General features: G+C 43.8%; 7 protein-coding genes and 2 long non-coding RNA genes across 15 annotated transcripts; 5 read left to right on the top strand and 4 right to left on the bottom strand.

Moving 5' to 3' along the window:
- The first annotated feature begins 5,682 nt into the window (after positions 1-5,682).
- On the top strand, positions 5,683-7,080 carry LOC115205915 (uncharacterized). Its single transcript, XR_003880700.1, has 2 exons — positions 5,683-5,883; positions 6,825-7,080. It is a non-coding gene; the product is annotated as an uncharacterized LOC115205915 (long non-coding RNA).
- A 20,386-nt stretch (positions 7,081-27,466) lies between these two features.
- On the bottom strand, positions 27,467-30,767 carry LOC115205916 (uncharacterized). 3 transcript variants are annotated; one of them, XR_003880703.1, is made up of 4 exons: positions 30,418-30,733; positions 30,010-30,327; positions 29,868-29,906; positions 27,467-28,706 (listed from the first exon to the last, which is right to left on the bottom strand). It is a non-coding gene; the product is annotated as an uncharacterized LOC115205916 (long non-coding RNA). The 3 variants fall into 3 exon arrangements; XR_003880702.1 differs by lacking the exon at positions 27,467-28,706 and having other exon boundaries at positions 29,742-29,906; positions 30,418-30,546; positions 30,637-30,767; XR_003880701.1 differs by lacking the exon at positions 27,467-28,706 and having other exon boundaries at positions 29,742-29,906.
- Positions 30,768-37,507: 6,740 nt separating this feature from the next.
- hmbsb (hydroxymethylbilane synthase, b) lies at positions 37,508-57,024 on the bottom strand. The gene is made up of 14 exons (XM_029772342.1): positions 56,786-57,024; positions 47,148-47,201; positions 46,608-46,680; positions 45,657-45,706; positions 45,443-45,498; positions 44,729-44,806; positions 44,254-44,331; positions 44,069-44,144; positions 43,796-43,909; positions 42,000-42,038; positions 41,674-41,793; positions 39,955-40,008; positions 39,766-39,852; positions 37,508-39,639 (listed from the first exon to the last, which is right to left on the bottom strand). The coding sequence occupies exons 1-14, from the start codon at positions 56,807-56,809 to the stop codon at positions 39,466-39,468; spliced, it is 1,077 nt and encodes a 358-aa protein (XP_029628202.1). The 5' UTR covers positions 56,810-57,024; the 3' UTR covers positions 37,508-39,465.
- Positions 57,025-60,966: 3,942 nt separating this feature from the next.
- Positions 60,967-68,149, top strand: LOC115205905 (coatomer subunit delta). Its single transcript, XM_029772340.1, has 10 exons — positions 60,967-61,159; positions 62,336-62,599; positions 62,870-63,049; positions 63,163-63,368; positions 64,394-64,555; positions 64,728-64,893; positions 65,151-65,298; positions 65,424-65,532; positions 66,126-66,330; positions 66,464-68,149. The coding sequence occupies exons 1-10, from the start codon at positions 61,157-61,159 to the stop codon at positions 66,551-66,553; spliced, it is 1,533 nt and encodes a 510-aa protein (XP_029628200.1). The 5' UTR covers positions 60,967-61,156; the 3' UTR covers positions 66,554-68,149.
- An 18,053-nt stretch (positions 68,150-86,202) lies between these two features.
- LOC115205908 (latexin) lies at positions 86,203-94,629 on the top strand. 2 transcript variants are annotated; one of them, XM_029772344.1, is made up of 7 exons: positions 86,203-86,451; positions 92,226-92,378; positions 92,662-92,721; positions 92,983-93,157; positions 93,303-93,439; positions 93,745-93,807; positions 93,894-94,629. In XM_029772344.1, the coding sequence occupies exons 1-7, from the start codon at positions 86,299-86,301 to the stop codon at positions 94,011-94,013; spliced, it is 861 nt and encodes a 286-aa protein (XP_029628204.1). In that variant the 5' UTR covers positions 86,203-86,298; the 3' UTR covers positions 94,014-94,629. The 2 variants fall into 2 exon arrangements, with proteins under 2 accessions (XP_029628204.1, XP_029628205.1); XM_029772345.1 differs by lacking the exon at positions 86,203-86,451 and adding an exon at positions 91,876-91,992.
- LOC115205903 (G elongation factor, mitochondrial 1) lies at positions 89,303-101,009 on the bottom strand. The gene is made up of 18 exons (XM_029772336.1): positions 100,819-101,009; positions 100,496-100,648; positions 100,152-100,284; positions 99,761-99,965; positions 99,548-99,664; positions 99,240-99,390; positions 98,945-99,099; positions 98,652-98,736; positions 98,368-98,505; positions 98,011-98,112; positions 97,806-97,862; positions 97,530-97,667; positions 97,259-97,341; positions 91,504-91,666; positions 90,492-90,636; positions 90,230-90,390; positions 90,054-90,107; positions 89,303-89,869 (listed from the first exon to the last, which is right to left on the bottom strand). The coding sequence occupies exons 1-18, from the start codon at positions 100,891-100,893 to the stop codon at positions 89,738-89,740; spliced, it is 2,247 nt and encodes a 748-aa protein (XP_029628196.1). The 5' UTR covers positions 100,894-101,009; the 3' UTR covers positions 89,303-89,737.
- Positions 101,010-103,606: 2,597 nt separating this feature from the next.
- Positions 103,607-126,599, top strand: LOC115205904 (inositol-trisphosphate 3-kinase C). Of its 3 annotated transcripts, none has more exons than XM_029772337.1 (8): positions 103,607-103,898; positions 111,147-112,516; positions 122,374-122,470; positions 122,635-122,848; positions 123,093-123,297; positions 123,521-123,622; positions 123,750-123,821; positions 124,452-126,599. In XM_029772337.1, exons 2-8 carry the CDS (start codon positions 111,317-111,319, stop codon positions 124,659-124,661), a joined length of 2,100 nt encoding a protein of 699 aa, XP_029628197.1. In that variant the 5' UTR covers positions 103,607-103,898; positions 111,147-111,316; the 3' UTR covers positions 124,662-126,599. The 3 variants fall into 3 exon arrangements, with proteins under 3 accessions (XP_029628197.1, XP_029628198.1, XP_029628199.1); XM_029772338.1 differs by lacking the exon at positions 103,607-103,898 and adding an exon at positions 107,054-107,070; XM_029772339.1 differs by lacking the exons at positions 103,607-103,898; positions 111,147-112,516 and adding an exon at positions 121,828-122,286.
- A 4,483-nt stretch (positions 126,600-131,082) lies between these two features.
- Positions 131,083-132,529, bottom strand: LOC115205912 (UPF0692 protein C19orf54 homolog). The gene is made up of 3 exons (XM_029772349.1): positions 132,478-132,529; positions 132,170-132,291; positions 131,083-131,760 (listed from the first exon to the last, which is right to left on the bottom strand). The coding sequence occupies exons 1-3, from the start codon at positions 132,522-132,524 to the stop codon at positions 131,426-131,428; spliced, it is 504 nt and encodes a 167-aa protein (XP_029628209.1). The 5' UTR covers positions 132,525-132,529; the 3' UTR covers positions 131,083-131,425.
- Positions 132,530-135,247: 2,718 nt separating this feature from the next.
- LOC115205909 (U1 small nuclear ribonucleoprotein A) lies at positions 135,248-137,989 on the top strand. 2 transcript variants are annotated; one of them, XM_029772347.1, is made up of 7 exons: positions 135,248-135,425; positions 135,790-135,862; positions 135,985-136,157; positions 136,289-136,471; positions 136,631-136,798; positions 136,986-137,074; positions 137,323-137,989. In XM_029772347.1, exons 2-7 carry the CDS (start codon positions 135,790-135,792, stop codon positions 137,480-137,482), a joined length of 846 nt encoding a protein of 281 aa, XP_029628207.1. In that variant the 5' UTR covers positions 135,248-135,425; the 3' UTR covers positions 137,483-137,989. The 2 variants fall into 2 exon arrangements, with proteins under 2 accessions (XP_029628207.1, XP_029628206.1); XM_029772346.1 differs by having other exon boundaries at positions 135,266-135,425; positions 135,787-135,862.
- The last annotated feature ends 4,581 nt before the right edge of the window (positions 137,990-142,570 follow it).

Below are 142,570 nucleotides of genomic sequence, written 5' to 3' on the forward strand. Positions count from 1 at the left end.
AATGGAATCATAAAAGTTTTGTGATAAATTCTGGTTATTGATTCGTGGTATTGATTGTTTAGTAACACCAGTGAATTGAACATTGCATGGAAAAATGCCAAGACAGTAAAGTGAATTGCAGGTGGAGTTAATTGTATTTTTACAGGGATGATGCACATTAAACACAGTTGTGTATAATGGCAGGGTATTCCTAGCAAACAGAATGGGTCGGTTTGCAGACAAACTGAAGGGGTTTTAAGGTTTTAAGCAATCTTGGGTCAAATTATTCAAATAGTACGTTAAAATATGGGGTTTCATAGATTGGAAGTAAAATATTTTATCCAAGGGTAGTGTATGTTCAATTAAAGTACACAGAACCGTTGAGGAAGTTTAAAACAAATTATTAATGATTTGAGGAAGTACAGTGGAGTTATTATTAGGCTTTGTTTGTAGTTAACTTTTGGGTTTTTGAATCGGTGTAGTATGATGAAATGCTGACCAAGTGGTTATTTTATGGAAAAAGGAGCGCTTAGCTCTCTTTGGGAAAAATTCCTAGGGACAGGATATCTTAAAGGGATACACATGGCATTTTGAAGTTTAGTTTTCTGAGTTTTAATTAACCTCTACGGGCCACGGGGGCAGTATTGAGAATTTTGAAAAAAATATGTGCCCATTTTTAACTGCCTCCTACACCAACTCAGAAGCTAGGATATGCATATTATTAACACATTCGGATAGAAAACACTCTGAATTTTCTAAAACAGTTTGAATGGTGTCTGTAAGTATAACAAAACTCATATTGCAGGCAAAAACCTGTGAAAAATAGATTAAAAAAATGAGAATTTTGTGACTGTACTATTTAGTGTCATTGTTTTAAAGATACCACAGTGAGAAAGGATTCAGTTCGCAACTCCTACTGCTTCCACTAGATGTCAACGATCTTTAGAAAGTTGTTTGAAGCATCTGTCATGAATACAGACCGAATTAGAATGCTTACAAGTTGACACGTCATCACTTCATTTTTTGCGCCTGCGCATGAATCTGAGAAGTGTCTTTGTCATAATCGTTTATTCTAGACACTTGATAGGTTGTGTGAAAATATTACTGATGTTTACTGATGTTTCACGTTAAAAATGGACCAAAAGATTAATGCTAAACAACGTTTGACATGTTTGAACAAACATAAATAGATTATTTACTAGGTTTTTTTTAGCTTTTCGGCGTGACTTTACACTGCCCACCTCATTTTGTGGGAGCCTACTGAACGCTAACTATTTGGACATAAATTATGAACTTTATCAAAAGAAACCACATTTGTTCTGGACCTGGGATCGCTGGCAGCGCCTTCTGATGGAGATAATCAAAGGTAAGGAGATATTTTGAATGTTATTATCGATATTAGATGATGCTAATGCTAACGGTATAGCTTAGCTTATAGCTTAGCTTATGTTGTTAGCATAGTACCCAGTTTATAGCAAAATGTGATTTCCCAGTAAAGTTATTTTGAGATCTGGCCATTCGGTAGCAATTACGAGATGATAATATATTATTCTTTGAATGACAATATTATAATTTACCAATGTTTTCGAATAGTAATTCCGTGATTTGTAATGCTGGATTCACTGGGAGCATTCGAGCCGAAAAAAATTCTGAATTTCACCGTGACTGTAAATGCTGTTTTTGGATATAAATATGACCTTGATGGAACTAAAAATGCATGTATTGTCTAACATAATGTCCTATGAGTGTCATCTGATGCAGATTGTCAAAGGTAAGTGCATAATTCTAGCTAGTTTTCTGTCTGTTGATGCCCTTCTTTGAATTGGCTAAACATTACACGCAGCTATTGTCAATGTACTCTCCTCACATAACCTAACTTTATGCATTCTCCGTAAAGCCTCTGAAAATCGGACAGCGTGGTTAGATTTAGGAGATATATCTTTCAAATGGAGGAAAATAGTTGATTATTTGATTATTTGAAATGATTACTCTTGCAGTTTTGAATTCCCCGCCATGGTCACATGACAATGAATCCCAATACCGGGATAAGATCCTGCCCCCTGGCCTCAACAGGTTTTAAACACGTGAAATTCTTTTGATAGGGAATGTTCTGGGAACCTGGGATACAAAATGTAGATACAGTTCTTAGCCTTCATTTGTCTAATGTAGTAAGAAACACGGTTCTGAAAGGGTGGTATGACTTTTGACCCCTCTGGTGACTTTTCCTTTTGTGGTCTGATCAGCCGCAATGAACGGCCATTTGGATAGTGAATTTAAGGAAATTTGTTATACTGACTTTAAGAAAATTTGTAGAACTGATAATTATGATGGAGTTAAAGTTCTTAGACACAATTGATAATTTGAACCAATGAGAAGACAGAATGACGATAAGGGTACAATAATTTTTCTTTGTGGAGTAGTTCAGATTAGTCATTTTGATCTGATTATGTTATGTGAATATCGTTTGATAATTAGGGGTATTTTTTACATTATCTAGATAAGTTTATTTTCCCTTAGGAAGTCAGCTGTGGTTGTATTCAGTGGAAGAGATTTAACACAACAAGGCTGTGGAATTAATATAATAGTATTATTATATTTTGTTGTTGAATAAGTTTAATAATGGTAGACTTATGTCAAGTATTAGGATATATTCTAAGCCAACAGGACAGGAATATATGACATCTGTGGGTGATCCAGGATCATTGAGGGTATTGAGATACATTTAAGTAGCTATGGAATAAGACAGCAGACGGAGAAGTCCTCCCCTGCACTGCTGAGACCTTGATGGGTTGGAAGTAGCAGGAGGAGAGCATAAGCAAGGAAGAGAAGATAAAAGGGACACAGAAGAATTAGATAACAGTTAGTGAGTGGAGACCAGCATAGTTAAATTATAAACAGGTGAGGACAGAAATAATACTGGGACAGACAGAAAATACATAATAAGAATAGAAGATAGGAAGATAATTTAGTTTGGTTCGCATAGTTAGGATATTAATTAATGGAGAGACTATCGGCTCCATTTGGCATGTATTTTAGTTTTGATTTTAAGTTTATGTTTGGTAAATTCGCCAAGAAGAGATATGACTATTTACACAGACAAGCACATAGGCATCAGAGACTTGTTACAGAGTAGCTAAGGATGAATGCCCCAGGGAGAATTGGACATGTGGAAAATGAAAGGGGGCAATCCTACAAGAGAAGGGCTGACATGAGGATAATTTACTAACCTTACCAAAGACATTGTTTAGATATGCAGCAATATTGATACATGGCTTGAGACATGTATAAATAGGGGGAGTATGGTAGAGCAGGCGATAGAACAGCTTAGGATAATTACTTAAACAAATTGTTTGTTGTAGAATATCCATTCCAACATTTGGAAATGGACTTATTGAACTATTCCGAATTGAGGGGAAGACGGGGTGTTTAACAATAATAGATAAGTATAGCAAATGGGTAGAAGCGTTCCCAACTTACTTGGTGGACATGATTATGGTAGCTAGAATATTAGGTCATGTCACGACAGTGACGGATGGTGGTGCCCCTCCTCGGCCGGGCGGGGCTCGGCGGTCGTCGTTGCCGGCCTACTAGCTACCATCGATCCCTTTTTGTTTCACTTTCGTTTGGTTAGGTCTAGGTAGGCACGCACCTGTTTTGGGTTAGCCATTAGTAAGGGGGGGGGGTATTTAGGTTAGCGTAGGATGTATGTGGTTGTACGTGATTGTGTTGCTTGTCCGGGTTTTTTGTGCGAAAAGAACGTGTACTGAGTTTTCCTTCTGCCAGTGGTTTATTTTCTTTGTGTACACCATCGCAGAATATTTAAGGGCTGCGCCCCTATACTTTGGCGACCACATCCAGTTGCTTCAAATAAAGAAGTGTGGTCACGAACTCTCTGTCTCCTGCGCCTGACTCTACCTCTCCTGTTGTTCTTCGAGCCAGCCCGTGACAGGTCAAGATATTATCCCTAGAGTTGGTTTACTAGGATCTATCTCTTTAAAGGATGGATGACATTTTAGCTAATCAGGTTAGAGATACCAGAACAGGTAGACATAGAAGTTGAAGTAATACTAACAGAACACATGAGAAGACTGTTTGTTAACCAAACCCGTATGCCCAAGAATTTGTGTCCAACAGGTGAATTACAGGAGAAGGTGATTCACTCAATCCAACCAGGAGACTGGGTGTGGATCCAGTCCCTGAGGAGAAAAAACTGGAAGCAACACCGTTGGGAAGGCCCATACCAGGTTCTGTTAAACCACTGCCTTTGCCATTAGAAAAGCTGAGAGAGTCACTGGGTCCACGTTATCCACTGCAAGAAGGTATGTACACATATGAGCACTGCTGATCACACACAGAGTTAGGAGAATAACCGAGTACCAACAGGGTCCGGGGGTTACCTCCTTAACGAAGATTTCCTATCCCGACCGTTCATCACTGTGTGTGCTCCTAGAGGTGTGAGTAGGGGGTGGTACCTAGCAGATCGACTAAGGGCAGGAGAGGGTTGGCGGTTTTTGGGAAGAGTAGAGACTCTGAGCTGCATCATAGTCTAATCTTTCTGATACATTCAGATCCACCACCTTCCGGTACTAATCATACGACACCGTTGTCATTTATAAGAATGAAAAGATAAACTATATAATACACTGATGAGTGATGTACAGAATGAGGAATCAAAAAAGATCAGGATGTAGGTTTAAGGTAAACATTAAACAATTTCCTGGGAAAGAAGACAACTGTACAGGAATTGGGGTTGGCCAGATTGAAGTACTCAGACAACCCACCTCGATTCACCTTAACTCCTGATGAGTACCAGTGTTATAGATACAAGAATGGCACCGAGAACTTAGATGATTTTAATGGCTGAAAGTAATCGTTAATGTGACTGACTTAGGTTTGAAAGATGAATAGAACATTTTTAACCTCACAGCACCTATAACTGATGAAGGGTGGGCTAGTACCAGCAAAGGACGCATACGACAGAAATTACCACAAAGGGTGGTTAGGAACTTGCGCCCTGGGGTTATAGGTCCAACTAGTTCGAATTAATCATCAGAGGCCAGTTATAGGAGGCTAAAGTAGGCACAGGAGGAGTTTTGACCAGGATGGGAGTAGCTTTGTCTAGATGGATGCTATTGGCATCCTCAGGAAAGTTCCAGATGAATACAAAGCTATGAATCAAATATGTGAAGGCTTTAACACTACATTATTTTGGTAATTGACAATAAATAAAAATGTGGCTTGGATTAATGACATATTTTATAATCAACAGAGATTCATGAATGAAACCGGGGATGCAGTAAAGAGGTTCTCTGACCAATTATCCGCCACCCCCCTCATGACCTGGTAAAATAGATTGACTCTCGATATGTTATTGGCAGAAGAGGGCGGTGTAGGTAGAATGATTAGGTTCATTGCTGTACGTACATTCCTGATAACACAGCTCCAGATGGATCAGTGACCAAGGCCCTGGCCGGTCTAAACAATTTAGCTCAAGAGTTAGCAGAAAACTCCGGGGTGGACACTGCACTCACGGGGTGGTTCGATAGTACCTTTGGAAAATGGAAAAATGTTGTAATCATTGTGGTGTGGGCTGCTTTCACCTGTATGAGTGTGTTTGTGTTGTGTGGTTGTTGTTTGGTCCCTTGTGCGAGAGGTCTCATTTCCAGGGTTCTGGAGAGATCGATAACGGAGCAGATGGTGAGATACGGACCGAGTCCAAGTTCAGACCAGTGGGACGACAAATACCTACCGCCGAGCCTGGTGGAGGATTCATTCAATTATGAGGAGCCCATGTTAGATGAGACCATCTTTAGAGTTTCCTGAATTAGTTTGATTTTGTGTGAAATTTCTGAATCCAATAAAAATAGATGTGTTATAATGTATGTGAAATATTTAGCCAATCGGGTGGATGTAATGAACGTTTTGACTAAATGATTTCACTCAGAAACCTTATAACCTGTTGAAATGTATTCGAAATAAGGCTATAATAATGGGTTAAAAACTATATTCCAATACTGTGTGAATAAGACACTGTTACCAGAATGAGCAGGGCAGAGTTGATAAGACGACCTTGGGAAAGGAACAGGAGAAGAAGCCTCCTTAAGTTAGGGAGAGAAACAACGGCCTGGGAACGGCTTAGTGGGCAGGAGATTAGAAGACAGGTGGCAAAGTTGATAAGGAATGTATGTGTACTGTGGCAGAATACAGCCGCCTAAAGCTGGGTTGAGTTCTCTACTGATGTGTGTGTGTGTTAATATAGAAGGATATATTATAACCAACAGAGATTTGTTAACTATACTTGCACTGCACTGACAGGTATGGCTGAGCAACTAGAGGCTACCACTAGAACCGCTAGACGAAATAGATTGGAGTTGGATATGATATTGGCTAATAATGGGGGGTGTATAAAATGTTTGGTGAACAATGCTGTACTTTTATCCCTAATAACACCAGCCCTGATGGTAGCATTACCAAAGCCCTATTGGGACTTGACAAGCTATCTGCTGAAATGAAGGGTGTAGCGGGGGTAGACAAGTGGAATTGTCTGAATACCTTTTTTGGCAAGTACACATCTATGGTGGTTACTGGATTTCTGACCCTAGTGCTTGTGTTCCCATTATTGATGTGTTGTGCTACCTGTATAATCCCTTGCTTAAGAAAGTCTCTTACAGATGTTGTCAGGGCAACCGGAATGATGCTTTTGATGGAAGTGACCCCGGAGGACACTGAATCCAGCTCTGGGCAAAAGAAGGGTCTGTCTGAGGATGATCCTTGGTTTGCTGTTGATGAAGTGGTTGAATAAAGCGTATCCAAAATGTTCTCATATGTATTGAATGTAGTGGCAGGTGGATGTGAAGGTTTTAAGTTCTGGGACAAAGAGTCTGTCCCACACATGTTAGGTGTAGCCACTGTCGCAAGAAGGTCTTCTTTTTATATGTTTTTTTGAATAATAATGTTCTGAATTTATCCTGTGTACTATTTGTCTTTCCTTATGTGAAGGTTTGAAGTTCCTGGGTGGCTGGTAGTCAACCTAGTACAAGTTAGGTGTAGCTGGAGGACTGAAGGTTTTTTGTTATCGTTATTGCCTATTAATAAAAGTGTTTGTATTGTATTTTAGTGAGTGACACCCTAGTGGGTGTCAAAAGGGGGAATCCTACATTTCTCTGAAATGTCTTACTGGGAAATGTTCACACCCAGAGGGTGTGAAAAGGGGGATTGTTGGGTTATATTTTCTTAAACTAGTTGTGCATAGCTTATGAATACTAATGCTAAACATAAGAGGTTTATATTGTATTAACATAGATTGAGCAACATATAATAGACATGACTAACTGGAGGGTTGCTGGCTAGTAGGAGTGTAGGCTGAGTAGACTCATGACACACACAGACAATGCCTGGTTGTGGGGCCGCTCAAGGACAGGGAGGGGCTGGTAGAATGGAAGATAGCTGTTGCACAAACTGTCCTAACTGTAGCATAAAAACAGGCACTGTCCTTGGGTGTCTGACTCTCGGGTACACACATGTGTAATAAACAGCTGAAAATATATTCAGTAGCCTAGCGTTAAATTATGTTCTGATACCAGATTGAATTGACACAACCCTAACACTTTGTAGGGCAGTAGGCTACAGTCGATGTCCCAGATTTCAGTTTCCATTTATCCCATCTGAACAGTAGGCGACAGTTCACTTGAAGTGCCATAGGCCTATTTGAAGTCCCCGTCTTGTGACTGTCGAATTTATATAGCCTCACAATCATTACATTTACATTTACATTTAAGTCATTTAGCAGACGCTCTTATCCAGAGCGACTTACACATTGGTGCATTCACCTATAATATCCAGTAGAACAAACACTTTACAATAGTGCATCTAAATCCTTTAAAGGGGGGGGGGGGGGGGGGGGGTTAGAAGGATTACTTTATCCTATCCCAGGTATTCCTTAAAGAGGTGGGATTTCAGGTGTCTCCGGAAGGTGGTGATTGACTCCGCTGTCCTGGCATCGTGAGGGAGATTGTTCCACCATTGGGGTGCCAGAGCGGCGAACAGTTTTGACTGGGCTGAGCGGGAACTGTGCTTCCTCAGAGGTAGGGAGGCGAGCAGGCCAGAGGTGGATGAACGCAGTGCCCTTGTTTGGGTGTAGGGCCTGATCAGAGCCTGAAGGTACGGAGGTGCCGTTCCCCTCACAGCTCCGTAGGCAAGCACCATGGTCTTGTAGCGGATGCGAGCTTCAACTGGAAGCCAGTGGAGTGTGCGGAGGAGCGGGGTGACGTGAGAGAACTTGGGAAGGTTGAACACCAGACGGGCTGCGGCGTTCTGGATGAGTTGTAGGGGTTTGATGGCACAGGCAGGGAGCCCAGCCAACAGCGAGTTGCAGTAATCCAGACGGGAGATGACAAGTGCCTGGATTAGGACCTGCGCCGCTTCCTGTGTGAGGCAGGGTCGTACTCTGCGAATGTTGTAGAGCATGAACCTACAGGATCGGGTCACCGCCTTGATGTTAGTGGAGAACGACAGGGTGTTGTCCAGGATCACGCCAAGGTTCTTAGCACTCTGGGAGGAGGACACAAGGGAGTTGTCAACCGTGATGGCGAGATCATGGAACGGGCAGTCCTTCCCCGGGAGGAAGAGCAGCTCCGTCTTGCCGAGGTTCAGCTTGAGGTGGTGATCCGTCATCCACACTGATATGTCTGCCAGACATGCAGAGATGCGATTCGCCACCTGGTTGTCAGAAGGGGGAAAGGAGAAGATTAATTGTGTGTCGTCTGCATAGCAATGATAGGAGAGACCGTGTGAGGATATGACAGAGCCAAGTGACTTGGTGTATAGCGAGAATAGGAGAGGGCCTAGAACAGAGCCCTGGGGGACACCAGTGGTGAGAGCACGTGGTGCGGAGACAGCTTCTCGCCACGCCACCTGGTAGGAGCGACCTGTCAGGTAGGATGCAATCCAAGCGTGGGCCGCGCCGGAGATGCCCAGCTCGGAGAGGGTGGAGAGGAGGATCTGATGGTTCACAGTATCAAAGGCAGCAGATAGGTCTAGAAGGATGAGAGCAGAGGAGAGAGAGTTAGCTTTAGCAGTGCGGAGAGCCTCCGTGACACAGAGAAGGGCAGTCTCAGTTGAATGCCCAGTCTTGAAACCTGACTGATTAGGATCAAGAAGGTCGTTCTGAGAGAGATAGCAGGAGAGCTGGCCAAGGACGGCACGTTCAAGAGTTTTGGAGAGAAAAGAAAGAAGGGATACTGGTCTGTAGTTGTTGACATCGGAGGGATCGAGTGTAGGTTTTTTCAGAAGGGGTGCAACTCTCGCTCTCTTGAAGACGGAAGGGACGTAGCCAGCGGTCAAGGATGAGTTGATGAGCGAGGTGAGGTAGGGGAGAAGGTCTCCGGAAATGGTCTGGAGAAGAGAGGAGGGGATAGGGTCAAGTGGGCAGGTTGTTGGGCGGCCGGCCGTCACAAGACGCGAGATTTCATCTGGAGAGAGGGGGGAGAAAGAGGTCAAAGCACAGGGTAGGGCAGTGTGAGCAGGACCAGCGGTGTCGCTTGACTTAGCAAACGAGGATCGGATGTCGTCAACCTTCTTTTCAAAATGGTTGACGAAGTCATCCGCAGTGAGGGAGGAGGGGGGGGGAGGGGGAGGAGGATTCAGGAGGGAGGAGAAGGTAGCAAAAAGCTTCCTAGGGTTAGAGGCAGATGCTTGGAATTTAGAGTGGTAGAAAGTGGCTTTAGCAGCAGAGACAGAAGAGGAAAATGTAGAGAGGAGGGAGTGAAAGGATGCGAGGTCCGCAGGGAGGCGAGTTTTCCTCCATTTCCGCTCGGCTGCCCGGAGCCCTGTTCTGTGAGCTCGCAGTGAGTCGTCGAGCCACGGAGCAGGAGGGGAGGGCCGAGCCGGCCTGGAGGATAGGGGACAGAGAAAATCAAAGGATACAGAGAGGGAGGAGAGGAGGGTTGAGGAGGCAAAATCAGGAGATAGGTTGGAGAAGGTTTGAGCAGAGGGAAGAGATGATAGGATGGAAGAGGAGAGAGTAGCAGGAGAGAGAGAGCGAAGGTTGGGACGGCGCAATACCATCCGAGTAGGGGCAGAGTGAGAAGTTTTTGATGAGAGCGAGAGGGAAAAGGATACAAGGTAGTGGTCGGAGACTTGGAGAGGAGTTGCAATGAGATTAGCGGAAGAACAGCATCTAGTAAAGATGAGGTCAAGCGTATTGCCTGCCTTGTGAGTAGGGGGGGAAGGTGAGAGGGTGAGGTCAAAAGAGGAGAGGAGTGGAAAGAAGGAGGCAGAGAGGAATGAGTCGAAGGTAGACGTGGGGAGGTTAAAGTCACCCAGAACTGTGAGAGGTGAGCCATCCTCAGGGAAGGAACTTATCAAGGCGTCAAGCTCATTGATGAACTCTCCAAGGGAACCTGGAGGGCGATAAATGATGAGGATGTTAAGCTTGAAAGGGCTGGTAACTGTGACAGCATGGAATTCAAATGAGGAGATAGACAGATGGGTCAGGGGAGAAAGAGAGAATGTCCACTTGGGAGAGATGAGGATTCCAGTGCCACCACCCCGCTGGCTCGATGCTCTAGGGGTATGTGAGAACACGTGGCCAGACGAGGAGAGAGCAGTAGGAGTAGCAGTGTTATCTGTGGTGATCCATGTTTCCGTCAGCGCCAGGAAGTCTAGGGACTGGAGGGTAGCATAGGCTGAGATGAACTCAGCCTTGTTGGCCGCAGACCGGCAGTTCCAGAGGCTGCCAGAGACCTGGAACTCCACGTGGGTCGTGCGCGCTGGGACCACCAGGTTAGAGTGGCAGCGGCCACGCGGTGTGAAGCGTTTGTATGGCCTGTGCAGAGTGGAGAGAACCGGGATAGACAGACACATAGTTGACAAGCTACAGAAGAGGCTACGCTAATGCAAAGGAGATTGGAATGACAAGTGGACTACACGTCTCGAATGTTCAGAAAGTTAAGCTTACGTTGCAGAAAATCTATTGACTAAAATGACGGAAATGATACAGTACTGCTGGCTGGTGGAGTAGGCTAGCTAGCAGTGGCTGCGTTGTTGACTTTGTTTGACCGTGTAGCTGGCTAGGTGTAGCTGGCTAGGTGACCTCGATAGTTTCAGTACTACACCTTGTCATGATACCAAAGCAACTTTGTAGCTAGCTAACATAACACTAGTCAAGACGTTCCTTTGTAATGTATTTTAGTTTCTACAGTGTTACTAGTTGGCTGGGTTAGGAAAAATGGCGTCGCGGGGGACGGCAGTAGCTGGCTAGCTAACCTCGGTAATTACTAAACTACACAATTATCAAGCTATGACAAAGACAACTATGTAGCTAGCTAGCCAACACTGCACTAGTCAAATCGTTCCGTTGTAAAGTATTGGTATCTACAGCGCTGCTAGTCGGTAACGGTTGGCTAGCTGTTGGCTAGCTAGCTAGCAGTGGATTAATGATGACTAGGTGTGTTGACTACGTCTGGCGTCGCGGCTGGCTACTTACTAATAATTACTCTAAACTACACAATTATCTTAGATGCAAAGACAACTAAGTAGCTGGCTCACTAACACTACACTAGTCAAGTCGTTCCGTTGTAATGTAATAGATAGTGCAGCTAGTCGGTGGAAGTTGGCTGGTTGGCTAGCTAGCAGTGTTGACTAGCTAGCTAGCAGTGATGACTACGTTAGGAGGACGAAGATAGCTAACTTCGATAATTACTCTAAGCTACACGATTATCTTTGATACAAAGAAGGCTATGTAGCTAGCTAAGAAAATAAAAGAATTGCTCGGATCAAACAAATCAAACCGTTGTAATGTAGTGAAGTGTAATATTACCTGTGGAGTGAAGCGTAGTGCGACTGCTCGCTCACACTGTTATCATCCTCTTTTTCCACTTTACCACATTTTCCCCGAACATTACTTTTCTGGCCCTTCATTATCATTATTTTCAACTCTCCTTTCGCAGCTATTCTCTTATTGAAATAAACTCCGACAATTGTCCTTTTTGCCTCTGCGGGTTGACGTGAACCTTTTCTGCCCGTTCCCAAAAGCATTTGACCTGTAGGCTATTTGGCGTGCATACAGTTAGTCCCTAATATTTTGGCTTATGCACTAATGCAAGATAGCCTAAAATATTTTTTTTTAAACTCAATGTAGCCTATAGATATAAATTGCACAAGAAATATACATTTAATGAATATTTTAAGGTATTGTTTTCTCTTTATTCAACCCACCCTTCATCCACACAATATTTAATAACCCTAAACAGGTTATGAGTCAACCCGCGCCTCACTATCGCTCCCACCTGCCCTCGGCGTCGTTAACAGAACTGCAGGAAAGTAATGCCCGACAGGCGGGGCTGAAGGGTACCGTCTACCGGTGTCCTAGCTATCTCGTTAGCTACCTATCCCGCCTGCTGTGTACCGGAGTTAGGCTGGACAATAGAACGAGTCAAAATTCACCCATGGCTAAAAATGGCAAAATAACGTTGGCTAAGCTGGAACACTTGCGCGAGCCCATAGCAAATGAATGGAATCGAACGTTCGCAGAGCCTGTTTTGACTGGAGTGACACTTAGAATTCAATTTCGCCTAAATGGCACCAACAAATGTATCCCTTTTATTTTACCACTACAGCCTGTTGTTAGGACAAAACTGAAAAATAACAACTTGTGTAGAAAGTAAACATCCGCACCTCAATGGTGCCAAGTGTGCTTATGTCTGCATAACAAGGAAGTAGGAACTTCGGACTATTTCTGGTCTAGAGTTTGATGACAACGGAATACACTGCCTAGCCTTACATAATTAGAAAGAGGAGATTCTCATGATTAAAATGGTGCCCGACTTGAAAAAATTTACATTTACACATTGCGAGATATTTTGCGAAATATACCAGCATGATTCTCCATAGGAAAACAAATGGGGGGAGCTCAGCGTTCCAAGGGCAAAATGTATTTTGTGGCTTGCATTTGATGACAACGGAATACACTGCCCAACCTTACATAATTAGAAAGTGGAGATTCTCATTATTAAAATGGTATCCTTTTTTTTATGTACACTACCGGTCAAAAGTTTTAAAACGCCTACTTATTCAAGGGTTTTCCTTTTTTTTTTGACTATGTTCTACATTGTAGAATAATAGTAAAGACATCAAAACTATGACATAACACATGGAATCATGTAGTAACTAAAAAATGTTAAACAAATCAAAATATATTTTATATTTGAGATTCTTCAAATAGCAAGCCTTTGCCTCTATGACAGCTTTGCACACTCTTGGCATTTTCTCAACCAGCTTCACCTGGAATGTTTTTCCAACAATCTTGAAGGAGTTCTCACATGCTGAGCACTTGTTGGCTGCTTTTCCTTCACTCTGCGGTCCGACTCATCCCAAACCATCTCAATTTGTTTGAGGTCGGGGGATTGTGGAGGCCAGGTCATCTGATGCAGCACTCCATCACTCTCCTTCTTGGTAAAATAGCCTTTACACTGCCTGGAGGTGTATTGGGTCATTGTCCTGTTGAAAAACTTATGATAGTCCCACTAAGCCAAAACCAGATGGGATGGTGTATCGCTGCAGAATTCTGTGGTAGCCATGAAAGTTAAGTGTGCCTTGAATTCTAAATAAATCACAGTGTCACCAGCAAAGCACCCCCACACCATAACATGTCCTCCTCCATGCTTTACAGTGGGAAATACACATGCAGAGATCATCCGTTCACCCACACCGCGTCTCACAAAGACACGGAGGTTGGAACCAGAAATCTCCAATTTGGACTCCAGACCAAAGGACAAATTTCCACTGATCTAACGTTCATTGCTCGTGTTTCTTGGCCCAAGCAAGTCTCTTCTTATTATTGGTGTCCTTTAGTAGTGGTTTTGTTGCAGCAATTCGACCGTGAATGCCTGATTCACACGGTCTCCTCTGAACAGTTGATGTTGAGATGTGTCTGTTACTTAAACTCTGTGAAGAATTTATTTGGGCTTCAATTTCTGAGGCTGGTAACTCTAATGAACTTATCCTCTGCAGCAGAGGTAACTCTGGGTCTTCCATTCATGTGGCGGTCCTCATGAGAGCCAGTTTCATCATAGCGCTTGATGGTTTTTGCAACTGCATTTGAAGAAACTTTCAAAGTTCTTGAAATGTTCCGTATTGACTGACCTTCATGTCTCAAAGTAATGATGGACTGTCATTTCTCTTTGCTTATTTGAGCTGTTCTTACCATAATATGGACTTGGGCAATCTTCTGTATACTGTATGTGTCTTCTGTATGTGTCCAGCCTACCGGAGTCCTAGCTAGCTAGTTAGTTAGGACTCAGTCGTCCTTCGCTACCACCTGCCGAACACCTGCCCTTGAAATCGTTTACAGAACTGCGGGAAAACAGTGCCCGACAGGCGGGGGCGAAGTACACTGTCGACCTGTGTGCTAGCTAGCTACCCATCCCACCTGCTGTGTACTGGAGTCCTAGTTACCTAGTTTCCTTCGCTAACACCTGCTGAACATCTGCCCTCACTGTCGTTAACAGAACTGCAGGATAACAGTGCCCGACAGGAGGGGGCGAAGGACACGGTCTACTGTTGTCCTAGCTAGCTAGTGTTGTCACCCTGTGTCAGGTGCGTCGTAGAAAGTGGACCAAGGCGCAGCGGGTATCGTGCTCATCTTCTTTTATTTATATATAAGTGAACACTTAAACAAAATAAATCGACGTCAACCAACAGTTCCGTAAGGACACAAGGACTATACGAAAAACAACTACCCACAAAACCCATGAAGAAAAACCCCTACTAAATATGACCTTCAATTAGAGGCAACGAGGAACAGCTGCCTCCAATTGAAGGTCAACCCAAGAAACTTAAACATAGAAATAGACACACTAGAATAAACATAGAAATATACTAACATAGAACATAAACCAAAACCCCGAAACACATAAAACAAACACCCCCTGCCACGCCCTGACCAAACTACAATAACAAATAACCCCCTTTACTGGTCAGGACGTGACAGTACCCCCCCCCCCCCCCCAAAGGTGCAGACCCCGTATGCACCTCAAACAAAAAACACAAAATGAACCCCAAATAAAGGGAGGGAAGGGAGGGTGGCTACCGTCACCGACGGCTTCCGTGCTAAACCCCCCTTTCCCAAACCTCCCCCCATGGAGGTGGCTCTGGCTCCGGGCTTAATCCCCACTCTAACCTGTCCACCCCTGCTGAAGGCTCAGGGCTGTAGCCCACCGCTGAAGGCTCTGGGCTGAGGGGCGACTCTGGCTGCGCTGGACTGGCGGGCGACTCTGGCTGCGCCGGACTGGCGGGCGACTCTGTCGGTTCCAGACTGTGGGCTGTCTCTGTCGGTTCTGGACTGTGGGCCATCTCTGTCGGTTCTGGACTGTGGGCCGTCGCCGGAAGCACTGGACGGGGAACTGTCGCCGGAAGCTCTAGACGGGCCACTGTCGCCGGCAGCTCTAGACGGGGCACTGTCGCCGGAAGCTCTAGACGGGGCACTGTCGCCGGAAGCTCTAGACGGGGACTGCGCACTGAAGGCCTGGTGCGTGGGACTGGCTTTGGAGGCGCCAGACTAGTGACATGCACCACAGGGCTAGTGCGAGGAGCAGGAACAGGACATACTGGACTGGGCAGGCGCACTAAAGGCCTGATGCGTGGTGCTGGCTTTGGAGGCGCCAGAACAATAACACGCACCACAGGACTAGTGCGAGGAGCAGGAACAGGATACACCGGGTCTTGAAAACGCATCGGAAGTCTGGAGCGCACAGCCTGCACAACCCCTACTGGCTGGCTTGTCAGCGTAGCCCAGCACGGGCGGAGTGCTGGCACAGGGCGAACTGGGCTTTACTGAGGACTGATGGCTGCCGTGCGTAGAGCAGGCGCAGGGTAGCCTGGGCCTAGGAGATGCACTGGTGGCCAGATGTGCTGCGCCGGCGCACTTCTCCCTGGCTGGATGCCCACTCTAGCACGGCATTTGCGGGGAACTGGTATCAACCGCACCGGGCTTTGACTGCGTCTGGGCAATACAGTGCGCATTTCCGCATAGCTCGGTGCCTTCTTGATCAGTTGCTCCCCATAATAAGCACGGGGAGTTGGCTCAGGTCTATTGCCTGACTTAGCCAATCTCCCCATGTGCCCCCCCACCCAAAATAATTATTGGGGCTGCCTCTCAGGCTTCCTTGCCAGCCGTGTTCCGGCATAACGTTCCCGGTCCTCTCCAGCCTTCCTCCATGGTCCTTCTCCAGCTAGTATCTCCTCCCATGTCCAGGACTCGAGATAGCTGTCCTGTTGCTCCTTCCTCCGCTGCTTGGTCCTTTTTTGGTGGGTAGTTCTGTCATGAACGTCGTAGAAAGTAGATCAAGGTGCAGCGGGTATCGTGCTCATCTTCTTTTATTTATATATAAGTGAACACTTAAACAAAATAAATCGACGTCAACCAACAGTTCCGTAAGGACACAAGGACTATACGAAAAACAACTAACCACAAAACCCATGAAGAAAAACCCCTTACTAAATTTGACCTTCAGAGGCAACGAGGAACAGCTGCCTCCAATTGAAGGTCAACCCAAGAAACTTAAACATAGAAATAGACACACTAGAACAAACATAGAAATATACTAACATAGAACATAAACCATAACCCCGAAACACATAAAACAAACACCCCTGCCACGCCCTGACCAAACTACAATAACAAATAACCGCCTTTACTGGTCAGGACGTGACACCCTGCCTCTTCTTCTGTGGAGTTTATCAGTGGTTGGCATCCAACGTTATGGAGCATTACCACCACTTACTGCCTACCACCTGTTATTCCGGAGTCCTAGCTTAAAATGGACCAATAGAAGTATGCCCACATGCAGGAACAAACATGAAGGAACGCCCACATGCAGGAATGTCCCGAATAGCGGGCCGCAATTGCACCATTCTCTCTTTAGCTGATTCGTACAATGGAACTTCCCCAGGCTTCCCGTTTTTAGGGAAACCTAGTTGACGATGAGGCTTGGTTGTAAGCAAAGCTGACAGAAACTAAGGTAAGGCACAAAACAACGTTATCTGATGTCTTAAGAGTTTTTAACAAATGCTATAAAGTATATACAAGGTAGAATGATATTAAGCCTACATTCAATTCATTTCACTACATTGAAGTCAGAAAGTATTCATACCCCTTCACTTATTCCACATTTTGTTGTGTTACAGCCTGATTTCAAAATGGATTAAATAGATATTTTTTCTCACCCGTCTACACACCCATCTACCCCATATTGACAAAGTGAAAACGTGTTTTTACAGAAATATCTAATTTACATAAGTATTCACACCCCTGAGTCAATACATTTCAGAATCACCTTTGGCAGTGATTACAGCTGTGAGCCTTTTCGGTTAAGTCTGTAAGAGCTTTGCACACCTGGATTGTACAATCTTTTTTACATTATTATTTAAAACATTCTTCAAGCTCTGTCAAATTGGTTGTTGATCATTGCTAGACTCCCATTTTAAGTCTTGCCTTGAATTTTCAAGCCAATTTAAGTCAAAACTGTAACATTCATTGTCGTCTTGGTAAGCAACCGCAGTTGGTAAGCAACTCCAGAACCAGATAGATCAGTTTTAGGCTAGGCCTACTGGAATTATTTGCAGTTTTGAGGAAAAACAAAATCCTCTCTGGCAAACTCAGAGCAGGCTCAACTTGTCCAACTGCTCAGTTCACTTGCCCCAGGCAAAGGGCAGTGCTTAAAGTCAATCCCTGTAGCCTAACACATTACTATATGGTTACAGTGATCAGCTTTCCAAGCAGCTGTGTGAATTATTATGTGCTCGGCTCATATGCCATCCATTTGAATCTGATCTCTGTTCGCAACCCTGATAACTTGTTTTACACACAGACTATAGAATGGGAGCATGTCTTCATTGATGTAGTGCTATTTAGCCTTTGTCCTACCTTCATTGGGCAAAAAATGGTCCCTCTGTCATGTTCCTCTTTTGCAATTGTATTCCAAATTTGTGCATATAGCCTGTCTGAAAATTGCCCCTTGACTTTCACAGTTTTGCATGCCCTTTAGGGCCAGCCACACCAAGGACGATAACTAATGATAAACTATACAGAACTATCCCATAGGGCACAGATGTCAATTCAACATTTAGAGTATCACAGTATGACTCATAATACCCATAAAAACTAGCGGTCAAACAGCGAAATGGCTCCGAATTGTTTTTTCCCCGTTCATTTTTCCCATAGGTTTTTATAGAAACATTTCAAATAACAACTTACCCTGGCGTGACGTTTTAAAAAACGTGTCAATCTCTCGGACAAGGTGACTTTATCAATATATTCGCCTGTATTTACCCACCAAAAATAAAATATAAAGTAGTTGCTAATGTGGCTATCATAAAGAACTACAAATGCCATGATTATCTGATGAGACTGCCAAATCGAGGAAAGGTAAGAATCTCAGGATTAACAATCTAATATTAGCTAATGGAAGTAATTCATACATTTTCTAGATTTCTTTAAATGGACAATTCTGTGAACTGTCTTGTGCAAGTTTTAAATTGACCTGTTAGCAAAGGTGTCAGCTAGAGATAACGTGGAGGAGTTCACACGGATTTGTGATCTTGCATGATGTCTACTTTGATGCTAATTAGCATTTTAGAATCTGAGATTAAATAGAGCCGAATATATTGATAAAAGCCGAATATATTGATCAAAGTCACCTTTACGTCACGCCAGGGTAAACCGACATGAAACACAGCCCTTATTTTAAGTGTTTCTAAAATCCCACAGGAGAAAAATGAATGGTGAAAAAACGATTGGAACCATTTCCCTGTTTGACTGCTAGATTTAATGGGTATTATTGTAGTAGAGTTAAAATGGTTATTCCAGCAAACTTCAAATTATTAGAATAGTACACAACGCAGAACAGAACAATCAGGTTGAGGGTCAGTGGCCAAAGCCCGCGAACAGGAATATTCCAAGTTCAGACAGAAAGGGGGAGTCAGATCGCCAGGAACTTTACTTTTGGTTTCTAATTTTAATTGTTGCGCTACTGGTGATGCCTGTTGATGTTAGGTAGGCAGCTACAGTAGCTGAATGATGTTAACATCTTCAGGTTTTGTTTCATTAAATGTATTTTATTTTATCTGGGTGCTTACGTCACCTACTAACACCCTGGTACTACCCTTAGCTCCCGCTCTCCTCAGTCTGAGAAAACAGTGAGAGAGAAAGGTACGGGTTGCAGATTACTCCTTTGTAGAAGTCCGTAACGTGAAATAAATAAAACGTCCCAAGGTTAATGCTGTAGATATTGTTATAAGGGGATGTGAGACTATCGAAACACGTAACTTTCAGAGTTTTATTGTTGTTATTAATATAGTTACAGAGTGCTAAAAGTGTTGCTAGCTAGCATGACTTTCTGTGATGCAGAAGGCTAGTTGAGCTGCCGACTAGTGATGGTGGTGCATTATGGGGGATGTAGTTTTTGCCCTGTAAGGCGATTTTACGTTGTAACTTGTTTGTGTTGCAGTGGTTTTGTACATGAGTTGTTGTATTTTGCTACTATCAACACTGAAAGTATCTAGCAATGTATTGGGGATGTGAGACAGGATATGTGTTTTACCTTTCTTCATGCTCCTGTGTAGAACAACTTGTCAGGCGTTGCATTGGAGACTGATGTGTTCCTGTCCTGTCTTTTCATAATACTATTGCAGGTATGGTTCTATTGTCTAAGAATTAAGATTATACATTCTTTGTATTAAGGACTGGTTATTATTTTATACTATACATTATGGCTTTATGTATGAGTGTGATTGTGAGAGTCTGAGAAAACACTGAGAGAGAAAGAACAACTTGTCAGGCGTTGCATTGGAGACTGATGTGTTCCTGTCCTGTCTTTTCATAATACTATTGCAGATCAACATAAAAGCCTTAAAGACAGCCGTGGTGTCGCTCTTCAATTCTGGGTTCTCCTGTGGTGCATAAGAAACCCGCTACATTATGACACCTCCACTGTGGGCCTCTACTCCACATTGGTTCGACATCATTTAATTAAAATGATGTTGTGTTCAACCAGTGTGGGCCCAGTGTGTGCCCAGTCGGATTAGAGTGTATAATACACTGCTGGTGAGCATCCACACTAGATGACAGGACAGGTTATCCTTAATCGATCTTCAGTAGCCTACACATGTAGGCCTGTCAATCAACTAATCAACGCATTCTACTGCACGCTAGCCTATACAGTGTTTCCAGATGGTCCAGATGGTGTTTCCAGTGCTTTCATGGTGGTCTGTAGACAGGGTATTAACGGCAAGTAATACTGAAATGTACATGAAATGTAATGAAAGCGATATGTATAGCAATTCAAGAACAAACGTCATGTGGCCTGCGCATCTTTGTGTTAATCATTGCATCGTGCATGCATCTTTGCTCAAGTGGTTTGAGATTTCCATTTTTCGAATGGTTGTCAACTCGCCTGGATCTTATCATCAATTTATCATCACCAGCCAATGTGATCAAACCATCGCATGCTCTCTCTCTCCTTTCAAACTCCCCACCAGTTATTTTGGATGCTGTAGACCTATTTTACATACAGCAAGCAATATTATGCTTGCATCTCTCCTTGAATATGCAATTACTAAAGAAAATGCTCAAAATACACTATATATAGAAAAGTATGTGGATACTCCTTCAAATTAGTGTCTTAAGTCTATTTCAGCCACACCCGTTGCTGACAGGTGTATAAAATCAAGCACACCGCCATGCAATCTCCATAGACAAACATTGGCAGTAGAATAGCCTTACTGAAGAGCTCAGTAACTTTCAATGTGGCACTGTTATAGGATGCCATCTTTCCAACAAGTCAGTTCATCAAGTTTCTGCCCTGCTAGAGCTGCCCCGGTCAACTGTAAGTGCTGTTATTGTGAAGTGGAAATGTATAGGAGCAGCAACAGCTCAGCCGCAAAGTGGTAGGCACACACAAGCTCACAGAACGGGACCACCAAGTGCTGGAGTGCATAGCGCGTAAAAATCGTCTGTCTGTGGTTGCAACACTCACTACCGAGTTCCAAACTGCCTCTGGAAGCAACGTCAGTACAATAACTGTTTGCCGGGAGCTTCATGAAATGGGTTTCAATGGCCGAGTAGCCACACACAAGCCTAAGATCACCATGCGCAATGCCAAGAGTAGGCTGGAGTGATGTAAAGCTCGCCGCCATTGGAATCACGCTTCACCATCTGGCAGTCTGACGGACTAATCTGGGTTTGGCGGATGCCAAGAGAACACTACTTTCCCTAATTTATAGTGCCAACCGTAGTTTGGTGTAGGAGGATTAATGGTCTGGGGCTGTTTTTCATGGTTCGGGCTAGGCCCCTTAGTTCCAGTGAAGGGACATCTTAACGCTACAGCATTCAATGAAATTCTAGACGATTCTGTGCTTCCAACTTTGTGGCAACAGTTAGGGGAAGGCCCTTTCCTGTTTCAGCATGACAATGCCCCCATACACAAAGCGAAGTCCAGATCAGTGTGGAATAACTTGACTGGCCTGCATAGAACCCTGACCTTAACACCATTGAACACCTTTGGGATGAATTGGAACGCCAACTACGAGCCAGGCCTAATCGCCCAACATCAGTGCCCGTCCTCACTAATGGTCTTGTGGCTAAATGGAAGCAAGTCTTAGCAGTAATGTTCCAACATCTAGTGGAAGGCCTTCCCAGAAGAGTGGAGAATGTTGGAGGACCAACTCCAAATGAATGCCCATGATTTTGGAATGAGATGTTCGACAAGCAGGTGTCCACATACTTCTGGTCATATAGTGTAAGTGTCCAACAAGCTATTGCAGTTTAGCTTTTCCTGGGACTGCACAAGAACTGAGAGGAATAGCAGAGAGGCAGCGGGGAGGCGAGGTGCGCAATTGTGCTAAAGAACAGTGAAGACAGACAGGCTACACATATTTAGCCTAACTTAGAAGCGTATGCATATTAACCCATCATTCATTAGCTAAACTATTCATGATGAAAAACGTTAACCTGCAGGCTGCGCTCCCAGCCACTGGGCACACAGCTCGAAAAGCTCTCCAATTGATCAGTGGAGACTGTCTATTAGAAATTGCATGACCTTCCCCTGTACTGAATTAAAAAATACTAAACCTCCACCGGACTTAAATTGAAATAGCATGACCCATCCCCCAAAATTCCTCTGCGTACACTGTTCCATAAATTCCAGAAGGTCCCTAAAGGAGTTAGCCTGGGTACCAGTCTGTTAACATTCCACTCCTTGTACTCTGCATCATATGTTCAGCATGACAATGAGTGGCAAGGAGTGGAAGGACAGCTAAACAGATTGTAACCAGACTATAAATGAGTGGCTACAAGTCTAGGAATACTGTATAAGAAGCAGTGAGTGAATGCAGTACTCTAGGCCTACACTTCCAACTGATCTTCCAACTGAATACATGATGATCATGGCATCTTTTCTCTCCGCAGCTCTGCTGTTGCTGGTTCCTGGGATCCTGACTGGAAGTAATGTGGAATATATTTACTTACTTTACCTCTTTTGTGATGTTATCTTTATAACCTATACAGTATAGTTTACATTTTTAATTACAATTTTATTACAGAGGGATATGGGAAAAAAAACATTGAGTTGACAATAGTCAATAGCATCTCCAATGCACCCAATGAGACCTACAGTGCTGACATTGTGTTCAGAGGGATCCTACTCGGTGCCATGAGGAGACTGCAGCAGACCAATGCAGACTTCAAGTCAGTAGACATTTAGATTCCATTGTCTGATTGATTTCTAGAATAGCTCATTCATGCAATACAGATGTTACAGTTTGAGAAATCGTTTTCTATGCCAATTTAAAAGATAATGTTCTGTAGTTCAATGTGTCAATAATTGCATGGCATGGAGTGATACAGTATTTTCCTGTTTCCAATGTGAAAAAGTAATGGTGGTTTTCTTGCTGTTGCAATGGATAAAGAGTAGTATAATTGGCAGGTGATGTGTCAGTTATTTTATATTATGTCAGTATTCAGTGAGCATTGTTCTTCCAGGTTTACCTACACAGAGGACCTCAACTATGGTCCCTTCCTGGAGAGTGTGAATGGTGTAGCCGGGGACAATGCTGAGCACACTTATTGGGAGCTCCTTGTTCAGATTGGGAAGAATGGATCCGTGATCAGACCTGACGTGGGTGAGTAATGATTTAGAATATCTCTCTCTCTCTCTCGCTCCAGAATTAAGGGGAAAAGCAAGTGTTATTTACAACAATCTATTTATCATACAAATTGTGCATCTACTAACAAACACTAATGACCTATTTGGACCTTGTTTTCACAGGTATTGGTTGTTACATCCCAGAACCAAATGACTGCATCATCCTGAATTTTACAAAATGGTGAACATTCAGAAGCGCCTGACTGATACTGTTTTATTTTAAAAAGTGCCGTAAAGCAATTTATTATTTTTGTCATGAAAGGAATAACGATTCCAATCATTTGCAGTACACTATTAGAAAAAAAGGGTTCCAAAGGGTTCTCCAGCTATTCCCATAGGGGAACCCTTTTTGGTTCCAGGTAGAACTCTTTTGGGTTCAATGTAGAACCCTCTGTGGAAAGGTTTTTTACATGGAACCCAGAAGGGTTCTACCTGGAACGAAACGGGTTCTACCTGGAACAAAAGGGGTTCTTCAAAGGGTTCTCCTATATGAACAGCCGAATAACCTTTTTTTGGTTCTAGATAGTTCCTTTTTTTCTAAGAATGTAATGTTAAGCCCGTTTTTAGAATTGAAATAGAAAGAGTTTCACCCTGACATAATACTGTTATTGTTGTTTTAAAAGAACATTTGGAACAGCAAAGAATGCCCGGCTACAGTTTACATCCCTCAGCCTATACCAGAACTATTGTAACATTACATTCTGTATGTAATTACTGTGTAATAGGTTAGTAAAATATATATGCTATGGAGTACAATTTGTGTGTTCACTGATTTATATTTACATGGGAAACAGAATTACAGCAATAGTGGTATGTGCTAGGGATTAACACCAGGATCCTGGGACTGTCCCGGGACTACTCCCGGGTCCATACATTTCCCGAAAAAATGTAGTGACAAAACCCAGGAAATTACAACATTTTCCCCCAAAGTCGCACTAATGCAATTACACAACATACGCAGCAGCAGATTGACAAAAAATAAAACGGCACATTATCCAAACATGTTGTCGCATGGGAGCCTTTTGCCTAATTATTGTTTATATAGGCCTATGTGTTTGGTCACCTATTATCATTTCAGCACGGTTTTGATTGGGACAGTGCCATCGCGCTGCTTTTAGACAAGCGTGGGGGACTCATAGATAAATCAATCAATGTCAGATTTTTGTTTTCACTGAATCTCCGTTTGGATATTTGGCAATAATTAGGCTGGGGAAGTGCTAATGATCATCTTTATTTAGTTTGGTCATATATTATCTGATCGGAACATGTTGCTAGCCTGTTACTAGCATGTTATAGGCCTACAAGTGGATTTTGCTCTTCACTCGCGTAGTAGCCTGTCCTAGGCTACTCCCGACCAAAACCCCGTGACTTGTCTGATAATCAATGTGCTTTTGTTTTACTGAATCGCTGTCTGTATATTTGGCTAATTGATCTCTGGCTGGACAAGCGGAAGTGGTAGCTCATTTATTCGTTTGCTCATCTACGTATCACTGAAAAGGAAACATTTAACATACACTTGATTTAGGCTACATTATTGCATTATTTATCTACTGACTGAGGTAGTAGCTTTATATAGCCTCGTATAGAGCCTAGGCTATTTTCCTATCATTCCTATCAAACTGAAGCCCCAAATTCCTAACTTTATTCTGCAATCCATAGGTTGCATTATCAAAGCACATCTCTCGTCTATGCATGTCAAAATACCGCTATAACATTCCCCTTGCTTCTCTGCGCTGCCCTCTGCGCTGTCTCGTATTGCTACAAATATGAGAACTTCCGTAGAGAATGTATGATCGACAAACGGTTTGAGCATAGATATCGATGTTTTTACAGAGTTGGTCCGGGTTAAGATACTGTACGTTGATATTTAAAAATGTCCTCTATTCATCTCCCCGTTATTCATGAGCTGATCCGCTATCTGTATAATCAGCAACTCGAATAGGAGATATTCTGTCATTCCTTGGAGGTTATCTAGCAAGTTTAGCAACTTTGGTAATTTGACATTTGTTTGACTGCCGTTGCAAAGTTTGTATGATTCGACAACGCTATAGCCTACTCCGGGTGCCTTCTGTGGGTCTTGAGTTCGCACTCTGTGTCAATAATTAATTGAGCAACATGATTAAGCAAAGAATTTATGAACGGCCTGTTTCGCAATTCACAACAGTGTAATTGGCGATCAAAGTGATTCTATCATTACTAAATATCTGTTTCACTTGCTGTGAAATCTTTTCATAGTGGCGCAGGCAACATGGAGCAGCAACAATCTTATTTTGGGAGAACCCTGGCATAATGACCATATCTTGGGTGTAAAGGCTTTAAATGGGCACTTCCGATTTTGCGGTATTTCTTGGGACTCTCAGATAAATATGAATCTTTCTCGGTATTTAAACTTGGTAGATTTTCTGGTAATTAAATAGCATGTGCTAATACTTGTACATGTATACTTGTACACACACACACACACACACACACATAGCTTTGTTTTCTTTTTTCGGGATAAAAATGTTTGACCATTAAAAATCCTATTTTCCCTAACTCTAATCTTAACCCCCCAAAACCCAACCCTTTAGCTTAAAAAAACATTCAAACAAATTCAGGACATGAAAAAAGTCCTGACTGTCAGGACATTGGGGTGAATTGTTAGGACATTGTGTTCCTGATAAGGTAGGAAAACACACACACACATACACAGTCTTGTTCAGCTAACCTTGTTGGGACACACAATTCAGTCCCATTCATATATTGCACAAACTAAATATTACGTTTGGGAGTTCATAAAAGGGCTACAATATACCGCACAATCTTATCAATCATAGTGATTTCCCCGTGTCATTTCCTGTGCACCCACTCTGTTTGAATGTCTACAGGTCAAATAGAGTTTAATACCAGAGAGTAGAAGCATAGGCATAGCCTACATTTTGAGCTGATCCTGACGAAAAAGATGATGCAGGCCTGAGGTGGAATCACAAAAGTTGTAAACACTGGCGCAAAATCTGATCATGGAAATGTGAGAGGGCTTTGTAGACATTTGGTGGCTCTCATATCCATATTCCTTCTGGTACTGCTGCCTGGTAGGTAACTTGTCTACAATGTAATGAAGGCTATAATATATTCACTAATATCACATTAATTCCCATTAGAATGTCATGGCGATGCTTCAGTATGGTTGTATGGTTCAATTCCTGCTGGGGGCTCCCACAAGGAAAAATTCACTTACACATGACTATAAGTTGCTTTGGATAAAGCATCTGCTAAATAGTATTTATATATTGAAAAATAGGGGTAGGGTTGTGGAGAATCAAAGGACCATGAATATAATAAATGAACCTTAAGTGCTGGCTTAAGGCCGGTAGCAACCACTACAGAATGTCCGGTCTGAACAAAGATAAGGTGGATGTCCAGGTTAAGGGGAGTTTATTGTAAGAATATGTCCACATTCACACACACATTTGGTTGACCACTCCTGGTTCAGATTACTGAGAATTATGTCCAGTGAGAACTGACATTGAATATGGTTGTTAAGATGCACGCACAATTAAACAGCAATACAGGGAATCAGTCCGCAGGAAGAAAAGGTAGAAAACCCCCAGACTGTTGTATGCTATGTCTTTTCTTTTGAAGACTGGCCCTTTTATTGGCAAAGAGTTTGATCGCGGTCTTTTGTCTCTTTAATTTTTTTAATTGGGTTAGGGTGAGTGGAATGCAGCCTTTGAGAAGATTCAAAGCAATCTCACATAGGGATAATATGAGATCTGAAGAACAGTGACCCAAGATGGCCTTCCGTTCTTTAGCTGTAGCCCCAACTAGGATTCTCAAGAGGGGCAGGCTTCTTTTTAAACGCAGAGACATAGCGGTTACTTTTTAGGAATGTACGCCGCCGGCCACTCCCACGGGAACAAGTCGGTTCGGAGCATCAGGTGTTCTGGAGTATTTGATTTTAAATCCACGATTAAATAAGAAAATGGCGCTTTGGTAGCATCCTCATAGCTCTCCATAAAGTAGGATTTCCATCCTGGGTACATCTGCTGAGCTAGAGTGTTAATTTGTAGTTTGTCTCTAGGGTTTTCGAACAAAACCATGTAATTGGCGTTCAAACTAATGGTACGGCTATTTTTACCTTGGTGAAACACATTCTGCACCAAGTAAAGCACGGACAGGTTTCTATGATGAGTATATTGGGTAAAGGCTCGTGCAATTTCAGGATGTTTGCTACCTGCAAATAGCATATCGTCCAAAACCAGCAGATTGTTTTTATGAGGTAAAAGTTCATCATCAGACAGGGATTCGGGTATTCCTTCAACAAACTTGATTTTTATTTTCTTCAACAGCTCATGATACAAAGGTTGATAACACGAATAACACCACACAATATTGTCAGGTTTCTAAGATAATACATGTTCAGAATTCTCTAAAATACCTTTTACCGCTATTGGATGGGCCTGTGATTAAGGCCGAAAATGGTAGTTGCAACCTGGGGTCAAAACCGTCTACAGCAGACATTATATCTTAAGCTTTAAGAAACATGGGGCTTGTAACATAAGTCAGTATCCAAAGGGCAAGATGGTCTATGACAAGAGTTTGCTTTTAGTAAGTGGGGCATTCCTTAGATGGAAGCCCTTTTTTATCCGATCTCATGACTGCGGAATGAGACCTGTTACAACTTACAAAACCTTTAACTTGTTAGGGATAGGGGGCAGTATTCCAAAGTTTGGATGACTGAGGTGCCCAAAGTAAACTACCTGCTACTCAGGCCCAGAAGCTAGGATATGCATATGCAAGTAGTCCTGTGAAGGTTTTCAATGTTTTATTGATGGAGTTTTATGGATTTGCATATGACTGTGCATTATATGATGCCGTAATAGGGAAGAAGATCTGATCAAGGCTATTGTTATTCTTGATCAATTCTTGATCCATAAAAGACACACACCTGTTACGGGGTTAATTCCATATCTGTTTGCATTGCTTAGTAGTGTATTAGCATGGTATGAGACAAGATAAATAATACAATTTAAGTAAAGTATAAAATAAACAGCATTATCCTAAACTGAGAGATGAATAAAAAAAATGTGTTATCACATCAACATCAAAATCTTTCAGAATGTACCTGTTTTCAGTATAGAATGACATGTATACAGATTATATTACAACTTTTGTGTTTTGTCTTAGTGATTGTTCTTTAGTAAATAGGAAACTCAACAGTGTGTTAGTCCGATAAACATTAATTAGATAGTTGTTTTATGTTTGTAAAACCTGGAAATGTACACAATGAGAAGTGATATTGTAACAACAGTTTTAACAGGGTAATTGTATCAAATATATACCTTTGCATTATTGTTTCTATCTCAGAACTGTCTGTATCAAGATGGCGGGCCGCCTCATACAACAGCAAATCGTCGAGCTCAGAATTGTCATTTAAAGCGTTGAAATCATCCGGTTTCAGTGTTTTACTGTGGATGTTCTGGGTGACGAAATCCTCCACGTGCTCTCAATGTGTTAGGCCTTCTGTGCCAGTATACGCCGGGGAGGAGTCTGAAAGAAAAATATACATACAAAATAGGGTATTAAAAATAAAATATATTCGATCAAAATTTCAAATACATTTCAGATATAATACTATATATTAACAATATATATAGTTAAATCACCGTAATTTCCGGACTATTAAGCGCACCTGAATATAAGCCGCACCCACTGAATTAAAAAAAAAAAAATATTTTGAACATAAATAAGCCGCACATGTCTATAAGCCGCAGGTGCCTACCGGTACATTGAAACAAATGAACTTTACACAGGCTTTAACGAAACACGGCTTGTAACAAAAATAAATAGGCTTAACGAAACACGGCTTGTAACAAAAAATAAATAGGCTTTAACGAAACACGGCTTGTAACAAAAATAAAAATAAATAGCAGTAAACAGTAGCCTACCAAGAAAGTCATTGGTCACTATCTTCCTCCTCCTGTGCACTGAAACCATCTCCTTCGGTGTCGGAGTTGAATAGCCTCAGAATTGCTTCATCCGATATTGGATCGTTTTCATTGTCGCCCTCGTCACTTTCATCCGGAGGCAAATCCCCCGCTGAGCCCTCTTCAACATGCAGCAGTCCAGCCTTTCGAAACCCGTTGATGATAGTGGATTTTTTGACAATGCTCCACGCTGTCAGGACCCACTGGCAGACTTGACCATAAGTTGCTCTTCGCATGCGGCCCATTTTAGTTAAGGATTTCTCCCCACTTGTCATCCAAGCCTCCCGCTGAACACGGAGCGCCACCTTAAATGCACGATTTACACTGTTGTCGAGTGGCTGCAAATACTTTGTTGTGTCCCCAGGAATCAGGGTGACAAAATGACTACCGTAATCAGAATGATGGGAAGTTTGAGTGCGCTCGATTTAATCTAAACAGTTAACAAAAAAGTTGTTTGACCTTAACCCGTTCGGCAATTTCATTGGTCTAATGAAAGCTTCATGCCGCCAAAAAAAGGAGCACGTCACAGAATGTGTTTTTTGGGGGGAAAAAAATGTGAAAGCGGGAAAAATCCATATATTAGCCGCGTCATTGTTTAAGCCGCGAGGTTCAAAGCGTGGGAAAAAAGTTGCGGCTTATAGTCCGGAAATTACGGTACCTCTGCTTTTTTGACGCAGGCTGTTCTGACGAATCGTGGATACCGAGGGCTCTAGACTTTTTTCACCTGGCTTTGCAGATTCTGCCAGGCGTGTATCGTTGGAGTCTGAAAAAAAACATTATTTGACATTGTTTTAACATATTCTATAAAAAAATGTATAACTAATAAAAAAATGTATAACTATAACAAATGTATAATGGGGTCATACCGTATCTATAGAGCGCCGGTTCTTGAATCCGTACGTTTTCAGCCCTGTATCCCTTCTCGGGCTGGGGTGATTCTGCGCAATGCACTTTGGTCACAGCTGTGCGGAGTCGTGAAGGACTATGAAGCGTCGTAAATGCCAGATTATGGAGCGATTGGCTTGAGGTTCCCGGGGGTGTGGATCTGCTGGTTATAGCCTCGGTTCTTGGAGTGTTTGGAAAAACGTCCGTACAAAACGGTAGAATACGATCTGTTTCATCGGCTCCTCCGAAGTCGTTCAGAGTCCATTATGCATCACATATCCTTGCTGGGGGGCTGTCCGCTGTAAACACAAAATTATCTTTTAAAATAGGGTACACACTTTTTGTTTTTAATGTATAAATATTATTATGGATTTTATTTTTGGACTTACGTCGAAAATAGCGTGACGGTGACGGGCTATGTAAAGGACCGGGCGCTGCCTGCTTCTGAGAACCTCCATCTAATGATGGCTGATGCATATCAATTATTCCCGGTAGCAACTGGGTAAATGACGGATAACCTATAGACGTTAGATAATATTAACATATATTTATACGAAATATATACATTTTAACTTATAAAAATACGTGCAATTGACATAAATACATACCTGAAAAATCGTTGTCCACCCGTTTTAGAATATCTGTAAAAACATATAACACCGGTTTTGTCACACCCTGACCATAGAGAGCCCTTGGTTCTCTATGGTGTAGTAGGTCAGGGCGTGACTAAGGGGTGATCTAGTATGTCTATTTCTATGTTGGTGCTAATATGGTTCCCAATTAGAGGCAGCTGTTTATCGTTGCCTCTGATTGGGGATCATATTTAGGTAGTTATTTCTCCACCTGTGTTTGGTGGAATATTGATTGTTTGTTAGTGTGTTTGGGCACTACGTCCTCACGGTCTTTGTAAGTTTTGTTATTTTCTTTTGTTAGTTTCACTTAAATAAACATGTGGAACTATACTCACGCTGCGCCTTGGTCTGATCATTTTCAAGAAGGTGAGAGAATATCCCAACAAACCAGGACCAAGCAGCGTGTTCACCAGGTAAAGGAGTTTTGGACATGGGAAGAAGTGATGGGTGGATGCGAAACCCTTCCTTGGCGGCAGACGGAAGGTAATAACGGAGGACAGCGACGACGCCAAGGTTCGCGGCCACAGAAAGCCCAAGGACAACCCCAAGTTTTTTTGGGGGGGGGGGGCACAAGGGGTGGCCGGTCGGGCCGAGGAGAGTGCCAGAGCCCGAATGGCAAACTCTAGAGGACCGTGTCGTCAGACCACGGCCACAGAAACCCCAAGAGTTTTTTGGGGGGGCACATGTTGCTTGCGGCTGAGCCGCGGGAAGAGCCAGAGACTGTCAGGGAGGCAATGGAGAGGTTGGGAGAGACAGAGATGAGAGATGTTGTGCAAGTGTGTTCTGCTCAACATTTGACCAGAAGATCCCGTTAGCAGTCTGGTGAAACCTGTGTCGGCTCCACGCATCTGGCCTCCAGTGTGCCTCCCCAGTCCGGTACGTCCTGTGCCTGCTCCTCGCACTCGCCCTGAAGAGCGTGTCCCCAGTCCGGTACGTCCTGTGCCTGATCCTCGCACTCGCCCTGAAGAGCGTGTCCCCAGTCCGGTACATCCTGTGCCTGCTCCTCGCACTCGCCCTGAAGTGCGTGCCCCCAGTCCGGTACGTCCTGTGCCTATTCCCCGCACTTGCCCTGAAGTGCGTGTCACCAGTCCGGTGCCACCTGTGCCGGCTCCACGCACTAGGCCTCCAGTGCGCATTCACAGTCCAGAGCTTCCAGCGACGGTTCCAGGTCCGGAGCTTCTGGCGACGGTCCGGAACCTCCGGCAACGGTCCGGAACCTCCGGCGACGGTCAACAGTCCGGAACCTCCGGCGACGGTCAACTGTCCAGAGCTTCCAGGTAAGGCGTCCAGTCCAGCTCCAAGGCTGGAGCCTTCTTCTGCGCCGATGTCCAGGCACAGTGTCCAACCCAGCTCCATGGCCGGAGTCCTCCTTTGTGCCGATGCCCAGTCCAGGCACGGCGTTCAGCCCGGCGCAATGGCCAGATCTGGGGTCTGGGCGGGGGCTACGACCTGCACTGGAGCAACCACTAATCACCCCCCCCCCCCCCCTCATTTGGTTTCAGGTTTTGCGGCTGGAGTCAACACCTTTGGGGGGATTACTGTCATGCCCTGACCATAGAGAGCCCTTGGTTCTCTATGGTGTAGTAGGTCAGGGCGTAACTAGGGGGTGATCTAGTATGTCTATTTCTATGTTGGTGCTAATATGGTTCCCAATTAGAGGCAGCTGTTTATCGTTGCCTCTGATTGGGGATCATATTTAGGTAGCTATTTCCCCACCTGTGTTTGGTGGGATATTGATTGTTTGTTAGTGTGTTTGGGCACTACGTCCTCACAGTCTTTGTAAGTTTTGTTATTTTGTTTTGTTATTTTCACTTAAATAAATATGTAGAACTATACTCACGCTGCGCCTTTGTCCGATCATTTTCAAGAACGTTACAGGTTTAATATTAGAGAGATATAGTTCCCAACAATGCATTAATTACGTAATATCCAAACAATTCCCAGAAAATACCTAACGCACCCTAAAATCGATCATATTAATATCATCACCTTCAAAATTCTCCATTTGTATAAGCTTGCAGAAACGCAGGAAAAGAGTTTTCAGCAGGACCTCTGTCGTGACCGAGACATAGTATGGAAGGAATTTACAGAGCGTGGGTGAAGTTTTGTGTTTTTCGGGTGACATGCTCTATGCAAAAATGAACCGATAGTAAAGGGGTTGTTTAGAGAATAAACATTGTTTTTCAACCTTAGCCCCCGTCTAGACCTTTTATATGCAGGGATGGCGGCAATGCCTTTTGCTTCCTACACCCCCAGAGGATATAACACCTGCTGTTTTTGGGGACACCCAGTATGCATAATGAACAGTTAGTACCGGTGTTGATTAGAAATAACATTGTTTTTAAACTTAGGGGGTGTCTAGACTGTTTATATTGGGGCTGTGGGTTTTGACTTTTGAGCCCCCACATCCTCTGGGGGGGAAATAAATTTGAATTTGAAAGGCTTGTGTGTTAATGTCACGAAAGTGCCTACCTGGTTTCACAGAACCTCGAAAAACCCATTGTTTTTGAAACACACACACACGTCTTTCCTGAAAGCCTTTGCCTCAGACATCCAGGGAGAGAGGGAGCGTGATATTCCAGGCGAAGGTGAGATACAATTTTAAAAACCTTTTATTTAATTTAAAATATTTAGTACAGACCTTTTAAAACATGCTATAATTAATACAAACAATTTTACTATTCCTTTCTTACAAATAAAGGGGCCGGCTATAGGGTTAGCCATGACATCCATCCGTTTCCAATTCACCGTCGTCAAGACAGGCTCTCTTGCTCGCTAGATATCCCACCCATTCCACGTTCCGTAAGTTTTCATTCCTTGGATAGATCAAACGTCTTGCATGTAGACCCTGGGTATGTCTTAAGGATACAAGCGCCCCGCGACGTAATTGTTCACGATTTTGGAAAAGATTTTCTAGCTTTTTCATCATGGTTAGGAATATATGGTAATCACACCACTTAAAGCTAAAGACAGTCATAAAATAGTTCACATCCTTGCAGGCTTTGGAAAATACATATGAACTAACAGATTTTGTAGCATGCTAAAATTGTCACTTTGGAGTCGGGCTATAAGCCATTGAAGAGATTCTAATGGCTTTCAAATCATCGCGCCCGCACACCTCCTCTTCCAACGCGTAGCCGGGCAGGGATGTACCACTCAGGGCGTGTTCAATCTGACATAGCGCTAGCCGTATCTTAAGCCATTCCCTCATACGCAGCGCAGGAGAAAAACTCCAGGGTTAACTCCCATATATGGGCACTCCCTAGAGACGTGATAACTTCCCGCCAGGATGTCCTGACAGGATGCCCATATATGGGCATACACACGTCACCCATGACATAGGGTCATAAATCACACTTTTGACGTGTGCCGTCTACTGTATTCTCTCTTAGGTTGATTAATAACCTAAACTAGATTACAGGCACTGGTTACAGTAAGAAGCTTCCTCTTGATTGGACAGCTTAATGAAAACCAGTCAATATTCAGGTCCCCAAGAAAGTACAGTCGTGGCCAAACGTTTTGAGAATGACACAAATATACATTTTCACAAAGTTTGCTGCTTGAGTGTCTATAGATATTTTTGTCAGATGTTACTATGGAATACTGAAGTATAATTACAAGCATTTCATAAGTGTCAAAGGCTTTTATTGACAATTACATGAAGTTGATGCAAAGAGTCAATATTTGCAGTGTTGACCATTCTTTTTCAAGAACTCTGCAATCCGCCCTGGCATGCTGTCAATTAACTTCTGGGCCACATCCTGACTGATGGCAGCCCATTCTTGCATAATCAATGCTTGGAGTTTGTCAGAATTTGTGGGATTTTGTTTGTCCACCCGCCTCTTGAGGATTTACCACAAGTTCTCAATGGGATTAAGGTCTGGGGAGTTTCCTGGCCATGGACCCAAAATATCGATGTTTTGTTCCCCGAGCCACTTAGTTATCACTTTTGCCTTATGACAAGGTGCTCCATCATGCTGGAAAAGGCATTGTTTGTCACCAAACTGTTCCTGGATGGTTGGGAGAAGTTGCTCTCGGAGGATGTGTTGGTACCATTCTTTATTCATGGCTGTGTTCTTATGCAAAATTGTGAGTGAGCCCACTCCTTTAGCTGAGAAGCAACCCCACACATGAATGATCTCAGGATGCTTTACTGTTGGCATGACACAGGACTGATGGTAGCGCTCACCTCGTCTTCTCCGGACAAGCTTTTTTACGGATGCCCCAAACAATCGGAAAGGGGATTCATCAGAGAAAATGACTTTACCCCAGTCCTCAGCAGTCCAATCCCGGTACCTTTTGCAGAATATCAGTCTGTCCCTGATGTTTTTCCTGGAGAGAAGTGGCTTCTTTGCTGCCCTTCTTGACACCAGGCCATCCTCCAAAAGTCTTCGCCTCACTGCGTGCAGATGCACTCACACCTGCCTGCTGCCATTCCTGAGCAAGCTCTGTACTGGTGGTGCTCCGATCCCGCAGCTGAATCAACTTTAGGAGACGGTCCTGGCTCTTGCTGGACTTTCTTGGGTGCCCTGAAGCCTTCTTCACAACAATTGAACCGCTCTCCTTGAAGTTCTTGATGATCCGAAAAATGGTTGATTTAGGTGCAATCTTACTGGCAGCAATATCCTTGCCTATGAAGCCCTTTTTGTGCAAAGCAATGATGACGGCACGTGTTTCCTTGTAGGTAATCATGATTGACAGGGGAAGAACAATGATTCCAAGCACCACCCTCCTTTTGAAGCTTCCAGTCTGTTATTCGAACTCAATCAACATGATAGAGTGATCTCCAGCCTTGTCCTCGTCAACACTCACACCTGTGTTAACGAGAGAATCACTGACATGTCATCTGGTCCTTTTGTGGCAGGGCTGAAATGCAGTGGAAATGTTTTTTTTGTGATTCAGTTCATTTGCATGGCAAAGAGGGACTTTGCAATTAATTACAATTCATTTGATCACTTTTCATAACATTCTGGAGTATATGCAAATTGCCATCATACAAACTGAGGCAGCAGACTTTGTGAAAATTAATATATGTGTCATTCTCAAAACATTTGGCCACGACTATATGTAACAGTGTAGGTTCCGTCCCTCTCTTCGCCCCAACCCGGGCTCGAACCAGGGACCCTTGCACACATCAACAACTGACACCCCACGAAGCATCGTTACCCATCGCGCCACAAAAGCCGCGGCCCTTGTAACGCAAGGGGAAACCCTACTTCAAGTCTCAGAGCGAGTGACGTCACTGATTGAAATGCTATTAGCGCGCACCACCGCTAACTAACTAGCCATTTCACATCGGTTACATATAGACCTCTCTGTTTACATCACATACACTATCAAGCATTTCACACATATTATTTAGATACTGACTGTTTGCACTTGGTAGCCTATAGCAACACCCCAAAAGAAAAGGCTTTAGATGTGCCAAGTGAACCTGCAACCACAACTCCTCAATAACACTTGACATAAGATCTTCTCTAAGCATTACAGGGATATGGCTCTGAATATATACAGCAACACCTCCACCATAAGCATTTCTGTCTCTTCTATAGATGTTATATTCCTGTATTGCTACTGCTGTATGATGAAATGAATTATCTAAGTGAGTCTCAGAAATGTCTAAAATATTCATGTTATCTGATATTAGCAAGTTATTGATTTCATGAACCTTATTTCTAAGGCTACATATATTAATATGGGCTATTTTCAGCCCTTTCCTGGGTAGTTTATCAGAGATAGACATAATACTGAGAAGAGCAAACAAAGAGAAAAAAATATATACATTCAGCAGTCCATTAATCAATTGGTGTGTGTGAGTGTGTGCTGCGGGGTTGAAACTATGAACCCATAGGCTTGGCTCTCATCCCTTCCAGGCTTCTGGGAGGGAGGGTGGACAATGAGCCTGTCATAGCAGATGTAAGCAATGTTGAAAGGTTAACCTCTGCACCAGTCTGAGGTCCTGAGCTATATATGATTCACTTCAAACTGCCAATATGAACAAGCATTATTGTCTGATGGACAGATGGGATGAACCTGCTGTGGTAGCCCTGACCACTTCTGTGGAATTTCCGCTTCGGAGGCCAAAGTTGGCTGACATTTGCAGTGGCTATTTAAAGAAAACTGAAACATGGATTAGTTTCTCCTAGGCCAGGTCGCTTTCAGGGTGAGGAACCAACCATCTAACATTCATTTGTAAAGTACTGAACTTTCCCTTTAAAGCTGTTGAAACAATAACTATGTGTTCTCCCCACCCGTTTCAGTAAAAAGCTCTGAAATTCATAGACAGAGCTATGGATGCAAGGACTGATTAACCATGATATTACAATTATAGTTTTAACCATATTGAGGCATGTTTGTTTATATTTACTTTGTTTACAAACGTTGGAGTGAAAAAAAGCGTATAATTTGGGTTCTGATGGAGTACGACAGTTGAACTAAGCTCATGAGGCATTTATAAGTTATATTCTTCAAGAATCAATGGGAACATTGAATTAATTCAGAAGTCCCAAAATGGATGAAGCACCTGCAGATTTCCCCTTTAAGACCGAGAAGAACGAAAACACTGGTGCTCTACCAAACATTAATAATAATACGAATCAAATAAAATACTAGAGAGTAATAAAAGCTAGAGAGTAATAAAATACTAGAGTAATAAAAGCTAGAGTAATAAAAGCTAGAGTGTAATAAAATACTAGAGAGTAATAAAAGCTAGAGTAATAAAATACTAGAGAGTAATAAAATACTAGAGAGTAATAAAAGCTAGAGAGTAATAAAATACTAGAGAGTAATAAAATACTAGAGAGTAATAAAAGCTAGAGTAATAAAAGCTAGAGAGTAATAAAAGCTTGAGAGTAACTTGTGGCTTTACTTGAGGCTGGCTCTTTTTTATGACACAGAATTCATGAAAGTGACAAAGCAAAGCATGACGCTTCCAGATTGCATTACATTTCCACATTCTGTCATGTCATGATGATTACTGCAATAATAAATAAATAGATGGTATAGCAAGTATCATTTGACCAGCATCTTCTTAAAATGTCTGAGCACTGCAGCGGAAAGCAGAAAGCTGCCAAACAGAAATATGGCACAATCACCTTTGAAGTATCGATAGTCAAACAACATAACACCACGTAATGTAACATAATGCAACATATGTTACATCATGCATTCTGCTAAATGTAAGTTGGAGAGGTCACAATGGGGCGACAGGAAAAGCTTTGCAGGCTCTGGGGGTAAAATGGAAAAGGCATACGTGTAGTTCAAGGTAATAAGGTTGTACTAGGTTGGAAGCAAAGCTGAACACACAGCAGCCACATAGACAGAACAACTAAAGTAAGGCACAAAACCATGGTATCTGACAGCAAAAGGTTTGTCAACAAAACCCACAAAATATCTAAAAAGGCAGCTTACGACATTACATTCAATTATTTTCTCTATTTCTTTCATAATACACAAATATAGTTATCATTGGAGCCATATCTAGTGGTATGGTTATGGAATACTTGTTGAATTCTGAAGTTGTTGAGTAGTAGGCTGGATCATGCCAAACCTGTGCCAGTATTCATAAAGCTTCTCAGAATAGGAGTGCTGATCTAGGATCAGTTTTGCCATAATGAATAAGACTACACGGCCGGGGGTACCTGGTCAGCTCTCCTACTCTGAGACGCTTTATGAATACAGGCCGTTTTGAAGTATGCAGTTGGGTGTTATTTCACGCTGCTTTATATTCTTAAAATTGGTATAGCAAAACAAGCAAGCAATAAAAATCCTCTTAGGATCAAAACACATTAAACTTGTGAACACAGTGAAAGGAAAATGCCACAGGTATCCAACATTGAGTTTAGTTCTTGTACTGCATCCAGTGTTCCGTTTATCATCTGCATTTTATATGGAGTTTTTTCCTTATGGTCTTGACATTGATCGTGGCTAATAGAAAAAGATATATATACACTGCGTAATAATAATAATAGACGCTCTGGTGTTGTAGACAGGTGGCCTTGGTCTGATAGTACTCATAAGCTAGAGTTTGTCACTGTAGCTTGCATGTTCTGGGTCTGTTTAACAGACATCACTAATGTGTCACACATGTCATTCATCAAACAAGATTATCAGAGCTCTGTTGATGAAAGAGGTAGCATGATCCCCACTGAGAAATGGAGTCCCTCAATGTGTGTACAGGTAAATGCCAAAATAAAGGGAACACAAACATAAAGTGTCTCAATACGGTGTTGGGCCACCACGAGCCAGAACAGCTCCAATGTGCCTCTATTAGCAGGATGCAACACCATTATTCCACCAGTAATTCCATCATTTGGTGTTTTGTTGATGGAAAATGCTGTCTCAGGCGCCGCTTCAGAATGTCCCATAAGTGTTCAATTGGGTTGAGATCTGTTGACTGAGACAGCCATGTCATATGGCTTACATTGTTTTCAGGCTCATCAAACCATTCAGTGATTATTCATGCCCTGTGAATGAGGGAATTGTGATCCTACAGCCTGTAGAGCATTTTTATACATGACCCTAAGCATGATGGGATCCTAATTGCTTAATTAACTCAGAAACCAAACCTCTGTGGAAGCACCCGTCTTAATATACTTTGCATTCTTCATTTACTCAAGTGTTTCCATTATTTTGGCAGTTACCTGTGCGTTAATGTTCTGGCACTCCAAGCAGGATCAATCAAACTGAACGAAAACAAATACTATTCAAACCCACGTCTGGTAGTGCTGACAGTGCTATGCTATATCATGAGTACCAGTGAGTGCAGGTTACACCTCCAGACCCAGCTGGGGGCACAAAGTGAGTTTATCGTGCATCGTTAAGTTGCCTGGCCACGGTAAGGATCTCCTTCGCCCCTTTACTCAGCAGTAGATTGGCCAAGTCTAGACCAAGCTTCTCAGCAGCATCCTGGGCCGGGCCTGGCATGTTGTTCGCTGTTACGCCAACACGCTGGACCCGCTCATCCACTTGCTCTTCCACCTACCACAGAGGAAAGACAGCTTAAATAAACCAAATAAATAAATATGCCCTGAGAAGGGAGCCCCTTGATGAGCTGATATGTTTAGTTGGAAGAGTTGACTGGGAGTGAGAAATCATTAGTCTGACCTTATTGTCTGAAGCAATGCTGGTCTGCATGGTCTCCTTGAGACTGTCGGAACCATCCAGGCTGTACACTGCTCCCGTCAGGTAGAGCTTTGGTAAATAGAACACAACAGTTACAAAGGCACGCACGCATGTAACCATGGATATGCAACGACACACACTCACACTTTAGCAAATGTCATAAGCCCTTACCTGAGAGTCCTTGACTTCAGTGTGGACAGCAACTGGTACACTGCAACCCCCCTCCTACAAGAAGCGAAAGTGATTACACTGGAGTGTCAAATATAGACATTTGGTTAAAGGGGGTAATCTGCAGTTGTTGCATCCATTTTCTAAATTAATCAAATCAAATTGTATGTCACATGCTTCGTAAACAACAAGGGAAGACTAACAGTGAAATATTTAATTACGGCCCTTCCCAGCAATGCAGAGAAAAATAAAATAGAGAAATAATAACATGTAATAATAAAAAGTAATAATAAATTCACAATGAGTATAACTTGGCTATTTACACGGGGTACAAGTACCGAGTCGATGTGCAGGGGTACGAAGTAATTGAGGTAGATATGTACATACTGTATAACTAAGAATAAAGTGATTGGTCAGCACGACAGACAATAAACAGTAGCAGCAGCGTTTGTGATGAGCCAAGAAAAGTTGGTGCAAAAAGGGTCAATGCAGATAATTAAATAGTTAACCAATAGCTACCTGGACTAACTATACTGAACAAAAATATAAACGTAACATGCAACAACTAAAAAGATTTTACTGAGTTACAGTTTATATAAGGATATCAATCAATTGAAATAAATTCATTAGGGCCTAATGCATGTATTTTACATGACTGGGCAGGGGTGCAGCCATGGGTGGACCTTGCAGGGCATAGGCCCACCCACTTGGCAGCCAGGCCCACCCACTAAGGAGTCAAGCCCAGCCAATCAGAATGAGTTTTTCCCCACAAAAGGGCTTTATTAGACAGAAATACTCCCCCTCCCATCATCCTCAGACAATCCCGCAGGTGAAGAAGACGGAAGTGTCACGTTGTCGAGGTCAAAACTGCACATTTTAAAGTGGCCTTTTATTGTCCGCAGCACAAGGTGCACCTGTGTAATGATCATGCTGTTTAATAAGCTTCTTGATATGCCACACCTGTCAGGTGGATTAATTATCTTGGCAAAGGACAAATGCAAAATAAGCTTTTTGTGCGTATAGAAAATGTCTGCGATTTTTTTATTTCAGCTCATGACACATGGGACCAACACTTTACATAGTGTTTATATTTCTGTTCAGTGTATTTAGCAATCTTATGGCTTAGGGGTAGAAGCTGTTCAGGGTCCTGTTGGTTCCAGACGGTGCATTGGTACCGTTTGCCGAGAGGTAACAGAGTGAACGGTTTATGACTTGGGTGGCTGGATGTATTAATTTTTAGGGCCTTCCTATGACACCGCCTGGCATAGAGGTCCTGAATGGCAGGGTGCTCAGCCCCAGTGAAAAAAACACTGTATTGCCTCCAGGCCCATCCCTCAGCTTTTTACCAAAATAGAGGTGGAGTAAACGCTTTGTGATTGTTTCAACTCCGGATTGCCCCTTTAAGTACTGTTTGTGTGACATAAAGCCTAAGATTACTTTTTATTTGTTTTATTTCAATTCTTCTTCTTTCACTTGCAATTGTACCTTAAATGGCCGGTTTCCCAGACACAGATTAAGCCTGGTCCTAGACTAAAAAGCCCTTTCAATGGTGATTCTCCATTGAGCATGCTTTTTAGTCCAGGACTAGGCTAATCTGTGTCTGGGAAACTGGTCCTTGAGTATTATGAGTATCTACATTAAGTAGCATTGACAATCCACTAGCAGCCAACAATTCAGATACACTGAACACACTATAATAAAACATCTAGGAGTGAGACTTGCCAGTCGTCTGAGGAAGGCTCGCTCTGCTATACAGCGCAGGACCGTGTTGGGGTCGTGCAGAACAGACACCATCTCCAGGATGTCCTCGTCTCTGGCCCGCACCTCGATGGCAAGAGCCCCCTGGAACACAGCCAAGCAATGGACCCTCAGTCTGTTAAGACCACGCTGAAAATTCTAATCCTCACATATACAGAGCCTTTCAGGGTAAAATATTCAGTTTTAACAACAGTTTAGCGGTTTTTTTTTGTTATTACACAATGGAATAAGGACAGCAGGTATGAGAGTTAAAGTTGCCAATTTCTCCTTCATAAAATAAATCTACCCACCTGTCCAACAGCGTACATACAGTCCTCAGGGCCCAGGATCTGCAAATGCAAAGACACAAATTAAAGATAACTGCCCAATATTTTAGGTAGGCGGACACATTATGTAGGGCCAGGAGGTTTTCCATGACCAGATGACCGCTTGGAAAAACTCAGTGGGCTATATATAGGCTTACATAGTCTAAAAACCACATTCAATTGAATCTTGATTAATTAAGATGAATCTTGATTTATCTCTATGTATGGAGAATGTGTTGTGATGTGGAGTGTTCGAGGTAGCTACAGTTGAAGTCCGAAGTTTACATACACTTAGACTGGAGTCATTAAAACTCGTTTTTCAACCACTCCACAAATGTCTTGTTAACAAACTACAGTTTTGGCAAGTCGGTTAGGACATCTACTTTGTGCATGACACAAGTAATTTTTCCAAAAATTGTTTACAGACAGATTATTTCACTTATAATTCACTTTATCACAATTCCAGTGGGTCAGAAGTTTACATACACTAAGTTGACTGTGCCTTTAAACAGCTTGGAAAGTTCCAGAAAATGATGTCATGGCTTTAGAAGCTTCTGATAGGCTAATTGACATCATTTGAGTCAATTGGAGGTGTAGACCTCCACAAGTCTGGTTCATCCTTGGGAGCAATTTCCAAACGCCTGAAGGTACCACGTTCATCTGTACAAACAATAGTACGCAAGTATAAACACCATGGGACCACGCAGCCGTCATACCGCTCAGGAAGGAGACTTGTTCTGTCTCCTAGAGATGAACGTACTTTGGTGCGAAAAGTGCAAATCAATCCCAGTACAACAGCAAAGGACCTTGTGAAGATGCTGGAGGAAACAGGTACAAAAGTATCTATATCCACAGTAAAACGAGTCCTATATCGACATAACCTGAAAGGCCGCTCAGCAAGGAAGAAGCCACTGCTCCAAAACCGCCATAAAAAGCCAGACTACGGTTTGCAATTGCACATGGGGATAAAGATCGTACTTTTTGGAGAAATGTTCTCTGGTGTGATGAAACAAAAATAAAACTGTTTGGCCATAATGAACATTGTTATGTTATGAGGAAAAAGGGGGAGACTTGCAAGCCAAAGAACACCATCCCAACCGTGAAGCACAGGGGTGGCAGCATCATGTTGTGGGGGTGCTTTGCTGCAGGAGGGACTGGTGCACTTCACAAAATAGATGGCATCATGAGGAAGTAAAATTATGTGGATATATTGAAGCAACATCTCAAGACATCAGTCAGGAAGTTAAAGCTTGGTTGCAAATGGGTCTTCCAAATGGACAATGACCCCAAGCATATTTCCAAAGTTGTGGCAAAATGGCTTAAGGACAACAAAGTCAAGGTATTGGAGTGGCCATCACAAAGCCCTGACCTCAATAGAATTGAAAAAGCATGTGCGAGCAAGGAGGCCTCCAATCCTGACTCAGTTACACCAGCTCTGTCAGGAGGAATGGGCCAAAATTAACCCAACATATTGTGGGAAGCTTGTGGAAGGCTACCCGAAACGTTTGACCCAAGTTAAACAATTTAAAGGCAATGCTACAAAATACTAATTGAGTGCATGAAAACTTCTGACCCACTGGGAATGTGATGAAAGAAATAAAAGCTGAAATAAATCATTGTCTCTACTATTATTCTGACATTTCACATTATTAAAATAAAGTGGTGATCCTAACTGACCTAAGACAGGGAATCTTTACTCGGATTAAATGCCAGGAATTGTGAGAAACTGAGTTTAAATGTATTTGGCTAAGGCGTATGTAAACTTCCGACTTCAACTGAACCTGGCTGACTCGGCTATCCCAGCCCATGCGACGGAGTCCAGCTGCAGCCAGTATAATGGCCGAGAAGTCGTCTTTTTCATCCAGCTTCTTCAACCTCGTGTTGAGGTTTCCTCGCTGGAAAAAACGCACTAAGGAAACAAACTCACAACCCTCTATAGATGGTGCTCATTACCGATATGATGTGCATCAGATTTGAAATGAAGATCCTGTTTTAATCTTTCGCTATACTGTGAGAGTGACAGTGAGTGAACGTAGCACTGAGAGAAAGGATACAATATCTTTAAACTCCAGGTGGGGGAATCTTTTCTTTAGCTGAGCAGCCCGTCGCAGGGAACTTGTGCCTATCACACTATGAAAAAAAAACCCCATCAAGATCAATGTCAAGCCACTCCTTCTTTAAAAAAGATTGGAAAAGATTCTTCAAACAATGTCATGAGTACAATTCAACTGTTTCGTACCTCTTGTCAGGCAGGGTGTCAAGGGATTTTCCCATGTTTTTGGGATGCAAGACCACTGCGTCATGGGGGTTCTCGCGCCTTAAAAAGAACAGGAAGAAAAAAACTATTTACCATGAAAATATCGAAGGCTACTTCATTCCACAGTAGTGGTGAAGAGAATCCTACTTCAATAGTAGATACTCAAAAGGTTATACACTGGTGTGCTTGGAGTATTCCAAATAAATGTATATACACACATAGCTAAGCTAGCTAGATCATAATTTCAAATCTATATTTGTAATAAAATCAATGTGTAGGAACCTGTAAAAACTTTGAAGGAAATATCTTAAAATATGTTACAATATGTGACTAAAACTGATTGTGTTTCACACCAAATCAGTATGTTGGAACACCAACAAAAGAGGCCCAGATGAATAAGGACAGTGTGTTTGATTTCTCCGTGGATCCTTACAGAGGCACTATTGTGTCGACTTACTTTAGCACAGCTCCTATGGTAAAGCCAGGAGGTAGAGTCGTGGGCAAGTCTTTCAAAGAGTGGACCACCAAGTCTACCCTATAGGAGACACAGCACAACAGTCATTTATTTTGCAACATTTCAGAGCAAAAACTGGACATTAAACACCTGCACAAATCAAAGTCTTGAAGACATTAATGACATTTTGAAGCTACTCAAAATGTATGCCATTACATTGTAATAAAGAAAGTACCTCGACAGTAGTAGCTTTCCACATTAAGGATAATAGTCATGTAGCCTACAGTTTGAATGTACAGTGCCTAGTGAATGGCTTTTCAAGAGGTGTCGATTGTTCATGAGTGGTCGAGCCTCAGTCCTGACTTGAATTTGCTTGCAAATCAGAGACAAGGTTTGAATATTGCTGTCAATCAATGACTCCCACCCAAACTTACTGAGTTTGAGCCATTTTGACAAAAAAACTATGAAGAAATGTTGCCCTAAGAGTTGTGCAAACTTGGTAGAATCTTATTGAAAAAGATTTACAGCTGTAATGGCTGTCCAAGGTGCTTCCAGCAAGTATTAACTCTGGGGTGTGAAGACATACGCAATCAATACATCAACAACTTTTTATTCATATGGAACATTTTCTATAGTTTTTCTTTAACTTTGAAAATGAGGAGTTGGTTGTGTGGATCCAACTGAAATGCCAGTTCCAGAAGACAAAATCAGCCTTACTCGTTCTTCTCCAGAGCAGTCTCCAGTTCTTTGGTGAAAAGGCTCTTCTCTCCAATCTGCATTTAGAAAGCATATAGGTTACTAACTGTTAACCCCATTACATTTTTAGCTCAGAACTTAGTGTTTTTCACACACTACTGAGTCAAGCAAAATTAACAATTTGGGCAATAATATAGTTCTGATGAGGCATGCTTTAGTTTATAAACAGATTTACCTTCGATAACGCTGTGTCAAGGATTTTGTCCCCTGTAGTTGTCATGCCAACTGACACAGAAAGACAAGGACATATACAAAGTGATAGTCGTTTAATTACTGTATTGTAGGTATCTTATTGTGATGCATCTCCATAGTCAAAGGAAGATTACAGCACTACAAGTAACAGAACATACATGTTACTGCCAAAATAAAGGAAACTCCAACATAAAAAGTGTCTTCATAGGGCGTTGGGCCTGCACGAGCCAGAACAGCCTCAATGCACCTTGGCATATATTCTACCAGTGTCTGGAACTCTATTGGAGGGATGCAACACCATTCTTCCACCATTTGGGGTTTTGTTGATGGTGGTGGAAAATGCTGTCTCAAGTGCCGCTCCAGAATCTCCCATAACTCTTAGATTGGGATGAGATCTGGTGAGTGAGACGGCCACGGCATATGGTTTACATCATTTTCATGCTCATCAAACCATTCAGTGACCACTCATGCCCTTGTCATCCTGTGGGGATATAGCCATGGTAGCCCAAATAATTGCCTAAATAATGGCCTCCCCTAAGCATGATGGGATGTTAATTGCTTAATTAACTCAGGAAATACATCTGTGTGGAGGCACCTGCTTTCAATGTAGTTTGTGTCCTTCATTTACTCAAGTCTTTCCATTATTTTGGCAGTTAACTATATATACTGTAAAAAAAAAAATCCTACACTCTTAGGGGGAAAAAAGGGTTCCATAGGTTTTTTCAGCTGTTGACATAGGAGTACCATTTTTGGTTCCAGGTAAAACCATTTTGGGTTCCAAGTAGAATCCTTTGTACATGGAACCCAAAAGGGTTCTACCTGGAACCAAAAAGGTTTTTCAAAGGGTTCTCCTATAGGGACAGCCGGAGAACCATTATAGGTTCTAGATAGCACCTTTTTTTCTATGAGTGCATTGCCGTTCACCTGGACTCACCTATTTCTAAGTGGACATCGGGGTACAGTCCCTTCAGCTTCTCTGCAACGCTGTCCGTCTGAATACGAGCCAGCTGAGGTCAATAAATGAACAGAAATCAATTCAATTTGGATGACAACTTGTGTGTGTGCATTTTGGATGGTTGGTTTCTAGCTAGTTGACTTCTTGGATAATACTGAATAATCGTAGGCTATTCAAGAAGCAAATGTTCAGCCATGCGTTATCAAATCACTGGGACGTGAGCATAAGAAGCTGTAGTAAAAGGCTAGACATAATTGGAGAAGTGAATGGACTATCTCTGTTGCAGGAGGTGCAGACATCCCTGACTGCTGTATCTGAGGGAACAAAGAAGGGAACCTTACCTGATAAAGAGTTGCCATGCTCTGCGCTACCCTATTCAAAAGCTGTTTTGCCATTCCAAAGTTTAACTCCACAGTAGTTTCACTGACACCGGAAAAATTGTTCAAGTGAAAAATGACATTACCTTAAACCTAAAACCACATGGAATTTAGTTCCACTCAACCACCAAAGGTATCTTACCTGGCTCTTTCGGGTTCCAATTCTTATGACCCGGCTAACTTTCCCATTACTCTCCTGTTGGAAAAACACAAGCAATACATTGCAACAGCCAATTTTCCAATAATGGAGTTTTTAAACTTCTACGTGTAGTTGCGGTTCATGGCAATTATTCCCTTAGTATTGTCCCAACTCCTTTCACTGTAAGTCATATATAACTGCTCCATATCATAAAATAAACAAACTCTGCTTAAATTGCTTTCCTCTTACCCTGACGTACTTATAAAGGTCCCTCCATAGTTCTCAGTAAACCTTAGCTTCTACACGCAGAGCAGCACTTTGTGCCGTCTGTAGATCTGTGAAAGCCTGCTGTGTCTATGTGGGGAGCAGTGGCAAGTCATATAGCCTAGCACTAGAAATACTGAACCATGCCTCAACTTCCTACACCCCCATTTCCCTGGTCCTAGCTGATAAGTCAAGCGTGTCGATTCATTGTGCCAGTTATTATGAGCAGTGAGGGGTAGCGATGGGCTTTTGTAAGATCATTTGTATAGGCATTTTCCAAATGGTCATGAAATAGACATGTATGTACAGTTGAAGTCGGAAGTTTACATACACCTTAGCCAAATACATTTAAACTCAGTTTCTCAATTCCTGACATTTAATCCTAGTAAAAACTCCCTGTGTTTAGTCAGTTAGGATCACCACTTTATTTTAAGAATGTGAAATGTCAGAATAATAGTAATGATAATGAATTATTTCAGCTTTTATTTCTTTCATCACATTCCCAGTGGGACAGAAGTTTACATACACTCAATTAGTATTTGGTAGCATTGCCTTTAAATTGTTTAACTTGGGTCAAACGTTTCGGGTAGCCTTCCACAAGCTTCCCACAATAAGTTGGGTGAATTTTGGCCCATTCCTCCTGACAGAGCTGGTGTAACTGAGTCAGGATTGTAGGCCTCCTTGCTCGCACACGATTTTTCAGTTCTGCCCACAAATGTTCTATGGGATTGAGGTCAGGGCTTTGTGATGGCCACTCCAATACCTTGACTGTTGTCCTTAAGCCATTTTGCCACAACTTTGGAAGTATGCTTGGGATCATTGTCCATTTGGAAGACCCATTTGCGACCAAGCTTTAACTTCCTGACTGATGTCTTGAGATGTTGCTTCAATGTATACAAATAATTTTCCCTCCTCATGATACCATCTATTTTGTGAAGTGCACCAGTCCCTCCTGCAGCAAAGCACCCCCACAACATGATGCTGCCACCCCCGTGCTTCACGGTTGGGATGGTGTTATTCGGCTTGCAAGTCTCCCCCTTTTTCCTCATAACATAACGATGGTCAGTCATAGACTGTTCTCTCTACTACCGCATGGCAAGCGGTACCGGAGCGCCAAGTCTAGGACAAAAAAGCTTCTCAACAGTTTTTACCCCCAAGCCATAAGACTCCCGAACAGGTAATCAAATGGCTGCCCAAACTATTTGCATTGTGTGCCCCCCCAACCCCGCTTTTACGCTGCTGCTACTCTCTGTTTATCATATATGCATTGTCACTTTAATTATACATTCATGTACATACTACCTCAATTAGCCCAACCAACCGGTGCCCCCGCACATTGGCTACCTGGACTATCTGCATTGTGTCCCGCAACCAACCACCCGCCAACCCCTCTTTTATGCTGCTGCTACTCTCTGTTCATCATATATGCATAGTCACTTTAACCATACCTACATGTATATACTACCTCAATAAGCCTGACTAACCGGTGCATGTATATAGCCTCGCTATTGTTATAGCCTCGCTATTGTTATAGCCTCGCTATTGTATATAGCCTCGCTATTGTATATAGCCTCGCTACTGTATATAGCCTCGCTATTGTATATAGCCTCGCTATTGTTATTTTTCACTGTCTTTATTTCTTTACTTATCTATTGTTCACCTAATACCTTTTTTTAACTTAGAAATTGCACTGTTGGTTAGAGCCTGTAAATAAGCATTTCACTGTAAGGATTCACCATTTCACCTGTTGTATTCGGTGCACGTGACAAATAAACTTTGATTTTTGATTTGGTCATTATGGCCAAACAGTTCTATTTTTGTTTCATCAGACCAGAGGGCATTTCTCCAAAAAGTACGATCTTTGTCCCCATGTGCAGTTTCAAACCGTAGTCTGGCTTTTTTATGGTGGTTTTGGAGCAGTGGCTTCTTCCTTGCTGAGCGGCCTTTCAGGTTATGTCGATATAGGACTCGTTTTACTGTGGATATTGATACTTTGTACCTATTTCCTCCAGCATCTTCACAAGGTCCTTTGCTATTGTTCTGGGATTGATTTGCACTTTTCGCACCAAAGTACGTTCATCTCTAGGAGACAGAACGCGTCTCCTTCCTGAGCGGTATGACAGCTGCGTGGTCCCATGGTGTTTATAATTGCATACTATTGTTTGAACAGATGAACGTGGTACCTTCAGGTGTTCGGAAATTGTTCCCAAGGATGAACCAGACTTGTGGAGGTCTACCATTTTTTTTCTGAGGTCTTGGCTGATTTCTTTTGATTTTCCCATGATGTCAAGCAAAGCGGCACTGAGATTGAAGGTAGGCCTTAAAATACATCCACAGGTACACCTCCAATTGACTCAAATGATGTAAATTAGCCTATCAGAAGCTTCTAAAGCCATGATATCATTTTCTGGAATTTTCCAAGCTGTTTAAAGGCACAGTCAACTTAGTGTATGAAAACTTCTGACCGACTGGAATTGTGATACAGTGAATTATAAGTGAAATAATCTGTGGAGTGGATTGAAAAAACGAGTTTTAATGACTCCAACCTAAATGTACGTAAACATCCGACTTCAACTGTATCTGGAAAGCACTGATAGAAAAATGATCAATTTTTCTGTTTAAATCGGATCCCATTAAAAGCTGACAACCTTTAGGTTTTATAGGACAAGGCAAGAGTTGACGCACTGGATGTTGTAGGCAAAGTTCCCTCCAAAAAAATTAGGCACTGAGCAAATTTCAGGTATGCTGAGCGCAAACTTGAATGTTGTCAAAATTCTGTGCAACTTCCAGCACGCGTTTACTGTGAACACTGAGGCTGTACCTGCCTTAAGTTACAGTTTTAACAGTGGCCATGTAGGCTACTGTGGCTACTTGATCATAATGTAGGCCTGCCAGAGTGGCCTACTATCAAAAACAATGGAGAAAATGCATCCCATAACATTTTAACATGGAAATAGCTGTTCTATCATTCAGCCTACAGTAGCAATGTGTGATGTTCAATGTAGGCCTACATTCCATGAGACTTTTTAAAAAAAACAGGCAGGGCTTGATATTAACCCGTTTATCCACTTGCCCTTCAGACAAGGAGGTGACTGAAAATGTTGTATTGTTTGATGCAAGAAACCACTTTACAAAATAAAATGCAGTATTATTCCCATACCATTATTACAGGGGATCAGACAAATTATGCTACCCTCTGCCTATTGGCTACTTAGCTTATTCAAGCCTGTCTCAAAATACAATACTGCCCCTTAAGACAAAAAAAAGTTATTTACTTGACTCGCTTTTCAAAGAGGTCTATAAATGTACACATTTTGTGCTTTTGTAGGAAGCAATCACTCCCCTATTGCTGATTACAAATGATCTATAACGGGGCTAATAACTCACTAACTAGCAAAGGATATGAACAAAATGTGCACACGTGGCTACATGCAGCTCTCGCTTTGATCTCAAAACAAGGCATCTACTCAGAACCGCTCATGCTGTAAACACAGTCCAGTTCAAAGTAAATGGGACAGATCCATATATGGCAATGGTCTATTTGCATATAGGCCTACTGCATCTCTAAATGTTTATGCCATACCAGTCTGTGTAGAATTCGGGCTGAGTAGTGTGTGTCAATTTAATAGAATCCTATGCATTCTGCCTACAACAAAATCTCTTGCATAGTTAGTTTTGTTTCGGTATGTTGCATTGAAAGTGGCTAACATTGCGTTGATTCGATCCCAATTGCCACAGTGAAGGGAAACATTGATAGCGTTAACAGGGAAAACTCTTGAACAGTGGTCAACAACCTTTTTTGAATCAAGATCACTTTCTGAGTAAAAAACATACGCCTGTGCAACATTAACCAATTAAAAACAGTTCTGTAGCAATGAGGTTTGTGCAGTAAGCTATATGGCCCAATACATTTTCACCGCATATTGGCTGTGCTTAAATTTCCCTGCCGATGCATTGTTGTTCAGGCCATTTCTTAAAATTATACTTCAAAATTTGAGGAAGGCTATATGATCACACCGGTAAAAGATCCGTTGTTGTATTACTTGTAAAGCACAACTGAGTGAGCATCTGATGGTCAGTCTCAACTAGAGGTCAACCGATTAATCGGCATGGCAAATCGGTAATCGGCCTTTTTTGATGCCGATTATGGCCGATTACATTGTAATCTACGAGGAGACTGTGTGGCAGGCTGACCACCTGTTACGCGAGTGCGTCATCAAAAGGACCTTGTGGCTGCAAGGAGCCAAGGTAAGTTGCGGTGGTAGGCAGCAGCAGGCTCGTAAGCATTCATTCAAACAGCACTTTACTGCGTTTGCCAGCAACTCTTAGCAATGCTTGATCCACAGCGCTGTTTATGACTTCAAGCCTATCAACTCCCGAGATTAGGCTGGCAATACTAAAGTGCCTATAAGAACATCCAATAGTCAAAGGTATATGAAATACAAATGGTATAGAGAGAAATAGTCGATGCGTCATAATTCCTATAACTACAACCTAAAACTTCGTAACTGGAAATATTGAAGACTAATGTTAAAAGGAACCACCAGCTTTCATATATAATGTTTCATTATATATGAACATGTTTCATTATTTATTTGAGACTAAATTGATTTTATTTATGTATATATTAACTTAAAATAAAAGTGTTCATTGTTCATTCAGTATTGTTGTAATTGTCATTACACACACACATACATACACACACATACATACATACATACACATATATAAAAAAAATATATAAAAAAAAATATAAAAAAAATAAAAATAAAAAAATAAATAAAAAAATCGGCTGATTAATCGCTATTGCCTTTTTTTGGTCCTCCAATAATAGGTATCGGTATCGCCGTTGAAAAATCATAAATCAGTCGACCTCTGGTCTCAATGGATGGAGAGAGTAGCAGACTGAGGGTCAGCCTCAACAGCCATATGCTCTCCCTTTCCTCCACTGACACTGACCAAAAAGGAACACTGACAAAAAGGAACACTGACCAAAAAGGGACACCGTCTACCAGCTGATGGCGAAACTCGAGTTGCACCACATTATTTCTGCGTCATGCACAAATTCATGTTGTTTCTTCTATGAACAGAGAAAGTGATTTATTCCTCGATATTAAAAAAGACCCAAGCCGCTAATAATAACAACAACAACAACGCAAGCCTATAGATCAGGGGTGTCAAACGTCCGGCCCGCGGGCCGGTTCAGGCCCGCAAAGGGGTTTAATCCGGCCCGCGAGATGATTTTGTAAAGTATAAAAATGAGCTGCCATTTTTCAATAAAAGAAACTGCTGTTCCAATTGCGTCCACTGGATGGCGCAATAGCAATTGTGTTAAGCAAGCAAACTGTTTATACCGGAGCAGAGCAAGTAGGTCAAGCAAGTGCAGCCAGTCCGGATGAGCTACTTTGTTTTGCCCGCAATATTTATTATGGCTTCTACTTTTAACATTATGTGCTTTGGCACCCTGATTGCCCTAATATGTCTCTGTCAAAAAAGAGAAAAGTGGACGCAGAGTGCAGAGTGTTCCAAGAAAAATGGTCATCCTCCTATTTATTAACGGAATTGAATGGGAAAGCTGTATGTTTGGTGTGTTCACAGCATGTTGCAGTGCTGAAAGAGTATAACCTTCGTCGCCACTATGTGAGTCTTCATGCCGACAAATATGACAACTTTCAAGGACAGCAGAGAAGAGAGAAGGTGAATGAACTGTTGGCGGGTCTGAAGAAACAGCAGTCTGTGTTTACTCACAGCCGAGACATCAGTGACGCTGCAGTGAAAGCTAGCTACCTCATTGCTAATGAAATCGCAGTGGCTTCAAAACCATTTAGTGAGGGTGAATTTGTAAAAACATGCATGGTGAAGGCAGCGGAGATTGTGTGCCCTGAAAAGCGCCAGGCTTTTGCAAATATCAGCCTGACAAGAAACACAGTTGCAGACAGGATTTCCGATCTTTCAGTGGATTTGGACAGCCAGTTGAAGCAAAAAGTAAAGTCATTAATTGGGTTTTCAGTTGCAATTGATGAAAGCACGGACATTACAGATGTTGCACAACTGGCCATTTTCATCCGCGGAGTTGATGACACATTGACCGTCACCGAGGAGTTCGTGGAGTTGGTGCCGGTGACGGATACAACGACAGCAGCTGATATTTTCACCGCACTCGTCGGCACGCTGGACAGGGTCGGAGTGGACTGGTCCCGCGCTGTCAGCCTGGCTACAGATGGTGCGCCCTCAATGATCGGGAAAAAAGCAGGCGTTGTGACAAAGTTCAGAGAGAAAGTGCAATCTGCAAATGGAGGACGTGATTTTTGGACTTTTCACTGTATTTTGCACCAGGAGGCTGTGTTGCAAGTCATTAAAGATGGATAACGTCATGAAGGTGGTCATCCAAACTTTTAATTTCATCCGATCCAGAAGCCTGAATCACTGTCAGTTTGACAGCCTTCTCAGAGAGAAAGACCACATCTATGGCCTGCCATACCACACTGAGGTAAGATGGTTAAGCCGAGGTGCTGTGCTTAGGCGTTTCTTTGATTTACGAGAAGAAATTGAACAGTTCATGGAAGAAAAGGGCAAACCAGTGTTAGAATTTCATTCCGCAGAATGGATGCAGGACCTTGTGTAACAGTGTAGGTTCCGTCCCTCTCTTCGCCCCAACCCGGGCTTGAACCAGGGACCCTTGCACACATCAACAACTGACACCCACCGAAGCATCATTACCCATCGCGCCACAAAGGCCGCGGCCCTTGCAACGCAAGGGGAACAACCACTTCAGGTCTCAGAGAGAGTGACGTCACTGATTGAAACGCTATTAGCGCGCACCACCGCTAACTAACTAGCCATTTCACATCGGTTACACTTGCATTTATGGTGGATGTTACAGAGCACCTGAATAACTTGAACAAACAGCTGCAAGGGCGCAACAAAGTCGTCACGCAGTATTATGACAGCATACGTTCTTTCAAGTTGAAGCTGTCATTGTGGGAGACGCAACTCGCCGGTGGTGATGCAGCTCACTTCCCCTGTCTGAAAAATGTGTGCGCGACCCAACATGTGGCAGACATGAAGCGGTTCAAAGATAAAATAACGGGACTGTTATGGGAGTTTGAGCAACGCTTTCAGATTTTTGGTGAACTGGAGAAAGACTTCAACGTTTTTTGCTCGCCATTCACCGTGAATCCCTCTGATCTGCCCATCAGCATCCAACTTGAAATAATAGACTTGCAGTGTGATTCGGATATGAAGGGTAAATTTGCCGCAGCTGGCTTGGACACATTTTATCAGAATCTCTTGCCAGGTTACCCCAACTTGACAGCCCTCGCTGCAAAATTGTTGTGCATGTTTGGAACCACATATCTTTGTGAGCAAGTTCTCTGTAATGAGCATAAATAAAACAAAGCTGCGCTCAAGGCTCACGCACAAGCACTTGAATCACATCCTGAAGTTGGCTGGCACTCAGGATGTGACGCCTGATATTGATGCGCTGGTGAAAGCTAAAAGATGCCAGGTATCAGGAGTCAAATAAACTATGCAACCCCACTTAAAGTGCTGCATGAGACACCCTGATATAGTTCTGTGATCTGTGATATACTTCTGTGAATCACTGAGGCATTGTGTGTTTGTGTGTTCTTTTTCTTTAGAATTTTCAAATAAACTTGAGGTGTTTTATGATTAATAGTGATGTTGTGCTTGTACTATTGTGGACACACTGTCCTCAGGCTCCAGCATTATGTTTTATGTTGATCGTATTAAAACAAATAAAACAATCTGAAGTTGTTGTTTTTAAGTTATATTATATATATATATATATATATATATATATATATATATATATATATATATATATATATATATATATATATATATATATATATATATAATGATTTTACCGGTCCGGCCCACTTGGGAATAGATTTTCCTCCATGTGGCCCCTGAGCTAAAATGAGTTTGACACCCCTGCTATAGATCCACTTTCTTAATCATTCATTACCGATGCAGTGCTTGTTGCAGCGCTGAGTGGAAATTGCTTATAAAAGTATTGAACAGAAAGTGTTGTCAGTGTTAAGAACTTAAACATGAACTCACTCATAAAAACAGCAGCTCTTTGCTGTATTCGTTGACAGTCTCTCTAGTCATGGTTTTAAACGTTTTGAAATCTCAGCATCAATTTGGCTGTAGAAGTATTGTGCGTGCAACATTAATGAAGGACAAGGTAATCTGAGCCATCCGATTGGCCAGCAGTAAACCTATAGTGCACGTGATTTACTCTCTGGGCCCTCCGGGAAGGCAGCGTTTGTACCTTCAGCCATATGAAATGGTTCAAAACGGCAATAGTTCGCCAACCCGGCGCGCAGGGCAGCTGAATCGTGTACACCTACCGCCAGCAGCCCAGACGGGAGAAAAAAAATAGAACACAAGGCTTTATGTCTGTGAAACTATATATTCACAGTATTATGAATTAATTGTGGTTTATTTGGTAGCATTTCGTTGTGTGACTCATTTTACTAATTGCATTAGTACTGTACAAAGTTAGAGGTGCGATATTTGATAGATTCCCCTGCTCACCCTACCTCGGGCTTCCAGTGGGGGGACCTGAGGTCAACCTACCCCCATTTCGTACTTCTGAGTGGGAGACCTTCCTAGCTCACAAACTAGAATCAGGGCGCCCACTCCGAAAAGCTTAATTGACCCACAGTCCCATATGGTGACATGATATCATTGACGTGTAAATGAGCGATAGAAAACCGATCGCGCAAATGTCACCATTCCGATTTTTTTTGTGCCGGCTTCCAGTGACGCACTGGGCGGCCGCCCATGTCGCCTATACCTACACCCGCCACTGTGATCGAATATGAATGCCTTAGAGATCGACTGCTCTAGAAAATGTAGTGAAGTTCAATCTCGTTCTCTGTGGGTTGATATGTCCAAGGGGAGCTGCGCGGCAATCTCGGGGCTACTACACCGGCAACATTTGTTGCAGGCATTGTACAGCAGCCATAGAAGCTCTGACATGCAGCATCATATTATGCTGTTATTTAGGGTTAGTTTAATTAATTAACACACATCATTTTTTACTACGGGAACTGTCAATCTGCCATTAGAAAGGGAAAACTTTAACATAACATTAGTTTCTAATCTACATGTTCAATGGATGTAGCTGCTGATGGTGACTGTCGAGGCAGACGTTATTTGTAATGTCAATTATTTGATATATGAGACGTATTCTCCCATGGTAGAGCGCCGAGGTGCGTGAATAAACCAATCAGCGCGGTCCGGGTTGGCTGTAAAAATGGCGCATGCCTCACTCCGCCAAATGTTATCACTGAGGTATGAACGTTAATGCTATGAAGTGCTAGCTAACTAGCCAAGTCTCTCACCTGTGAACTCGTCTCTCCCGACATCTCAGTGTTGCAGTAATGATCAGCGAGTATTGTCTTTGTCAGTGACAGTTATTCCCGACGTTCAACCCATGAGACTATAGATAATTCCTTGTAATCAGGGATGAAAAGGGCATTTGTAACTAGGGTCAAATCTGCTGACTGCTGGTGCCCTTCTGACGTCACTCCACGGAACGTCATTTCACTTCCGTGTGCTTTGGCTGCGTTCACGAACATCTAAAAAAGCTACTTGCAAATGTGTTCTTGGTCACACAGTAACCGTTTGAAAACATCCCAATTTGTTGATTTTCTTATTGTGTTTTATCGATTTAAAGTACATTTCACTAGCAAAATGAGCTAACTTAGTAACAATGGCCTTTTTTGTACATTGCCAATTTATAAGTAACGTGTGTAGCTGACCACTGTCTTCCAGCTAAAATACCCTTGTCATTGAGCTATAAATGAAGAGCCAAGCCTGATCCTCTTCTCCTAAATGTCAGAGTATCTACCTAGCCAACTTCTAGTTTTTTTTCTCTGTACCAGAACTTGTTCAAGCCATAGAGATAGATAGAGGACTCATCATGGATATTACCCATTTAGCATGGACTTTGCCATTGAGGACTTTCACCATTTAAAAGTAGTCAACTGAATGGTGATTCCTATAAGTTGGGAGCAATCAGCCACTAAAGAAGAAGAACATTGACTACTTTAAAATGGAGATAGCCTCAATGGCACTGCCCTGGACGTCGATTAAGGCAGCCCCTCACACCTCTCCAATTCAGAGTGGTCGGGTTAAATGCGGAAGACCCATTTCGGTTGAATGCAACTGACTAGGTATTCCCTTTCCATGCTATCACAGATGCTATAATGACACAGATACAAAGATGGGTCCTTTATCGAAGAGGCAGGAAGGGATAGTGATGAACTGAGATGCGGTAAGATGGCAGACAAGAAAAAGAGGAAGAAAGTGGAACATGTTATGAACAAATATGTAATGGGGGAAAGCACAAGCCTTCTGGAAGATCTGGTGAAGGCGAAGATGGTTGAAAAGAAGAAAAGTGGAATATGTTTTGAGTGAGTATGGAATGGAGGATCTCATAGAACTTTTGGAAGAGCTTGAGGAGGAAATTGAATGTAACGAGAGTGAGGATTTTTATTTTATCTCTGTAAAGCAAAGCAGTGCGACACAAACAACAACACAAAGTTACACATGGAATAAACAAGCGTACAGTCAATAACACAATAGAAAAAAATTAAGTCTATATACAGTGTGTGCAAATGGCGTGAGGAGGTAAGGCAATAAATAGGCCATAGTAGCAAGTAATTACAACTTAGCAAATTAACACTGGAGTGATAGATGTGGAAGTAGAAATACTGGTGTGCAAAAGAGCAGAAAAGTAAATAAAAACAACATGGGGATGAGGTAGGTAGATTGGATGGGCTATTTACAGATGGGCTATGTACAGCTGCAGCGATCGGTTAGCTGCTCGGATAGCTGATGGTTAACGTTAGTGAGGGAAATATAAGTCTCCAGCTTTAGCGATTTTTGGCAATTCGTTCCAGTCAATGGCAGCAGAGATCTGGAAGGAAAGGCGGCCAAAGGGGGTGTTGGCTTTGGGGATGACCAGTGACATATACCTGCTGGAGCGCGTGCTACGGGTGGGTGTTGTTATCGTGACCAGTGAGCTGAGATAGCAGCTCACTGGTAGCTCACGGAGCAGCTCACGGAGCTTAACCTAGCAAAGATTTATAAATGACCTGGAGCCAGTGGGTCTGGCGACAAATATGTAGCGAGGGCCAGCCAATTAGAGCATACAGGTCGCAGTGGTGGGTGGTATATGGGGCTTTGGTGGCAAAACGGATGGCACTGTGATAGACTGCATCCAGTTTGCTGAGTAGAGTGTTGGAGGCAATTTTCTAAATTACATCGCCGAAGTCGAGGATCGTGGGATAGTCAGTTTTACTAGGGTATGTTTGGCGGCATGAGTGAATGCGAATAGGAAGCCGATTCTAGATTTAATATTGGATTGGAGATGTTTAATTTTAAAACATTTTTTTTATTATTTCACCTTTATTTAACCAGGTAGGCTAGTTGAGAACACGTTCTCATTTACAACTGCGACCTGGCCAAGATAAAGCAAAGCAGTGTGACACAGACAACAACACAGAGTTACACATGGAATAAACAATAAACAAGCCAATAACACAATAAACGAGTCAATGACACAGTAGGAAAAAAAAGAAAGTCTATATACAGTGTGTGCAAAAGGCATGAGGAGGTAGGAAATAAATAGGCCATAGTAGTGAAGAATTACAATTTAGCAGATTAACACTGGAGTGATAAATGAGCAGATGATGATGTGCAAGTAGAGATACTGGTGTGCACAAGAGTGAGTCTGGAAGGAGAGCTTACAGTCTAACCAAACACCTAGGTATTTGTAGTTGTCCACATATTCTAGGTCAGAACCGTCCAGAGTAGTGATTCTAGTCGGGCAGGGGCGGGTGCGGGCAGCGAACGGTTGAAAAGTATGCATTTAGTTTTACTAGCGTTTAAGAGCAGTTGGAGGCCACAGAAGTAGTGTTGTATGGCATTGAAGCTCGTTTGGAGGTTTGTTAACACAGTGTCCAAAGAAGTGCCAGATGTATACAGAATGGTGTCGTCTGCGTAGAGGTGGATCAGGGAATCACCCGCAGCAATAGCAACATTGTTGATATACACAGAGAAAAGAGTCGGCCCGAGAATTGAACCCTGTGGTACCCCCATAGAGACTGCCAGAGGTCCGGACAACAGCCCCTCCGATTTGACACACTGCACTCTATCTGAGAAGTAGTTGGTGAACCAGGCGAGGCAGTCATTTGAGAAACCAAGGCTGTTGAGTCTGCCGATAACAATGTGGTGATTGACAGAGTCGAAAGCCTTGGCCAGGTCGATGAAGACGGCTGCACAGTACAATCTTTTATCGATGGCGGTTATGATATCGTTTAGTACCTTGAGCGTGGCTGAGGTGCACCCGTGACCAGCTCGGAAACCGGATTGCACAGCAGAGAAGGTACGGTGGGATTCGAAATGGTCAGTGATATGCTTATTAACTTGTGTTTCGAAGACTTTAGAAAGGCATGGCTGAATTAACTGTGGTGGCAGGTGCAATGATGACTGCTTTAAGGAGTTAAGTGTAGAGGGAAGTGGTGTGGTGTGGGAGGTTGGCGTCAAGTGCAAAAAGAGGGATATGTGCTCCAGTAGTTCAGAGATGGAACCTGGCGAGAGAGAGGATGAAGTATCTGCGGTGAGGACCGTGGAGTTCGGGCTTCGTCCCGAGGATGATAAGGATGATTCTGGTCCAGTGGGAGTGAGATTTATAGACAGAATGGATCCTTGCATTTTGGCTGATCCATATGTGGTGTCAGGTTGGGTGGAAAAGTGGTTGGTGAAGGTAACTTGGAGTGGACTCGTGATTATTTGTGTTTCGTCCGCCCAGAGGGAGTGGGCGCTCCAGAAAACGCAATTAGGGACAAAAATTGTGACTTGATTTTCTCTTCAGAGCAGGATGCTGTTGAAAGGAATGATAATGAGGGTTACATTAAGTGTTGAGGAGGATCAATTGAAATTGAAGATTCCCGATGTCTGTGACGCCCGCCATTTGGTGAGATATAGATCCAGTGGAGAGCATGGGGAAGCGGAGAAGACAATGTCTGTCATGCTGAGTTTTTGATACAGTCTGATACAGTTTATGGGGATGTTGCAGCACTGTGTAGGAGGGAGATGCCTAGGTGTGAGAAGTGTGCCGGAGAGCATGAGACGAAGGGATGTGTGGTATCGGTGGAGAAAGTTATGTGTGTTAGTTGTGGGTGCCCTTGGGGCTGGAGATCAGAGGTGTCCTGTGAGAGAAAGGCAGATTGAAGTTGCCAGGGTTAGAGTAGTACAGAAAGTGTTGTATGCCGAAACAGTGAATATTTTTTAATAGTTGGTAGGGCAATTTTCCTTTCCCCCAATTTTGTATTACCACGTCAAATAATTGAATTAATGTAGGTAGACCGTGAGTGGCCTCACACACCAGTACAGTAGGTGGCAGTGTATGCGCCTAACAGTTGGATGTGATCCGCCAACCAAATCCCAAAGAAGAGTCCTCTATCTATCTCTATGGATCAAGCACACAGCGCGCAACTTTTGACGAGTTAGTGGTTTATCAAGGAAGCAACTAATCTGGTTGGAGACGTGGCTTTGCCCGGCTGCCATATTGAAGCACTAGCAACACACAGCTTAACTAGCTATTCAACTATATTTTCTTTCTAAAGGCGCTTTAGATATACTGGAACTTGACTGAGCAAACACCATCGGGGATTGAAGATCGTTTTCCTAAAGAGAAATTAAAAATGGTGAGCACAGTGTTACATGTCAAGGCTTTATCTTCTTTTCCGCTTTAGCTTGATCATAACAACAAACATTAGCGTGCTAACGTTAGCCCCTTGGCACAATGAAATGAAAAGCAAATCAAACTTCACTTGCCAGACAACCACAAAGGTAACGTTAGCCAGCCAACTTTATTAGCTAAGTTAACTATATAAACGTTAATGCTACTATTATTTAGCAGCTATTTAATGTAACGACATTAGGTAGCTAAGTTAACGTTAACTACCTAACGTACAACAAATATCAGCTAGTTCTTAGTGTTAGCTAACGCTAGCTGGCTAACTAACGTTAAGTAAGTTTACCCAGCTAACTAGGTAGCTAGCTACAATTTAACACTCTAGATAGATCTTAGCATTGTACAGGTTGTCTGCTACTGTTGGCTGTCTGTTAACTGTGCAAAGATATGTTTGCTGGTAACGTTAAATGCTTGACCTGGCTAGGCTAGTTAACTAGCTAGCTAGTTATCAATAAATGTCAACCAATGGATCGTGGCTGTATGACATTGTCATTGATTTGCACTCGGTAATCTAGTAAATGAAGTCGCTTGGATCAATGCGTTATCATGCCTTGCCTTGGTCCTGGTATTCTGGGATGGTAAGTGACTGAAAAATACTTTATTTTGTCACCTGTAGTAAATTGTAGCCAGCATATACTGAACTGCACTGGGGGTCAGAACACAATCATGGTTACATTATGAAACCATGGAGCTGGCGTAAGATATGGGTTGGAAAACGTACCTCAATGCAGGGATGGAATATGCCACTGTACTCGAAATTGTACCTTTCCACACTGATACATCGAGAAAATTGAAATACTGCAATTTTTCCCTGAAAACGGTCCTTTCATCCTCATGCTAACTAGGAGCCAGAGCAGTGACATATCCTAACCCCACGTTTTCCGACCCATATCTCGTGCCGGCTCCACAGTGTCTTAATGTAACCATGATTGGTTTCTGAACCCAGTCAGTTCAGTGTAAACAAAAGTATTGGTAGTGTCGGAATTGAGTAAATTCGCACATAACTACCTTGCTTAGCCAACAGATTTGTACCACTTAGGGTTACCCTGTCTATCACTCTGTCATCATTAATGAAGACATCCCACTTATGAACGTATGTTTGTGATTCTCTCTGTCCTCCCTGCAGGTGCTTTTGGCAGCGGCGGTGTGCACCAAGGCAGGCAAAGCAATCGTGTCACGGCAGTTTGTGGAGATGACCCGAACGCGTGTCGAGGGCCTTCTGGCCGCCTTCCCCAAGCTCATGGGCATGGGCAAGCAGCACACGTTTGTGGAGACGGAGAGCGTGCGCTACGTCTACCAGCCGTTGGAGAAGCTCTACATGGTGCTGGTCACCACCAAGAACAGCAACATCCTGGAAGACCTGGAGACACTACGGCTCTTCTCACGCGTGGTATGATACGATCCAATACATCTTTATTTATCCATTACACAAAGACAATGGAAATTGTTCATATTGCGGTCATAGTATTTAGGACCCACACACACACACACACGACAGGCTGGGAGCAGCACAGGGGATAACCCAATGCTATAACAGCCCACTGGTGCTTACAAGTTCAGAATTCATCCATCCCACCAATAACATCAAATGGGATCATATCCTACAATAAACGTATGACTGTTGATATTGAAGTGTTCAATTGTGTTTTTCTCTTTTCAGATCCCGGAGTACTGCCGTGTGCTGGAGGAAGGGGAGATCTCAGACCACTGTTTCGACCTGATATTCGCCTTCGACGAGATCGTGGCCCTGGGCTACAGGGAGAATGTCAACCTGGCCCAGATCCGCACCTTCACCGAGATGGACTCTCATGAGGAGAAGGTGTTCCGGGCAGTCAGAGAGGTGAGACACTTGTAGCTAAAGCGCCCATAACATCCGGAGGATGTTTATGTGTGTGGCTTTAGCTTATAGTAACCATGATTTGAACGTTCCTCCTCATCTGCTCGGCCCCACAGACCCAGGAGCGAGAGGCCAAGGCAGAGATGCGGCGAAAGGCCAAAGAGCTGCAGCAGATCAGGCGAGATGCCGAGCGCTCTGGGAAGAAGGTGCCGGCCTTCGGCGGGTTTGGCAGCGCCGGGATGAGCAGCATGTCCTCGGGGTCAATCATCACAGACACCATCATCGAACCCGAGAAGCCCAAGATGGCTCCCGTCCCAGTCAGGTATGCAAATTATGGAATTTAGGTGTTGAATTTGATTGTGTGTATAATTGTGATTGGCAGATAGGCCCCAGAGTTTTTCCTGATAACGTGACCAGGGTTGGAAATTAACTTTTGGGTCCAACTGGCAGGTAGATGAGAATCTAATGGCCACTCGATTTTTTTTTTTTTTTACCAGCCCAAATATTGTTTTGGCATAATTACACCAAAAATCAAATGATGGATGAGTATGCTTTGTAATGTTTCTAAAACAAGAAATGTATTACTAGAAAGAAGTAATGTGATATATTGCTCCATTCAATTTCATTTTTGTGACCCAAGTCTTTTATCCAATATATGTTCAAATCAATCCTTTAGTTAGAATAGTTAAACAGTTCTACAACTGGACATTTTAAGAATCAACAAAGTGCCTGCCCTGTACAAAATGCTAAGTGATACAACTTATTTATTATTATTAGTTCAGGCCTCTAACACTGGAATTTTTTACAAGGAGTACGTAAGTTGATATTTATGAGAACTTAAATAAATTGAGGAGCACAATTAAATTATGAGTGAGTAAAAGTTTATGAAAAGGATGTAACCTGAAATATTTGATTCATTCGGTGAGACAAATGTTCAGCTGCCCCTTTAAGGTGTGGGCCGTTACTATGGCAACGGCACTCTGTTTGTCAGAGATGATTGAGAATTTCTGCACTAGCAGCAGACAGTTGCAGCAAACTCAAACTAATATTGAAAACAACCTAGTTTTGTTCAAATGCTATGTAACTAGACAAGAAACATGAGGATAAAGTCACACTTTAGTAGCCTTTCGTGAATTCAACCTTCTACATTTTGGCTTTGGATTGAAAAAAAAAACTGTTACCAAATGCTGTGTAACCATCTGTCAACGTGGCTGGTGAAAGACGTTCTTGCCCACCAATGCCCTTCTACCCGCATTTGGCGTGTGTTAATTTTCCACCCTGAACGTGACCTGACCAGGAAAAACTCTGGGCCACAGAGGCTGGTACTGACGATCATGTCTCCCACAGGCCAACCGGATCCAGCAAAGCCCTCAAGCTGGGCGCCAGGGGGAAAGAGGTGGACAACTTTGTGGACAAGCTCAGGGGGGAGGGGGAAACCATCATGTCCAACACAGGGAAAATGCCTTCACTTGCATCCAATGTCCTACCGCCACCAGTTAATGTGGAGAGGTACATTATTCCTGTTCTTGAAATGTCCATTTTTGATAGTAAGCCAAGGTTTTGCATCAGTCTTTATCTTGCAATCAATGTCTGTGTTTTTACTATTGACATAATTCCCGTGTGTGATGATAAAACCTCAATCTTAACCTTGATGACACCTGTGTATGTATGTTTTCCTCAGTGTCCACATGAGAGTTGAGGAGAAGATCAGTCTGACCTGTGGACGTGACGGAGGTCTACAGAACATGGAGCTCCTGGGCATGATCACCCTGAGAGTGACCGACGACAAGGTCGGCCGCATCCGCCTGATGGTCAACAACTACGACAAGAAGGGAGTACAACTGCAGGTGAGTTGTTCCAATCCAGACTGACCCATGACCTTTTGTAAAGGCTCATGGGTGGTGTTCATTAGGGCACAACGTTGTGAAAAATCCAGTTGTTATTTGACTAGTAACCTCAGCACCATTCCATTTCAAAATGTTTCTCCCTGTGTGCTCCTACTGAACACAGCCCAATGTATTAGATTTATGTAACAATTCATCCCATATCAGATATATAATGTATGTCCACTGTGTTGAAATTGATTGTATCTCCTGGTATTTAGACACATCCCAATGTGGATAAGAAGCTCTTCACTTCGGACTCTGTGATTGGTCTGAAGAACCCAGAGAAGTCTTTCCCCCTCAACAACGATGTGGGGGTGCTGAAGTGGAGACTCCAAAGCACAGATGAGGCCCTCATACCTCTAACCAGTGAGTCTCATTCAACTTGTCATCCTGCTGCCACCATCTGTGATCTGCAGTTATTGTGGTAGGATTTATTTAGTGTTAACTATAGTACATTTTTAAATGTCATCGCACCTTTGTTTTGTCTGTAGTAAACTGCTGGCCTTCAGAGAGTGCTACTGGCTGCGACGTGAACATTGAATATGAGCTGCAGGAGGAGAGCCTTGAACTCAACGATGTAGTTATTGCTATCCCTATACCGTGAGTACATGGGTGATAAAATGTTAATTGTATTTTGTGTTGTGACTGTATAACAACCTTGCTGGGTTCTCTATTGTCTGGTTTCCCAGAGACAGATTTAAACCTAGCCCTGGACTAAGAAGCATGTGAGGTGTTTTTTAGTCTAAGACTATGCTTCATTTGTGTCCAGTAACCCAATCAATCAAATGTATTTATAAAGCCCTTTTTACATCAGCCGATGTCACAAGGTGCTGTACAGAAACCCAGCCTAAAACCCCAAACGGCAAGCAATGCAGGTGTAGATGCACGGTGGCTAGGAAAAACTCCCTAGAAAGGCTGAAACCTAGAGGAACCAGGCTCTGAGGGGTGGCCAGTCCTCTTCTGGCTGTTCCCGGGTGGAGATTATAACAGAACATGGCTATGATATTCAAACGTTCATAGATGACCAGCAGGGTCAGATACTAATAATCACAGTGGTTGTAGAGGGTGCAACAGGTCAGCACCTCAGGAGTAAATGTCAGTTGGCTTTTCATAGCCGATCATTGAGAGTTAAGAGACAGCCCAAAGTTGATGGTTGCGTTTTTTACAGTATATGGGTGTATTTCCTGGTGTAGGTCTGGAGTTGGGGCACCTGTGGTAGGAGATGTGGATGGAGAGTATAAGCACGACAGCAGACGGAACGTTCTAGAGTGGAGCCTACCCGTCATAGATGCCAAAAACAAAAGTGGCAGCCTGGAGTTCAGTGTCGCCGGGCAACCCAACGACTTCTTCCCTGTCAACGTGTCCTTCGTATCCATACGCAATTACTGCGACATACAGGCAAGTTCCCCTTTTTACGTTGCCGCTTACTATGCCCATTTAGGCCAGGTCAATGATGGAACACAATTCTCTTGCTGACATCGCTAACCCTGCATTTCACTCATCACGTGACCTTTTTCTCCTATTCCCTCAGGTTGCCAAAGTGACTCACGTAGAAGGAGACGCACCGGTAAAATTCTCTTTAGAAACTTCGTTCCTCGTCGACAAATACGAGATCCTGTAAAGAAAAATCTACGTCAAAGCTCTGGAGAAGACAAAATAAATACTTGCCCACCTGTGTAACATTTGAGACTACACATCAACAGGACTCAACTCTTCAAAAGCCCCTCTGGCGGCGGAGCGCAGCATTGGTGTATTTATGTTTGTATGAGAGAGAAAAATCTACTGTGTGTGTGTGTATATATAGAATTACATTTAACAGGCAACGAAACATGCTGTTATCCGTCGGAGAGTCGGGAAGTCAAAACATGACTAAATTGGCAGCAGAGGAGGGAGATGGGTGGTGCTCTTGATTAAGTGGTGGTGGGGTGGACAGTACTAGCTACAAACAAGCATCAGGGATGTGTTCGTTAGGACGCACAACAGGGAGAGAAAAATCCCACCGTTGTGCAACAACAACTTATCCTTTCTCATTTGCTGAAAACTAAAGTGAGCCTTTCTAATTATACAAGTCCAGGTAGTCCCTCCCTGATTCAGTCAGTTTTCTTCCGTTTGGTGCCTAATGAACATGACCCTGGTGGCTGAGGAGCTGGTCAGTATTCAGCTGGTTCATCGCCCTACTTTTGAGGTTGAGAAATTAGTCATCCCCAACCCCAAAGAATCATGCATCCTTTACCAGAGCCATTTAGTCTTTTATACATTGAACATTAAACATTGGACCAGATTTAAGAAAGCGGGACTATTCAAGTGGTCTTTCATGTTTTTTTTAATCATAACTACAGGTTCACCAGAAACCAATTTTAATGCTGCCTGTTTACCCACTAAAGGCAGGTTTTTTTGTTTTTCATTAGATTGGTTGATCTCAATATGTAGCTTCAGGTGTTGACTGGTATTAAGAAACTTAAGATTGAAAAGAGTAAGCATCCAATATGGTTGCGTAGATCTGTCCAGCTAGTCCTCTAGCAGTACACATTAACCTGTTCTCTGATTGTGTTTTTAACTTGTCCTTTTGTGTTCTGTAAACATACCTAGAAATGCAGTAAACATCAGCGCTGTAAATGGTTTTTGGCATTTTCTTTCCCCCTTTTCAAAATTCTACTAATCTCAAGTGCGAACTGTTCATCTCTTCCCAACATAGACAGTCATTGAAAACCAGACAAAGCATGAAAAGAACAGACAATTCACAAGGCTAACCACTGCATTTGTGGCTATAGGAGTTCTTGAAAAGTAATCAATTGAAAGCTCAATACTATTTACAAACTTATGTTGTTGAAAAGGGAGATCTGATCAGTATACTGTGGTCCATATCAGTTCTGCCTTCAGTCATCAAACCAACATCAATAGAAGGAATACTTTGGTCCTATTGCAAGGATGATTCTGCTGCCAGTGACACCACCTCCCTCTCATGACTCCAGTCAGTCATTTACTCCCATGATGAGCGAATGCTCTCCTTTAAAGTCCAGTTCATCGTAAGAACAACATGTAGTGGTTTCATTTTTATGTTTTGTTTGTATTCCTGGAATTTCAATGCGGTTGGTTGGATAATGGGTTTTGAAGATGGCTAGATGGGACATTTAACTGTAAAGAAAGAGGGAATCATAACATTCCAGTATAACATTTGATGAAAAAGACCTTTAATTGATTAAAGTGTATTATTCAATTTTGTGGTCATTGTTTTATTTTTGTATAATTTTTGGGGGGTAGTATCAAAGTATATTAATGTTTCAATGATGTTATAGACAGGTTGGTTGATGTGCGCAACTATGGGACAAAACAGACAGGATTGGCTTAGGGTGCATTCGTTAATTCGCTCTGGGCGTTTGCAAATTCAGTGCTTCACTCTGAGTGTTAGAGCGCGCACTGGACACTGGCTGAGGAGTAGGGTTGATCTGAGCGTTCTGACCTCCCAATGGCAGTCAAGCACCCAAGCTAATTGGCTAAAGTTAGCTAGCTAGTTACTTCCAGACAAATGAGAGAACCATTGTACTTAGCCTAGCAGAGCTGGTTATGCTGTTTGTTATCCAGAGGGTTGGTGACTAACTGTGCTGCTGGCAACAATTTAATTAAGCTTTTTTGCAGATGTTTACTGACACCAGCCATATTCGATGGGTGTTGAGCGTTCGTAAATTCATCAGTTATTCTGCACTCAGACGAGAGCGATCTGAAATCGGCGTAGACAGCCAGGGTGAATTTACGAACGCGCCCTTAGATTGTTGACATGTAAACTATACTGCTCAAAAAAATAAAGGGAACACTTAAACAACACATCCTAGATCTGAATGAAAGAAATAATCTTATTAAATACTTTTTTCTTTACATAGTTGAATGTGCTGACAAAATCACACAAAAATAATCAATGGAAATCCAATTTATCAACCCATGGAGGTCTGGATTTGGAGTCACACTCAAAATTAAAGTGGAAAACCACACTACAGGCTGATCCAACTTTGATGTAATGTCCTTAAAACAAGTCAAAATGAGGCTCAGTAGTGTGTGTGGCCTCCACGTGCCTGTATGACCTCCCTACAACGCCTGGGCATGCTCCTGATGAGGTGGCGGATGGTCTCCTGAGGGATCTCCTCCCAGACCTGGACTAAAGCATCCGCCAACTCCTGGACAGTCTGTGGTGCAACGTGGCGTTGGTGGATGGAGCGAGACATGATGTCCCAGATGTGCTCAATTGGATTCAGGTCTGGGGAACGGGCGGGCCAGTCCATAGCATCAATGCCTTCCTCTTGCAGGAACTGCTGACACACTCCAGCCACATGAGGTCTAGCATTGTCTTGCATTAGGAGGAACCCAGGGCCAACCGCACCAGCATATGGTCTCACAAGGGGTCTGAGGATCTCATCTCGGTACCTAATGGCAGTCAGGCTACCTCTAGCGAGCACATGGAGGGCAAAGAAATGCCACCCCACACCATGACTGACCCACCGCCAAACCGGTCATGCTGGAGGATGTTGCAGGCAGCAGAACGTTCTACACGGCGTCTCCAGACTCTGTCACGTCTGTCACGTGGTCAGTGTGAACCTGCTTTCATCTGTGAAGAGCACAGGGTGCCAGTGGCGAATTTGCCAAACTTGGTGTTCTCTGGCAAATGCCTAACGTCCTGCACGGTGTTGGGCTGTAAGCACAACCCCCACCTGTGGATGTCGGGCCCTCATACCACCCTCATGGAGTCTGTTTCTGACCGTTTGAGCAGACACATGCACATTTGTGGCCTGCTGGAGGTCATTTTGCAGGGCTCTGGCAGTGCTTCTCCTGCTCCTCCTTGCACAAAGGCGGAGGTAGCGGTCCTGCTGCTGGGTTGTTGCCCTCCTACGGCCTCCTCCACGTCTCCTGATGTATTGGCCTGTCTCCTGGTAGCGCCTCCATGCTCTGGACACTACGCTGACAGACACAGCAAACCTTCTTGCCACAGATCGCATTGATGTGCCATCCTGGATGAGCTGCACTACCTGAGCCACTTGTGTGGGTTGTAGACTCCGTCTCATGCTACCACTAGAGTGAAAGCACTGCCAGCATTCAAAAGTGACCAAAACATCAGCCAGGAAGCATAGGAACTGAGAAGTGGTCTGTGGTCCCCACCTGCAGAACCACTCCTTTATTGGGGGTGTCTTGCTGATTGCCTATAATTTCCACCTGTTGTCTATTCCATTTGCACAACAGCATGTGCAATTTATTGTCAATCAGTGTTGCTTCCTAAGTGGACAGTTTGATTTCACAGAAGTGTGATTGATTTGGAGTTACATTGTGTTGTTTAAGTGTTCCCTTTATTTTTTTGAGCAGTGTATATTTAGTCTCCAAATATACAGTTGAACAATGAGCACTTGTCTCAAATACATCATTACAGTTGTTGGTTAGCCAGCTAGCAATTTTATTTTTCAATATCTGTGTTTTTGCATGCACATTGATTCATGAATCTTATGCTACACAAAGATACATAAATGTTTCTAAACAAATCCAATCTGTTGGATTTTTTTCACCTGTTACTGAAGTGGTTGTTCCAGTTTAGACGGTGTAGGTAGTCTCATTTATTCATCTCTTTAACCCAGGCAGTCATTCTGAATGCAGATTATGTATGGATAAAAATTACAAATGTTGGATATCCCCAATCTGGCTGGATTCCAATAGGAATTAAACATTACCTTGCAGGCCAGATGTGTACACAATTATGCAACACTTTCGGTGACCCATTTTGGACTCGTGAGCACTAATGTCAATACGACTCACTGCAATTATACAAAACCTTTGGCGCATCACTAATAATTAAGCACTTTGATGCTGGTTTTGCTGGTGACCAGTTTATGCTTGTATGCTGGTCACCAGCATACCTGTAAACCCCAGCATAAACTGGTCATCAGCATCAAATCGTCCAGAACAACAAACGCTGGTCCCCAGCAAAACCAGCACTAGCATACAGTGCCTTCAGAAAGCATTCACACCCCTTTACTTTTACCACAGTATTTTGTGTTACAGCCTGAATTTAAAATGGATTACATTTAGATTTTGTGTCACTGGCCTACACACAATACCTCATAATGTGAAAGAGGAATTATGTTATCAGACATTTTTACAAATGAATAAAAAATGAAAAGCTGAAATGTCTTCAGTCAATAAGTATTCAACCCCTTCGTTATGGTAAGCCTAAATAAGTTCAGGAGTAAAAATGTGCTTAACATGTCACAAAAAGTTGCATGGACTCTGTATTTGAAAATAGTGTTTAACATGATTTTTGAATGAGTACCTCATCTCTGTACCCCACACATACAATTATCTGTAAGGTCCCTCAGCTGAACAGTGAATTTCAAACATGAATTCAACCACAAAGACCAGGGAGGTTTTCCAATACTTAGCGGAGAAGGGCACCTATTTGGTAAATGGGTATAAATAAAATAAAAAGCAGAAATTAAATGTCCCTTTGAGCATGGTGAAGTTATTAATTACACTTTAGAGGGTCTTAATACACCCTCTCTCTACAAAGATACAGGCGTCCTCCTTCCTAACTTGCTGGAGAGGAAGGAAACAGCTCAGGGACTTCACCATGAGGCCAAAACAGTACGAGTTTAATGGCTGTGAGAGGAGAAAACTGAGGATGGATCAACAACATTGTAGAATACTCCACAATACTAACTTAATTCCAAAACATGCATCCTGTTTGCAATAAGGCACTAAAGTAAAACAGAACAAAATGTGGCTAAGAAATTTACTTTATGTCCTGAATACAAAGCGTTATGTTTGGGGCAAATCCAACGCAACACATCATTGAGTACCACTTCATATTTTCAAGCATGATGGTGGCTGCATCATGTTATCGGTATGCTTGTTATTGGCAAGAACTAGGGAGTTTCTAGTCTTTCTAGTGCTACGACCTGAAAATCAATGACGTCATCATGATTCGACCTTGTTTTTTTCCGAGTTCCCAGCTGTTTTGAAAGCACCATAAATCCAGAGAATGCCAGACTTGGATGACAAAATTTGCCCATGAAGGACTGCCGTGCCACCTTCCTATTCAAGTGAGCACAGCACAACAAGTTGAGTCCAAAAATGTATTGTATGCTGCTGCATAAATGTAATATGCCAGGGAGATATGTATACTGTAGCTAAGAAAGTAATACTAAGTGTATATTGTGTAGTAAGATGTTAGTAGCCCATGTGCCTCACCATAATAATTTGGTCTATTTACCCCTCTTAATTTTGCCTACTTTTCTGATTTGGTGGTGCACATGCAGCCTATAACCTGTTTTAGAGAAATATAATCATTGAATATTGTAAGAGCTTTCATTGTCTGCTTATATGCCCTTTTTATTTATCCTACAGTTTTGACTTGGTGTACAGGGAGAACACTGTAAGAATGGCCCATGTTCTGAATTCTGTCACTGTACATGTCAAAAGTGCTAAACAAATAGTTAAGTTGACTACGTCGGTCCTAGCTTGTTCATTAATTTCTTAATCGAAATTACAGATTGCCTCTTATCCGCTTGTCATCCCCTTATGCCACCCTTTGTACATCTCAATTGTCATTAGAAACCACATTTGTTCAAGCAAGTCTGCAATATCAGCTATGTTTTTTTTAAAAGGCACTAAATGAGGCTGAATGAACTGTTTTGCTGCCAGACAAGGCTCCACTGATAGCCAGATGTAGCAGTGGTAAGATGTTGGGACTGCTGTTGGGACAGCATTTTGTAGGCTGTTTGTGGACACCGTTTGCCACCGTTACAGTGCAATGAATGTATTGTTTAGTGTTGTGTAGTGGCTTTGGTGGCATGGATCCCACTTGTTTATTTTTTTTGCCCCATCAAGATTTACATGCTAAATTCAAAAGGCACTTGCACATCTGAGCAATCTTTTTGCAGGTGCATGGCAACAGTTGAAACAGGATGAAGGAAAAAGGAAACCGCACACTGCTCTTGATAGTATCACTGATATTTAGTAAGCTTACGTATCGGCCTCACGGCCTTCGTCAGAAATTTTGTGAATTTCTAAAAAACAATTTACATGCTAAAATTGCCACTGCTCACATCACAACTGTAATCGCTGCCAAAGGGAATTCTAACATGTATTGACTCAGGGGTGTGAATACTTATGTAGGCTAAATTATATATTTCTGTATTTAATTTAATAGATTTGCAACAAATTCTAAAAGCATACGTTCACTTCGTCATTATGGGGTGTTGTGTGTAGATGGGTGAGAACATTTTAATTTTTTCAATTTTGAATTCAGGCTGCAACAAAAAAATGTGGAATAAGTCAAGGGGTATGAACACTTTCTGTATGCACTGTATGCTGGTCTATGCTGGGGTTGGGGTTTCAGCAGGGATCTTTCTCCTTCTGACACCTTCTCATGTTGTGCATTTATGCATGGTCAATCAACACCCATCACCATACTGTATCTCCCTCAATCTTTTAACTTCAAAACCCCATGTTTATGTCTTATATCTCAACAGGCAGTTCTCAGAAAAAAAGTGGAAGTGGATGAAAATAAAAAAAATATTAGAAGTTAATGTTCATGAATAATTTTTCCATCAATAAATTGTGCGCTGTCACATTGAATATTCCTTCACACACAATAAACAAAGGCCTGTCTTGGGGAGATTTTAAATTGAGCAAAATCCGTCCTTTCCTCGACTCGTAACCCAGAAACCATAAGTGGTTGCCATATATAGGAGAGTGTCAACTTGGTAATAGGCAAACAGAAGAGTTTGCTCCTCTCCTCGAATGCCTACAAATACAAGCACATTCGTTTCAATATTAATCTCTTCGCAGATCCACAATATACATTTGAGATTCTGCCTAAGTAGTCTGGACATAAATTAGGTTGCAGATGAGTAACCAAAAGGCTGTTACCGGCTCACTGCAGATATTCATCACACCTGACCCCTTACACCAGAGCTGTGTTTGATTACTCATACTAACCGCACTAACTGTACTATTTGTGATGCAAATTCAGTATGTAGTATTCTTATTGGTCATAGTATGGATATAGTTAGTATGACAAAAGTTCCAGGATGTCGTACTAAATTCGCCAAAATATGAAGTATACAAGCAGTGTACACTATTTTCGTGTTTTTAGGGCCCATAATGCAATTCATCAGAAAATGGGCGTGGATTCACACCACGTGGATTGCGCCATTCCGGTGCACATCCAAGTGCTATCCACCCTCGGGTGTTTGGCAACCGGAGCTTTCCGATTGACATCACAGTCCTTGATGAGCCAATGTTTACCAATGTAAAGTTTTAAGTTGGATATTCAACGGATATTCTCGCTTTCAAACCTCAATAGCGTTCAAACCACAGACTCCAAATAAGTGTCATGATGTTAGAAAAATTGGCAAAACATTGCACAGGTCTTATTTTCACCATTTGGACATTAATTCACTTTCCAAAGCTAATAAACACGTGGAAATGTGAGCAGCATTTTGTATTCCTAGTTGAATTAGTTAGGGAGCACACCCTTTAATTTGTCCATTATCATCTCACACGTTTTTTACATGAATATTTCTAACTTGCTAATTTCAATAGCTCCTTGGTCATGTGAACTACTGACCTCAAACAAGGTTCAGAATGTATACTCAGTGGGCAAGTCAGATCAGTAACTTCGGGATAAGGATTGGCTCTAAGGGCTGGGTCGGTCGGGCTGGGGTGCAAAGAGGGGCTCGAGCCGCGGCTGGGGGAGCAGTTACTCCGTCGCCCTCCTCTCGCCACCGTAGGATGTTCGTTGTGTGGCCCATCTCGTGGTCTCACAAGTGGCTGTGTGCGGGGGTACGTCGCGGGTGGTGTCCGTCAGCGGGCCGAAAGCTGACCGGTGGGGGGGTTGGGTCAGGTGGTTGGTGACGGCGACTCTGGATGCGCACTGGGCCCTTCTCATGGATCTCCCCAGCTACGGCGCTAGCAGCTGACTTAGAAATGGTGCGGACCAAGGGATTCCGACTGTTTAATGTTTTTAAAATCTTCCCAAAGGCCCAAGGTGGGTGTTGACCCGATGTGATTTCTGTCCTCTGCTCTGAATGTCAAAGTGAAGAAATTCAATGAAGTGTAAATGAATCCTGACCTTGACAGGACACCAACACTCATGAGACTCGAGGCAGAGAGTAAACCCATTGGCCCCGCAGTGATAGGGCATTGCATGAATCTGGAGGTATCGCTAGCTTGTCTGGGGAGGGAGGCCTACATCTGATGTGGGTAGTACCATCCAAGCCCATTGATTTGCTGCGGACCAATAAAACGGATGGATGAAGCCTAGGTTCCCACTGTGCACGGATCACTGAATGTCAACTTGATGAAATTCAAAGGAGCATACCCACCTGTCGCGGTCACACTCAAATCACCCAAGCACATTTGGTATATGTGCGAAGCTACTATCTGTGGGATTTTGACTGAAGGCCTCTAAGTCAGAATCCCCCCTAAACGTAACGATACCGTAGCACCATGGATCTTTGGTTGGCCTGGGATAGCCTGCCTCTTTTGGCAGGTGAGTAGAGCCGTTCGTGACGGGGTTGGGGTGCGGCCGGATAAGTTGCCGCCCCTCTCCTGATGCGCACCACGTTTGTGGGGAACCTGGTGCTAAATCACTCGTAGACGACCTGATTCTGGGTCAGGGTTTCGTACGTAGCAGAGCAGCTCACTCGCTGTGATTTATTGACAGTCAGCCTTCGATCCAAGCTTTTGTTGGGGACGGAAGGCTTCTTCCTCCACCATCCTCCTACTTTAATTAAGGGTTACCAGGCGTCTCAGACCCCGCTGTGGGGTCTGAGACGCCGACGGCTCCCACCATTAGCTCTGACAAATTGAAAACCCTAGTCATTGGCGACTCCATTACCCGCAGTATTAGACTTAAAACGAATCATCCAGCGATCATACACTGTTTACCAGGGAGCAGGGCTACCGACGTTAAGGCTAATCTAAAGACGGTGCTGGCTAAAGCTAAAACTGGCGAGTGTAGAGAGTATAGAGATATTGTTATCCACGTCGGCACCAACGATGTTAGGATGAAACAGTCAGAGGTCACCAAGCGCAACATAGCTTCAGCGTGGAAATCAGCTAGAAAGATGTGTCGGCATCGATTAATTGTCTCTGGCCCCCTCCCAGTTAGGGGGAGTGATGAGCTCTACAGCAGAGTCTCACAACTCAATCGCTGGATGAAAACTGTTTTCTGCCCCTCCCAAAAGATAGAATTTGTAGATAACTGGCCCTCTTTCTGGGACTCACCCACAAACAGGACCAAGCCTGGCCTGCTGAGGAGTGACGGACTCCATCCTAGCTGGAGGGGTGCTCTCATCTTATCTACGAACATAGACAGAGCTCTAACTCCTCTAGCTCCACAATGAAATAGGGTGCAGGCCAGGCAGCAGGCTGTTAGCCAGCCTGCCAGCTTAGTGGAGTCTGCCACTAGCACAGTCAGCGTAGTCAGCTCAGCTTTCCCCATTGAGACCGTGTCTGTGCCTCGATCTAGGTTGGGCAAAATTAAAAATGGCGGTGTTCGCTTCAGTAATCTCACTAGTATAAAGACCTCCTCCAATCCTGCCATTATTGCAAGAGATTGTGATACTTCACATCTCAAAATTGGGTTACTTAATGTTAGATCCCTCACTTCCAAGGCAGTTATAGTCAATTAACTAATCACTGATCATAATCTTGATGTGATTGGCCTGACTGAAACATGGCTTAAGCCTGATGAATTTACTGTGTTAAATGAGGCCTCACCCCCTGGTTACACTAGTGACCATACCCCCCGTGCATCCGGCAAAGGCGGAGATGTTGCTAACATCTACGATAGCAAATTTCAATTTACAAAAAAAAAACAATGACGTTTTCATCTTTTGAGCTTCTAGTCATGAAATCTATGCAGCCTACTCACTCACTTTTTATAGCTACTGTTTACAGGCCTCCTGGGCCATATGCAGTGTTCCTCACTGAGTTCCCTGAATTCCTATCGGATCTTGTAGTCATAGCAGATAATATTCTAATTTTTGGTGACTTTAACATTCACATGGAAAAGTCCACAGACCCACTCCAAAAGGCTTTCGGAGCCATCATCGACTCAGTGGGTTTTGTCCAACATGTCTCTGGACCTACTCACTGCCACAGTCATACTCTGGACCTAGTTTTGTCCCATGGAATAAATGTTGTGGATCTTAATGTTTTTCCTCATAATCCTGGATTATCGGACCACCATTTTATTGCGTTTACAATTGCAACAAATAATCTGCTCAGACCCCAACCAAGGAGCATTAAAAGTCGTGCTATAAATTCTCAGACAACCCAAAGATTCCTTGATGCCCTTCCAGACTCCCTCTGCCTACCCAAGGACGTCAGAGGACAAAAATCAGTTAACCACCTAACCGAGGAACTCAATTTAACCTTGCGCAATACCCTAGATGCAGTTGCACCCCTAAAAATTAAAAACATCTGTCATAAGAAACTAGCTCCCTGGTATACAGAAAATACACGAGCTCTGAAGCAAGCTTCCAGAAAATTGGAACGGAAATGGCGCCACACCAAACTGGAAGTCTTCCGACTAGCTTGGAAAGACAGTACCGTGCAGTATCGAAGAGCCCTCACTGCTGCTCGATCATCCTATTTTTCCAACTTAATTGAGGAAAATAAGAACAATCCGAAATTTATTTTTGATACTGTCGCAAAGCTAACTAAAAAGCAGCATTCGCAAATGGAGGATGGCTTTCACTTCAGCAGTAATACATTTATGAACTTCTTTGAGGAAAAGATCATGATCATTAGAAAGCAAATTACGGACTCCTCTTTAAATCTGGGTATTCCTCCAAAGCTCCATTGTCCTGAGTCTGCACAACTCTGCCAGGACCTAGGATCAAGGGAGATACTAAAGTGTTTTAGTACTATATCTCTTGACACAATGATGAAAATAATCATGGCCTCCAAACCCTCAAGCTGCATACTGGACCCTATTCCAACTAAACTACTGGAAGAGCTGCTTCCTGTGCTTGGCCCTCCTATGTTGAACATAATAAACGGCTCTCTATCCACCGGATGTGTACCAAGCTCACTAAAAGTGGCAGAAATAAAGCCTCTCTTGAAAAAGCCGAATCTTGACCCAGAAATTATTAAAAAAACTAATCGGCCAATATCGAATCTTCCATTCCTCTCAAATTTTTTTGAAAAAGCTGTTGCACAGCAACTCACTGCCTTCCTGAAGACAAACAATGTATACGAAACGCTTCAGTCTGGTTTTAGACCCCATCATAGCACTGAGACTGCACTTGTGAAGGTGGTAAATTACCTTTTAATGACGTCAGACCGAGGCTCTGCATCTGTCCTCGTGCTCCTAGATCTTAGTGCCGCTTTTGATACCATCGATCACCACATTCTTTTGGAGAGATTGGAAACCCAAATTGGTCTACATGGACAAGTTCTGGCCTGCTTTAGATCTTATCTGTCGGAAAGATATCAGTTTGTCTCTGTGAATGGTTTGTCCTCTGACAAATCAATTGTAAATTTCGGTGTTCCTCAAGGTTCCGTTTTAGGACCACTATTGTTTTCACTATATATTTTACCTCTTGGGGATGTCATTCGAAAACATAATGTTAAATTTCACTGCTATGCGGACGACACACAGCTGTACATTTCAATGAAACATGAAGCCCCAAAATTGCCCTCGCTAGAAGCCTGTGTTTCAGACATAAGGAAGTGGATGGCTGCAAACTTTCTACTTTTAAACTCGGACAAAACAGAGATGCTTGTTCTAGGTCCCAAGAAACAAAGAGATCTTCTTTTGAATCTGACAATTAATCTGGATGGTTGTACAGTCGTCTCAAATAAAACTGTGAAGGACCTCGGCGTTACTCTGGACCCTGATCTCTCTTTTGAAGAACATATCAAGACTGTTTCAAGGACAGCTTTTTTCCATCTACGTAACATTGCAAAAATCAGAAACTTTCTGTCCAAAAATGACGCAAAAAAATTAATTCATGCTTTTGTTACTTCTAGGCTGGACTACTGCAATGCTCTACTTTCCGGCTACCCGGATAAAGCACTAAACAAACTTCAGTTAGTGCTAAATACGGCTGCTAGAATCCTGACTAGAACCAAAAAATTTGATCATATTACTCCAGTGCTAGCCTCCCTACACTGGCTTCCTTTTAAGGCAAGGGCTGATTTCAAGGTTTTACTGCTAACCTACAAAGCATTACATGGGCTTGCTCCTAACTATCTCTCCGATTTGGTCCTGCCGTACATACCTACACGTACGCTACGGTCACAAGGCGCAGGCCTCCTAATTGTCCCTAGAATTTCTAAGCAAACGGCTGGAGGTAGGGCTTTCTCCTATAGAGCTCCATTTTTATGGAATGGTCTGCCTACCCATGTGAGAGACGCAGACTCAGTCTCAACCTTTAAGTCTTTACTGAAGACTTATCTCTTCAGTAGGTCCTATGATCAAGTATAGTCTGGCCCAGGAGTGTGAAGGTGAACGGAAAGGCTGGAGCAACGAACCGCCCTTGCTGTCTCTGCCTTGCCGGTTCCCCTCTTTCCACTGGGATCCTCTGCCTCTAACCCTATTACAGGGGCTGAGTCACTGACTTACTGGTGTTCTTCCATGCCGTCCATGGGAGGGGTGCGTCACTTGAGTGGGTTGAGTCACTGACGTGGTCTTCCTGTCTGGGTTGGCGCCCCCCCTTGGGTTGTGCCATGGCGGAGATCTTTGTGGGCTATACTCGGCCTTGTCTTCGGACGGTAAGTTGGTGGTTGTAGACATCCCTCTAGTGGTGTGGGGACTGTGCTTTGGCAAAGTGGGTGGGGTTATATCCTGCCTGTTTGGCCCTGTCCGGGGGTATCATCGGATGGAGCCACAGTGTCTTCTGATCCCTCCTGTCTCAGCCTCCAGTATTTATGCTGCAGTAGTTTGTGTGTCGGGGGGCTAGGGTCAGTCTGTTACATCTGGAGTATTTCTCTTGTCTTATCTGGTGTCCTGTGTAAATTTAAATATGCTCTCTCTAATTCTCTCTTTCTTTCTTTCTCTCGGAGGACCTGAGCCCTAGGACCATGCCTCGGGACTACCTGGCATGATGACTCCTTGCATTCCCCAGTCCACCTGGCCATGCTGCTGCTCCAGTTTCAACTGTTCTGCCTGCGGCTATGGAACCCTGACCTGTTCACCGGACGTGCTTGTTGCACCCTCAACAACTACTCTGATTATTATTATTTGACCATGCTGGTCATTTATGAACATTTTAACATCTTGACCATGTTCTGTTATAATATCCACCCGGCACAGCCAGAAGAGGACTGGCCACCCCTCATAGCCTGGTTCCTCTCTAGGTTTCTTCCTAGGTTTATCCTAGGGAGTTTTTCCTAGCCACCGTGCTTCTTTCACATGCATTGTTTGCTGTTTGGGGTTTTAGGCTGGGTTTCTGTACAGCACTTTGAGATTTCAGCTGATATACGAAGGGCTATATAAATAAATTTGATTTGATTTGCACGCAGAAGGGTCAGGGGGCAGAGGCCAGACACAAAGTGTGAGAGAGCCCAGGCAGGCAGGTAGAAGGCGTAAGACATTGACATGGGGCTCTGGATAGGTAGGGTCTAGGTGGTCGCCCATCCGCCCGGCCCGGCCTCTGGTGGGATTGTGAGTCAGGTTGGGACTTGCTGTGGAAGTCGAAGGGTCACTAGGTGCACAAGGAGGCCTCCATCAAGGCGGGGGTTACTCAGAGTCTGAGCTGGGGCGACCGGACACGGGGGCCATGGAGGTTGGAGTGGGGACTTTTTATTTAACCTTTATTTAACTAGACAACTCAGTTAAGAACAAATTCTTATTTACAATGACGGCCTACTCCGGCCAAACCGGGACGACGCTGGACCAATTGTGCACCACCCTATGGGACTCCCAATCACAGCCGATGTAATGCAGCCTGGATTCGAACCAGGTACTGCAGTGACGCCTTTTGCATTGAGATGCAGTATCTTAGACAGCTGTGCCACTCGGGAGCCCCTCGGGAGCCCGACTTAGTCTCTGAGTGAAAAAAAGTGTGTGGGTTACCAGGTGCACGTGCTTCCCGACAGCGGGAACATTGACGTCTTAGTGTCCGGGGAGGGGTGCTTAAGTGTGGGTGCCCCGGTTCGCCTGGTGGGCAAGGTTATGGAAATGGATGATTCACGGGAAGGGACGCGGTGATGGGTGATGCCCAGTGAGAGGGGTGTTGACCGGGTAGGGAGAGCAGGTGTGGAGGCCTGGAAGTCTGTCGTTCCAGGGAGTAAGCTATACACTCACAGGCCCAGGGAGGGGGCAGGCAGGTGGGCAGGGAGTGTAGGCCTAGAGGCCTGGATTCAGAGGTCATCAGGTCAATGGGGCCCTGCTTGGAGTTCAGGAAGGCCCAAGGGAGAAGGCCCAAGTGAATAGGTGTGTTCGACGCTGTCCTTCGGGGGAACAGAGCAGACAATTAAATGTAAAAACGTGTTAGATAAAAATGGACAAACAAAAGGGTGTGCCATATATAAGGCTAGTCAGTGGATATTCTGAACCTTGTTTGAGGTCAGTAGATCTCATGACCAAGGAGCTATTGAAATTCTAAAGTTTACAAAATTAATCTAAAAATGTGTGAGATAAAAATGGACAAAGTAAAGGGTGTGCAATGTGTAGGTCTACTGAGTGTACATTCTGAACCTTGTTTGAGGTCAGTAGGTCACATGACAAAGGAGCTATTGCCATGCTATTGCCAAACATCCTGTGGCGTTCTGCATTAGCATCGAACAGCCCCCGTGATATGCAACTTTTCAGGGAAGTTAGAATATATACAGGCAGTTAGAAAAGCCAAGGCTAGCTTTTTCAAGCAGAAATTTGCTTCCTACAACACAAACTCAAAAAAGTTCTGGGACACTGTAAAGTCCATCGAGAATAAGAACACCTCCTCCCAGCTGCCCACTGCACTGAGGATAGGAAACTGTCACCTCTGATAAATCCACTATAATTGAGAATTTCAATAAGCATTTTTCTACGGCTGGCCATGCTTTCCACCTGGCTACCTATACCGCATTCAACAGCACTGCACCCCCCACAGCCTTTAGCCCAAGCATTCCCCATTTCTCCTTCTCCCAAATCCAGTCAGCTGATGTTCTGAAAGAGCTGCAAAATCTGGACCCCTACAAATCAGCCGGGCTAGACAATCTGGACCATTTCTTTCTAAAGTTATCTGCCAAAATTGTTGCAACCCCTATTACTAGGCTGTTCAACCTCTCATGTCGTCTGTGATTCCAAAAGACTGGAAAGCAGCTGCTGTCATCCCCCTCTTCAAAGGAGGGGACACTCTTGACCCAAACTGCTACAGACCTATATCTATCCTACCCTGCCTTTCTAAGGTCTTCGAAAGCCAAGTCAACAAACAGATTGCCGACCATTTCGAATCCCACCGCACCTTCTCTGCTATGCAATCTGGTTTCAGAGCTGGTCATGGGTGCACCTCAGCCACGCTCAAGGTCCTAAACGTATCGTAACCACCATCGATAAGAAACAATACTGTGCTGTCGTATTCATTGACCTGGCCAAGACTTTCGACTCTGTCAATCACCACATCCTCATCGGCAGACTCAATAGCCTTGGTTTCTCAAATGATTGCCTCGCCTGGTTCACCAACTACTTCTCTGATAGAGTTCAATGTGTCAAATTGGATGGCCTGTTGTCCGGGCCTCTGGTAGTCTATGGGGGTGCCACAGGGTTAAATTCTTGGGCCAACTCTTTTCTCTGTATACATCAATGATGTCGCTCTTGCTGCTGGTGAGTCTCTGATCCACCTCTATGCAGACGACACCATTCTGTATATTTCTGACCCTTCTTTGGACACGGTGTTAACAACCCTCCAGACGAGCTTCAATGCCATACAACTCTCCTTCCGTGGCCTCCAACTGCTCTTAAATACAAGTAAAACTAAATGCATGCTCTTCAACCGATCACTGCCTGCACCTGCCTGCCCGTCCAGCATCACTACCCTGGACGGTTCTGACTTAGAATGTGTGGACAACTACAAATACCTAGGTGTCTGGTTAGACTGTAAGCGCTCCTTCCAGACTCACATCAAACATCTCCAATCCAAAGTTAAATCTAGAATTGGCTTCCTATTTAGCAACAAAGCATCCTTCACTCATGCTGCCAAACATACCCTCGTAAAACTGACCTCCTACCGATCCTCGACTTCGGCGATGTCATTTACAAAATAGCCTCCAATACCCTACTCAAAAACTGGATGCAGTCTATCACAGTGCCATCCGTTTTGTCACCAAAGCCCCATGTACTACTTACCACTGCGACCTGTACGCTCTCGTTGGCTGGTCCTCGCTTCATACGCGTCGCCAAACCCACTGGCTCCAGGTCATCTACAAGACCCTGCTAGGTAAAGTCCCCCCTTATCTCCACTCACTGGTCACCATAGCAGCACCCACCTGTAGCATGCGCTCCAGCAGGTATATCTCTCTGGTCACCCCCAAAGCCAATTCCTCCTTTGGCCGTCTCTCCTTCCAGTTCTCTGCTGCCAATGACTAGAACAAACTACAAAAATCTCTGAAACTGGAAACACTTATCTCCATCACTAGCTTTAAGCACCAGCTGTCAGAGCAGCTCACAGATCACTGCACCTGTACATAGCCCATCTATAATTTAGCCCATACAACTACCTCTTCCCCTACTGTATTTATTTATTTTGCTCCTTTGCACCCCATTATTTCTATTTCTACTTTGCACTTTCTTCCACTGCAAATCTACCATTCCAGTGTTTTACTTGCTATATTGTATTTACTTTGCCACCATGGCCTTTTTTTGCCTTTACCTCCCTTATCTCACCTCATTTCCTCACATTGTATATAGACTTATTTTTCTACTGTATTATTGACTGTATGTTTGTTTTACTCCATGTGTAACTCTGTTGTTGTATGTGTCGAACTGCTTTGCTTTATCTTGGCCAGGTCGCAATTGTAAATGAGAACTTGTTCTCAACTTGCTTACCTGGTTAAATAAATAAAAAATGTTAAAGTTTACAAAATGCATGTAAAATCATGTGAGATGAAAATGGACAAACTAAAGGGTCTGCAATGTGTAGGCCACTGAGTGTACATTCTGAACCTGGTTTGAGTCCAGTAGATAGCATGACCAAGGAGCTATTGAAATTAGAAAGTTTGAACAATGAATGTAAAAATGTGTGAGATGAAAATGGACAAACCAAAGGAAGTGCAATATAGAAGAGTCGTCAATGGACATTCTGAACCTTGTTTGAGTCCAGTAGGTCACTTCACTAAGGAGCTATTGAAATTAGAAACATTGAAAATGTATGTAAAATCGTGTGAGATGAAAATGGACAAACAAAAGGTTGTGCTACATATAAGGCTACTCAGTGGATATTCGGAAAAGTAGTTTGAGGGCTGAAGGTCATAAGACTAAGGAGCTATTGAAATTTGAAAAATCTGATGAGATGCAAATAAACAAACAAAAGGGTGTCCAATGTGTAGGCCCACTGAGTGTACATTATGAACCTTGTTTGAGGTGTGTGGGTCACATGACCAAGGCGCTATTGAATTTCAAACATTTTAATAAATTATTTAAAATAGCGTGAGATGTAAACCAACCAAAAGAAGTGTGTGCAATGTGTGTCTATGCCATCGGGTTAACTAGAACCAGTTTTGAAAGTTTTAGGAGTAATGGTTAAAGAGCTATTGAAATTTGAAAAATGTGATTTGTGTTGACGGTCCATAACTGGACCGTCAGTCCATAACTGCTGTTGGTGGACGTAAGGAAATCTACAGGCGAATATCCAACTTAAATCTATTTTTACCTCGGTCCAATGTTTTGGATGCAATCATCAGCAAAACGAAAAGCAACGCATACAATGTCCATACACCATCACATACCGGTCGAAGTCAAGAGGAGTTTCTTTGCCATCAATGGGTTCCCAAATACGAACGGAGCAATAGAAGGCACCCACAAACCCATACAACCACCATCTTAAAACGATTTATATGTAAACAGAAAAGGCTTCCACTCTTTATGTGCATGTGATGCCCAAAAGACACTGCTGAATAAGGTGGCTAGGTGGAACACACAACTGCATTGTTGGCCTATACGCCTACAGGTGGGAGCGGTTGAGGATGGATGGCTTATTGGTGAGTGTTGCCTACTCAAGTATATTTGCCATTGCTAAACAGTGGCGGTTCTAGACCATTTCAACTGGGGGGGGCCAAGCTGGGGCCAGTTGTACTGTTAGAGGGGCCAGTTACATTAGACGTTATTGTTGTCATATCGTTTTCTTCACTGCATTGCAGGCAAACTTGCAGATGCATGTGGTACGATACTGTTGTGTTCCGCCTAAAGCCGTCCCTCTAGAAAATGTGTGGGTTAAATTAGTGTTCCGCGTTGCCACTGTCTAATAAAGGATGTAAAAAAAAAGAACAATAGCAAAAATGTGTTATGTAAAAATGATTTCATACTCCACATTTAGGGGGGCCACAAGAGGGTCCAAAATTGTTGTCACAGGGGCACTGCCCCCCCCAGAACCGCTAGTGTTGCTAAAGCAACTTGAGTTGTCCTAATGGTAGATTTTTTTATTTGAGCGAGCCAAATAAAACCTTTTAGTTGTACTCAATCTCTGACGCTAGCCCATTCTATTTCAGTCTGAAATAAAATAAATGTTTTAGCTTTTATAGATTGCGCCTTTGTGTTTCATGGTATGGCGTTGTATATTCCCCACAGGCTTTAAATGGATGGTTTTGACCATATATTAATTAGGGGCGTTTCTAAATGCAAACAGCCAAGGTCGTGCACTAGCACTGAGGCTGAGAACAATTGGTATTTATCAATGGTTACCTCCTACTGGTGTGCTTATGACGCTTGTAGAGTTGTTTGATAATTCACACATTTTCTATGGGTATGACCATTCTGAATTCCGTTTAAGTAGTATTTTAGAATAGTTTATATTCAATATTGATATGAGGCCCCAGGAGTTCTCTTCAAAAAGCTCTTACTTTAAAATAGCATTATTTTCACAACTTCAGTGTGGAAATATCTTTAAACTGGAATATCACATTTCTTACTGAACTGCACCTTTAAAGAAACAACTTTTCCAGAGGACAACTCTACTCGGTGTTAAATGTGTAGGCAGGCATATATGACACTCAGAATTGCAGAAGAGCAGTTTGTTTTGATAAAGACCAAGTAAACAGAACAGGCAGCTGAGTCTGGACAGTCTGTTTCCTCTCACTCCATATCCTTCCTCTTGCATAACCCTGAGCTGGATCAGTTTGCATTCCTTAGGACTCCTCAATCCTCTCTGGCATTAGTTTTCAGATCTTACAGTGTGGAGTATGGACTGGACGCTGCTTATCCTTCTGGTTGTTCCAACCGTGGTCCATGGGAACCCGACAGTGACCGTCAGAACTGGGTCAGGACCACCAGTGGGGTCTGATCAACACCCAAACAGTGTTCCTCTGAGCGAGGACACACAGACCACTACAGAGGTGAGTGAGCTACAAACCCCTAGAATCCACTACTCAGAGGAGGCACATCAGCATAGACTCAGTATAGGCCTACATAACATGGAGAATAAGTCTCCACTTTGTTTTGCATGAAAATACTGCTTTGACTTAACCTTGTCCAGCTTCTTGTTGTGATACATATTAGATAGTATCTCACAACCAAGTTGTGCTTTCCTGTCATCCAGATTATATCAAATTCAGGCAACAAAATTCTAACGTCAACCACATAACCATCTGATAAGTAAATGAAGGAGCAATGACACTCTGGTGAAACGGTTGTAATAGATCAGGTATTCCCAAACTGGGGTACACGCAATGCCGCCGGGTGTTGCCAAATAAAAATGTGATTCACATATTAAAAATAAAATAAATATTTTTTATTTTTGTTTAAAAAAAACAATAATCTTCACATTTTCAAACAGTCCATTTATATTTTCCAACGGGGCTATACATTTGGGTGAGTTTTTCCCCCTTCGCATGAGTAGCCTCGTTTCACTGCCAAAAATCAAATTAAACCATCTAGTGTTCAGCGAAATAACAACAATGTTAAATACAGGTGGCCTAGTCAAATAATTAACCTCCAATCACATTAACCGTTACTCTCTCGCGGGAATTCCACTAACGGTCCGTATGTAGCCAAACGTAGCTGCTGCTCATTCCGTTTGATAAAAAAATTGATAAAATGGTTCAAAAAAGGCCTGCGTCCATAGACTCACACAGCAGCTACTACCAGCAGTACTACACAAGTTGTTCTGCTTCCACGAGCACATCAATGCTAGCATCAGTAATTCTACATTTGTTGTTAGCCCAGCTAGCATGGACACTGACAGTTGTGAATCTGATGCAGCCAAAGAGCTACTGCCCCCCTTACCCGGGAAAGCACCGAACAACAGACAGGGACGTTGGACCATCAGAGAGGCGCAAATATGATGAGAACTACATTGATTTGGGGGTTCACTTATATTGGGAGTTGTGCCTTTCCTCAGCCACAGTGTGTTATAAGTGCAAAAGTACTATCTCACAACTTAATGAAACCTTCACTCTTGCGCAGACATTTAGAAACAAAACATGCCAATTTGAAAAATTAGCCACAGGAGTTTTTTGAGCGAGAATTAAGATGACTTTTGAGTAGTAAGACATGTATAAAAGCAACAAAAAAAACAATAAGAAGAGGCTAGAAGCGTTTTTATATGGTGAGCTACCGAGTGGCTCGGACAGGCAAGCCCCATACTATTGTGGAGGACTTCATTCTTCCTGCTGCCGCGGATATGGCTGGGACAATGCTGGGGGAAAAGGCCAAAAAAACTATAAAGACAATGCCTTCCTCAAACAACACTGTTTCATGATGAATCAGTGACATGGCAGGAAATGTTTTGAAACAATTACTGCTTCGCATAAAAGCCAGTGAACTCTATGCGTTACAGCTAGATGAGTCAACAGACGTGGCGGGCCTAGCACAGCTCCTGGTATATGTCCGTTACGTTTATGGGGGGTCAATTAAGGAAGACATCCTCTTCTGGAAACCAGGAGAGGATATTTTTAAAGTACTGGACAGCTTTGTGACATCAAATAGACTTTGGTGGTCAAGATGTGTTGGTATCTACTGATGGTGCAAAAGCCACAACAGGGAGACATAGTGGAGTGGTAACGTGCGTCCCGACGCCACTTGGGTACACTGCAGCATCCACCGAGAGGCTCTTGCTGCCAAAGGAATGCCTGACAGCTTGAAAAACATTCTGGACACTACAGTGAAAATGGTTAACTTTTAAAGCAAGGCCCCTGAACTCGTGTATTTTCTGCACTATGCAATAATATGGGCATGTTTTTTTTAATTGAGAGATATAGCTTATAGTTCTTTACTGACCCTAATTTTCACTTGTCTGACCGCTTGCATGATGTCGAGTTTCTCACATGACTGGCCCATCTGGGCGATGTTTTTTCTCGCCTTAATGATCTGAATCTAGGATTTCAGGGACTCTCCACAACTATATTCAATGTGGGGGACAAAATTGAGGCTATGATTAAAAAAAAATTGGAGCTCTTCTCTGTCTGCATTAACAAGGACAACACACAGGTCTTTCCATCATTGTATGATTTTTTTGTGTGCAAATGAACTCAAGCTTACGGACAATGTTAAATGTGATATAGCGAAGCACCTGAGTGAGTTGGGTGTGCAATTACAGAGGTACTTTCCCCGAAACGGATGACACAAACAACTGGATTCGTTATGTTTTTCCATGCCCTGCCTCCAGTCCACTTACCGATATCTGAACAAGAGAGCCTCATCAAAATTGCAACAAGCAGTTCTGGGAAAATGTAATTTAAATCAGAAGCCACTGCCAGATTTCTGGATTGGGCTGCGCTCAGAGTAAGAGACTGTTAAGAGACTGATGCCCTTTGCAACCACGTACCTATGCGAGAGTGGATTCTCAGCTCTCACTAGCATGAGAACTAAATACAGGCACAGACTGTGTGTGGAAAATGATTTAAGACTGACTCTCTCCAATACAACCCAATATTGCAGAGTTATGTGCATCCTTTCAAGCACACCCTTCTCATTAACCTGTGAGTTATTCACAATTTTCAATGAACAAATAAAGTTTTATTTAAGATAGCAAAATGATTGATTATTATTATTTGTGCCCTGATCCTATTAGAGCTCTTTCTCACTTCCCACGTGCCGGGTTGTGACAAACTCACACACATTCTTATGTGTGGCAAGCTTACAATGATGGCAAAAAACTAAATTTGAGTGAGCGCTGACCCTGGTGCTAGAGGGGGTACGCAGCTGGAGGTTGAATGTTTGAAGGTGTACGGGACTACAAAAACGGTATAAGATCAATCTTATTTAATCATGATCATCATTATAACAACAACATGCTGTACATAGTACAAAACCAGTTAATATACATGCCCAAGTTGAAGTCCAAACTTTGAGCTCGCCTCAAGTCTTCATAATAACCGCTAGGCTGTGGGCCAAGGCTGTTTGCTGGAGAGCAGAGGCCGAATGGAAATAAACTCGGTAATAAAATGGATACTTCAGGACGAGAGTATGGCGGAAAACGAGGGTGGTACAAGGGAATTCACTTGGTCATCTGTCTGACCATTTGTAGCATTTTAAATGCACATACGATATAATACACCCACCTTGGTAAGGCAGGGCCCAGTATGTTTACAGTTGGTTGGGCGCGGTTTGTGTTTCTCAAGCATTCCATTGCAGTACTGCAATGCGTTTACAATTCAGTGATTGTGTGTGTGTGGTCCACGCTCAGTTCTTCCACTTCCCCTTCTTGGCAGGCAGCTGTCCTGTTGACTCCAGGTATTTGTTGATGAGCTCCTCCTGAGTGCCAGGCAGACATGGCTGGTATCTGCTGTACTCCATGGTGTACTCTCCTTTCCCCTGGACACAACACACATATACCCACACATCAGTTCTCCAGAAAGGATCATAGACTGATTACTTTGGTCCAAAGAAATTAACTGACAAACAAATTGGAAATACAAACTCAATATCATTGAAAATGTATGGCTTCATATCCTTTATTTTTATGACTAATTGACGTCTTGACCAGGCAGTGCCTTACCTCTGTACAGGACCGGAGCTCTGTAGCGTAACCAAACATGTCATTCAGTGGAATCTGGGGAGAGGAAATGGAGATTAACCATCAAATAAACAGTGACTGGACAGACGTTTAACCTATCCTGTCTTTGCAGAAATAAAAAGGCATAGGAAGTATGAGTAGGACATAGCTCCACTCACATCAGCATACAACGTAAAGTAGCCCTCCGCCCCATCCTGCCCACTGATGACGCCATGGCGACGGTTGACCCCGGCGATGACTGTCCCTTGGAACTCATCAGGCGCCACAATTTCTACTGACATGATTGGCTCCAGCACGGCAACGTTGGCCTTCTCCATGGCTACCGAGAGGAGACATTCAGTAGGTTTGTCAAAAAGCTGAGCAGCATGGGAAACGTATAGAGAGAACAACAGGGGTGTATTCTGGTTGGTTGACACCCACCTTGTTTAAGAGCACCCTCCCCTGCACGGATGAAGGAGATCTCATTCGAGTCCACCATGTGATGCGCTCCGTCTTCCAATAGGAACTTGACACCTGAGATCTTGTGACCAGTCAGAGGGCCTTTCTCACAGGCCTCTCTGAATCCCTGCAGGACAGAGTGATGAGATGGAGAATGACTGACAGCGGTGGGCAAACTATGGCCTGCAGGCGTTCAATCCGGCCCACGGGAGGTTTGAGTAAAACATTTTTTTTAGTTTAGAAATGATAATGGACCTATATATTTTCAACTGTGTGCAATTTATTATTTATTTTTTTTACCCCTTTTTCTCCCCAATTTCGTGGTATCCAATTGGTAGTAGTTACAGTCTTGTCTCATCGCTGCAACTTCCATACGGACTCGGGAGAGGCGAAGGTTGAGAGCCGTGCGTCCTCCGAAACACAACCCAACCAAGCCGCACTGCTCCTTGACACAATGCACATCCAACCCGGAAGCCAGCCGCACCAATGTGTCGGAGGAAACACCGTACACCTGGCAACCTGGTCAGCGTGCACTGCGCCCGGCCCGACACAGGAGTCGCTAGTGTGTGATGAGACAAGGATATCCCTGCCGGCCAAACCATCCCCTAACCCGGACAACGCTGGGCCAATTGTGCGCCGCCCCATGAGCCTCCCGGTCGCGGCCGGCTGCGACAGAGCCTGGGCACGAACCCAGCTGAGCCTTAGACCACTGCGCCACCCGGGAGGCCCTCTATGTGCAATTTTTGTAGGCCACATTAATTTTGACAAACTAATCTAATATGTGCAGCCCTCAATTTCAAAATCCCGATGTGGCCCTCGAGCCAAAAAGTTTGCCCACCCTTGGGGTATGAGATAAGAGTTCTACTATAATTTCTTCCTGAATAAAGCAACAGGATTCAAATATATAAATATATATATGTTTTTTTTTTTTTAATCGGAATTACACTTACTCAAAGGCCTAGGTGATTTTCAGAATACAGCCAGACATGCATACCTTCTCAACAGCCGGCACAAACTGTTTGGGGATGTTGGTTCCGACAGTCTGGTCTTCAAACTCCACTTTTGTGTAGTTCTCTTGGTCCAGAGGTTCCAGAACTCCTATCACTTTACCGTACTGCCCAGAACCACCAGACTGCTTCTTATGGGTGAAGTCAAACCTGCAGAGACAAGCACATAGTCAAAATCAGTAATTCATTCAGAGGATGTTCATTAAAGCATTGCTAGGTAAGTAACTGCTATAGTTGCCCAAACAATCAATACTTACAAAGTAGCTGTATGGTCATATGCCATGCTTTTATGTTACAGTAGAGAGGGGGGACATGTGTGGCCTGTCTCTTTAAAAAGGGGTGTTCCTAACAGAATTCTTGGCTTGGGAGGAAGCAGGAAGTTTCTACCCCTGCGTGTGGCTGCTCTTCCAGCAGTCTGAGTGTCTGCCAGCAACAGCCTCTAAACAGGCAGGGAGTCTCGCACTTTCCGGGCACAGGCAAGAACGGTTTCCTCCCTCTTCCTCTGACACTTTCTACTCTGCCCTTACTCACTATGTTTATCTATATTCTCCCCCTCGGTCGTCTCCTTATCTACAACTAGGGCAGGACAAGACTTCCTGCACCCACGGAGGTCAAAGTCCCATCAGAGCAGACACTCCCAACCCTCCTTGCTCTCTCTCATTCCTCCTGTTCGCTCTCATTCCCCTCTCTTCTCTCTGGTGTGGATTAGGTGATGGTGGAAGTGATGACGACTGGCGTGCTGAACCCAAGTCACTACCCTGCCCGCCGGGCAGCCACGGTGGTCCAACACTACCTGAACACCCTCTACGGCTCACCCTACAGGTGGATATTTCTCAGCAAAGTACACAGCGGCAGCGCAGAGGTAGGAGTGGAGATGGAGGATCAAAATACTTTGGGGTGTGTGTGTGTGTGGTGGGGGGGGGCAGTTAATATTACAAAGCAAGGAAGGATCTCCTTGAAGAAAGGGATGGATATGGGAGGTCAGTGCGGATAAGAAGTCAGTTATCAACAGCCGGCACATTAACTTGGTTATATCATATTTATGTGCTTTAAGGTTTCCTATTGATTATAGTGCTTATTTTGACTACTGTTTTAATTAAGTGGTTCACTTCTGCTCTCTCGCTCTCTCGCTCCCTGGCTGTCAGGATGTGGCAGAGATGAGGAAGTATCAACTGGAGCTTACCATGCAGGAAACGATCAGTAACGTAAGATCCGACACACATTCTCTGAGTGACTCACTATTGCACAGGTAACAGCAGTCTGAATAAATACATGGTGTGTTCTGTAACTGTGGCTACACTGCCACGGTGATAAATACGCCTGTGTTAGATAGACAACCTATTTTCCCCACTCCTGTATCTTCCCCTCTTCTCCTAAAATACTGCAAAACCATTCCTTTCCCAAACACTCCTTTCTTATTCTCCATTTTCTCCTCCCCACCTCACCCTTTCCTCTCCCTATAAAAGGTTTCGGGGCAGTGCTCTGCAGAGCTCCTCTTTCCAAGGGGAGAAGGGCAGAGTGCTCCCCAGGTCCAGGCCTCGTATGAGGGATTGCTTCAAAGCAACACCACGGCTCAGGAAGAGGCCTTCTACCAGCAACACAGAGCCAGCAATAACATGGTGTCAGGAAATGATATACCAGGTAGGTATTAAGCCACAAATACACACACAACTCAGTCAGCCTTGGCATAATGCCCAAACATGACAACCACTGAAAATGACCATTTTTGTTCAGACTGTGGTCCATTTGTGGTCTGACCGTTATGTGTTTGTGGTCTCTTTGACAGACAGCTACGGTCACATGGAGCCCAGCATGAAGCCCTTCTGGCACCTTGGGGGTGTGGCCTCCAGTTTCATCATGCTGAGGGAGTCCAATGAGAGCACGCTTTACAACATGGCCCAGGTCGCCAACTTCACACAGCTGGTGAGCAGCCAAGAGAGAGGTCGAGTTCCCGCCCGACTAGATATGCAGGCGTTGCATTGCATCAACCAATGGTTACGTACCACGCCATCGACTGTGTAGTCGAGCATCAGATTGCTATATCATGTGGTTAGCTGATGTTAAATACCTATCCAGGTGTGGTATGATCTGGTATGCGTCTGCAATGTAGCTGGACAGTAACTCGACTACTACCTCAGGGTAACCATGGAGACATCTGCCCAATTCCAAATTGACCCCTAACTCCCCGTCCATCCTTCTCACACTTGGTTCTGTCTGTCCCTTAACAGGAGACTGAGAAGGACCAGCTGAGGTTCAACTACCATGTCCTGCTGCATGAAATGATTTCCCAGGTAACTAAAACATTCTGCCATCCGTCTTAACATAACGTCGGACGTCATGTTTATTATTATATAGGAACATTCTTGCGTGTGTGCAGGAGATCATCCACTGGAAGCTGTTAGTCACCTGGTCCCCAGAACAGGGAGTTCAAGTCCTGCAGACTGAGCTGCAGCCAAAGTCCCATGACTGTGAGGCTCCTCCAAACACCACCAACTGAGATACACGGCAAAATACTCCTGTCTTACTCAAGTGCTGCAAAGAAAAGTATAGCACATCTTTCTTAGGACTTGAATGAAGGGTAAAAGCCACTTTCTACCTGCTTTGAAAAGCTGAGCTTTACACATCACACTTGTCTTGGCTTTAGTAATAATGTTTACCTTCACCACTACTGCGTCAGAGGAAAGGATAGGGCACACGTCAATGGCCTTACTGCAGCTATGCGAATGCACTGCTTTTACGGTGTCAGCTTGTAAGACTCTTGGTAAGATATAACATGTTTGTAAAAGCTTTTAATATACTCTATTGATGAAGTGAAGGGGTCCAATAAAGCCTCCCATTAGGAAAGATTAGGCCGTCGTTGAATATGAGGCAGCATTTTGACAATTGGCTGCCGCCCTCCGGTGCCCCTGATTGGCTACTTCACCGCCCGCGGCACCCCAGCCATCAGTTCATAGCGTTGCTGCAGTTCTCGCCCTCACCCCATTCCCGCTTCTCCCGAAGTTCACTCCCACTATCCTTGGTAGCTATGGTGATGTGTGTGTTTATAAGGAATTATCCAATTGTGAAACATTAATAAAAATGTATCTGCCAAATAAATGACTATTTTTTTTAAAGTTTGTGCGTGACGAAGACGATTATTGATTAAGGCAGTAGCCTAAACTAGCCTGTTAACGTTAGCTAGCTACTACCAGTGGATATAATTTTAGCTAAAAGTAATCTATAGAGATTTGAAACAATTTGCTACCACGTCTAAGACACAAAAACTCAGGAAGCAAATGTAAAAAATATATATAAAAAAAATTATAAAAAGAGAAATGTGGCACACTCTAAACCAAAGAAATTCGCTGTTGAAATGTATCAGTGTGGAGAATGACAAGCCTACGAGGACAGGCCATTCATTCGCCGAGAACGACAAGCCCCCGTTCGCCGATTCTAGCAGCGAAGAGGGCAAACCGGAGGAGTCCGAGCCATGCACTTCCACCGATGATGACAGCTGTCTGGCTGGACAAGAACAGGTGGTCGCACCTCCAAACAATGCCGGCGAAGACCCTACTATCTTGGACCGAGATTCGTCGCTCCCTGTCCCGATGACATTTGTGGTGCTGCTGCTAAATCCGACTCCTAGGCAAAAAACATAAAAGATCCCGGTGAGTGGCCAAAATATATGAATGGATCTTTACGGTATATGTTAGTGCAGGCTGAGCCACATCAGGATAAGGAGGGGAATTTCCCAAGAGATGAGGGGCAATGAAAGTTATCGGTGGCCCACTACAATAGGAGGATGGCATACGGGGAGAGACCAAGGCTTGTCTATTCTAAGCAAACGATGCAAATCTGCGCAGGTCAGGGATGGAACCAGAGACTGGAAGAATCAGTGCCACCTCCTCAGCTCGCATGAGAAGTCGCATTACCCACTAGATAGTCCAGAGGTGGAAGGAGCTGGAGATCAGGCTGGTGTTCAAGCAAACTCAGATGATTTGATTTCAGGACCATGGACAGCTACCGCGAGAGAACGTCGCTGACTGCAATGCAGCACCACAGCAAAGGAAAGAGGTCACTCTAGGTGGAGACAAAATCCATAAATGCTGATGTTGGACAATCAAATTCGATATGTAAATAAACTAAATTCGTTAAGGCTGGGTTATTGACATTTATTTTACACTGCTCCAGCGAAACGAGGCCCGCCATGCATTTATGAAAGCACTTGTTTCCAAAGCTCAAATGATCTTACTCTGTTTTACAGGTCTACAGGAATATTAAAATATATGTTACATAAGTGTTAATTTTAATTGTAACAATAATGGGATCGTACATTGTGTGATAACAGGAGGGATATTATTAATAAGAAACGTGTTTTCCTACTATAGGCACTAGGTTGCATAGTAACAGCAACAATGTAACTCTCCGATGCAGGGGTTAAAGTAAAATTCCCTTCTGCCTGGTAAGGGACCTCCTATATGTGCACGCGGCCACCAAATTGTTTTATGGGCATAAACATAGATCATTTGAGCTTATTTCTTCATCTTCCAAAAAATAAGTGTTAAGCCTAACTGTTTGACAGACACAATGAACATATCCATAGATGTTGGTCAAATACTCCAATATTGTCGCATGCACTGATTAAATACCTCAGTGTCTGGGAAGGGCTTGGTGTGTTTGACTAAAACCAAGGCTCCAATTGACTGAGGGTATCACATACCGTTTGTTAAAGAAACTCTATTGTTTGCCTTTTATTTTGAAATAAATACATAAAACCTATCCTGATTATATCAAGCGTTCTATAACAATGCTTAACTCGGTGATGCCTTATGGTAGAAACAAGCTTTAAAATGCCTGCGAAAGATGCATATTTAATTTTTTGACTTTATTTTTTAAAATGTAACCTTTATTTCTCTAGGTAAGTCAGTTAAGAACAAATTCTTATTTACAATGACGGCCTACCGGGGAACAGTTAACTGCCTTGTTCAGGGGCAGAACGACAGATTTTTTACCTTGTCAGCTCGGGGATTCGATCCAGCAACCTTTCAGTTACTGGCCCAACGCTCTAACCACTAGGCTACCTATGGGGATATATTGATTCTTCTCTATGACAATCTGAAGCTAAACTGTAGCCTATAATATTCGAGGAGATAAAAAAAAAGAATTGACTTAGCTATTTTGTTCCTATTAATTGAGCCTTTCTCTTTCTGAAAAGAGAAGATGTTTGTTTAAACCCAGGCAGCTTTTAGGGAAGCACTTCTATTGTTGGGTTATACAACGGACGAGTAGCAAGCAGTTGACGCTTACAGTTTCCTGCATCAGTAGAGCCTCTGGGTAACTTTTGAAAGTGCCATGCTTAGATTCATAAGGATGTCTAAGATGTAATCATTTGTGTCTCACCTAGGGCGGCAGAACGTGCAGGTCATTGGTGATTTTATCAATGTAATCAGATTGAAAATATTAGGCTATGTTATTGACATTGAATTGATTATATAGCCTACTAACCAGATGTGTTACATTTTTTTATTTGTAGCATAGGCCTATTAATTGGACTGCCATTATGTTCTGTTCCTCCGACTTTTAGCTGAGAAAAGAATTTGCCCAATACCAAACATATTGGTGGTGGGGCAGATTTTTGTGTTGGCGGCAGAACGTCCAGGACCGGCCCTGAATAAAGCCGTCACTGTAAAAGATTGAATGCTTCTGAAAGTGGTTCGTTTGGACATCGTTGGCATTTGTGTGTCTGTTAGGAGTGGTACTTACGGTACCGCACTGGTCACGCTCTCCCTGAAGGCTACCTTTGGTTTTCCCATCGCACAGGGGCAGTTGTACTCCCTCTCCATCCTCTACAAAAAGACAGCGAGAAAGTAAGGTCAGCTTGATTTACTGCAGTGAAATGCCATTAAAGATTCTAGATGTCTGGAAGTCTAATACATTCAAGACAACTTAAGCCACTGTAAAAACAGGATGAAACAAAAACACTGCGGACAGAACGATCTTCAGATCTCCGGAGAGCCGAGCACTAGACTTGTACCTGTGAGTAGATCTCCAGGTGCAGCTCTCCCATACCAGAGATGATAGTCTCCTTGCTTTCTGTGTCAAAGTGGACCCTGAACGTGGGGTCTTCTCTGGTGAAGCGGTTGATGCCTTTAGAGAACTTATCCGTGTCATTCTGATCCACAGGAAGAGAGTTTATTATAGAGAGATGCTAATTACTGATAATACATGCTCATATACTCTACTGAAATAGTATCAAGCCTTATATGGTCATTTAGACTCCTCACACTACATAGAATATGAGAGGGCCCACCTTGTTGGACGGCTTCATAGACATGGAGATGACAGCCTCTGGAATGTGGATGGACTCCTGTGGGGGGAAGCACATGTTGAATGATGCCCAAGGTCATGACATTATGCACACACAGGCAGTGCACAACAGATCGCATCTTTAAATACACGTTAGCGAGTGCTGAATGGTTATTTATGTAGTCGGGACAATGGCCATAGGGATGTACCATGGAGAGGTTGGCGCTGGTCCGGGAGGTGAAGGTGTCTCCGCTGGCACAATCGATCCCAAAAAGGGCACAGATGTCCCCTGCATACACCTCCTCCACATCCTGACCAAACAGTTTGACGACACCAAATTAAGATGGTTTCAGTTATAAACATGTATAGATAAAGCTGTTTGTAATCATGAGATGTTAACACTAGGATAAGTCAGGTAGGGGAATCTGGGTCATTGGTTCTGTGTGGTAGAAACAAAGGAAAAAACAAATACGGAACATTACCGTTCTAAGCAATGACAGTGCTGTGCTTTTCATAGCACTGAAACCGTTGGTCTACTCGATTTACATTCACTTCCTGGTTCTCACCTCCATCTGGTCGGCATGGAGACGCACTAGCCTCTGCACACGGACCTTCTTGCCAGTGCGTGTATTGATGATGTACTCTGTCTTCTTCAGACAGCCCTGGTACACACGCACGTACGTCAGCTGACCAAACCGACCCGCCTAGAACAGAGTAAGGGGAAGAAAGGAGAGAAAGTCCACAATCCCTATACAGTTTATCATACAAATAAAGTGTATACAGTAAATGTGCCAGATTACTTGTTGAACATGGTTTGCCACACAGTGTTTGTGCTCTGTGATGTGTTCACCTCCAGTTTGAAGGCCAGGCCAACGAAGGGCTGCGAGGCGTCTCTGGTGGGATCCATCAGGACCTTAGTACTGTCACTGGACTCACTGACACAGAGGAAACAACACAAGGACAGTGGTGAGATCTTCAATTGACATTAATAGATCAATGGCACAAAACGTCAAGTTACGCATGCATTGTTCAAGTTTGTCCCTGAGCCCATACTCTGACCTGATTTTGGCATATCAATTCATTCAAAGACGGCTGTGTCATATTGAATGGTGTCACTGTCTAGGCACACAGGTCATTACTCACTCATCGTTGAAGAGGGCGTAGTTGTTGACCTCTGTGGGGTTGGGCAGATAATCCAGCACTGCGTTCAATAGAGGCTGGACCCCCTTGTTCTTCAGGGCAGTTCCCACCAGCACAGGGCTGAAGAGCCGCTGCACTGTGGCCCTGCGTATGGCTGTCTGTGGTAGGAGAGACGGGAGAGGTCAGGGCCCAGGGGGCAGAGTTCACAGGTCATAGCAGAAAATATGACTGATGCGGAAGATCAAATGACATCATTTGTTGCGATGTCCCAAGACATAATGAACAGAGACACACAAACCTTGAGTTCTGGCACGGTGGGGATCCTCTCCTCCAGGAACATCTCTCCCAGGGTCTCGTCAGCGTCAGCCACACACTCCACCAGCTCCTGTCTCCTGTCTGCAGCCTCCACGCGGAACTCCGCCGGGATCTCATCCAACCGGATATTCTGTCTGCAGGAACCACAGAGGACAGGAGGACTCGTCTTTTTTTCCAGATATATTTTTTGTTCTTCCAGTTAGAGGGTTTCCAGCTATGGAAATGTTTCAGGTCTGAGATGTAAGTAATCTCTAAATGCCTGCCGTTATCACACATTCTCCATTCTCTTACCCGAATGGGCCCTCGAAGTACATGCTGCGCTCCTCTATGAGATCTATGATGCCCTTCATGTTCCCCTCCAGACCGATGGGGATGTTCACAAAGGCTGCGTTGTGGTTCAGCTTGGTCCTGAAAGAGGGAACACAGTCGGAGTCAGAACACAGAGCTTATGGAAAACCAGATTAGTCTATCCGTCTACTCCACAGTATCTGTATATCTGCTGACCTCATGGCCTGCAGGGCGCGGTTGGGGTTGGCTCCCATGCGGTCCAGCTTGTTGATGAAGGTGAGGAAGGGAACGTTGTAGCGTTTCATCTGTCTGTTCACGGTCAGGGTCTGGCACTGGACCCCTCCAACTGCGCATAGGACCAGGATCGCCCCGTCCAAAACACGCAGGGCTCGCTCCACCTCGATGGTGAAGTCCACATGGCCTAGACAGGACAGAGAGGAGGAAACTGGGGTTAAAGTTAAAAGCTAAAATAAATCCCAAGTTCAACAGCTGTTGGCTACACTAGCATCGATCTGGTGACCTATGGTATATCGGTCAAAAAAAAAGAACCTGGTCATAAGATCTGTGTTGCCACTAACGCAAATCTTTCTGCCAGGTACCGCCATACCTGGGGTGTCGATAATGTTGATGTTGTAATCCTTATAGACGGTGTATGTGGCAGCTGACTGGATGGTGATGCCTCTCTGCCTCTCCAGCTCCATTGAGTCCATGGTGGCCCCGACTCCATCCTTTCCCTTTACCTATAAAGTTAGAGGGAACCACAGTGTGTATACAGTATGTACAAATTAACACACATAATAGTATTAGTCTGTCTGTGTCTCCCTCTAAAACACGCAGGCAGGCAGGAGGGCGCAAACACACACACACACACACACACACACACACACACACACACACTTCAACTAGCTACTGCAATAAATCAGAGACAGATTCTGATCATGATTAACTCACCTCATGGATCTCTGCTATCCTGCCCGTGTAGAAGAGGACGCGCTCCGTGAGTGTGGTCTTCCCCGAGTCGATGTGCGCCGAGATTCCGATGTTGCGGATTCTTTCATTGGGGACGATACCAGAGGAGCACGACCGACAACTGTTCATCAACACCTATAAAATGAAGAAAGAAAAAGAGACATCTTTCAGATAAGTTTCTATATTATTAGCTAGCGTTATACAACGCACGACAGGACAGCCAGTGGTTAGATAGCTAACCTAGCGTGTCAATTTCCATCCCTTCTCACCTGTCCTATTCTCAACATCTTGGGGTATTTTCTTACCTTTTTTAATGTTAGTGTTCCCGGTTTTCTTAAATGTGTCTGACCTAAGGTTAGTCCTGCTTTTAGAAGTCGCATTTTGGTGGTAGACAGGACGGGTTTAGCTCCGTTTACACAACCCCCACTGGATGTCAGTCAACCCGTGAAAGTCACCGTACGGCATGCCGGTTCGTTGTGAAACATTACTTCCTGGACTACGGCAAGTCTGAGGAGTCAAACTCGGGGTGGGATCAACAAATCCACTTTGCCAAATATAATAGTGACGCACATTGGCAAGGCGGACAGACGTGTGCTACTTCACCCCCAAATATCCAAACGTAGCACCAGACAAAGCCATCTACACTGAACAAAAATATAAACGCAACATGTAAAGTGTTAGTCCCATGTTTCATAATTTGAAATAACAGATCCCAGACATTTTCCATACACACAAAAAGCGTATGTCTCTCAAATTCTGTGCACAAATTTGTTTACATACCTGTCAGTGAGCATTTCTCCTTTGCCAAGATAATCTGTCCACCTGACAGGTGTGGCATGTCAAGAAGCTGATTAAACAGCATGATCACTACACAGGTGTACCTTGTAATGAGGATAATAAAATGTCACTCTAAAATGTGCAGTTTTGTCACATAAAACGATGCCACAGATGTCTCAAGAGAACGTGCAATTGTCATGCTGACTCCAGGAATGTCCACCAGAGCTGTTGCCAGATAATTTAATGTTAATTTCTCAACCATAAGTTGCCTCCAACATCATTTTAGAGAATTTGGCAGTATGTCTAACCGGCCTCACAGCCGACATGTGTAACCAGCCCAGGACCTCCACATCCGACTTCTTCTCCTGCGGCATCGTCTGAGGGGGTACTGAGGAGTATTTCTGTCTGTAATAAAGCCCTTTGTGGGGAAAAACTCATTCTGATTAGCTGGGCCCTGGTTCCCCAGTGGGTGGGCATGGATTCCAAGTGGGTAGGCCTATGCCCTCCCAGGCCCACCCATGGCTGCACCTCTGCCCAGTCATGTGAAATCCATAGATTAGGGCCTAATGAATTTCTTTATATTGACTAAATTCCTAATATGAACTAACTCAGTAAAATCTTTGAAATTGTTGAATGTTGCGTTGATATTTTTGTTCAGTATAAATCATGTTATGTGCTCCTAACTTTTTAAAGTGGAGAGCACCAGTGCTACCAATTTCAAAAGTTTATTTTGAGCCCTGAATTAAATACAGTACTCTAGCCTACACAGGAAAACATGAATGCTTCTGCTTTTAGAAGTTTATTCAGTGAGTTCTCGCAGTGTTCAGTTTATAACATGTCATGAATATTACTCACTATAATATGTATTTGCTTGAACTGTATCACACACAGGGCCTATCGTTGGCTATAACTTGGGCAAAGTTTATTATGAGAGTGGCCTTGGCTTTATCTGTTGAGGGTGTGTCTTTCTTTCCATGTCATAAAATGTGTGGTGTGTAGTGAGCAACTTAAACGGAAGGACTCGAGCCTTGGGGACCGGAAGGAAGATGGCTCCAGCATGGCCGGACAGAATGGAGATGCTAGCTAGATACAACTAGAGGACGAGAAGGATGACAGTTTCTGGAGTGGAAGAATATTGAATCTGATGGAAGACTGTGATAAAGGAAAATGGAACAAAAGGGGCTAAAGTTGTAAATGAGCATAGGTTTTTGGGTGGAGTACGATTCACTAACAATAATGCTTTTTTTGGGAGATCCATTTTGAAGTATCAAGGATGGTAAAGGATGCATTAGGAAAGGTGGAGTTGGTCAGAGAGACCAGAAGTGGTTTTGTTTTAATTTCTTGTGTGCCGAAAGAGTAGAAGGAAAAGGCATTAAGGCTCTACAAACTATCGACAAATGAAGTGGAGAGTTTCGATTTTTGGAGCAGAGCACCGTTAAAAGGTGTAATCTCTCATGTCGCATTGGATTTTGAGGCCTTGTGGTTTACGAAGGAACATATCAGGAGGAGTTGGAGCACGCTGTCTGAATCGTGCAGTGGATGGAAAAAGATGGGAAAGCATGTTGGTATTATTGATGTTTGATGAAGAGTGTCTCCCTTCACATGTGAAGCTGGGATATGTGAGATATGCAGTGAGTGCTTTCATGTCCAAGCCGTGTTTTGCCGGAATTGCAAAAGGTATGGCCGCGTATCAAGTGTGTGTCGAAGGAATGAAGAATCTGAGGATGTACGGTGTTGCAATTGTGTTGGAAATCACATTCACAATTCCCCGGAGTGCCCGGTTAGGGTAAAGGAGTTTGAACAGGTAAGGGTCAGGGCTGTACAGCAGGTCTCCTAAAAGGAGGGATGCAAAATGGGAGCTAGTGAAACTGAAGATATGGCAGTGGATGCCCCGCAGCCTGTGGAGATTCAGTGTTGTTCCACAGTTGAGGTAAACTGATATGCTGATCGTGAAGATGGATTTTGTGACATTTATTGCACGTGATTAATTGTACTGCCTAAACCAACAAGAAGTCCATGAAACTGTCCATAATTGTATTTACAACTGAAAAGTTATTGGGTCTCCAGGACTTCACAGCCGAAACATTGCAAGGAATACTGTCCGAATATGCTCTTCCTTTTCAGGTCCCAGAGCCTACAGGGCTCGGAGTTGACGTTTGAATTTGACTGAAGAAGTACATTGATTTTTGCTTTTGTTTCTTTGTCTTTTGTTAATTATTTGGGAACAATATTAGTATACATTTTTTTAAATCTCGTATACTACCTTGTACAGTGGGTGACAGCATGCACCTCTAACGTATGTTTGCGGACCGCCATAATACCATAGAAGAAGTAGTGCAACTTAAACACTCCATGTTCAGTGAGCAAGTATTTTGACATGTGCTTCCTCTATAACATTAACCACATGCTCTTACCTCACCATATTGCACACACAGCAAACAGATAAGCCGCATTGACATCCCTTCCACACCCAGATACAGTAGATATCACACTAAGACTCTTGTTCCCAGCCTAACAAGCAAGGAGAAGCATCATTGGTTTGGCATCACACAACCAGGCTATACACTTTGATACAACAAACAGGTTATTGGCAGACACTTGACTTATGGTAAGTTTTCGTTTCAGTTTATGGAGAAAGTCTGATACTCTTTGGAGAAGGAGTTGTTTTTTCATGGTGCTTTGTAGCCTATTCTATCTCTTATTGATATCTGGGGTGATAACATCAGATCTAAACTTAGGCTCTCTGCTCATCAGTATACCAGTTGACCATGGATTTCATGTGTTTCAATTACTGTAACCTATATGTATCTTATAACATTTATTGTGATCATCATAGTGTGTATATCTTAGAGTGACATGCGTCACTTAATTGTAATTAGTTCTAGGTACTGCCTGTGAGTGTGGGGTGGGGTTTTGAGTATAAATGCCCAGTGGTGGAGCTTTTTGTGTTGACGCGACATGGCCGCAAGAACTATTTGAACAGTTTGCTACAACAGTGTCTGAAGGAGCATAAAGAGCGTGGAGATGTGGACATTTTTGGAAACAGACGAAGAAGGAAAAGGAGTAGAGGGGAGCAGTGTGTGGAAGATTGGCGGTAAGTACCCCCAAAAAAGTATGTACTCGGTAGCTCAGAAGTTTAACCTGACGAGTGAGGATGAATTATCTGCGGTGGCAGGTGCGGCGAAGACCGGAGTTCGAGCCTCATCCCGATGATGATAAAGATGATTTTTGGCCCAGTGGGAGGGGGATTTCTGGAGAGAATGGATCCTTTCCTTCTGGCTGATCCATATGTGGTGTCGGTTGGGTGATGAAGAGGTTGGGGACTGTTGACTCGGTGAAAGTAACTTGAAGTGGACTCGTGATGATTCTTTGTTTCTTCCCTCCAGAGAGAGCGGGCGCTCCGCATCACGTGCCAAAAAAACTGACTTGCTTTGCTCTCCAGAGCAGGGCCCAGTTGAAAGGAGTGATAACTGGGGTGGCGTTAAGGAGGATCAACTGAAATGGAAAATTCCCGGTGTCTGTGACACCCGCCTTTTGGTGTGACGCAGACCCGGTGGAGAGCGTGGTAAAACAGAGAAGACAGTGTCTGTCCTGAGTTTTGATGCAGAATCAACCTGAAAAGGTCAAGTTAGGATGTGTCAGTTATCCCATGAGAGCTTTTGTCCCAAACCCATTACGGTGTTTTAGGTGTCATGTTGCAGCAGTGTGTAAGAGGGATACTTCTAGATGTGAGAAGTGTGTGAGAGGGCATGAGACAAAGGAAGGTGTAGTATCGATGGAATAAGTGTGTTTTAACCCATGGTGCTGGACATCAGAAATGTCCGGTGAGAGAAAGGCAGGTTGAGGTTGCCAAGATCAGAGTAGTACAGAAGGTGTCATATGCTGAGGCAGTGAAGAGAGTAGTAGTGCCCATCTCCCTCCAGATCCTTTCTCGGTCTTCCTGAGCACGCCTTCTTCAACTATGCACTTTTCTCATTTTTATTGAATCTAACTATTGGAGAGCTTGTTGTTCAAGCGATAGCGCTGAAGATCATGTTTGATATGTGCAATATGTCTTATCATTTCCATGCTCCACCCCGGATGTGAAGAACCTGTGTTTTGTTAATGTTTAGTAGTATATGTATTTATCTGAGGACCTCACCTTGTTAAACAAGGTGGCGTAGTGGCTACGACCTTCAACTTGTTACATTAGGCTAACTGGTTGTGTTCATCATTAATCTTTATGACCGTACTGGGTTATTTTGTGGTGGCTGTTTGGTTGCTAAATTTATCTCACCATCAGTGATGTGTGTTTAATCTCTGGAGTTTCCTCCACACGCAGCAATATGGAATGACCAGTTTCCCTAAAAGGACATTGCAACATCCCTATCCGTGTGGGGTGTGTCAACGCAGCACAGTGTTGTTGTCATCCTTGTGTGATTCACTGCCACTTATTCATTATGCCCAGATCTGTGTGTGTGTGGAGGTTGCATGAGCAAATCTTTCCATTATTTTCCTTCCCATCTCATTTCCTGTGCCTAAGCAGTCCTTTCTGACTTGACAGGGTTTCTACTGTCATGCTGCTCTCATTCTGTCTGGACAATATAGTCAGACCGCATGATTATGAGTCAGTGTATTGTATTGGCATGATGCATAGGACTATTAAAATCCACATGTGGAAAAACGCAGGCCTCTTTTCTATTGTGGAACCTGGGTCAGCAGGTCACATTGCAACACACAGTTGATCCATTAATCAAACACCAGCCCGAGAGGCTTGTAGGAAGTCAACAAAAAAGGCAGTGACTTTGTCAACTGTTACAGAATCAGTGTTCACAAAATGTTATCAATACAACAGTGAATAATCAGTGTGTCCTTGTACCTCCAGTCTGGTGTCTATCGCTATCAACCGATATGAGTATAATCCATAACTTTTAGCATCAAGTCTAGTGACCACCAATCCGCATCTTGAATGTCACAAACGGAACACTGGAAATTGTGTTTTACAGAAACTCAAAATATGCTAAACATTGTGTTGATCACTACAAACTAAATATGAACTTTAGTCATATTCCATTCCCCATTACAATGTGTGGTAAAAGACACATTAGTGTTACAACGTCAAATTCAGAGTCACAAACTAGAAACTGAACTGACCTCCTTCCAATGTCCTAGATTCTCTCTATTCTGTAGGGCAGGGATGGGCAACGGATGAGTTCATCAAAATTGCCCATCCCTACTGTAGGGGATTCGGTGTGAAGCAAACTTAGATCAAGTAATTGCAACACAACTACTTCACTCTCTCATGTCAATTTCTAGGGGAAATTGACATGTCTTCGTTGCCTGTCAGCATTGTTGTTTCATCTTATTAACTTCCACTTAGAAGCTTTTCATGTTAAAGAAAATACATGAAACAGTGAAACCCCCTCAGATCTTCCTTAACAGACTAATGGTTTCCAGCTTTATTATGCTATGTATTGTGACATTGCAATACTGAAGGGCCACAAAACCGGATGCATACAGTTTTCATGTGAAATCGAAAGAGAGCCTGTGATGTGACTTCCACTTTTGGACATCAACAAGGCGACAATCCAACTTAACTCCTGCTCCAAATGTACTGGATTGGTTGAACAGTGCAGAAGAGAACCTGCTTAAGTCAGGACCAGAAAGAGAGAAACGCCGTTCTTTTACGCCTGCTACGTTAGGTTACTGGAGGGCAGCAGAAATGTGGGCAGCATTATAGAAGCAAAGATGGTGGACAACTTAAGATAGTTCACTCAGGCTGTTTACCATTGTAAAAAAGGGTAAGTTCTGGTCTACTTAACAGGGTGGCTCTCCCATAAAAACGAATGTGATAGTTCTGCTTAGTTCATTGACTTCCATTGAAACAGTGGGATGTCTCGCTTCCTTTTCCATCTTTGGTAGAAGGTGATATTAGCTACAGCTGATGCCTAATTAGGTTCCTGATGCTGCTTACGAAAGTCGTCAGATAGATCAATCTAGATGAAGTGAAGTCACATCAACTTGGGCCTGGCTCCTGTGGCCTTGCTGAAGCGAATTTAGCTTGTATTCCAGGAGATCCTCTAGGCAGAGATACTATACTGAACAAAATATAAACACAACATGCAAAGTGTTGGGTTCATGAGCTGAAATAAAAGATCCCACAAATGTTCTATATGCACAAAAAGCTTATTTCTCAATGTTGTGCACAAATGTGTTTACATCTCACACCTGACAGGCATGGCATATCAAGAAGCTGATTAAACAGCATGATCATTACACAGATGCACCTTGTGCTGGGGGCAATAAAATAACACTCTCTTAAAGTAATAATGTACTTTAAGACCTAAAGCTCAATCAATCCGGAAAATTTCAAGAACTTTCTTGAAGTGAAGTCGCAAAAACCATCAAGCGTTATGATGAAACTGGCTCTCATGAGGACCGCCACAGGAAAGGAAGACCCAGAGTTACCTCTGCTGCAAAGGAGTTACCAGCCTCAGATTGCAGCCCAAATAAATGCTTCACGGAGTTCAAGTAACAGACACAGCTCAACGCCAACTGTTCAGAGGAGACTGCGTGAATCAGGCCTTCATGGTCGAATTGCTGCAAAGAAACCACTACTAAAGGACACCATTAAGAAGGAGAGACTTGCTTGGACCAAGAAACACAAACAATGGACCTTAGACCGGTGGAAATCCATCCTTTGGTCTGATGAGTTCAAATTTGAGATTTTCGGTTCCAACCGTCGTGTCTTTGTGAGACGCAGAGTAGGTGAACGGATGATCTCTGCATGTGTGGTTCCCACCATGAAGCATGGAGGAGGAGGTGTGGGGGTGCTTTGTTGGTGACACTGTCAATGTCATTTCTTTAGAATTCAAGGCACACTTAACCAGCATGGCTACCACAGCATTCTGCAGCGATATGCCAGTCCCACTAAGCGCAAACCAGATGGGATATAATTTTTTTCTCAACAGAGCAATGACCCAAAACACACCTCCAGGCTGTGTAAGGGCTATTTGAACAAGGAGAGTGATGGAGTGCTGCATCAGATGACCTGGTCTCCACAATCACCTGACCTCAACCCAATTGAGATGGTTTGGGATGAGTTGGACCGCAGAGTGAAGGAAAAGCAGCCAACAAGGGCTCTCCATATGTGGGAGCTCCTTCAAGATTGTTGGAAAAGCATTCGGTGTGAAGCTGGTTGAGAGAATGCCAAGAGTGTGCAAAGGCGTCATCAAGGCAAAGAGTGACTACTTTGAAGAATCTGAAATATATTTTGATTTGTTTAACACTTTTGGTTACTACATGAATCCATATGTGTTATTTCATAGTTTTGATGTCTTCGACACTTCGACACTCTCATGCCCCACTTTTGTGGTACTGGTTATCCTGAGTTGAACTTGAGTTGACCAAAGTTATCTCGATAAAAGGCCTGGCATGGTTAATCCGATGCCTGCATTGGCAGTACAGCATTTACTGCGATGTGGCCTCCGCAGAAGTCAGAGCAAACGTACTTTTAGCACTTCTCAGAGCAGTGCAAAAAGTTAAGGAAGTTGTCATAGAAGTGAGTTTGTTTATACAGGACCTCACGCCTCCACCTACCATCAACCAATTATGTCAATGTGGAGCTTTACAAAGCCCTCCGCATTGTTACAAAATTTGAGCGGCACACGGCGATGCGGTACGGAGCTTGAGTTGGCCTCTGCATGCCTCCGAAGGCTACGCAATTGTGTCACATCCTCCATACGAATCCTCCGACCACATTTTCAGATCAAGCATTCATTCCCCTACCTATAAATAGTAAAGCAACCCTTTATTGGCTCAAATAGCTGACCAATCAGCCTGTTACCAACCCTTAGTACGGCAGACCTATAAGCTTGCTGCCAGCTCTTAGCAAAACTTTGGAAAAAATTGTTTGACCAGTACAATGCTATTTTACAGTAAACAAATTGACAACAGACTTCCAGCATGCTTATAGGCAGTGGTGTAAAGTACTTAAGTAAAAATACTTTAAAGTATTACTTAAGTCAACTTTTACTTCACTACATTCCTAAAGAAAATTATGTACTTTTTACTCTATACATTTTCCCTGAAACTCAAAAGTACTCAATACATTTTGAATGGCTAGCATGACAGGAAAATGGTCCAGTTCACTCACTTATCAAGAGAACATCCCTGGTTGTCCCTGCTGAGTTTTATCTGGCGAACCTGTCTAACAGACCACAGAGGGTGTTCTTTAATGGAAGCCTATCCAACATAATCCAGTTAGAATCAGGAATTCTCCAGGGCAGCTGTCTAGGCCCTTAGTTTTTTCCAACTTTACTAATGACATGCTACTGACTTTGAGTAAAGCCAGTGTGTCTATGTATGTGGATAACTCAACACTATACACGTCAGCTACTACAGCGACTGAAATTACTGCAGCACTTAACAAAGAGCTACAGTTAGTTTCAAAATGGGTGGCAAGGAATAAGTTAGTCCTAAATATTTCAAAAACTCAGCATTGTATTTCAGACAAATCATTCACTAAACCGCAACTAAATATTGTAATGAATAATGTGGAAATTGAGCAGGTTGAGGTGACTTAACTGCTTGGAGTAACCTTGGGTTGTAAACTGTCATGGTCAAAACACATTGATACAACAGTAGCTAAGATGGGGAGAAATCTGTCCATAATAAAGCGCAGCTCTGCCTTAACAGCACTATCAACAAGACAGGTCCTACAGGCCCTAGTTTTGTCTCACCTGGACTACTGTTCAGTCGTGTGGCCAGGTGCCACAAAGAGGGGCTTAGGAAAATTGCAATTGGCTCAGAACAGGACAGCACGGCTGGCCCTTAGATGTAAACAGAGCTAACATGAATAATATGCATGTCAATCTCTCCTGGCTCAAAGTGGAGGAGAGATTGACTTCATCACTACTTGTATTTGTGAGAGGTATTGACATGTTTAACACACCGAGCTGTCTGTTTGAACTACTGGCACACAGCTCAGACAGCCATGCATACCCCACAAAACATGCCACCAGATGTCTCTTCACAATCCCCAAGTCCAGAACAGGCTATGGGAGGCGCACTGTACTACATAGACCCATGACTACATGGAACTCTATTCCACATCAAGTAAGTCATGCAAGCAGTAAAATTATATTAAAAAAAACAGATAAATACACCTTATGGAACAGCGGGTACTGTGAAGCAACACAAACATAGACCGCTGCCCCACTCTGTGCCTAAGGTACTGCATCTCAGTGCAAGAGGCATCACTACAGTCCCTGGTTCGAATCCAGGCTGTATCACATCTGGCAGTGATTGGGAGTCCCATAGGGCGGCGCACAATTGGCCCAGTGTCGTCCGAGTTTGGCCCGGGGTAGGCCGTCATTGTAAATAAGAACTTGCCTAGTCAAATAAATGAAAAATACTAACACACAATAACATATGCACTATACACACAGATTCTGTGTTGTAGAGTAGGGACCTGAGGGCACACACAATGTGTTGTGAATGTACTGTAACCGTTAAGGTTACATTTGTAACCTTAACGGTTACTGGCCCACCGCTCTAACCACTAGGCTACCTGCCGCCACACCCATACTAAATACAAAAACATCAGCAAAGCAATATAGCTCAAATTATTGGCCTCAAAAGACACACAAAAAAACCGTTTTCCTGTTTTCGTACCATATGTTCACCCTTCACACCGAACATCAATTTCACTCATCTCTTTTAATGAAAGCAAAAGTGTGTACCTTGTACCTTTTTTATGAGATTGTTTGAAGTTGTTTATTGCAATATGACATAGATAAGACCAAATGGAAAGCAGTACAGTAGCTTATGTTTAGTGTTTTGGCAAAATATTCTAAAACTGTTTTTTTTCTTGCAGATATGGAATATTCAAACATTTTGATCAACATTTTCCTACAATTGTCATTTATCATTGGCAACAATGAGTGGAGCACGTGACTCGTGTTACTTTGTAGCACAGTGAGAATTGTTTCAAATTGGAAACATCTCGGAAGGTGTGACTTGTGCGCTGCTACTACCATTTACAGAATGGGTCAAACGCGTTCTGGTCTCTCGTACTGGAAACCAACTGAGACAGCCAAACGACTCCCTATCTGCAGATTTACCCGTGAGGGGCGAAGGGGTGACCGGTTTTACAGGAATCTGATGAAAACGAAGCAGTTGCCTTCGCCAGGCACAGGTCAACTGGAGGTAGGGCTTGTAATCGGATCTGGAGATTCGGAAACCCTTCGTGGTCACGGGCGAGGAAAGTTGTTGAGAGGACAGACAGAGTCGGAGGTAGTGGACTACACCACCCCGGTCGCCGAATACCCATGTCGAATTCAGTATGAAAAGATTCAGGCTCTCGACAGTGACGCTGTGAGCAAGGGAGCGGACGATTCTTCCTTCGATGCGACAGGCTTGGATACGCTGGCCAGAGGATTCGAAAGAACCCGCTGCGTAGTTACGCAGCGCAGCAGCCCAGAAACAACTGGGGAGGATCATGTCTGGAATGCCCCGGCTTGGGCCATGGAAAACAAGCCATTCGGATTTGATGAACAGGGTGGGGTTGCCTCCGAGGTCAGGGCGAAATCGGGGGCTGTACCACCGGATGGTTCAGTCCATTGGCGCATATCTGGAGAGGAGAATTTAAAACTGACCCTGGCATCACTGAGCTTGCGTTTGGACGAGCCTCTGACAAGTGGCGTGTCAGAACCGATAGGGTATGATATACCACACACAGAGTTAGAAATGACCAAATCTAACTTTCTCACTGCTTCTTGTGAGCCCGAAGCTGTCAGGAAAAATGAACAAAGCGGTTGTTCCGTTGAGTCGGGGAACCAGGAGGACTCCTCGACTAACTCTCCAAAACAGCCACACGGACAGGTAAAAAGTCCACTAGGTAGCCAACGTTTCCCTGGTACTATCCCAAAGCTTATTATAACCAGAGATCCAAGCCCCAGTCTGACTCAGGAAACACTAGACCCAAGGACCATGGAACTCGGAGTCGGTGGATCATCCCTAGATCCAAACGCCGATGATGAGTCCCCCTGCTCGGATAGTGGCTGTGGAGGCTCCCCGGCGCTAATGCGCTTTCGCCGAAAGCTCTCCAACTCGTCCTCCGCCGGCTGCGTATCCTCCGCCTCGTCGTTTGAGGAGTCCGAGGATGACTTCACCGGCAGCGACATTGAGTCCAGCCTGTCCCCAGTCATTTGCAACATGCTGGGCAGTCCAGACGAAGGAATGGGGGTGAGTGTGCCATTCTTAATTTGTTTGTGCATAAAATCTGATGGTCTGCTGACTAGAGGTTTATCTTCGGTATGAGGTTGCATACAAAAACACCCATTAGTAATATGTTAAACGCTTTGGCTATAATCGGTCCTAAATGTTGGCTAGAAGTGCCATGGATGGGCACATACTTAAACACAGCCCTATTGTTTACTTTCTGCACACTAATAAATAAAGAGCATAGCACCTATGTATAAACTCCCAGTTATTGATTGGGTAAACCACCAACATTTCAGCATCACTGTTCCTTCTTCAGGGTAAAATGTTGTTGGTTTACCCAATCAATTACTGGGAGTTTTTATATATATATATATTTTATATTTTATAGCTTGCAGTTTATACGGTGTTACTCAGCACCTCTACACAAAATAATTTCTCTGGGTGTACACCAGCTCATGCTTTTTGTTAGACTACTTTCTGTACACACACTTCCATGGTACATTTGTAACCTACTGTATGCCCGTCATGCTATTGATATGAGGCATAGTCTTTTTCCATTTATGCAGAAGAGATTCACTGTGATTGAAATGATGCCTTAATGCGCAGAGCACACATTCACTGATAATGCATGTTCCACTACCACAACTCCATTGTTGACTTACAGACACATGTCAATCCCACACACATTGGAGACTGAAGAATTCACAATTCTCTATGTCAGATCTACTCCTAGATAACATATCTGAATCTCACACGTCTCACACACACACACACAGCCACCAAGCCCCTGTGCTCCTACCACAGGGTGTGTGGTGAATATTGAGCCTGCAGGAGTTTGGAGCGCAATTGTATTTACACATAGATCAGAAAGGATCAGTTGGGTGTAAAAAAAATATGGTGGAAATCAGCTGAGCTCGGTGAACCTGTGGTGTCGCTTACATAATACACCTAAGCCAATAAATAGGTTCACCAATGAAGGCCCTTTCACTCCTAAGTGACTCTTTACCCATGACTCCAACCACTATGACCCTTAGCTGAGATTGTCACTAATGAGCTCGTCTTGATAAACACGGGGTCATTTGCTGAACCCCAGGCTGTTCTTGTTTTTGGCCCATGCATGATCCAGCTCTAACCTTTTACAGTGGTAAATTATGTTGCCCTCTCCAGTCAGAGGCCTTTGATGCGCTGTGACATGAAATGCTTGGAATGACATGAGCTCAAAAACAGGATGTCTTTCCTAGAAATGGACCAATTTGAAACGCAGGCAAGCACTCTTGCTGAACAGGAATGGTGTGAATCCTGGAAGGTACCACTGTGTGGAAATACTAGAATGTATACAGGTTACATATCACCAACACACACGTACTTTCTCTCCCTGTTACTTTCTCTCTCTCTGAGTGCAGTCGTTGTAATCAATGTGTTTATGAGAGAAACTACTTCAGGAGGACATACGTTCAGTCCTAATTTCTTCATGTCTCTGAAAGGGAGATGGTCTTGCAAATAACACATAATGACTGACCTATTTAGATGACATTGCTGTGAGTGACTCACTCTTGCAGTGTGTGTGTGTGCGCGCTCCAGTAGGTTTCTATGCTGTGTGTGTGAGTCAATGTGTGGAGAGAGTGAGCCTTAAAAATAATGTACCCAAACATCCTGAATTCCGATACTTAGCCATAGCTCTCTTTCTACCTACTTTGTCGCTCTCTTTTCCTCCCTCATTTGCTTTCTCTAATTTGCTTTATCTTCTGCGAGTCCAGCTATTTCCATATCTGTGTGTGTCATCCTTGTTAATGTATGAATTTAGTCTGGATGAGAGGGTTTGTCAGCAGTTCCCATGTTATAGATCCCACCCACACTATTGTTATGATTGAAAATCTGGAACATAGTGAGTGACTGTACTGGATGTCCATTTTGGATCTAGCTGGTGTGATATGGCAGCACTGGGGCGAGTGTTGGTTGTGATAGTGTTAGGGCCTTGGTTGTTATTGGCTAACTGTACGCTTTCAAAGTGTGGCCAAACCAGTTGTTACACTTTGTGCTCAATGACGTACATCGTAGATACTTGCCTGCTCACACTGCATATTTAGAGTTGAAGGCACGCACTCAGACACTACACACTCTGATGCCATCTCAGAGTGTCATGGAAAATTGGGCTGCAGGCAGTTGCGTTGCTAGGCGACATCATTGCCATATATGGCGCTGTTTCTCTTTTTTTCTCTTTCTCTCTCGCTCTCTGGTCTGTATTTTGAATGTAACGTCTTAAATATTACACATTACTTTTGACATATTTTCATAAAGTCTCTTTCTGCCTGCATCATCCCTTCATTTCTCTGACAATATATTCCCCCTGTGTTTAGCCTTGCAACACAGCACAAGGTTTTCCCCTGATACGCAGGCAGTGGAACAGAAGGCAGAGGAAAATATAGATAAGTGGTGGAGGAGTGATAAAGTACCCTCCCTACACACACTCTACAATATATCCCACAACACACACACGCGTGTACAGCACATACTCCACATGCGCACACACAAGAACAACTCGTCGATGAACTCGCATTATGCAACTCACGATGGCAAAGTTGCCACACTCGAACATGCATAGACACACACACACACTCTTACACATACTTGTAAGTGTCCACAAAAGCATTAAAACACACATTTGTGTCAGACTTTGTTTTTTGTGTGTGTGTGTTAACTGGGCTGTGGTTGAGCTGTGCTGCTCCTGCCACCGAGAGCAGAATGGAGGGGATGTGGTTTACATGTAAACAAGGCCTGAAAAAGAGCAGCATCACACCTAAAAGTAAGATGTCCTTTTACTCAACTTTTACTGTTGATACGAGATATCCCAAGATTTACTGAACAAAAGGCACATCTCAATAGGTGGTCCAAGTAAGTCAGGACATGGCCACAAGTAGAGAGAGAGCCGTTCCTCTTTTGTTCTCTAATGCTTCTCTGTTGTTCCTCAAGCAAGGGGGAAGGCTGCGACTATCACAGATTCCCATCAGACCAACTCCTTTAACGCCCTACTCCTTGAAGTTTGCAGCGGTCTACAAAACACTATTTTGCTCAAGATATTTTATTTGACCCTTTAGTGTGTGTACTTTACTGTATTTATACTTGGGATATTGCTTTTCAACAGTTAAAGTAAAAAAATAAAAATAAATCGCTGGAGGATGCCTTAAAGAGTACAGCATTGACACACTGGTGTTTGTGAGCAGTAAAACAGGGCGTACCCCCTTTATAAATCAAAAGCTATTTACAACAGCCACATGCCTGTGTTTTTCTCTCTCTCTCTGGGCTTACATATGTCTGAGAAGTTTCTCTGAAGGACAAAGAGAAACAGGACAGCGGGGGAAGGGTTTAGAGGGAGCTATAGGGGAGTACTCTAGTGGATTTACATTTTCTTTATTTAGTCAGGATAGTCCACTCCGTAACAAATGCCACTGTTTTCCAAGGAGTCCTGGGTTCCATAGAACCAATTAAAAAAGAAAGTGGGGTTAGTGCTTAGGGGTATTTAGAAATGTTTTCCTCTGAATATCCACTCTAGTAATTCACTTTGGCTCCAGCATGAGGACTCCCACAAAACAGAATTGGCTACGTTAGGTCGACGTTTTTTGCATCATACTCACACACTTGAAAGTTGTCTTTGCCCCACAATTTTCAGTTTAGTTAACAGAGAAAAAAATGCTGTCTGCTGGTATTAAGGTATTTATTTTAGGGACATGTGGTGTGGGAAAGCCATTGTCTTTACACTATACTACTCAGGGGGTTAGGTGGGTAGATGTCTCCCACACTACCTCCGGAGCTAGTGTGGGAGACATCGCTCATAGAGAGATTTTCATTCGATCTGTCTGTTTACACTACAGAAGTACATTTTCCTGGGACTAGTATGTGTCATCAAAGTAGAGTAGAGTAAAGAGGCCCTTTCTCTCTGGGTATTACAGACGTGTCTGTCACTGGGGACTCTGTCTTTCTGAGGACACCGGCTCAGGACAGGCTGATGGGGGGGGGGATTAGAGAGAGACTGTGACAGACAGATTGTGAGAGGACCCTGATATCAGAAAGACAGTTGGTGTGGTGGGGAAAGAAACATGGAGAGGGAAAATTGATAAAAGGGAGGCGGAGGTCATCAAACTTGGGGAGAGGGAAAATGTAGCGCTAAGTGACAGATTAGTGTGAGGGAGAGTGACGAGTTAAAGAGCGAGCATGAGACCTGGGAGGGAGAAGTAACACCAGGTAGGGAGACAGTGATACTCTGAGAGGAGTGACAAAATGCTGCAGAGAGGGCAGAGATCAGTTGGCATAAAAGAGAAGGCAGAGAGGGAGGGCTCAGTAGGAGAGGGATTATAATGTAACCTCATACGAGAGGGGATGTTTACCAGAAAACACAAGTTAATAAAGCCAGGCAATTACATTAGCTGACTGCTAATGCTGCAGGGCTAACTGAGGGACAGACAGCCTCTGTAGCATTTAGCCACAGCCCTTCTAACAGTCATAGGTAGGGCTAAATGCTCATGCTAGGCTAACAGCGATATACAGAGAGGGGCAAGGCTAAATGCTAACCCCTCTAGGCTAACTGAGGGACAGTCCGATGGAGCGCCAGATGCTCGTGGAGGTCTCGTTTGGAGACCCTGCACTGATGGTGCAGAGTGTGTGGGACTGGCTACACTCTCACGTCCCCTCCTTTTTTGTTTATTTTTATTTCACCTGTATTTAACCAGATAGGCAAGTTGAGAACAAGTTCTCATTTACAATTGCGACCTGGCCAAGATAAAGCAAAGCAGTTGGACACATACGACAACACAGAGTTACACATGGAGTAAAACAAACTTACAGTCAATAATACAGTAGTAAAATAAGTCTATATACAATGTGAGCAAATGAGGTGAGATAAGGGAGGTAAAGGCAAAAAAGGCCATGGTGGCAAAGTAAATACAATATAACACTATACAATAAAACACTGGAATGGTAGATTTGTAGTGGAAGAAAGTGCAAAGTAGAAATAGAAATAATGGGGTGCAAAGGAGCTAAATAAATAAATACAGTAGGGGAAGAGGTAGTTGTATGGGCTAAATTATAGATGGGCTATGTACAGGTGCAGTGATCTGTGAGCTGCTCTGACAGCTGGTGCTTAAAGCTAGTGAGGGAGATAAGTGTTTCCAGTTTCAGAGATTTGTGTAGTTCGTTCCAGTCATTGGCAGCAGAGAACTGGAAGGAGAGATGGCCAAAGGAGGAATTGGCTTTAGGGGTGACCAGAGAGCTATACGTGCTGGAGCGCGTGCTACAGGTGGGTGCTGCTATGGTGACCAGTGAGCAGAGATAAGGGGGGACTTTACCTAGCAGGGTCTTGTAGATGACCTGTAGCCAGTGGGTTTGGCGACGAGTATGAAGCGAGGGCCAGCCAACGAGAGCGTACAGGTCGCAGTGGTGGGTAGTATATGGGGCTTTGGTGACAAAACGGATGGCACTGTGATAGACTGCATCCAGTTTATTGAGTAGGGTATTGGAGGCTATTTTGTAAATGACATCATCGAGGATCGGTAGTATGGTCAGTTTTACGAGGGTATGTTTGGCAGCATGAGTGAAGGATGCTTTGTTGCGAAATAGGAAGCCAATTCTAGATTTAACTTTGGATTGGAGATGTTTGATGTGAGTCTGGAAGGAGAGCTTACAGTCTAACCAGACACCTAGGTATTTGTAGTTGTCCACATATTCTAAGTCAGAACCGTCCAGAGTAGTGATGCTGGACGGGCGGGCAGGTGCAGGCAGCGATTGGTTGAAGAGTATGCATTTAGTTTTACTTGTATTTAAGAGCAGTTGGAGGCCACGGAAGCAGAGTTGTATGGCATTGAAGCTCGTCTGGAGGGTTGTTAACACAGTGTCCAAAGAAGGGCCAGACGTTTACAGAATGGTGTCGTCTGCGTAGAGGTGGATCAGAGACTCACCAGCAGCAAGAGCGACATCATTGATGTATACAGAGAAAAGAGTCGGCCCAAGAATTGAACCTTGTGGCACCCCCATAGACACTACCAGAGGTCCGGACAACAGGCCACACGATTTGACACATTGAACTCTATCAGAGAAGTAGTTGGTGAACCAGTCGAGGCAATCATTTGAGAAACCAAGGCTATTGAGTCTGCCGATGAGGATGTGGTGATTGACAGAGTCGAAAGCCTTGGCCAGGTCAATAAATACGGCAGCACAGTATTGTTTCATATCGATGGCGGTTACGATATCGTTTAGGACCTTGAGCGTGGCTGAGGTGCACCCATGACCAGCTCTGAAACCAGATTACATAGCGGAGAAGGTGCGGTGGGATTCAAAATGGTTGGTAATCTGTTTGTTAACTTGGCTTTCAAAGACCTTAGAAAGGCAGGGTAGGATAGATATAGGTCTGTAGCAGCTTGGGTCAAGAGTGTCCCGTCCTTTGAAGAGGGGGATGACAGCAGCTGCTTTCCAATCTTTTTGGAATCTCAGACGACACGAAAGAGAGGTTGAACAGGCTAGTAATAGGGGTTACAACAATTTTGGCAGATAATTTTAGAAACAAAGGGTCCAGATTGTCTAGCCTGGCTTTGTAGGCGTCCAGATTTTGCAGCTCTTTCAGAACATCAGCTGACTGGATTTGGGAGAAAGAGAAATGGGTAAGGCTTGGGCGAGTAGCTGTGGGGGGTGCAGTCTGTGTGTGCCTGTGTCAGCGCCCGTCTGCTGCTCCACTACTGCTCTGTCTGCCAGGCAAGAGATGAGACAAACAGATTAGACATACTAGATTAGATATACTGTTGGGAAGAGCTGAGATTGGAGACGGATGTCAACAGGTGAGGACAGGCTTACATGCAATACAATATAAACTGTGTGGTTCGAGCCCTGAATGATGATTGGCTGAAAGCCGTGGTATATCAGCTCGTATACCTCGGGTATGACAAAACATTTTATTTTTACTCTTCTAATTACATTGGTAACCAGTCTATAATAGCAATAAGGCACCTCGGGGGTTTGTGGTATATGCCATCTGCATTACGTCATGCCTATTGGCCATATACCACACCCCCTCAGGCCTTATTGCTTAAGCATAGTATAGCGAGGAGTTGAAGTCAGATAACAATAGTCTTCTATAGTCATAGATATAATAACCTTAAGTGTGGACAGGTGAAGACTGTCCCTGTCCTTGTGGGCTGAGATGTAGGACCACATTGAACGTTGCAGATAGAAATGCCACACATAGAGCCAACGTGATTCCTTATTCTACTTGTCAGAGAGCCATGTTTGTTCTACATAGCGCATTGCTAACTGAACGTTCCAAAACGTTGCGTCCTACTGAACGCGCCCCTGGTGTACATCCCAGTATTTAAGGCTGTGTTTCTCTCTAGGATTAGGTATGAGGTGAGCAGGTACACATTATCTCCTATCTCTGTGCTGATCCACACAGGTATGTGTGGAAGTGCTGCTACAAACCCTGTCCTCTCTAGTTGAAGCAGGTCTGGACAGGTGTTGGATTCTGTCCGTCTGTAGAAGGATTATCTATCTGCTTTGGCATTAGCTAGTATGGACAGGTAGAAGGAGAGTTGTCTTTGTGTGTCCGTAGGCTGGCTCAGGTGTGTATTGGGTCCATTAAAGTCCAACACAAGATTTGATTATCTTTATTTGACCAGGTTTAACGCCTAGGATCTGTCTTTATTATGAAAAGCTGTTATGTCGTGGGTGTTTCAATAAGGTTCTCTGAGTTGACGTTTGCATTGTCTCTATCTGGGCTAAGGCGGTGGTAAGCCTGGGAGACTTGTCAGAATAGACACTAGGGCTGTAGGTCAGTAGGGTCACAGCTTCACAACCTTTAGTTTTTGACCAGAACAGAGCTTTTGTGTTCCTCTTGTGGTCAACGCTGACGACCAGAATGTCACTACTGATATGTGTGTGCGTTTCATGGCTGCAGAGAGTCAAGTCGCATTCCAAGAATGTAGTGCGGGATGAAGGGAAGAAAAGAGAGGGGTAAGGATGGAGGGAGGGGGCAAAGGGACAGAGCCCTGCTGTTTTATAGCGGAGGAGCGGGAGGAAAATGGAGCGGGATTGGGATAACAACAGCGGGAAGCAGTGAGTGAAGGCAGGAGAGAGGGAGTAATACGTTGAGGAAGGGAAAAGGAGAAGTAAAAAGAGAAGTAAGGTCAGATTCTCCTCTCCAGGGTCATTCAGGTCAGGTAATAATGGAGGTGGAGATGGGAGGAGGCGGTGAAATCTAATAGAGGGGACTGAGTTACATCTGACCCCCCCCCCCCGGGCCATTCATTAAGCTGTCTGGCCTGAACTGCTGGAGGGAGAGCGAGTGGGATATAAACGAGTGGATGAGAGAGGAGTGAAAGAGGAGAAAAAGAGCCATTTAGGAGGGGTATAGCTCTGCTTTGATTACCCGTTGCTCTCCGGACCCCCTGTAGTGACACCCAGCACCCAATGCTCAGCTCCGAGAGGGACAGAGAGAGAGAGAGAGAGAGAATGATAAAGTGACTGACTTAGCTGAATTCCCCCTGCAGATGAGTGCTGTGCCACCTTGGAGCTAGCTCATCGTTCACCTGTCACATTGACCTCTGCCTCTTTGCACTTTTCCTTCTGGGCTTTGTCTTTATTTTGCAATGTTTTCAATCTGGCAGGTGTGTGTGTGGATGACTGTACACTTTTGTGTGTTTGAATCCCGCTCTTGTGAATGTGTCATCTGCTCTGAGGTAAGGGTTATGTTTGGGTTAAGCTGGTAAAGAGCTTTAGAGCTCGGAAGTCTCTGTTGGCGTTGACCAGCCCCGGGACTCAGACTACTAGCCTGCGCTGTCTCTGTTCTTTACCATGTTTTCAGTAGAACTTCAGGGGCCGTATCCACAAAGCGTCTCCGATTTAATAATGAATAAGATTATATGGACAGATCCTAGATCAGCACTGCTACTCAGATATTTAATGAATACGGCCTCCGGCCTGTATTTCTACTCGCTCTGTATTCAGCACAACATTTCAGCAGTCCAGTGTAAAGAATGTGTGGGTGCGGAGGAGGCAGACAGACAAACATTGGCTGGGGTTGGTTGGTTGTACCGGGCTGTAGTGTAGTGGGGCATGCATTCTTTAGCAGTCTGAGGGTTGTAAATGATCATAAAATATGGGTTTATGACACCCTGTCCTTCCACTCAATTACCTCTATGATGACCTCTGCCTCCCTCTTCTTTCTCTTGTCTCTTTTTCTCAAATGTTTTGTCTATGCCCTACCTTTGCACTCTCCTTGGCTCTCTGTCCCTATCTCTCTCTGTCTCCTTCCTGTGATTTCCCACACATACAGTATCATTTCCTAATCAGTTGTGTGTGTGTGTGTGTGTGTGTGTGCGCAATTGATGCTGTGTTCTCCTCTCTGCTTGCTTGCGTCAAACTCTCTTGCATAGTGACCTTGCTGTGTTTTTCCAAAATAGATAAACTAACTACACGCGCAGACTCACACACTTACTCAATCAAACTTGCACATAGTGTTCCTGTGTAGGCCAGGAATTATATATTTTTGTTACTTTGGAACCAGTGTGACGTTTCTGGTCAATGTTTTGTGAATGGGGGCTGTGAGAAATATTGTGTACCTGGCCTTGGCTCAAGCGAGCTGGGACCTCACTCTCACTCTGTGCCTCCGGTCGAGTCTGCGTGTGTGTGTGTGTGTGTGTGTGTGTGTGTCTTTTAGATCATTGGTTTTCAAACTATTTTCATCAACCTCAAATGGTCTTATGACCCACTGATAAGCGATACAATATTTCTATCCAGTTTTCTGCCGTGGCCAAGTAAGAATGAGTCGGGATGACCATATGTAAACCACTAGTTTAGCTGACTGGTGGTGTGTAACCCATTTGTTGCTTCTCTCCTTCCAGACCAAGCAGTGGCAGAAGCTGAAAACTATGGTGCACTGGTCTCCCTTTGTGTCCTTTAACAAGCGCTATCCCTGGGTACAGCTCGCTGGACATGCAGGTATACACAACTCCCTTTGTGTCTGTCTCTCTAGTGCTCTAGCTCTGTTTCTCTCTCTCCCTGCTGGCCTTTCACACACTCACTCTGTACTTGCTCTCTTTCTTTCAGTATTTCTCACTTTCTTTTCCTCTGTCACTCACTTGTCCCCTCCCTCTGTCTCGTAGGTAACTTCCATGCGGGGGAGTATGGGCGTTTGTTGAAGCGCTACAGTGAGTGTGAGCAGCTGTGCCTGTTGAAGCTGATGGGGGACATTCTGCGGCCCTATGTCCCTGGCTACTACGGCGTGGTGCAGAGGGACGAACAAGACTACAACCTAATGGACGACCTCCTGGCTGACTTTGACTCTCCCTCCATCATGGATTGCAAGATGGGCAGCAGGTGAGAGACCGGGGGAAGAGATTGGTGTACTGAGCTGGAAAATAATAGGCAGAATCTACCACACCCCCAAAACCGATTTAGTGAAGGCGCTGGACGCAAAATGTAGCTGAGCTTTCGGTCAGTCGACCTTCATCAGAGCAAAACTAAATCCTGCATGCCCTGAGGCTCTCCAGGACCAATGCTGGAGATTACTATTGTTAGATGATGAACTGGTTCACTAACCCGGTCTTCCCTGTCCTATCAGGACTTACCTGGAGGAGGAGCTCCTGAAGGCCAGGGAGCGTCCACGGCTCCGCAGGGACATGTATGAGAAGATGGTGGCCGTGGACCCTGGGGCCCCTACGGCTCAGGAGAGGGCCCAACAAGGCATCCTGAAGCCCAGATACATGCAGTGGAGAGAGACCCTCAGCTCCACTGCCACCCTGGGCTTCCGCATCGAGGGCATCAAGGTCAGGGGGCACACTGGGTTCAACTCGGGGTCTAAATGAGGGGATTGAGAAATGTTATTTTTTGTGTTTCAAGTTTATGGGCAAAATAACTTAATAATGAGACAAGGAAATGGGTGTGATGGGTCAGCACTAAAAAAGATGTCACATAAAGCTTACTTCATTAAAAAACAAATAATAATTTCACTGCATCAATAATTACTCTTGTGTTATTTGTGATGTGCAGAGAGCGGATGGGACGTGCAACACCAACTTTAAGAAGACCAAACACCGGGACCAGGTCATGCAGGCCCTGGGAGACTTTGTTGATGGGAACATTCAGATCCTGGTACGTGTTTCTAGAGGGACATTTAGTCGGGTGGCACATGAGGGAACTTGAGTTCTAGGGGGACCTACTTAGTCCCTTCAGATTGACTGCCTGTTTGACTGTTTGTCTCCCGTTCTCTCTCTGGTAGAAAGTATACCTGCAACGTCTGGAGGAGCTGCGATCTGTGCTGGAGAAATCACAGTTCTTCAGAACACATGAGGTAACCCACACAAACTCACTCACACCCTATACTACTTCCCACTTATCTGTACCCATAGACCTCTGCTTTACTTACTAGTGGTAAATTAAGACAATATTTATAGTAAAGTTTGGCATGAGTACTTTCCCTAAATGTGATTGATATGGACATTATTCAAATTCCTTATTAAACCTGGAATGTGTTACTTTTTGGGCTGCCTGACCAAATTGAAATAGAAATAGTTATAGATCTGTCATCCTCATTGAAAGCAAGTTTAAGAAGCAGTAGATCTGTTCTATGTGCACTTTCGATGCGTCCCATTCTTAAATTTAGTTTTTACTTTCAGTTTTGTACACCAGCTTAAAATACAATATTTTTGGTTATGGACAATATATTTCTGTGGTTTAGATGCTACAATAATTCTCTACACTATACATGCTTGTTTTGTCACAAACTGAAGTTAAGGGAAAGGCGGATACCTAGTGAGTTGTACAACTGAATGCATTCAATGAAATGTGTCTTCCAAATTAGGCAAACTATTAGAATTTTAGTAACAGGACATGGCGGAGCGATTTCTGCATAGTGCATCTTTAAATCACAAACAAACACTCTCACTGACAGACTGAACTCAAATGTCCTGTTTTCTCCCAGGTGGTGGGAAGCTCCCTGCTGTTTGTGCACGATGCGTCAGGCCAGGCCTGTGTGTGGATGATAGACTTTGGGAAAACGGTGCCCCTGCCTGCCCCCCTCACCTTGGACCACCGGACCCCCTGGATCGAGGGCAACTGCGAGGATGGCTACCTGTGGGGTCTGGACAACCTCATAGACATTCTCAGTACCATGCTCCCCCCCAGCCGCTGAGAAAGAGCGGGCCGTGTGAGAGAGAACAAAGGGATGGCCTGGAAGAGAGAGGAGGAGGATGGAGAGGACACTCTCATTCTAGTCAAAGATGGAGAATGAAAGTGGGGAAGAACAAATGGAACTGGTTATTACCCAAACTAGATGTGAGACTGGTGAGATGGAAAGGAAAGAAGGATGACAGTGAAAGAGGCAAACGGAGGAGCACACAGAACATGGTGGACACTCTTTTAGCCAGAGTGAGGAAACCTGTCCACACAACTAGCGGTGCCATCCCCCATCCACTTCTCTCATTATAAGAGCTATGACGTCAACTATCACTGCAGCACGCACACACAGACACACTACTCTTCCTTCATATTATCACAAGTATGATGATAATGTACTGAACTTTTCCAATGGGATATATCCTCAAGTGACCAATGGAGAACATTTTATTTTCATTATGGACCACTTGACTTTAATGCTTTTTAAACTATTTTATATATTTGTCAACACTAGAAACACTGGGGAAAAAACGGTATATGTAAACTTTATCTGGTACTTAGCCTTTTAATGTAAATACAGTTTAATTTCATCTGTTTGCCTTCACGAGTAGCCTCTTTACACTTTGTACTTTTTCTGTGCCTAGATGTGGGATTGGAGGCAGATTATTTTTTATATATCATTCCAAAGTTTGCTGGAGAGTTGACCCAAAGTCTGTAACATTCTTTTTTTGTAAGTTGGATTGACACCTGGTGAAAACTGGAGGCTGTTGATAGGCTCTCTGTTTGACCCCGTGTGGTGTCTGATTTGGCAGAGTTGACCCAGCAGATAAACTAACAGTGGTTCCCAACCAGGGTTACTAGGACCCCAGGGGGTACTTGGTCAATCCACAGGGGGTACTTGAGAATATTAATGAGACCATAGGCTTACTGGTAAAAAGTACACGAGGGGTTACTTCAGGGGTACTCTGGGCAGTGAAAAATTCAGCTGTTGCTATAGTAACCGCAAATGATTGGGAACCACTGGACTAATGGATCTGATTCATATTTTTTCTTTATTTTCTCTCCTAGTGGGCACATGACTTGGTGGTCATGGCTAACTAGACTGTATTGCACAAATGGGTTCCTCACAAAAGCCATTGAACAAAGCTAGCCCTGCCTCTGTCTCTGAATATGGATTCACTCTGGTGTCCCAGGTTCTTATAAGCAAACCATTTTCTGGTGAATGGAAGTTGATCAATCTGCATAGTTGTGACCATTTATTCCTTCAGTTCGGTTCATAAATTTTTCTGGAATGGGTAACGATTGGCCTGACAACTGAAATGACTATTTGAACAAGTCACCTGAAACTGGAATGAATGAACTACTGTTTGTTATGACACGTTCATCCACACATCAGACTTGTCACTGGATTTGTAGATCTGTCAGCCAACATTCCCATCCAAGTCTTCCTACATATCCTTAAACAGTTAGATACTGTTTGTGTATTTATGGTGTGTGTGTGTGCAGATTTCTATGTCTAGAAAATGGAGGTGCTCTGTGTGTGACTGTCAGCATTGACATCATGGAACTGGAATTATGTTTCTACTGTTGACATCTCTCACACCATAAAAACACATTCTGGAACAATGTATTGTTTACAAAGTATTATATCTTACGTACCATGTATCCTCTTCATCTTAACCTGACAGTTACTGGCTTTCAGACTGTTTGGGTTGTTTGTGTGTGGCTGAGAGCTGGACTGTAATAGGGTAGGGGGTTGGGAAAGCCTAAGATGTTATATAGTTTGGATAAGCCTTTCCTCTGTGCTGTACTTCAGGAGACAGTGCATTGCAAGATGCTGGGGGACACAAATACGAATGTTCAGAGGATTGAGACTGGTCCCTGCTCTCTTTGACTAGAATACCATTGATTGCAATAAACTGGAACTAAGAGCTCAAGTCTTTCTAATCTGAAACCCTGTGTCGTCTCATTCAACACCAAACAGTAGTATGAATCATATTGATATAACATGTTTTTACACTCCCCTACAACAGTACCAGTCCAAAGTTTGGGCACATCTATTCATTCAAGTGTTTCTTTATTTTTACATTGTAGTCTAATAGTAAAGACATCAAAACTATGAAATAACAGATTCATGTAGTAGCCAAAAAAGTGTTAAATCAAAATATATTTTAGATTCTTCAAAGTTTTTCTTGATAGCTTTGCACACTCTTGGCATTCTCTCAACCAGCTTCATGAGGTAGTCACCTGGAATGCATTCCCATTACAGGTGTGCCTTAAGTTAATTTGTGGAATTTCTTTCCTTCTTAATGCGTTGAGCCAATCAGTTGTGTTGTGACAAGGTAGGGGTGGTATACAGAAGATAGCCCTATTTGGTAAAAGACCAAGTCCATATTATGGCAAGAACAGCTCAAATAAGCAAAGAGAAACAACAGTCTATTACTTTAAGACATGAAGCTCAGTCAATCCGGAAGAGTTCTTCAAGTGCAGTCGCAAAAACCATCAAGCGCTATGTTGAAACTGGCTCTCATGAGGACCGCCACAGGAAAGGTAGACCCAGAGATACCTCTGCTGCAGAGGATAAGTTCATTAGAGTTAACTGCATCTCAAATAAATGCTTCAGAGTTCAACTGCATCTCAACATCAACTGTTCAGAGGAGACTGTGTGAATCAGGCCTTCATGGTCAAGAAACCACTAATAAGAAGAGACTTGCTCTGGCCAAGAAACACGAGCAATGGACATTGGACCGGTGGAAATCTGCCCTTTGGTCTGATGAGTCCAAATTTGAGATTTTTGGTTCCAACCGCCGTGTCTTTGTGAGACGCAGAGTAGGTGAACGGATGATCTCTGCCTGTGTGGTTCCCACCATGAAGGCGGAGGTGTGATGGTGTGGGGGTGCTTTGTTGATGACACCGTCAGTGATTTATTTAGAATTCAAGGCACACTTAACCAGACTGGCTACCACAGAATTCTGCAGTGATACACCATCCAATCTGGTTTGCGCTTAGTGGGACGAGCATTCGTTTTTCAACAGGACAATGACCCAAAACACACCTCCAGGCTGTGTAAGGGCTATTTGACCAAGAAGGAGAGTGATGGAGTGCTTTGTCAGATGACCTAGTCTCTACAATCACCCGACCTCAACCCAATTGAGATGGTTTGGGATGAGTTGGACCGCAGAGTGAAGGAAAAGCAGCCAATAAGCGCTTAGCATGTTCTTGTGGTCTGTCCACACAATGAACAGATGTTCCGCTCCCTCCAACCAGTGTCTCCACTCCTCCAACACCATCTTCACCGCAAGAAGCTCACAATTCCCCATATCGTAGTTCCTCTCCGTGGCGTTTAGACGATGGGAGAAGCCACAGGGATGTAACTTCAGGTCCAGGGCAGAACCCTGGGACAGGACAGCCCCCACTCCGACATCCGAAGCATCGGCCTCCACCACAAACTGATGGGACGGGTCAGGATGAACCAATATAGGAGCAGTGGGGAAGCGGTGCTTGAGGTCCCAGAATGCCCGGTCAGCAGCTGGTGACCATGTGAACGGAACCTTGGGAGAGGTGAGTGCAGACGGGGGGAAGCCAAGGTGCTGTAACCCCGGATAAAGTAGCAATAGAAGTTGGCAAATCCCAGGAAACATGGAAGCTGCACTCTGGACGTAGGCTGGGGCCAATACACCACCGCTCTCACCTTTCCAGGATCCATCTGTACATTCCCTGCAGCGATGATGTAACCAAGGAAGGGGATGGTTGAGCGATCAAATTCACATTTCTCCACTTTCAGAAAAAGCTGGTTCTCCAGGAGGCGCTGGAGGATCTGTCGGACGTAGAGCACACGTTCTTGGGCTGAGTGGGAGAAAACGAGGATGTCGTCGAGGTAGACAAAAACAAACCGGTTCAACATGTCGCAGAGAACGTCATTAACTCCCTGGGCCTGGAACACAGCAGAGGCGTTGGTAAGTCCAAATGGCATGACCAGGTATTTGGAGGAAACGGTGGCCCCCTGGAGCGGCTCGAAGGCCGAGGCGATGAGTGGTAGTGGGTAGCGGTTGTGCAAAAATAATGTTTACAGAGTACATTTTTTTAATAATCCCCCCTCACTCACACACAAATGTTACTGTCAAGTGCAACACAAAAGCCATATCTTTCGGCTACACTTAACATTATAACATTGTACACTTTCTGCCTGTGGACATCTGTTCTACAATGTGCTAGCAGAGCAAGGTACCCTTTGTTGGCATAATTGATCTCTTTCAGGCAGAGAGTACACCTGGCATACCCCTTTTTATCCACTGTATTGAAAAAGTGAGAAAGAGGGAACGTGTGTGGTGTTCCTTTCACCTCTATAGTGGCATCCAGCTTAAGCCAGGCCCAGCTCCAGCTACACTTGATCCCTGAATCCACTTGTTTAACAAGCAACGCATCATTTTCACCTAATTCGTGCTTTCTGAAAATTAATCACATACTGTAGAGGTTAAACATTAGTTCGTTAGCTAGTTAACTAGTCAATATTTCACACAGATTGCCAGGGTCCAGTAAGCAACTAACGCATTATAACTTGAGGAACGGCAAGGAGTCGTATACCAATTAATACTACAGCGAATTGGTTAGGTTACTAATGTTAGCTCATCTGATGTTGTAACGTTAGCTAGCTAACGTTAGCTGTCTAACTGTATTAGCTAGCTAATTTTCACACCATAAACTCAATCAGTTAAGCTGGCTAATGTTGCTCAACATTTCTCTGGCTAGCTAATGGAGAATTCGATCCAGCTTGCAAGATAACTTTACTTAATGCTAACAATACTTGTTCCACCACATTTTCTCCCTCACCTCAAACTATCCAAATGCCAGTTGTTTTTCGGTTACAGCTCATGAGGCGCTGATGCTGTAACTAGCAAATTGGTTGTCTCTTCTCTCTTCAGTAGCGTGCTGCATTCTGTTGTTAAGTGAACGATTGTCTGAGCCTTGGATAGTCAGTTTTGCTCTGAGCCTTGGATAGACAGTTTTGCTCTGAACGCGCATCATTCATTCGCTTACAGCCAGTAGTGTGATCCTAAGTCAAGGCCCACCAGCATCCAAGTTATGGCCCACCAGAGTACTCACCCCTTCTTGATGAGCCTGGGTTTTTAATGGCAGGTAGCTAAGAAATGTCCTGTAGCTCCACAATATAGACAGCTCTGGGTGTGGAGTCAGTGTAAGAGCTTAGCCGGAGTCAACCTAGCACTGCCCAGGTGCATGGACTCCGAAGGAGGCGAGTCGGCAGCCCTTGGTTATTCCCGAGCGAACTCAGGTGACGTTGGGTTCACTTAGACAAGTAGACTTCGGGGGTCTCCGAGATTCCTTGGAGCAAGGGTGGAATCGAGGGCGAATGAGGGCGACAGGGCACAGATTCCCTCTCCCTGCTACATTCTTGAAGCTGCCCATCGATTCGGATGGTCAAGGCTAAGAGGGAGTCAAGGTTCATGGGCAGCTCCCGGGTTGCGAGCTCACCTTCGATCACCTCTGATAATCCATGAAGGAACCTGTCTAACAATGCTTCTGGGTTCCAGGCACTCAGCAGGCAATGTGCGAAAATGCACTGCGTAGTCTGCCACACTACTGGAGTCTTGACGTAGCTGGAGAACACCTTCCGAACTTCCGCCACAAACTCCTCCAGACTGAGGCAGACGGCGGACTGTTGCTCCCACACCGCCGTAGCCCAGGCGAGTGCCCTCCCGGACTTCAGCGTTATGAGGTATGCTATCCTCGAGAGGTCCGAGGGAAACGAAGAAGGCTGCAGATCGAAAATGAGGGAGCACTGGGAGAGAAAAGCCTGGCAGGTTCCAGAATCTCCAGCGTAGCACTCCGGAGGTGGTAAGCGGGGTTCTCTGGACACTGGGCTAGGCTGGGAGAATACAGGTGTGACCCGCTGCCCAGTGGGGAATCCGCGGAATTGCTCCAGCAATGTATCGAACGCCTGATCATGGCGTTCTGCCAGGGTATGAAGTCCCTCCATAAGACATTGCAGTAACTCCTCGTGTCTTCCAATGGTGGCTCCTTGCAGGGTCAGTCAAGGCCAGTTCGTACTATCAGAACTCAGGATAAGACCCAGATGCAGACAGCTAGAGTCACAGATGTGTATTGACCCAAACAGGGGGCAGGCAAAAGATAGGTCAAAGGCAGGCAGAGGTCCGTAATCCAGGGCAGAGTCAAAAAGAAACAGAACAGCCGGCAGGCTTGGGGTCAGGACAGGCAGAGGTTTGTAAATGGGTCAGAGTCAGGCAGGTATCGAACGCAAGGCAGGTTCAGGGTCAGGGCAGGCAGAATGGTCAGAGCCGGGAAAACAGAACTTGAGAAAGCAGGGAGACAGGAAAACACCCTGGTAAGACCTGACAAGACAAGACGAACTGGCAACAGACAAACAGAGAATGCAGGTTAAAAAAAATACACTGGGGATAATGAGGTCAGTTTGACCATGTGAAGTGAATCAAACATTTCAGTAAGGCACAGGGTCTATTCAGACCCTGGAAAACAGGAGCCATGGAGGAGCCACAGATCTTTGCAAAGGTAAACTTCACATTCAAACTCTTCATTCTGATAAGTAGTAGACATAAGAACTGTCTTATGATCATCCTCCGGTGTCCTACAGAAGAAATTAATGCCAACCCAGGAAAGCATCCTTAGACCCTTTCAACATGTCCTCTACTTACAGTATTATAGACTATCATGTTTTCCTGTGTCCAGGCCAATGAGTCTCCAACTGTATCATAACAGTGTTCCAGGAGAGAAGGCCCATGATCACTAAGTCTGTCCCCCAGTGTGGAGCAACACAACCTGGCCTGCCAGCCCGGCCTCCACCCCTCCTTTGGGCACCACACACTGGGTACAGTCCCCAGCCCTCTGGGGATCTATCTCCCTCAGCTGGGCATTGCTTTGGGCCACCTTGTCCAGGCTCCACAGCTGGTAGCGCAGGCTCTTACCCTGCTTTGCCAGAACGTAAGCTTCTCTTGCCTCCACGGTGGGACAGGGGCATGGGCATGAGGGGCTGTCCTGGGGCAGGAGTAGCCAGGGCAGGGTGGGATCAGACTGAGTGTACTCTCTGCTCACGTTGTCCTGGTCCAGACCCAACAAGACACCTGAGGTTATAGGAAGGGTGAAATGTCAAGACTTGGGTTATATACTGTATATGTATAATAAATATTTGCGGTATCAGTCAGCTATTAACATGGTAGTCCATTGTAAAATGGTCAAATACATGATAACAACCTAATAATTACCATCAGGTTACCTTAAGAACACCATCTATCAGTAGCTAACGACCACTACCTGAGACAGACTGACTAGAGCAGATGGGTCCTTTCGAACAGCCTGAATGTGACAGAATAAAGGATCCGGGATGAGTACGGGTTGTCCGTCAGCCAGGTGTTTTAGGATTGCTGTAGAGTTGTCTCCACTCATCCCTCCCGACAGGAGCTCAGCCCTGCAAGCAGGGCCATGTCACTAGCGGGGGCGGTCACACACACAGGCACACGGCTAAAGCATTACCTGAGAACATCTCCCCTGTACTGTGTAGCCCCTGTCCATCGTTGTCTGGACTATGGTCTCCATGGAAACACTGAGGGGGCTGTAGTAGGTGATCTGCCATCCATAGAGCCACCAGACCACATCTACACATACAAACACACACAAGGTGTGTACCTTAGGAAGTATAACATCACATTTAATGACAAAACTACCAACAAAAGACATCAGCTTAGGGAAGAAAGATTAATTCACACATATTAGATCAGTGATTGATTCAATGGAGGAATGCTCCATTTTGAAAAGCCAAAATCAAGCTTTACGTGACTTAATGTGGGCCGTCTTGGATGAGGGAAGGCACATACTTGTTAAACAGCATCCACTGCAGGTCTTTCCTGAAACTACATCAACCAGTAAACAGTCAGCCACACCACAAAACAGACTTTCTTACTGCCACCTGGTAAAAAATGAGTTATTGAACAATGGATATATCACAGTAGTCTGTAGCTTGGTCTTGATGGGATAGCTCAGAGCGTCATCTCTTTTCTTGCATTTGTGTTCTATTTGTAGTGGCAACTCCCACATGATCACTACAGTGCTGCTTTCATGGACAGAAACTGTTCTAAACTGAATGACCAGGTGCAGAACACCCCCACCCTAGTGCACTGACTATAAAGGTGGAGAGTGTTACCCATTGTGCGACTGACGACCCCATTCAATTCCATAATCTGTAGGCCCAATTTAAAAAATATATTTACACACTCCACAAGTGTGAACTGTGTAGATATTTTAGTCATTTAGCAGATGCTCTTATCCAGAGTGAATTACAGGAGCAATTACAGGCTAAGTGCCTTGCTCAAGGGCACATAGATATATTTTCTCACCTAGTCAGCTTTGGAATTCCAACCAGAGACCATTCGGTTACTGGCCCAACACTCTTAACCGTTAGGCTACCTGCAGGACTCTTCCAGTGGTTTCCCAACCACCATGTTACAGATCCTGCTTTTATTTGCAACGCTTGTCTGAAAACGTATTTTTATGTAGACAGTTCGCCTCACCTGCTCTCCCTCTGACTGAGCAGCACCGGGCCTCTGCGTGATCCCCCTTGGCAGAGGTCTTTCCTGCCGCTATGGCCTGGTACAGCTTCTTCTTGCTTGGCCCCCGAGGCAGCTGTAGGTGGTCCTGGTGGTGGAGGAGGTGGATGCTCCATTGAAATACCTTCTGTCACTGCAGTGCAATTCTGGGTGATAAGAGACAGAGAAAGGAATTGATAAGGGCTCCACTCCATGACAGAAAGCTATTGAAATTACACATATGACCCACTGATGGAATAAAGTTGCATTAATGATTAAGTGAAATTTGCTTAATTTGTGTACATAAAAAATAAAACATTACTGTGTAGGAGGCCTATTAATTGAGTTCCTATTGCTTAACTTACTGTCAGAGCTTCTCCATCTAATGCCTAGATACAGTGGATCCAGAAAGTATTCAGACCCTTTACTCAGTACTTTCTTGAAGCACATTTGGCAGCGATTACAGTCCCGACTCTTCTTGGGTATGACACTACAAGCTTGGCACACCTGTATTTGGGGAGTTTCTCCCATTCTTCTCTGCAGATCCTCTCAAACACAGTCAGGTTGGATGGGGAGCGTTTCTGCACAGCTATTTTCAGGTCTCTCCAGAGATATTTGATCGGGTTCAAGTCAGGGCTCTAGCTGGGCCACTCAAGGCCACTCACTCCTGCGTTGTCTTGCTGGAAGGGGAAACGTACAAAAAAAAAAATATTTTCCTCTATCCTTACTAGTCTCCCAGTTTCTGCGGCTGAAAAACATCCCCACAGCATGATCCTGCCACCACCATGCTTCACCATAGGGATGGTGCCAGGGAGTTCAATCTTGGTTTCACCAGACCAGAGGACCTTGTTTCTCATGGTCTGAGAGTCCATTAGGTGCCTTTTGCAAACTGCAAGAGTGCTGTCATGTGCCTTTTATTGAGAAGTGGCTTCCGTCTGGCCACTCTACCATAAAAGCCTGATTCTAGGAGTGCTGCAGAGATGGTTGTCCTTCTGGAAGGTTCTCCCATCTCCACAGAGGAACTCTGGTGCTCTGTCAGAGTGACCATTGGGTTTTTGGTCATCTCCCTGACCAAGGCCATTCTCTCTGAATGCTCAGTTTGGCCAGGCGGGCAGCTTTAGGAAGAGTCTTGTTGGTTCCAAACTTCTTCCATTTAAAAATTATGGAGGCCACTGTTTTCTTGGGGACCTTCAATACTGCAGAAATGTTTTGGTACCCTTTCCAGATCTGTGCCTCGACACAATCCTGTCTCTGAGCTCTACGGACAGTTCCTTCGACCTCATGGCTTGGTTTTTGCTCTGACATGCACTGTCAACTGTGGGACCTTATATAGGCAGGTGTGTGCCTTTCCAAATCATGTCCAATCTGTTTAATTTAACACACAGGTGGACTCCAATCAAGTTGTAGAAACATCTCAAGGATGATCAATGGAAGCAGGATGCCCCTGAGCCCAATTTCGAGTCTCATAGCAAAGGGTCTGAATACTTAAGTAAATAAGGTATTTCTGTTTTTAAAAACCTTTTGTCTGTTTTAGTTTAGTTTAGTAATGAGACGACTTCAAGTGCAGGCCTGAGAGCTATTTTCAAGTTTGTACATGTTAGGACTAGTAGCTGAATAAAGCCATGTTTGGTAACAAACACGGCTTTCATTTAAAGCGGCTACAATGTGGCATTTTCTACAGTAAGGTTACAGAACAGAAGACCTACTTAGTTAGCTAGCTATCAATAACAAAATAATTAAAAAGTAGTTCATCTTTTGAACCGAATAATAGCTGTTCGAAACATACGGATGGCTCTCAAACGCAGTAGATTGCACGATGATAATATCATAAGGATATGTTAAAGCCTGTTTCTTTGGATGATTTACAGATTTGATCATCTGCGCAGCATCTTGCATAGGTTGACTCTCGTGAATGAGCAGCAATGTTACCAATGGGCGGGAGCGTCTGAAATTTAGCACATCGTATCCAATGATGTTAACGGGGTGGCTAAAATAACCCAATGAAAAGCTATTATGGACAGGATCCGGAAATTACACCAGCCAATCAAAATAGTTGGCTTTGTTAGCTATTAAGGCTTTATACGTCGACTATGTTAGCTAGTAGCAAGCTCCAGCCGAGATAATAAAGTGGGTTGTCGGGTACTTGTGTAGCTAGTTTCATTCATTTCTTTCGAGGCCGATTATATTGTGCATCCCAGTACTGAAAGGTAAATACAACGTCTCAATTATTTATTTTTTCTAATATGCAAGTTAGATAAGTCACCAGTTTGGAAAAATGAGTGGACATTGATGGCGTGCGTCTGCTAACTAACGTTAACTTATCTGTAGTAGCTAACTTAGCCAGCAGTTAACATTAGCAAATGGTAGCTAGCTAGTTAGCTTTTTTTAGTTAACTGTCTACTTTTTAATTGTACAACACTTGGTTAATGGTTAAAACTAGCTAACGTTAGCTACCAACTTATTCTACATATAGCTACGTAAGTTAGCCAGCTACTTTGAGGTTATAGGGCGCTAACAGTATCGTTAGTTGATATGTGTTCTAAATGGCACACTTGTTTTATTTCACAGAAGATGGCTGCTCCGGATATGCGTCTCAACCACACCATATACATCAACAACCTAAACGAGAAGATTAAAAAAGATGGTTAGATCTAGTTACCCCTTCATTTTTGTTACTATTTTGCCCTCGTGTCTATTTGTTTACCCATCAACCATGCCAACGGCTCCTTGCCTAAACATGTATTGTTTGTACCCTTTGTCCCCCAGAACTGAAGAAGTCGTTGTACGCCATTTTCTCTCAGTTTGGTCAAATCCTAGACATTTTGGTTGCCCGCTCCCTGAAGATGAGGGGTCAGGCCTTCGTCATCTTCAAGGAGGTCAACAGCGCCTCCAATGCCCTGCGTTCCATGCAGGGGTTCCCATTCTATGACAAACCAATGGTGAGATATTGCCAATACACATCAGCTAGCTTTTGCCTGACACATGTTTAGCTAGAGAATGATGATTCTCTAGTATGTAGCCCTGTCCTTTAAATAGTCTTGTCGTCAACTGTTCCTCTTTCTCATCACAGCGTATTGGGTATGCCAAAGGGGATTCTGACATCATCGCTAAAATGAAGGGCACCTATGTGGAGCGTGACCGTAAGAAGGAGAAGAGGGCCAAGGTCAAGGGCCCAGAGGCTGCAGGGGCCAAGAAGGGTGTGCCAGGAACCCCTGTAGTACCTATGGGCCCTGGAGTTCCAACAGCCATGCCTGTAAGTGTTCTACTGTGAGACAGAACCACCTTTGTAGCCACTCTTAACATGTTTTCTTAAAGACATGCCTATCTAAAATGGCAGATTGTGTTATTCCACATGTATCACTAATTGATAATGCGGCTGATTTCATTGAACGTTCTGTTTGTTCTTCTGAAGGGAATGCCACCCATGAGCGGGGCTCCTCGTATGATGCAAATGCCAGGGCAGCCCCCTTACATGCCCCCGCCAGGCATGATGCCACCTCCTGGAATGGGCCCTGGGGGGATGCCCCCTGGTGCCATGCCTCCGGGTGGGATGATGCCAGGTCAAATGCCCCACGCCCAGGTATGGATCACGTGTGTGTATCAGTGTTAGCTTACATCTTGTAATATCTTCTCAGTGCCCTTTTTTATTAACTAAACAGCAGGTCTGTTTAGTGGAACACTGTAATCATGAGTTTGCTTGATGTTTGTCATACTGTATAATCTCACTAACTTATTATGTTTATAAATGTAATCTTCTTTACCTCCAGGTTGCAGAAAACCCTCCCAACCACATCCTTTTCCTCACCAACCTCCCAGAGGAGACCAATGAGCTCATGCTGTCTATGCTCTTCAACCAGTTAGTACCTCTTCATTTTATTCCCCCCTTCTCATATACTCCTTGGTGCAGTGTGAAAATGTAATGTTTATTCTTCCATGTTCCGTATTATTGGAACATATCTGTTCTGTTTCCAATATTGTGGTTAATTTATCTAGTAGTGTTTGTATGGTGAGATTGAATATGTTGACAAGTATAGACCCTTGATGTGTCTTTTTAACAAGTCTGTCTGAAGTTCTGTCCTGATGTTGACTGTTTTCCCACTTCAGGTTCCCTGGGTTCAAAGAGGTGCGTCTGGTACCTGGTCGCCACGACATCGCCTTTGTAGAGTTTGATAATGACGTGCAGGCTGGAGCGGCCAGGGAGGCACTACAGGGCTTCAAGATCACCCAGACCAACGCCATGAAGATCTCATTCGCCAAGAAATAACACACCCAGAGAGCTCTTAAATGGTTTACAATCTCACACACACACCAGAGAGACCTCCTCACCTTACACTATACCAGCACAGAGCCGACTACTAACCTGTCCTTTGCCAAGAAAGCACAGTGCGTTACTAGTCCACACACACAGAATAACTGTAGATGACTTGCCTTGTCTGATTGTAGGGTACCGACGGTTTAGAGCACAGACGTAGACAGGTCAGCATTTTGATTGCAATGCTGGCACTAGGCTCAAACGATAACATGTAAGGACTATATTGGTATAGTGATTTGGTGCCAACATAAAGGACAGTTAGCTGACATTTGCGTATCCATAGCTCTGGTTAAGAAAAATGTAAATTCATTCTTTGAGGATAAAATCTGGTGTTTGTATGTAAGTATATTTACATTTTTACCATTTGTCTGTTATAAAGCATTGCACCCAGGGTCTGTTTCACCCAGACATTGTACCTGGAGCTTTTCTGTTTGATTAAAACTTGCCGTTTATAATGACTAATGCTGTGGGTGTTTTCTGCTTTTATGTCTGGGGAGACATGAGGGGCTGTATTGCAAACAAAACTAGGGCTTATTTTGTCTCAATGTTTATTGAAAACAAATACACTTTCAATGAACACTTCTCTCAAATACGTTGTTGGTTAACTAGCAAATTTGTATATTATAAACGCCTCCAAACTAGCTGAAATGAGCTACCTACGATTCCCCACATGGCAGCGTCTCATTGTTGCTAGCTGACTGTTCAAAATCATAACGCATGTCTGCCGGCTCCATCGATGCGCACATCTTTTTTGTATTGTCAACCAACTTGTCTACTGATTTATGATTTAAGCCTTTCTTTCTCGAGCACAATTTAATATTGCATGGAGAAGGACCTGGGCCGCTATCCACAAAAGCATCTCTGTAGGAGTGCTGATCTGGGGTGAGGTTTGCCTTCTAGATCATGACTTTGATTATGTGGACAGATCCTAGATCAGCACTCTTACTCTAATATGCTTTGTGGATACAGCCCCTGGTCTTAGTTCAGCACACTTATTCTGAGATGTTTGTTACATATGGCCCCAGATATGGGTCCTTGCGCAGTGATTCAAACAGCCTACTGTAACTTCATGATCATCTTACACTGAACCAGTGTTTCAGTGTCAATACCACCACTATGGCTGCAATGATGATTAACACCCTGATGAGGGCAGTGTTTATCAGTGTTTTCCATGGCGTGTCTAGTGTAACCACATTGAATGATAGTGGACTCTCGTGCCAAAAGCCAGTTTCAGCATGGGCAGTGCCATTGAGGTCTTTCACCATTTTGAAGTAGTGAACTGGGTGGGACTTCCTATGGGTTAAGGAAGAATAACATTTCATCCAGGTTATCAGGAGGGATCAGCCTATAGAGAATGATCAAGGCCTCTAGTGGCCAAAAGACTGTATTAACAGCGGCAGCGCCATTGAAGGCTTCCACCATTTGAATCTAGTCAACTGGGTGGGACTTCCAACTTCATTGGCATGTCCAACTGGGTCATCAGGAGGGATCAGCCAATTGTGAAGAAGAAAATGGACTACTTCAAAATGGAGACAGGCTGTGCAGCGCCTTTGAGGCTGTCACAGACACTATAATGGCACAGATATAATGATGAGGCCTCTTTCCATCTCTATGGATCAGCCAATGAATTATACTTGTGAGCAAACCTTCCATAACTGCAGGTGGCAGTAAATTGCCAACCTTGGCTTTATACCTGTTCAAACAACCCACTCCAGCTGGCAATATGTACCCTTTCAGTTTGTTTACCATCTCATAGAAGTAGTAGAAGAAGAAAATAGACTACATCAAAATGTCGATGCCCGTGCTCTCACAGACACTATAATGGGACAGATACAATGTTGTGTCCTCTAACTATGTGTCTAACTAACTAATGCAGTGAGAAACATTATGCTTTTCCCAACATGTTGCAGTAGGCGGACTGGTGGGACTGTAGTCTAAACTTTGATTTGGCCTCTTGTCTACAGTTTTGCAAGAACTTGAGTCTGTGCCATCCCCTTGATAATTCTGCAAACAATGAAAACATTTTGCGATAACGTTTCCATTTGATTACTATAACCTATAAAGTAATGCGATTTCTTTCTTTCTGGAGCATTGTGTCATAATCAAATGACTCTGTGCTACCACGTAAATCATCATTGCTGACTCACTCTCTGCCCTTTCTGGCCTTGCCCACTGCAGTTTTATCTAATTTCTACCATGAATCAGACAGCAATACCTGGATAGCCCATTTCATCAATGCTATTTTCCCTTTGTGCTCATTTTGTTTAAAGAAGTTTTGGAGATTTAATTTAAGACGTTTCCTCTTTGAATGTCTTTAGCATTGATTGTGTCTGTGAGGAGGTGGGCTGTGAGCCTATAAATCAGCACAATCTACTTTTTCATTTTTTCAAATTGCCGCTGTCTTGGAGCTAGAATTGGGAACATGTATACTGTGCTAATGCCAATATATATAAAAAATAGTAACTGAGAGCATTGTACACTATGGCGAACTTAGCAAATTAGGCATTTGTGGCAAATACATTGGGGCTGCCATCTTTATGCACCTTCGCTTTTTTTTTACTTACCCAGAGTCAGATGAACTCATGGATACCATTTTTATGTTTGAAGGAGGTTGAAGGTCGTTTCTAGAGCTATTGCTAGCTGTTCTTGTAGACTTCCAGTATTGCGCTAACACTATTAGCATTGGCTCCAGAAACTACCTTCAGCTTTCTACAAACTGCTCGCAGTGACATAAACATGATGTCCATGATTGATTGACTTTATTACAGAATTAAAAGCAGTAGACTGCTCCAGCCATTACATACATTTCAAAATTATCGAGGATAAAAACACAATAAAGAAGAAGGGCTGGGGTATGCCTTATGATTAACAAGACGTGGTGTGATCATAACAACATTCAGGAACTCAAGTCCTTTTGCTCACCTGACCTAGAATTCCTTACAATCAAATGTCAACCGCATTATCTACCAAGAGAATTCTCTTCGATTATAATCATAGCCGTATATATCCCCCCAAGCAGACACATCGATGGCCCTGAATGAACTTCATTGGACTCTATGTAAACTGGAAACCACATATCCTGAGGCTGCATTCATTGTAGCTGGGGATTTTAACAAGGCTAATCTGAAAACAAGACTCCCTAAATTTGATCAGCACATCGAATGCGCTACCCGGGCGGAAAAAATCCTGGACCATTGTTACTCTAACTTCCGCGACGCATACAAAGCCCTGCCCCGCCCTCCTTTCGTAAAATCTGACCACGACTCCATTTTGTTGCTCCCAGCCTATAGACAAAAACTTAAACAGGAAATGCCCGTGCTCAGGTCTGTTCAACGCTGGTCCGACCAATCTGATTCAACACTTCAAGATTGCTTCGATCACGTGGACTGGGATATGTTCCGCATAGCGTCGGACAATAACATTGATGAATACGCTGATTCGGTGAGCGAGTTTATTAGCAAGTGCATCGGTGATATTGTACCCACAGCAACTATTAAAACCTTCCCCAACCAGAAACTGTGGATTGATGGCAGCATTCGTGCAAAACTGAAAGCGCAAACCACTGCTTTTAATCAGGGCAAGGCGACCGGAAACATGACCGAATACAAACAGTGTAGCTATTCCCTCCGCAAGGCAATCAAACAAGCTAAGCGTCAGTATAGAGACAAAGTAGAGTCGAAATTCAACGGCTCAGACACGAGAGGTATGTGGCAGGGTCTACAGTCATTCACGGACTACAAAAAGAAAACCAGCCCTGTCGCGGACCACGATGTCCTGCTCCCAGACAAACTAAACAACTTCTTTGCTCGCTTTGAGGACAATACAGTGCCAACGACACGGCCCGCTACCAAAACCTGCGAGCTCTCCTTCACCGCAGCCAACGTGAGTAAAGCATTTAAACGTGTTAACCCTCGCAAGGCTGCCGGCCCAGACAGCATCCCTAGCCGCGTCCTCAGAGCATGCGCAGACCAGCTGGCTGGTGTGTTTACGGACATATTCAATCTATCCTTATCCCAGTCTGCTGTTCCCACATGCTTCAAGAGGGCCACCATTGTTCCAGTTCCCAAGAAAGCTAAGGTAACTGAGCTAAATGACTATCGCCCCGTAGCACTCACCTCCGTCATCATAAAGTGCTTTGAGAGACTAGTCAGGGATCATATCACCTCCATCCTACCTGACACCCTAGACCCACTCCAATTTGCTTACCGCCCCAATAGGTCCACAGAAGACGCAATCACAATCACACTGCACACTGCCCTAACCCATCTGGACAAGAGGACTACCTATGTAAGAATGCTGTTCATTGACTACAGCTCAACATTTAACACTATAGTACGCTCCAAACTCGTTATTAAGCTCGAGACCCTGGGTCTCGACCCCGCCCTGTGCAACTGGGTCCTGGACTTCCTGACAGGCCACCCCCAGGTGGTGAAGGTAGGAAACAACATCTCCACCCCGCTGATCCTCAACACTGGGGCCCCACAAGGGTGCATTCTCAGCCCTCTCCTGTACTCCCTGTTCACCCATGACTGCGTGGCCATGCACGCCTCCAACTCAATCATCAAGTTTGCAGACGACACTACAGTGGTAGTCTTGATTACCAACAACGACGAGACGGCCTACAGGGAGGAGGTGAGGGCCCTCGGAGTGTGGTGTCAGGAAAATAACCTCACACTCAACGTCAACAAAACAAAGGAGATGATCGTGGACTTCCGGAAAAAGCAGAGGGAGCTCCCCCCTATCCACATCGACGGGACAGTAGTGGAGAAGGTGGAAAGTTTTAAGTTCTTCGGCGTACACATCACGGACAAACTGAAATGGTCCACCCACACAGACAGCGTGGTGAAGAAGGCGCAACAGTGCCTCTTCAACCTCAGGAGGCTGAAGAAATTCGGCTTGTCACCAAAATCACTCACAAACTTTTACAGATGCACAATCGAGAGCATCCTGTCGGGCTGTATCACCGCCTGGTACGGCAACTGCTCTGCCCACAACCGTAAGGCTCTCCAGAGGGTAGTGAGGTCTGTACAACGCATCACC

This window comes from Salmo trutta, chromosome 13 (genome assembly GCF_901001165.1).
Source record: "Salmo trutta chromosome 13, fSalTru1.1, whole genome shotgun sequence".
Classification (NCBI taxonomy): domain Eukaryota; kingdom Metazoa; phylum Chordata; class Actinopteri; order Salmoniformes; family Salmonidae; genus Salmo; species Salmo trutta.

Excerpts from the sequence above, each read along its gene's own strand:
- hmbsb (XM_029772342.1), bottom strand. The coding sequence starts at position 56,809 with ATGTCGGGAGAGACGAGTTCACAG. Across the intron at positions 46,681-47,147 it reads TTGGAACCCGAAAGAGCCAG|CTGGCTCGTATTCAGACGGA; the intron begins GTAAGATACCTT and ends TATTGACCTCAG. Across the intron at positions 44,807-45,442 it reads ACTGCTCTGGAGAAGAACGA|GGTAGACTTGGTGGTCCACT; the intron begins GTAAGGCTGATT and ends TGTCTCCTATAG.
- LOC115205905 (XM_029772340.1), top strand. Across the intron at positions 63,050-63,162 it reads TGTTCCGGGCAGTCAGAGAG|ACCCAGGAGCGAGAGGCCAA; the intron begins GTGAGACACTTG and ends TCGGCCCCACAG. Across the intron at positions 66,331-66,463 it reads GCAATTACTGCGACATACAG|GTTGCCAAAGTGACTCACGT; the intron begins GCAAGTTCCCCT and ends CTATTCCCTCAG.
- LOC115205908 (XM_029772344.1), top strand. The coding sequence starts at position 86,299 with ATGGACTGGACGCTGCTTATCCTTCTGGTTGTTCCAACCGTGGTCCAT. Across the intron at positions 86,452-92,225 it reads ACACACAGACCACTACAGAG|GTGATGGTGGAAGTGATGAC; the intron begins GTGAGTGAGCTA and ends GGTGTGGATTAG. Across the intron at positions 93,808-93,893 it reads TGCATGAAATGATTTCCCAG|GAGATCATCCACTGGAAGCT; the intron begins GTAACTAAAACA and ends GCGTGTGTGCAG.
- LOC115205903 (XM_029772336.1), bottom strand. The coding sequence starts at position 100,893 with ATGCGACTTCTAAAAGCAGGACTAACCTTAGGTCAGACACATTTAAGA. Across the intron at positions 99,391-99,547 it reads TACTTCGAGGGCCCATTCGG|ACAGAATATCCGGTTGGATG; the intron begins GTAAGAGAATGG and ends TGGTTCCTGCAG. Across the intron at positions 90,637-91,503 it reads TTGTGCCGGCTGTTGAGAAG|GGATTCAGAGAGGCCTGTGA; the intron begins GTATGCATGTCT and ends TCTGTCCTGCAG.
- LOC115205904 (XM_029772337.1), top strand. The coding sequence starts at position 111,317 with ATGGGTCAAACGCGTTCTGGTCTCTCGTACTGGAAACCAACTGAGACA. Across the intron at positions 122,849-123,092 it reads GATTGCAAGATGGGCAGCAG|GACTTACCTGGAGGAGGAGC; the intron begins GTGAGAGACCGG and ends CTGTCCTATCAG. Across the intron at positions 123,822-124,451 it reads AGTTCTTCAGAACACATGAG|GTGGTGGGAAGCTCCCTGCT; the intron begins GTAACCCACACA and ends GTTTTCTCCCAG.
- LOC115205912 (XM_029772349.1), bottom strand. The coding sequence starts at position 132,524 with ATGCTGTTTAACAAGTATGTGCCTTCCCTCATCCAAGACGGCCCACA. Across the intron at positions 132,292-132,477 it reads CTCATCCAAGACGGCCCACA|ATGTGGTCTGGTGGCTCTAT; the intron begins TTAAGTCACGTA and ends TTGTATGTGTAG. Across the intron at positions 131,761-132,169 it reads TACAGGGGAGATGTTCTCAG|GTGTCTTGTTGGGTCTGGAC; the intron begins GTAATGCTTTAG and ends CTATAACCTCAG.
- LOC115205909 (XM_029772347.1), top strand. The coding sequence starts at position 135,790 with ATGGCTGCTCCGGATATGCGTCTCAACCACACCATATACATCAACAAC. Across the intron at positions 136,472-136,630 it reads GAGTTCCAACAGCCATGCCT|GGAATGCCACCCATGAGCGG; the intron begins GTAAGTGTTCTA and ends GTTCTTCTGAAG. Across the intron at positions 137,075-137,322 it reads CTGTCTATGCTCTTCAACCA|GTTCCCTGGGTTCAAAGAGG; the intron begins GTTAGTACCTCT and ends TTCCCACTTCAG.